The sequence below is a fragment of the Acomys minous genome, assembly GCF_964271855.1.
Source record: "Acomys minous genome assembly, chromosome: 13".
NCBI lineage: Eukaryota > Metazoa > Chordata > Mammalia > Rodentia > Muridae > Acomys > Acomys minous.
The window spans coordinates 29,409,766-29,553,944 of record NC_140495.1 but is presented as its reverse complement, the minus strand read 5'-3'; the positions used below and the strand labels follow the sequence as shown (position 1 = coordinate 29,553,944).

The window sequence follows — 144,179 nt, the reverse complement described above, 5'->3', positions numbered from 1 at the left end:
GACTCTTTGATGATGGACTGTGATGTGCTCTGTGATGAACTCTGGTTGGTTTTGGTCATGGTGTTTGATAACAGCAATAAAAACACAAGACAGCTCATGGATCATAAAGTCCCTATAGTATTTCATTAAAGAGTCTTCAGCCATGAATCTAATATGTGTGAACAAAACATATTTCTTTTTTTCTTGGGCCTGGAAGTCACAGCATCTGTTAGGTTCCAGCCATGCAGCTTGGACGGATGAATGAGTACAGGAAGGCACTCTATGTTTATTGGGGTGAGGTGAGACTGTAGGGGCATGGGGGCATATGGAAATCGTATCAGAGAAACAAGGCCCCAAAGTTATTAAAAATCACTTTAAATGCATAGACATCACAAAACAGCAGACATCTAGCACTCTACAGATTAGTTCCTACTGACCTGACACCTGCTGCGCATCAAAAAATTGAGCTGTACTGGAAACAGATGAACTATAGCATACATTGGTACTATGAATGCTGAGTAGGGAAAGCTATTTTCAGTGGAGGTCTGGCATTCCAAACTACCTAAAACGTAACAGAATTGTTCCAATTCGAGAGGCTAATTACCCAGTTAAGGGTCTACCTCTTGGAAGGCAGATGAATCTTCATATTAAACATGAAGGAGAAATAATTATCCCTTTAATGAGATAATATATTTTCCCAGAATTCCTGCCCTTTAGTGCACATATACCAAGGTTTTCATGAAGGTCTATTGGTTTTGCCTACCTTTCTAAGTCAGAAAGTTGTAGATTTCATTTTCTTACATTTTGTGGGTGAAGGAGTTGGTACTCTGGGGCTTCCTTACTCTTTATCTTTCCCTGAAGCTCATCCACCCCTTCATGGTTGCCTACCATGTAGTGAACCACCATGTCTAATTCAAACACCATGGTTCTCTTTCCTTCTCTCTCTCTCTCTCTCTCTCTCTCTCTGCCTCTCTCTCCTCTCCTCACCCCCTCCTTTCTCCTATCTTTATGTTTATAAGAAAATGCTTCCTAAAGCTGACCCTCTATGATCTACAGATTTTATTTTATTCTTTTAATTTTTAAAGACCAGATCTAAAAGCGTTGGCTAGGGTAGTTTTGGGGCATTGAGCTTCTAGAACCCTTGCACAGAAGAAAAGATTATGTCATTCTCAAAAACTCCCCAATATTCAAATATCAAAATGTGGATTTGGATAATGGAAGTCTGTTGGGAAAGACTCCTGCATTGGAGAAAAAGGGGACTATTGAGTGAGAAAAGAAATATTACTACTGGAGGGCAGCTTCCCAAAGACCTTAGTGGCCTCCTAGTAGGTCCATAAAGATGAGTAAATAGGGCTAAGAAGGGTGAATATTTGGAGAATGGGCTGAGCAGATGGATTAACAGAAATGCACCCAAGGAAGGCCTTTGTCTGAGGTCAGGTGATCCAGCAGAGGGTCCAATCAGAGGGACTCTGCTGCATTACAGTGATTGCTAAGCTCAATTAAAGATTGAGCAGGATGATTATTGAAGGGGATCTAACCACAAAAGAATAAAAGGGATAATTTATCCTGAAGCCAAATGCCAATTATCATGGTCCTGGTTTCTCCAAATGCCATGTTCCAATGAAGCACCAATTTCATGATTTTTTTTTAATAGTAACAGAACCAAGAAGGCCATAACACAATATATTTTTCAAATTCATGGGTGAACCCAACAACTAAATGAGTTACAACAAGGAAGGGAAAACTCTTAGTGGCCTTAGATCCTTTCTAGGGTCTGTTCATATAATCCAAAGTTTTAGCTAATGGTCACAAGAGATGTTAGCTTACATATAGACAAACAATGCTCTAAGGTAATTTGTCATGGACTTGCAACAATTCAAACCTCTGCACATCATAGGTGATCTAACCAGCCATTTAGTCTTTGTAAGCATAACTTCTTTCTAGGGATTCTGCTGCCTAAAATCAAAATTATAGACTCCCAGCCCCCAAGTTTGTCTAATCATTTATGAGTCCAAACATGGGAAATTCAAAGACAGCCTTTACAAAAGTAAACACAAAGTCAAGTTCTAGTCTTGTCTGTGCTACATAGGAAAAGTAGATTGCCTGCAGGAGTGATTTCCCAGAACCCAAAGGACTGAGAAGGTGTTTTAATCTTGTTTTCCAGAAGCACAGACTCTAATAAAATTTAACATTGCCCAGTCAGAATGTTTGTGTTTAAATTCTGATCTGATGATGCTTATTTGTTTGCCTGATTTTTAAAATTTTATTTATTTATTTATTTATTTTTTGGCTTGGATTTCCATTGTACCATCACAGTTTGTCAGACTATCTCTTCTCTTACAGAATTTTCTTAATTGCTTTTGTAACCAGTAAGCTTGTGATAAAGGTATCCTATTGCCTACCAGAATGTTGATAAAATGGCCCCAAGAAACTCATGCTGGGCAAGGAAAAATCTAAATCCTGATGCCAGCCAGAGACAAAACACGCTGTCACTAAGAATTGTCACAGACCTAACGGTTATCAGAGCAGCCTGCTGGAAAGGCTGAAACCAGCATTTAGATATATGTAACCCTGGTGCTGTATATAAGTCTCCCCCTCATTTTATAGTCAGAAAGATGAGCTTTCAGGCTCCTGGGTCTCTTTGTCCCTTTCCCTGATATGGTTACTTTGACAAGATTTTCTTTGCTGGATGTTTTATTTGGCTTCTCAAGGGAGAGTGGACACAGACTGTGACTCTTAAGTTGGGTAATACTTTTGTTTCTCTAATTTCTGAGACTGTGGTTTCTCTAAAATGCAGTCTTTTTAAAAGCATAGTGCACTTTTCATGTTTCTCCTTATTACTGATTTATTCTACTAACCAAAGAATTGCCTAGCACAAATCAAGAGTGCATCATTCTAAAGCAGTGGGTTATATGTTCAGCATGAGTAAGACTCTCAGAAAATATTTAAAGATGTCTTCAGGATAGGATTCACAGCGATCCATAATCCCAGTTCTAGAGTCAACAAGCATGCACATGGTACACATACACGCATGCCGGAAAAACATTTATATGCACAGAATAAAAAAAATCAACAAATAGAGTTTGTAAATTCCTAATTTTGAAAGGTACACAGAAGACCTATGCCACTGATAACTAAGTAAAGGGTCTGACTCCTTGTTTCTGAATTACATACTTTCAAGACGATGTGTTTTTTTTACAGATGGTCTTCACCTTCTACTGAAAGGAAAAAAAATCAGATGAAAGCCTTCAGTTTTCTAGATCTCATGAGTTCTACATGCACCTACCCCCTCCACTGTATTTCTTACCAGAATGACCGTAGCATTCCTCTCTTGTCCAGTGCTAATTTCCTTAACTTGGCCCTGCCTCCCGGCACCATACTCTTCCCCAGCCCACTCAAGAGACTTAGAATGTAAACCTAGGGCAATGCCTACTCTAAAAGCATACCTTTACTCATCATGGTTAAGCTTCCCTTGTTTTGCTTTTATAAATATGACAAAATATAGATTCTGTTGGTTAGAAATAAAACATGCTATGATGCTTTCATGTATTTTGCAATTTTTTTTCCATTAGCTGTACTATGGCATTCTGGTTATTGACGGCAATAGTTTTACAAAGGTAGGAGAGATTCTATGCCTAGGGATGTTGACATTCCTGGTGTTATAGGTGGAAAAGTGCATTTTGGGTCACTGTGTTTATCTCTCATAGCTAAGGATGTAACCTAGGCTGTGTTTCCACAGAGGGACACTCAGCACAACACACAGATCTGTCACGTGTTCCTATTTCATTCATCATCATTTGTGGAACTTGAATTAACAAATTATTTTGGGACCATAAAAATTGTAACGTTACTTGCTAAACACATGAGTCATTTGGCAAGTATTGATGATCAGCTTAAACCAGCAGTTGGAATCTCAAAATAGAATTAGACATTTATTTAAAATTTGTAATCATTTTAAAAGTATAAGAATCAGGTTATCCCTGTTGGCTCCATCTAAAAGGAAAACGCCCCACTGTTGTTAAAGATATAATGAGAATGTGCTGTGCTAGGGGAGTGACATGCTAAATTATTTCTCTGCAAGAAATGGACTCAGTTACCTTTTCAACCAGCACCAGAAATTCATAAATTGATGTCTACAGAGGGCCTTCCTCTCCAGGCTAATGACTCATCAGGTTTTGTGAGTGAATGTTACAGTTCACCATTTGTGAAACTCAGAAATAATTATAAACTTTAAGAAAAAAAGTTTGCGTTCTGCAAAGAGCTTCCAGGGACAAGAAAAAGTTCAACGCTTTGCCTCCATGTCTGAGAATGCAAAGGCCTGTCTTGGAGATTCTGTTGACAGAGGCATCTGCTTCTTTCTCTGTTAAGAACAAAAAAAAAAATGCGTTGACATTATCATGATGAACTGTTTCTTCACAGATATATACTGCTGTCAAAGAGTCTTGAAAATGAAAGGGAAAACATCCCAGCAAGTGCTACAAAAATTGGTTACTGTTATTTAAAATGGCCTACGGAGCTGGAAAATAAAATGCTTAAATTCTCTGTGAGAAATTAAATACGGACCACAGAACTCGCTCAGGGAGATCTGTGGGTTTATCAGGAGATGAGCTCTCAGCAGGACCGTGAGCTCAATGGTGAACTGGAAGGAAATAGAACGGCAGCAGTTGTACAGGAAGCTGCAGGTGAATATGGATGTAGAGACTGGCTGGACACCCTTCCCATATGATGCCATTGCTGGGATCTGAGACAAGGTGAGCCATCTCCTCAAAATACACAAAATCTCACACTTCAAATGGGAAGACTCCTGGCACAGAAGGAAGTGAGATTTTTTTTGGAGAAGTGTTGTTGCTAAAGAAAATCTTCGAATGTTTTTAGCTGTTAACTTGGGCTTGAAGAATCTGAAAGAGCTTCATGCATAAATTAAAGTGGCTCTCTTTCCAACACAAACATATGATTAAGAAGTGGTCTTTTCCCTGAAGAACAAAGCGTGGGTAGGGGGACTTCATATGGGTGGTGGCACTTGCCATAATACTAGCGTTGTAGAGGCAGAGGCAAGAGGCATAACTTTATGTTGTAGCCCAGTCTAGGTAGTGAATTCCTGGCTAGTAAATGACACATAACAAGAAACTGTCTCTATAGACCTAAAAGCAAAATCTCAAAACAAAAATAACTATAAAAAGAGTAGAGCTTTCTGAGTTATAATCTGATGGACTTAATACTCAAAATGAGATTTAGTGTCTCTTTCTTTTAGTCTCTCTCTCCCTCTCCCTCTCTCTCTCTCTCTCTCTCTCTCTCTCTCTCTCTCTCTCTCTCCATAAATCCAGAACTGAGGGAAGGACAAGTATTTTGTCATTTATTGCCTAGTGAATATTTAGTGTAGTTTCAACTTCCTATGTTTTTCCATGTTTAAGAATCATTGAATGCAAGGAGATAATCATATCCTCTCAGCTGAAAATATCTGTGCTTATCTTAAATTCAAATTTTCACACTGAAATGGAAAAAAATCCATTTTTATTTTTAGTTCAAAATGCAAGCCTTGCGTATAAAATCTAACATATATTTTGAAGCCAACATGTGAAAATAATCATGTAATAGCTAAACCTACTATATTGGAGCCAGACATTTCTTTCTTTCAGAGAGCTGATATATGACTCACATACACAACATCTGCGTTGTTGAGTTACATGTCTATGTGCTAATTTGTGTTATATTACCATGATAAAAACACTAAGACCAAAAGCAACTTGGAGAGGAAAATGTTTGTTTTGTCTTATACTTCATAGTGTATCATGAGGGAAATCAAGGTAGGAACTCTAGGCAGAAGTTTGAAGCAGAATCCATGAAGGAGTGTTGCTTTCTTTCTAGTTCATGATCAATTCACATTCTTGTAAATCCCGCATCAGTGGCTGGGTATGGCACCTCCCTACAGAGGTATAGTCCAGCCCACATCAATTAGCAATTAAGAAATGCCTCTCAGACACAGGCCGATCAGATCTAACCAAGTCTTCAACTGAGGTTTTCTCTTACTATGGTATTTCTATGTTTACAACAAGCTATCAGCTGAAGTTAACTATGGCACTTTACCCCTTGTCAATGTCAAAATACAGACATATCAATTTAAACATAGGTTTTCCTTTCTGCTTTGTATGCCAGTATCAAAACACAAAATCCAGTCCAATTTTGAAGTCCCCATCCAAGTTTTCTTTTGAAATCTAAAATATTATTTGAGGGCTTCTGCAAAATCCAATCTAAGTGTGTTCCTTCCTGTTCCAAAAATAGAGAACCCATAATATACAAAATAAAATCAAAACCCAAATCTAAGTATCTAAAACCCTCATTGTCAGATATCTGGGCCTCACTCATGATCTTTTGGGCTCCAAAAAGCTTGGAGATAAGTACTGTCCCTCCATCTCTGCCATTTGCAGCACATCTAGTTTATCTAGTAGGCACTGGCTGCTTCTATTCCAGACCTGTTGCTGTCCTTGATGGTCATAGTATGGTCCTGGCATCACCATTATCTTGGGATCTCCACATCAACTGAGACTCTACCATTTCCAGTGGTCTCTCCTGGGCTCCCTTCCAGGTCTTTGGCCCTACCATTTGGTGCCAGGTAACAGCTAAAATCTCTGCCCCTCAATTGTTCATCTCCCAGACCTTCTAAAACATCATGACATGAGAGACTCTAACATATTACTAAACTTTGCTACTGGCTTGAGATGCAGCTTTGATCTTATTGGATCACAGCCTCTGCATTCTGACCCTCAAGAAAACAGTTCCCAGAATATTTCACTTCAATGATGCTGATCTTTTATCAATCACAGTTGACTCTCAGTCCTCAACTCACCAGCATCCATTGTCCCAGTAAAGAACAAAAGGTTTTACTTCCACAGATGCTAATTGATATGTATCACATTAATAGTTTTGGTACCTGGTAAAGAACTATAGTAGCTGTTGATTAAATTATTATACATTTCATAACTGTATATAGTCTTCTTCAAGGTCATTATTTCCTAAGCAATACAGCAATTTAATCCTTTGTAATAAATATTATAAATGACTTACTTATGGTTTAATGTACATGGGGAATGTGTTATATGAAGATATAGCATCATTTTATATAAGGAATTTGGATATCTGTAGAAACTGGCATGTGTAGACTATAATCACCTCTCATGGATTATTAGTGATATAAACATGCCCTAACTTACAAATTTCTCACATACACATGTAGTCACACTTGTGCATGTGTATGTGTGTAAACAAACCTACTATCAAATTTTAGTAAAATGTACTATTCTTACAAAAAACAGACTTTAAAAAAATTAAATTGTTTTGGCTTTACCAGCTATTTAGCAAGTTGCTCTATCTGGTTAGCAGTTTTAAGGTTTATGGGAGGAAAAGAATAAATCAAAGTCTGAAAAATATGTTAAGTTTAAATATTGGCTTGAAAAAGAAATCTCTCAAAATGTATTTCAGTTGAATTAGAAAGTGAAAACGTTTGCAAATATCTTAAAGTCCATTTTCACTATCTCATAGAGCAGGAGTTTATGATAAGATTTGTAGGCCTCAAGCTAGAAAGAAATAAGATAAGAAATTAAGAACCAAACACAGACATTGCAATTGTAAACACACAGCAGCTATGGGTACCTGTACAAGAATTTGGCCCTTTAAAACTTTATCATGGATGGAGGAGGCTTTCATTACACCCCATCCCTTCTGAGGCACTAAAGACTGTTAATGGTTTCTATAAAAGATGACCTCATTTTTTTAAAAGTTTTGTAGTCACTGGGGGACTAGTTGGGAAGACAAAGGGCCCAGAGGGATGGAAAAAAGGAATAATGGATAATGGGGGAGACATGAATATAATCACACTACACGCATGTGAATGAAGCCATTAAAAAGGATGAAAAAAAATACCTTAAAAGCCAAACAGACAATTAATACTTCTTCTATTTAAATATCAATACACATTTAAATAGGTATATTTTCATTTAGAATGAAGGCACCTGGTTTTAAAAAAAGAGCAGGCTAGTAAAAGTTAAGTAGGTTAGTAAAAATAAGTAGGTCTGTAAAGTAATATTTCATATTAAATGAGCATGGACAATTATAATTATATTTTATCTCTAGCTTAATCACAGGTCCATGTAGTAGCTGATTAGATAACATGATGTTACATGGTGTGACTGACAGCATTTTCCAGAAGTTGCCAGAGAACCAGTTGTACCATATGGTTACAAAATGCATTTGATGCACCTTTCATGGACAGTTTGGGCTATTTCCTCTTTTAGTGCAGTAATGTGTTACCAGGAGGAAAAAGCGTTTTTCAGACAAGATCACAAAAAAATTATAACTTTTATGACCTGTTCTGTGGGAATGTCCATTCCTTTAACCTGTTCTCAGTGATATGAGGAGCATATACATAAGGAAATAAGGTGTTGTAGAGGGCATGAGGGCATTGGGCTCAAAGAGAGGCACTAGGGAAGCCAGGAATGTTAACTCCTTCAACAGAAGGGATGCCTACTTGTTTCCACCAAGAACTCTGGCAATGGACGGAGTTAATAGCCTGGTGGCCTTTGCTGTTTCCTATGACAAGCCTCACTTGAATTCTTAAGACTATGATATTTATATCAGACTTTTTCTTACCAGACCTATATTCTGCTCATTGTTTCTCAGTGAACAACCATTCTTATGAAACTGGTCACATGTGCTTTGCAAAAGAATTTTGTACAGTAGTTTGAGCAGACCCCCTCCCCCCATGTGCAGATCCACCAGCCTTGATGGTCTTTTTGTAGATTTCTAGGAACCCCTACATCCTTCTATTTCCCCATTCTCCCTTACCTCTCTCACCTGGAGTCCCACTAGGATGTCCCAGCATCTATCCCAATCTCCTGCTAAGTGAAGTCTTTCAGGGGACATTCCATGTTGGGCTAGTGTCCAATTATAAGTGAGTATATATCATGTGTGTCTTTCTGGGTCTGATTTAACTCACTCAGGATGATCATTTCTAGTTCCACCCATTTGCCTGCAAATTTCAAGATTTCCTTGTTTTTAAGAGCTGAGTAGCATTCCATAGTAAACCCCTATTCAGATCCAGCCAATGGATAGCACATTCTCCACGGTTGTGTGGAGAGCGGGGACTGACATGAATTATGCTGCTCCCTATTTGACCACTCCCCCTTGGTGGGGAGGCCTGGTGGCACTCAGAGGAAGGGTAAGTGGGCTACCAGGATGGGACCTGATAGGCTGTGATCATATGGGGGCGGGGGAGGAGGTCGCCTTCCGTCACAGACCTAGGGGAGGGAAAGAGAGTGAAAGAGGGAGGGAGAAAGGTGCAAATGGGGGGGTATAAGTGAGGGGATAACAATTGAGATGTAATCTGAATAAATTACTTAAATAAAAAAACGAAAAGATAAAAAAAAGAATTTTGATGTAGTTAAGTCTTAACCTTTATTCTGATAATTTTCACCAGGAAACTATTTTCCCCCAAAATTTGTACTGTACTTAAATATGTGAAAATTAAGCTGCCTAGGGCTAGACTCTGGAAGTTTGAAGGTGAACACCACCTACTGAGTTGTTGTGTTGAACTGTATTTCCTTTTTGCCTCACAAAGATCATTACTCCACTGGCTCTGGTGTTTGCAGACTCCCTCAAGGAGGCACATTCCATTACCCTAAATTTCCAGCCCCTTATCTCCCTAGCATCTCATTCCCAGTAAGCCTTGTCTGTACCATACCTTCTAGGCTAAACAATTTTGCATTATAGATAGTTACCTTCACAGGGATAAGTGATTAAAACTGGTATCTGTAATGGCAGGGGAACATGTCATGATAAACTCCCCTGTAAGGACTACCAACACTGTCACTGTGATAAGAGGCAGCCCTCATGCAATTTGTAGTAAATTATTAACAAAAATCTAAGATGGTTTTAAGAGAGTGTTCATAGGAAGGGATATAGGACAAATGTTATTAGAGACTGTGCTGGCTAGTATCTGCCAAACTGACAGCAGCTTAAGTCATCTTGGAAGAGAAAATCTCAGCTGAGAAAATGCTGTAGCAGATTGGCCAGTGGGAAATCCTGTGTTACATTTTCTTGATGATTGACTGATTGATAACTAATATGTGAGCACTAAGGTCACTGTGAGTGGTGCCACCTTTAAGCAGGAGATCCTGGATGTTATAGGGAAGCAGGTGAAGGAACCAGTGGAGAGTGAGTCAGTAAGCAGGGCTGCTCTGTGGTCTCAGCATCAGTTCCCGCCTCTGGGTTCCTGCCGTGAGGTCCTGTCCTGACTTCCATGAATGATGGACTGACTACAAGCCCCTTCCCTCCTCAAGTTGCTTTTGATCACAGTGTTTTATTGAAGCAGTAGAATCCTTATTAGCTAAGACAGACACCAAGGTATAAGGGATCTCTGTTATAGAGATATTTTTTTTTAAAAGCTTACAACATTATCACCCACATGAGACAGAACTTGGCAAACTTGGTGTAGATAAGAAAATTTGAGAGTAGAATACGTAATTGCTGGCTTTCACCATCCTGTTTTATATAAGAAATTGAAAGAACAGAAAGAAACATTAAAAATAAAAATAAAGCCACTACCACCACCAACACATCTGAAACATTTTAAAACAACATTTCAATTTTAAGGAATAATAAATAAACTAGGATTTAATGGGCTTGGAATTACATCAGAAAACTTTTGTATTTTTATACACTCTAGATGGCAAGCTGTCCTAAAATTAAAAAGTAACTTCTAGCCAGACATTCCATGTAAAATAGACTTCAGAGACCCTTAAGGACCTTAGAGACACCGAGACTGGCACTTTATAGACACGTTCAGAGCTCTTCAAATAGGCATCCCAATGGGACTCACAAAATATTAAATTGTGAGACTTTTTGGATTTATGTGGCCATTGCCTCACAGAATTTCGTGTGGAGGAAGACACTGAGAAGGGCTAACAATGTATGAGACAGCTTTTGTCTAATATTGTAGAATATAAATTGCAATAGGCACAACGTTTTAATATTTTTGGAAGGAAAAATGGCCTCATTTGTGTGCGATATATCAGAGACAGAATAAATAAATAAAAAGTTGCCTTGTATACCCCAAAGCCTGAGGGCAGGAAAAAAATTTATGGATTCATTCTTTCTTTCTTTCTTTCTTTCTTTCTTTCTTTCTTTCTTTCTTTTTTCAGACAGGGTTTCTCTGTGTACCCTTGGCTGTTCTGGACTCGCTTTGTAGACCAGGCTGGCTTCAAACTCACAGCAATCCACCTGTTTCTGCCTCCTGGGTGCTGGGATTAAAAGCGTGCACCACCACGCCCAGTTTTTGTATTATTTCTAAATGAAGAGGAAGCTCCAGCCAGGGAATAAAGTCTGGGGTCCACAGTGTAGAAAAGGAGTTCTGGAGATTGACCTACTCCTGCAAAGTGCATTTGAGAAGCTGAGGGATAGCCCCATCTCCTATTTTAATTTCAAAGTCCGAGTGTGCCACTGTTCTGCTCTTTAAAGCACTCCTGTTTTGAAAGGCGGTGTCAATCATAGTTATTGTTAATCTCTCTCTCTCTCTCTCTCTCTCTCTCTCTCTCTCTCTCTCTCTCTCTCTCTCATTTATAATTTATGTTTAAACTCAGTTCTTCAGATCAACAAAGGTGGTAGTTAAGAAGTTATTTCTGAGTAATGGTAGGACAGTTCATACAATCCCGACCTTGATGAGGTGACAGATTTTGGGCTTTAAACTGATGCCGTAGTGAGTTAAGTGTTGTGGAAAGAGAGGGTAGATTTTATATGAGGGAGGAAATCTGAATATTTTAGTCAGAGAACAAATCACAGGGTTACATTTTCAGAACACAGCTCCCCAATTTTTTCCAACGCATACCCCTGTTACAGTGTGAGTTGGTACTTCCTCAAGTGAAGGCACAGTTCCATGTTCCTTATTCTTGGCTTTGGAAGGACTGCTGCTATGACAGAATTGATGTGCTATCATGAGAAGAGACGTTGTCTTGTCTTCCTGCATTTGAGACCTTAGCTCTTCTTAGATAAACACCACAGGTGAGGAGAGCCATGTAACCCTCAGAGGAGAGCCACATAATCCTGAGGAGAGCCATGTAACCCTCAGGAGAGCCACGTAACCCTCAGAGGAGAGCCACGTAACCCTCAGAGGAGAGCCACGTAACCCTCAGAGGAGAGCCACATAACCCTGAGGAGAGCCATGTAACCCTCAGGAGAGCCATGTAACCCTCAGAGGAGAGCCACGTAATTCTGACAAGAGCCACGCAAGCCTCGGAGCAGCTCTGCGGGAGGGAGAGTAGCTGAGCCTGCTGGTTCTTTCCACGCTATCCTCAACTATCAACATCTGCTTCTTAGCACGGAAAGATTTTCTCACTGAATTAAGCTTCCCTGCTGGATCTGGCTGAGAAGAGAAAAGAGATGGCCACGGCCAAACCTTCCCATATAGTAAAATTGTGAGAAAAAAACAAAAACTAAAACAAAAACAGCAACAAAAAACCCCCAAATTTGTAATTTCAGATTACCACATTTTGGAAACATTTATTATGTAGACTAAGGAATTAGAAGATGATCCAAGGGGAAGTAGAGAAACTGGCTCTAAAAGCGTATTTCCACAGTGATGAGACATCCATTTTGGTCTAATAAGCTCTATATAATTCTGATTGTAACAATTTCTATTACATTTACATTTCTATTACATATTACATTTATGTCTTATGTCTTCAAAGACCCTGGACAGGGTTTTTTTTTTTTATATAAAGATGATGTATTTTGTACAAACATAATTAAAATTGTTTTAAACATAATTAAAATAAAACACAATTAAACATTTTTCACTTCGAATTTTTAAATAACTTAACTAATTTTAGTGTATGAATCATAGTTTTGAAGGGAAAAAAACCCATGAAATTCTCTTCCAGAATAGTAGTACAATAATTGCATATATGCTCTGCAAGAAGACGGCTGAAGTATCAACTCAATTACATGACACCTGGGATAATGAAAATACTATCAACTGGATATTGTTGCCTTCCTGACAAGTACTATACATCAAATATATCAAGCAACAGAGTTGGAGGAAGGGAAAACAAACAGACCCCTATCTTACAGGACTCCTGACTGTAAAACCTGGATTTCATAATCCTGATGTTTTATTTTATCTGAGAACTAAGAATAGCGGTTTTCCTGTAGAACTTGGTGCTGTGAGAATAACAAAACATAACAAACAGTGAAACATATTTTCAAAATTACATTAATTCGGTAAGGAGACCAACTGCTGCTATTGCATGGCTCCATTTTCATCGAATATATTCAGTTTCCTTGAGTTGATTTAATTTTGTCTCGTTAGCGCCGGCTGCTAAACCTTTTCAAGTATTGAATTCTTTCCAAATGTAAAAGAAATTCTTGGCAAATCCTCTGTTTCTTATTGAATTATGATAGGTTGAGGAATGATTCTTTATTGAGAATAGTCTGTAAGATCTGTTAGCAAAACTGGGTAAGACTTTAAATTGTGAGTAGAAACTCAGACTAAATAATACAAGCACGAGACCTCACCAAAGGACCAAAGAGAAAGGCACCCTCCGGTATGAAAGATGGCATCCTCCTGTCACAGTTTATGTATAGAAAACAATATGGCACTGCTTCTCCATTGGGATGACAGTTTTAAGAGGAACAGTCAGATGAACAGTACCTCCATAGAAAAAGTAGGACTTTGGCTTAAAATTCCCACTTTCCACTTCAATTACAAATAAAGATTTATCATTCTATTAATTTTCTTAGTTTTAATTTCATTTTCATTTTTTTCCTTCAACTTGACTTTTTGGCTTAGATTGCTTGTATCATGCCTCTTTCTTCCAAATCTTTGGGACTCATTTTTAGTGTATTATTTATTCTTCTTTCATACCTTACATCCCAACCAAAGTTTTTCCTTCCTTCACTCCTCTCAGCCATCTCTCTCTCTCCATCCATTATCTGTTTTCCTAAAAAAAAGCAGCCCTCCCAGGGATATCAATCAAACACAGCAAACAGGCTACAGTAAGACTGACACAAACCCTCATATTACAGCTAGGCAAGGCAACTGGGACTCAAAACTCATGATTTTTTCATTCTGCTCCTTTTTCCCCCTTATTAAGCCCTGATCGTGGAGCCTTGGATAAGCATGTATGCTATCACTGACCTATGCCCCTAGAACTTTTAAACTAGACATTTTGTAAACATTGCACATAAGATTTTGATAAAAAAGAAATTTGAGAAGATTAAATATAAGTGAGAGATGTTTCTAGTCAGTTAATATCATATCTTAATATGGAAAGCAAGTGAGTATTTCTTATTTTGAAAATGCGTTTCCCCCCCATGGAAGCATTCTCTGTCAAATGCAGAAAAAGCTGAGGGTAGGAAGCAGACAGGGTTTCAAAATTATAACCATCCTTCTGTTTTTACAACACCATAGCTCAGCTTTGAAAAGACCATGGCTATCACAAACTTCATACCAGACCAGAAATGTGAACTCTGTTATTTCTCAAAGAAATGAGCCATAGAATTTCTTAGGATATTTTGTTCTTTGTTTAAAAATTAAAAGCGAGCAGTAAATTAAACCTGCCTAATAGATAAAATCAGTGAACTAGTAAGCCTAATTTGTAATTATTTTTGAAGTTAATTGCTTTGGGTTTTTTTTTTTTTTGATAAAATATTAGCTTGTTTCCTCTAGTTGTGAAAAATCCCTGAACCTGGTTGCTTGATGAAAAGAAAGGAGTTTATCTATGTTCTCGTAGATAAACAAATATGCTAAGAATAGCTGTGCCTCTGGAGAAGGCCTCATGGTAGGTATATTGAAAATGGCAGGACTGTGTTTAGAAGAGGTCTGCAGGAGAAACTGGAAGCTTATGCAATTCAGCAGCCAGCTCCACTCTTAAAACAATGTGCTTTCTTGGAAGTCCCTCAAGATTCAGGACAACATGCTCACCCTTGCCAAGAACGGTGCCTTCCATGAACTGTCATCCCCAAGCCCTCCTGTTCAGAGGTCCCACTACGTCTCAGCATCCCAAACCTGTGGCCAAGCTTCCAGTGGCTGGGTTTTTTTTTTTTTTTTGAGGGTATAGCTTCAAACCTTTTCTCGACTGCAGCAGATGGTTACAAGAAATTTCTAATTCAAAAGACAAACTACAGAGAATTGTTGAACAATGGTCTAGTCATGTCTCTGCCAGTGATTTATAGGCAGGGAAGCAATGCTACAGACAAAACAAGCTGAAAAACCTTGTTTGCCTTTTGTACTTCAGGAAGTGTTGAGGCAACACACCTAAGATATCCAAGAAGCAATCGATAGGATTCTTTGTCAAAGCATCAAAGTGCTTAGAGTGCCGCAGAGTGTTTGGAAATAGGTTTCAATAAGCCCTATTGAACTTCCAAGTGGCATGTTCATGCATTTGTGTGCCCAGATATTGAGCACACATTCACAGAACTAAGAAGAACGTGTTAGCTAGTATAAAGTGCTCATGCTGAGCACTTAAGATAGATTACTTTTAACTCTTACAACAACCTTGAGGGAGGAGTATTACCAACACTACTTTACCAGGAAGACAATAAAGATTGCAAATACCACACATGCCCAGAGCTTGTCATGGCCATGAGTTATCCTGTGCTTCTAAGGCCAGAAATAATTCTCCTGCACCCTGTCCCTTTAATTTGATGATGAGGATGATGACCGTAGTGACAGTTACAATTTTTCAAATCACAGTTAACTGCCACACTGCATGCTTTGTGTACTTTTTCTCATATTGCTTTATATCCCTAAATCTCTTTGTTATAATAAAAGATTTAAAGGACTTTTATTTAAATCCTCCATCATTATGAAAACTGAGACTGGAAGCAGTTAAGTAATTTGTCCCAAATCATTCAGCACATAAATGGACTTGCTGGGATTTGTACCGTGATGGAACGGAGAAACAGCAAAGGCCTTTAACCTTCACACAGAATTGATTTCAAGCCGAGTCTCTAAAAATGGGAGAGCAGCTAAAGGTATTTATATAACATGGATCCACCTTTGAAATACCTCTCACTTCTATTGAGAGAATCTGTCGTCACTGATAAGCCTGTCTGGTGTTTGTGTTGAGGTTAAGATTTGTTCATCATTTGTGTTTTTAGGAGCTCATCTGAGACTTTTTATATAGGATATCCCTGCATTTATAGTCAGTTGTCTGAGATTATACTAACTGAAAATCATGGGGAGAGGCTGAGGCGAGAGGTGGTGCTTGAAGTCCCCCTTGTACCTTGTGAGGAGGTATTTCTAGAAGCAACTATTTCCTTTCAATGGACAAGCTACTTGAAAAATGAATACTCGACATTACCCGGGCTTCTTTAACATGCTTATCAAGTGAAGATCAGTAGTGCAGCAGAAAGAGCTGTGGGGCCCTACAAACTGTAAAGTGCGCTAGATTGTCAATAGAAATAAAGTACAAACACCCTAGTTCCAGTGCTGTAGCATTCACACTCTGTAGCTTTACGGTGGATATTGTTTTCATTGAGCACAGACCTAGGTTGGGAACAAGGTAGCAAAAACACTTCCATGCTGAAGAATGCTGTGTTTTGGCTATGTTCAGCAAATAAGAAAGGAGATCCTCATGTGTCCTCTCTTACCACTGTCACCTCCTGTTGCTGCCTTCACCTCTTTGGACAACAGAATTCCTACTTTCAAGTCATTTACAAGTACATTTTATATACTCATATAATTTAGGAGCCCGAGTATGAGGAACCACACAGTATTCTTCGTTCTGCGATTTGCTTAATGTGATGATCTCCAGTTACATCCATTTTCCTGCAAATGACATAACTTCATTTCCCTTTGCGGTCGAAAATTACTTCATTTCATGTGTATACTACATTTTCCTTATCCAGTTCTCTGTTGTTGGACACCTGCTCTCATGCCATAATTTAACGTAGATGTAAGGACTCATGGAAATGACAGACACTGAAGAAAACGATATTATATTAACAATTTTAATGAAATTGGATTTTGTGACAGAAAGTGAAAGTAACCAACACTATTTTTTCATTGCGCTCCCAGGAGGCGTTACAGAAATGAATTTAGCAACTGCTTGTTTCCCTAAACCTGAGACAAGAGTTGACTGCAATTCAAATGGGTCAGTGTCCTGGGAGGTAGGTTGGGGGGAGGTAATCTGAAAGACAACAAAGATGATACATGCAAAAATCTACTGCAGTGAACTGAGACACATATAAGGCACTTCCAACTATTTAGTGAACTTCAGGTTACATGACTGAGCACTCAATTTATTCTTAAAATTAAAGCCTTGTTTCAAAATTTAATAGAGACCTTTCCTTAGAGTAATATCAAATTCTCAAAAATACCAGATGAAGTAAACAGGTAGATATTCTTGATTAATTTTTGCAAGAATGTCTTGATTTGTTGTTTTTTTTTTTTTAACACTGATTACTCCCCAACTCTCACAAACTCTGTGCTCTCTAAGTTCATACCTATTTTCTCCATCTTCTCTAAGATATACATTTCCCAGGCCACTGCTTCCATCTATTCCCAACACAGTGTGTTGGAAGGATTTTTTTTGTATGATTTTATGGAAAATTTATCGGCTATAATGTGACAAAACAGCTTGTTTCTTGAGCTATCTTCTCTCTTCTTTTCATGTTCCAGGACTCTTTGGAAGTAAGCAGATAATAAGGCCTGAATTAAGCTGAGTAAAATCTACAGACACCAGGTCACTGTAGTTTTCAAGCATCATGTACTTACGTCCACTGAGCTGGGTCCAGGCATTCTGACTCCTCTGGGCAGATGTCAAGGTTCACATACTTGAATGTCAGCGGATCCTGAAAACAAGCAATCTTTCTTCCCTTTCTAAGTTCCCTTCCCATACAATGTTCAGAAACCAATTTTTAGCATCATAGGAATCATTTTCAAAAGGATGAAAACAGGAAATCTCTTAGACTTAGAAAAAGAAGATTTCAGTCCACATACAGGTGATATTAAAAACAGAAATGAAAACCAGAAAAGAACTTTCCTTGATCATATTTTAATCAAAACATTAAATATACAAAACAAAGAAAATATGTTAAAGTAGAAAGACATAAAAAGTCACTCATAAAGACAGGCTGATCAGATTAACAACAGAGTGGCCAACTCCAGCTTTAAAAGCCAGGAAGCTCTGTGAAAAATGACAACTAAGAACACAGGGTATTTACATCAACAAAAGTTACCTGCTACAATTGAAGGAGAAATAAAAACTTTGCATGATAAAAACAGACCCACAGAATTTATGACCAGCAAGTCAACTCTTTAGAAGATACTGAAGTAATTCTTTGGATTGAAGAAAAACAGAAACAAAGCAAACTAATCCATGAGGTCACAGCAGGGAATAAACCATGGTACAATATAAATAAGAGAGGAAAAGGAGCTAAATACACACACACACACACACACACACACACACACACACACACACACACAAATGCATACCCCACTACCAACAACAAAAAAGACAAAAAATAATAAATACCTTTTAGTAGTAATTCCTATCAATTTACATGTCATAATGACAAAAATAAACAGAGAACTATTTTATTAAATAGATTATGAATAAAATGGACTTAAGGACACATATAGAATATTACACTCAAGCAGAATAAAAGAAAAATTCTTCTCACCCTTCCATGGAACTTTCTATAAAACATGTTATAGATCATGAAACAGAAATAAAATATAGGAAAATTAAAATGATACAATATATTCTATCTGAGGACAATATAATGAGACTACAAAAAGAGCAAAAAAACTTCAGATATACATGATCTGCTAGATATTAAGCTACACACTATTGAATGATGTGTGATTCCTTAAAAAATAAAAAAATAAAAGTTTCTAGTATCAAATGAAAAAAAATCAAATACTATGGGCTAAAATGAAAATACTTCTAAAGACTAATGTAATATCAGTAACAACACAATGAAAGATATTACATATGTATATACATATATATATTAAAACCTGTTGTACAAGTTTATAATAATAATTCATCAAGCCATTTATTGACAAAAGTTAGCCATTTGCTTAAATCTGGTGGGAAGACACCTCCCCCGCTTTCTCTCATACTTCCCCCTTTTAAGTGGTATTTGGCCGATTGATTGCTTACAGATGGACAACAGAGGGCAACAGAGATCCAGTCTACTTCTTGAGCTGGCTCCTGCAGGCTCTGCCTGTGGTAGATGAAAGGATACTTGCACATTTCTCAGTATGGATTACAGATCTGGGCAAGAGCCCTCCTCTGTTTCACACCTCAAGGCTCAGGAAAGCATTGGAATAAACTATTGACTTACCTCTTGATTTTTTATTAGATATTGTAGTAATGTCGGGCTGTTTCAGCAGCTCCTCTCTTAAAGAAGATGTCAGAATGCCAGCACATCCTAGAGTCTGACTTCTTGAGACCTAACTGAAGTAGGGCTTCAACCACTGGTGTGTAGGTAACTGAATATTTGTTCTGCGGGAGAAACGGCACCATTTTCTTTTGTCACTGACATCTCACAAACTTTTGTGCTTGGCCCTTCTGTAGCAAGTGCTGAATTCAACAGCAAATTAGACCACAGGAGAGGTACACGAGGGGGCAACAAGCAAATGTTAGTTGAGTATTGATTACACAATGAGTGCTGGGCTTTGTATAAATTCAGTGCCGACAGCAGCTCCAAGAGGCTTACGGAGTTTCTCACCTACTCCGTAACACCGCAGGGAAGAGCGTGAAATAAATCCCGGTTTCGCAGGTGCCGAAGTTCTATGTCCACTGGTACTTGAAAAACAGATGCAGAACAGAAACGCTGATGTTTTTCACATTGCCAATCCTTTGTGTTTTGTTTCTGGGTACGTAAATACACTTTTAAATCTGAACTGGTCTTAAACCACATAGTTTGATCGCAAGTCTATTTTCATTTCTCCTATATGCAGTTCTCACATTTAAGACTTTCATCACGAGGAAATGAAGTTAATATGCATCTCAGTGTCACGGAGACCTCAAAGATTTCAGTGTTCAGTGAAAGCATTGTAAAATCCTGCCTGTTGAATCCATGGGCCTGGAGGACATCGTGTTACTTGTCACATAAATTTTTATCCCTCCTACTTAGCAGAGACACCTGCTTGCTTCTTTGGTTACCCAACCCTGAGCAACTTCCGAATTCTGTCTGGAAGGGACTCCATCCAGCCTGAGCATGGCAGACATGGCTCTGGCGGGCCTTGCTCTTCTCCCGCAGTCGGCCTGGTTAAAAACCATTAGATTACATTCCTAAAGCCAGCTACCAAGGTCTATATTCCCTATTTGGCCACTTCCTCCTCCTGAGGCTGACTACTGAGGTCCAGCTATCAAAGTATTGAAGTCCATCAATCAATAGCCCCCCTTGGCTGCCCTAATTAACCTGCACAATAAAAATTAAACACCTATTCCTAACACGAGGTTTATCCTTTTACTTTTATAAGCTGCCACTTGCCTATGTCTGCTCTCTATGCAAAATAAATCCTTTGTGCCTCTTACCCGCTGCCATTCCCCACTCCCAGGACAAATATGCGCTCCGCTCCGCTCTGCTTTGTTCCTTCCCACCTTCTCCCTCGTTCTCCATCTCTTCTTTGTTTCTTACTCCCTGCCCTTGGTCCCTGTGGGAAAACCTCCTTTGTGTTGAGGACTTTGTCTTGAGCCAACTCAGAGGTTTACGCGTGTCTCATTCCTTAAAAGCCTTCTATGCACCTCCTGTCCTCTTCACGTGTTCACTTCCCCACTCACTCCACTGGAATATGAAGGCTTTCTCGGGGGAGTTCACCAATGACTCCCTCACGCAACAGCACGTCCTTGACACTTGTCTTTGCAATGCCAGGGCTACAGTTTCCTGAAATTCTTACTTGCACTATTTTTCCTTCTGGACTTCACTTTACAGTTGCCAGAATGTTTCTTTCTCCAGAACTGGATGTAATTTACATTTCAACTCCCACTCTTTTGTTTTCCAGCTCTACTCTGTAAGCTGTTTTTTTTTTTTTTCCTATTGAGTCTATGTTGCTTTTTTAAATATTTTGTTTTCTATCATCTAGCCATCTAAAATCTGAGGTGATAAATCTATCGTAGAACTAGCAATTTTTTGGAGGGAAGTTGTCCACCATGCATGACCATTGGGCATCAGAGTATAGGGATGCCAGAAAAAAGTTAATTCTTAGGATGTCAGCTTCCTAAAAAAGAGGTGAGATTTTTTTTAAATGACTAATTGTTTTTCATTATAATTTATTCACATTATATCTGGATTGTAAGATTTTACTGTACATCTGGATGCTTCTAGTCCTGGTATATTACTTTATGACAAGGTGTCTTTATTTTGTTTGTTTAAGACACGGTTTCTCTATGTATCTCTGGCTGTCCAAGAACTCATTTTGTAGACCAGGCTGGCCTCAAACTCAGAGACCTGCCTGCCTCTCCCTGCCAAGTGCTTAGATTAAAGGCATGTGCTACCCCGTGCAGCTATGGCAAGGTATCTTAACACATGCACATAGAAGCGGAGGGATGAAGATCTGAAGGGATAATTAAATTAACAAAGGAGCTGGAGTTGTTCATATTCATCTGGATAGGAACGTGTCAGGAATTTTTGAAGTTGGACAATGCTCCTGTTTTACCCATAGTTAGACATAGTTCCAGAATTATCCTTTTGTGGATAACCATTCATTATGGTCAGAGTGACCTTTTCTGTTTGTGTAATTCTGCAAAAATTTATCTTGGAAAGTCAAATACCACATTGCTGATTGCTTTTGACCTTCTCTGTTGTAGAAAATAAAAAGGCTATTGATGTTTACTATTAGTAGCCTATAATTATTACATCAGTTATTATTAACTCTCTCCCATATCAATCAATTATAAAGACACAGACAGCTGATAGATTTTTAATAAACCTATACACTGTAGCAGGAAGATACTAGCCCCCTAATCTTCCTCGGTATCTCCCAGCCCACATCTCATGCCATTTGCTCTAATTATTTCTATCTGGGCCACTTCTCTTCATGCCAATTCTTAGAGTTAATTCCTTCTGTCCATGTGGTCCTCTCCACTCTGATCCATGACAGTCCTGCTTCCTTCTTCTCCTCCTATACCTGTCTCTACCCTTCCTGGAATCCTTCTTTCCTTCCTACCTTGAAACCGTGGCCACGCCTACCTCATTTCTGCCCTGCCTACCTGTGTAAGCATTTTGTTGGTCAAACAGGGATTATCTGGAGACAAGGTTATTCAGTAACATTTGGGTTGCATGAGAGTCTGCTCTTAAGGGACAGGAAGCAGACGTCAGGGATCAAGATAATTAACAATCAAACACAAAGCACCAGACACGCTGTTGCACGTCTCCATCCCTGTAATCATACAGTGCACCTTCACAATCCTCACCCTTTATTCATTCATAGTCTCACATCCATGCTTATTGGCATTCTGAGCTTTTTAAGCCAGCTTTATTTTTTTTCCTGTATAATACTTATAATTTTTTATTATGTTGAAGAAATTTATTTTACAGTGGACTTTTTATTTCTATTTTTTTAGGCAAATAAGTCCGTTTATTTTTTAAATCAAATAGTGGCAATTAAAAAGCAACAAATGATCCTTAAGAATACAATCTGAAACTGAAAATAAGATCTACACGAATGGCTTATAAATCCTATGAAGCTGTAATACATAAGAGCACGATTTATAATTTAAAAATTCTATCATGATGCTTGTTGTCTTGGCATCTGACTTTCACTGACTTTGAAATAAATCTTTTCAAGAAAGATGTTACTGCTCTTCCAAGAAATACTTTAAAATATTAAAATGGAGAAAATGCTATCAAGTTGGAGATAGGTGAGGGACTAATGAATTGAAGAGAAGTGTAGGGATTTTTAAATGCATAAATTTCTTAAAGGCAGAGTTTCGACCAATCAATAAATGTCTTATAATTACTGATAATATTTATTGAAAGAAAATTGAGGAACAACATTAAATAGATTATTTGTAAGCAAAAAATAAAGATTTGGTATCATCATACATCATAAGAATAATTCCTTTTTGTTTCATTAAAAATATAGAGACATTTTATAATTTCTTTGAGCACTGAATGCTACTTTACAAAAAGTAAGGTTGGGACTGTTTTTTTTTTTCCTAATCTAAATTCATTTTTTCCCCACTAATGTTCAAACAATTCTATATTCTTGAGTACTAATGTGTTTTGTTTTGTTTTGTCTTCTTAGTAGAATTTAGGAATGTCTGTGCTTGATGATATGTTATATCCTTGGCCTTGCCAATTGAGAGACCATAATTGCAAAATTGAATAGATATTTAATATAGATATTTAATTGGTACTCTATACAGTTCACTGAAAACCACTCTTAGCCATGGATAATTTGTGCACAACCTCCCACTACTGTGGCATTGGAAATTAAATTTCCAACACATAAATTTGGGCAAATAGTTTTGACATATTCAACCTATGTCTTCTACAATTCTCCCTAGTTTTGATGAGAAGTACAGAATTTCTTCCGTCTTACTTCCCCATGTCTGGAGGGCCAGTATAGAAAAAAACCTATTACCAGACCTGCTTGCTGAGGTTGCTTCTATTAATTGTCCTCTGTCAGGATTTGCCCTTCTTGGTTTGAAGAATCTGTCTTTATGTCTCAGGTGATGATCTGGGGTACTACCTCATTGCCTCCACTCCACGTGCAGACCCAAGCCCTCATTAAGGTTAGAGAACCACCCTTGACTCTGAGCTTAGTTCCATGCTGAAGAGCATGTAACAACGCAATGAATAATGCACGGAGTATAATTAAGATAAAGTACATGCTGAATTGTGTTGTCTCTGACTTTACTGAAACGCAACCCACAGGTGTGGTAGAGATTCTACTCTTTCATTTCCCCATCCACTGTCTCTCACCTTTCTCCCCAATTTGCTCTTGAACTGATCAGGTTTTCTTGAATTTACCTACTGTGTTGTCATGAGCTTTGCACTAAATTTAGTGATCATTATTAATATCCGAGATCTTTGCCATTAGTGCTCTTTCATCTATATCCACTATAAAAGCGAATTGGAAGAAAATGGAAGCTGCAGCCTTCTCGTGTCTTCTTTACTTATCTTGGCTACCATATCCCTTATTTAACACATGTTTACTTAGCTTTCTAAGGTACATTTTATCAGCAATGGTGAGGAGCATATTCAGCAACTCATTGTTCTTTCTTTCTAAATTGTAATTGATATGAGAATGAGTTTATCATAATGAATGATTCCTGAATTAAAATGAACCTGTTTAATTGCTAATATGTAAAGTTCATTTCTAAATGTTAGTGTTTAAATGATTGTATAACCCACAAATTTTATTTTCTGTATACAAATTTACTTTATTGTGAAGCAGACAATAAAAAATTACCATAATGCCTAAAGTCTATATGCCATTATAAATATGAAAACACTAACTATCCCTACCATACAAAATTTCCATTTTTGTTTCTTTCTTTTATGTCACTGTGTATTTTCTCTTCTTTTTTCTTCTTTATCTTTCCGTTTTCTATCATCCACTTGCCAGTGTTTATTGATCACATGTTATATCCCTCAGGATGAAATAGAGAAAAATGAAAAAGGGTTACAAGAGACAACTAACTATTCATATTGCTTAAGAAAATATAAAATAACATACTTTTATCATTCAACTAGTGATTTACTGATATACTTTCTATCAAAAGAGTTTTCAGAAACAAAATATACTGACCATACTCTGAATAGTATTTGTGGACTAAAATTCTGCTAGGAATTCTTTTTAGTACATTGGTTAAATCTTTAATGAGATAACATGGAAAAATAGCTCGTCTATTAAATTCTGACAGTGATCAGAATTGCCCAAGTATTTTGATAACTCATTAAAGAGAAATATTTAGTGATAACAATGGCGTCACATCATTGTTTTTAGGTATTCTTACCTATGTTTCTTGGTTGAGAATTAAACTATTAAGTTATGTCAAAATTATTAATAATTATTGATTGCTGTTACTGAGTAACATTAAATTAAGTACACATAAAAATTTTAGTATATACCATTTGAGTCTTTCTGCTTCTAGGTTAACTCACTCATGATCATTTCTAGTTCAATCCATTTGTCCACAAATTTCAGGAATTCCTTGTTTTTAATAGCTGAGTAGTATTCCATAGTGTAAATGTATCACAGTTTCTTTATTCATTATTCTTCTGAGGGACACTTAGGCTGTTTCCAGGTTCTGGCTATTATGAATAAGGCTGCTATGAACATTGTTGAGCAAATATTCTTGTTGTGTGCTAGAGCATCTTCTGAGTATATTCCAAGGAGTGGAATAGCTGGGTCTTGAGGAAAGAGTCAAATGGTATATACTACCTTATATCTGGACACTAGCCCAAGGGGCATGTCCCAAGAAAGTCTTCCCTTACCAGGAAAGTGGGACAGAAGGGAACTTCCTACTTTCGCTTACCAGGAAAGTGGGACAGAAGGGAACTATAGGTGAGAGAATCAAGGGAGAATGGGGAAATAGAAGGACCCAGAGGGTCCTAGAAATTTACAAGTAGATCATTATGAAGGGCGGATCTGTGCCCAGGGGTCCCACTCAAACTATGGTACCAGCCAAGGACAATACATGCAGTAAACTTCGAACCCCTACCCAGATCTACCCAATGGACAGGACACTTTTCACAGTTGAGTGGAGAGTGGGGACTGACTTTCACATGAACTCTGGTGCCCCATATTTGACCATGTCCCCGGGATGGGGAGGCCTGGTGGCACTCAGAGGAAGGATAGCAGGCTACCAAGAAGAGACTTGATACCCTATGAGCATATACAGAGGGAGGAGGTCCCCCTCAGTCACAGTCATAGGGGAGGGGAATAAGGGGAAAATGAGAGGGAGGGAGGAATGGGAGGATACAAGGGATGGGATAATTTGAGATGTAGAATGGATAAATTAATAAACTATATATAAGATCATTAAAAAATTTTAGTAGATAAACTTTCTTTAGAGAGTCAGCTGATATTTTGACTTAGACTTCAGGAAAATTACTAACTGCACATTATATTGTTTTCTAAAGCATACTCCTTTCTTGTTATTAAATTGGTAGGTTATTTTCTTTAACTTTTCAGGTTAGAATTATAATTTGGAATTTTCTCATGTTGACTGAAATTTCTTTTTTTCAAAGATTCAACTTGATAGCATCTAAATGACTACTATATAAATATATATATATATTTGATATTTTTTGAGACAAGGTTTCTCTGTGAAGCCTTGGCTGTCCTGGACTCCCTTTGTAGACCAGACTGGCCTTGAACTCACAGCGATCCACCTGCCTCTGCCTCTCGAGTGCTGGGATTAAAGTTGTGCACCACCATACCCGGCATGACTGCAATATTTTAAACAAGTACATTAACATGAAACAACAAGCATCTAAAATTTCCATCAAACTAAAAAAGTGTAATGACTGCTAGGTGGCAAAGTTAGAACTTAATTTAAAAAATAGTCAAAATTTTGATGCAACTATTGAAAATCTGAATATCTTGAGTGAACTGGAAGTGCAGGTTAGCAGCTTTCAAAATGAGAAAAAAAAATGACAGACACAGTTTGCTGCCTGAGCAGTCATGCAGAACTCTCTATAACATTGAAGCATCATCTTCAGCCTACTGGCCTAATATATCTGACAGACATATTTGTGAGGCAGGAACTATTGAGGACATGCTTACCTTGTCTTTACAGAGTTTTGCAGTCAACTCTGCATACATCTAAGCTTGCTCATTTTTAGGCAGAATTCTGTCTGTGGAAGAAATGAGGACATTTTGCCCAGTGGCTGCTTTGCCACATTTGAAGCCATCTCCATAAGGAGGTTCTTTGCTGCTCATCATCTTGAGGTAGGCTGGGTGTTGCCAGGAGTTAACCTGTCTTTTGTCAAAGAATTTTTAAAACATCTTTAAATACCATATTCTGTAGGTCTCTCAGGCTTTGAAGACCTTATCTGTCTATTTTACCTTATCTATCTATAGGATCATATCCATCTGTTAAATCTAGGATATATATTCTTGTGATAAAAATTGACTGGTAGTTGACATGACTCAAGTCTCTGATGGGATTGAAGACCAGATAATTTACTCTTACAATTAACCTTAGTTGTTTAGAGGTTAAGATGTTTTCAGGTCTAGATAGATGTTTTAAGTGGGGAGAGATGAGATATGATAGATACTGATTCTCATTCAGAATTTCAGGATCACCAAGACAGGGAAGATGTTTTGTACAAGATTGCCAAATACAATTAGCAAAAACACCGTGAATTGTACCATTCATATAATCCCTGATTGTTTCGTGGTCCTTCTTGCTGTATGTAATTTTTAAAATTTATTTGTAATAATATAAATGTACATGCCAAGCCGGGCGTGGTGGCGCACGCCTTTAATCCCAGCACTCGGGAGGCAAAGGCAGGTGGATTGATGTGAGTTCAAGGCCAGCCTGGTCTACAAAGCAAGCCCAGGACATCCAGGGGTACACAGAGAAACCCTGTCTTGAGAAAAACAAAAACAAAAAAACAAAAACAAAAACAAAATTAAAAAAATAAATGTACATGCCATAAAAATCACTAGAAAAAAAAGAAAATCTGAATATCAATTCAATACATACATTCATTCAATAATATTCATAACATTAATTTCTCTGCTTTGGGCATATTTTCTTAAATAAAATTTCTGAATTTATTTGATTTTTTAAAAAAATGTGCATTTCTCCCTTTTAAGCATACTTGAAGAAAACAAAATGGATTAGGACAAGAAGATTGCAGCTAAGAAAATCAGAATTTTAGGTTCTTTAAGTTGAATTTTCTGCATAACCATTACTAATCTAAAAATGAAGTTTCTTTGTTTTGTTTGTTTATTGAGAAACCTTGAAAAAATCATCTTGACAATGAGTAACCTGAGGCTTCCTCTTCCTTTCCTGTTACTGTTTGCCTAATTTTTGTTTAGCACCCTGATTGCAGCCCTTCAACACCCCATTATTGCGAAAGGGGACACAACTTAAAAATTGACAGCAATCAAGAAGGGAAATTTTATTTTATACAAAATAATTTACATTCATTTCCTTTTAATAATATGATAATTGCTACAATTTGATGTAATAACGTTTAACAATTTAGAGAAACTTGCTCTTCTCTGTTCAGTAAGTATTATTTGTTTTAAGTATAAGGACACCCAGGTACAGAAAATTTAATCATCTGTGTCTCTCAGTGAACGGGAGTAGCTTGTTTCAAAGCATGACTTTTCCTGACCTTGGACCATGAAGGCATTTTCTGAATGTCTAGGTGATGTCAGGCAGTGATGTGAAGCCCTGAGTGATTCTGCTTTAGAAGAGCTCTGCTCCAGATGACACGGTGGTCTCTATACTCGTAATTACCCACTTTATAGATCCCGCCAGGAGGTCATCCTGTTCCCTGCTGAAGAGGTAGATATGCATTGTTAGAAAAATAGTTCTGAGACAATTACAATGGAACATTACTGTTTATGTAGGAAACATGCTACTGTGTGCTTTATGGTCCTCATTAGAAGTGGAAACGCGAGAAAGGTAAGGAAAAATAGTTATTGATCATAACCTAAATTACTTAGCCCACTCTATTTCTGAAAGGGAAACCAAGCTCATGAGAACACATTTTTTTTTTTGAGGCAGTAACAAGGTAACATTTAGATTAAATAAGCGGAAACTCAGTTCTGCCCCAGCACCTGCTCTGAGGTCACTACTTTAAAGCATTTGGTCTTCATTTTGTTCCTTCAATGTACAGAGCCTAAATAAACAATGCTATACATGTTGGACACAGCATTGGCTCGTCTTTGATGTTGTCTTATCTCTGGAGTCAGTGATTCTATTTTTCCAAGCCAATCAGGTTCTTACAACTACAAGATTCCCACTTGAAGTTCGCCTGTTTCTATTCCTGCCTCAATTGGGCATGGCTTCTATAGTTTAGTAAATGTGTGTTTGCCTCAGGAGTTGTTAATCTAATGATGGAATATGTTGCCAGGGGTTACAGGTACCATTTCTGTGAGTCTTGCCTCCAAGCTGAATTACAAAACAGTTGGTGTTGTAATTGTTTTTCATTCCTCACTGGAGTGTTTGCACCTTTGCAGGTTGCAGCTATGAACCCAGAAAAAAACTAAAACGTTTTCTGGTTAAGTATGCCTGAGCCTCTGTAGATACAATTCAGGCTTTCTCACTGACATGGAGTTTTTGCTAAAGAAAGAAGCCAGGAAAATTAAAATGTCAGCAGCCTATGCATTTAGATTTCCCTCCCATCTGAATTTCAATGTAAATATATTAAAATGCATTATGTAAATATATTTAAATGGGCAACACATATTTACATTTAGATGCAAATTGAAATAATTTACATGTTAGATTTTTTTAATGTCAGTCATTATAATACAGTGATTTCCTGACCCAAGCCTACCAATCAGAAAGATATATACATATGCTTCTTAATTAACACCAAAGATTAAAATGCTGACCCAGGTGTGCATAGTAATTTAGATAGTGAGTTTCTCCTTGAAGATATTGGTGGTTGGAGATTCTTGATGGTGGGGAAAAAATATAGGTAAATTCAGAAGAAAATAGGAGTTGAAAAACAAATGGCAGGAGGAAGAACATAAATACGCACCAAATGTTGTATTAATTGGCCTTAGATGTCTGAAGGAATAGTTCCATGTTATGACAACTTTCAGCATCTAGTCTTTAGAGGAATGGTTAAGTGGGGACTCCACAAAGGTAACAAGGTAAACAGAGAGTAGACATGTATGTATCTGACCTGTCTGTTAACGTGTGTCCTAAGAGTTTATCCTGTGAGATCACGGCCTGTATAATCTAGCTTTCAGACTTCGCAATGCACACCCAACCTGTTACCAGCACCTTCTTCCTTCTGTTTTCAGTGTGAATGTGCTGCCCAGCCTCGCCTCATTGCAGTTTCTCCTTACACCTGCCTTTGCTGTGTTACTAATCAGTTGCCTATGGAAAACTCCACCCATTTCTCCATCTCACCAGGTAATTCTTTTTTTTCCCTTTCCACCTTGAGTCCATCCTGAATCATGAACCAAGAATCTCTTTATGAAAGCACATTGCACTGAGAATGCCATATTTACATCCTGATTGGGAATTTCTTTGAAAAAATAAGATTCTGGATTCTGAAGAGTGAGGCTGCTTCAAATTGATTTGCCTGCTCTCCAATTTAATCATATCTCATAGACATATTTTTCTTTATGATTTTTATACACCAGCCTTATGTTGCACCTAGCTCCACCAAAACTGTCCAAACATGGTCAAGTGAAAAGAAGGCTGAATTCTTGGAGACATTGTAATGTCTTCCTGAAAAAGTCATAAATATTTCATCCATTTATTCATATACCTAACTTTCCTATCACAGGGAAACGTATATCCTCATTTTTTTTTTCACCAGCTGTGAAACCCATCTCTGGGTTCAGCAATTTGTTCAAAGCCCTCACAGACCTCTGGGGAAAATTTTACTTACTATCACTGGTTGTAAAGAATAGATTCCACGAACAGTGAGATGAAAGAAATGTATAAGGCTAAGGTATCAGAGAAGTTAAATATAAGTTTCTCAGTCTTCGTTACCTTCCCAGTGTTTAAATAAGCACTCAGCATGCTGGACTCTCTCCTTTAGGCTTTATACAGCAGTTCCACAAAGTAAACATGACTAATTTAACCATTGACCATTTGTGTTTAACTACATTTTCCAACAATTCTGCCCTTCTGAGAGGGTGGAAATGGGGTTGCAACGTGAAACTCAGTAGCCATGCCTCATTCTTTCTGATGGCTGATTCCATTCTGAAACTATCTGAGACTCCTAAGTACCCAGTCATGTCACCGCCTCAAATGACAATTTTTACGTTGGGGGTTTCAAACATCATACACATTAGTGACTAAGACTTAACTGTTATTGGGGAAAAGATATCTCTATAAACATAGCACTCAAAGAATACGAGAATCCATGTTCTTTCTGTCCAGCATCAAAGACAGATACATAGCATATGTATGACAACATCTTGTTCCTTTACTCAACCATGTCCTTAAGTGATTCTGTTCATATTTGGCTATGATGTTCTTCCATTCAATCCTTAAGGGTCTTGTTTTGTGTGGAAAATTACTTTCTTTTTTAAAATTAATTTATTCATATTACATCTCAGTTGTTATCTCATCTCTTGTATCCTCCCTCCCGCTTTCACCCTATTCCCCTCCCTTATGCCTGTGACTGAGGGGGACCTCCTCCTCCTCTATATGATCATAGGGTATCAAGGCTCCTCTTGCTAGCCTGCTATCCTTCATCTGGGTGACTACTTTCCAAGTATAGGAAATTCTGGACACATTGAACACAATGTAAAAGTAGCATTGGGAGTGAAACAGACCTTCTATTATATATACATGACATTCTGATTACATCACTTGACTGCAACCTTTCATTGGAGGATGAACATCTTGGTCTGCCTACATTTCCTTGTCTCAAAAGGAACACTCTTTTAGTTCTTTTCCTATAGGGGAGAACAAACACATTTCTCTTTCACTTGCCTGATACACTTTCTTTTGAGATTTGTCCTATCAATGGTAGGTCTAGACAGAGAAGTTTTATATTTAAGTATCTTATTCAGCTTCCCCTCACTTGGACTTCTTCATCAGATTCCACTGATGAGAAGCTGTATGCAAGGTGTTCATTTCCTGGACTGTTTCTTTGTGTTGTAGAGGAGAGAGCTTTATGATTTATTCATCACCTTCTATGGGGAATCGTCCAATGATCAGGGCTTTGAAAACCTTTTTATGTCAAAATATTCAGTTTGCTCTATGCTTCAATTATCCTGAAATGTAGTAAGCATGCTTTTCTTTTATTTCTGAACAAATATTTTATTGTAATTACTGGCAATATCCTCTAAGTACACACAAACTTCATACTGAGTAACAGAAAATAATATGCATGTAAATACATAGAGACAAGCACATTTCGCTGAGTTAAGCACAATATGTTTTTATAGTGAAAACTTTGTTTTATAATGCCACATTACAGCTTTTAGAATTAAGAAGGGAGAAATAATGTATATGTAAATTGAATTTTCTTATCACATCATAGTCTCCTTTTGGTAATAAAAGGAACATCTCTCATCGATGTGATCTTTGCTAAAATCAACTGCCGAGCACCACTGTGCAAAGGTTATTATTGCTTAGTCATGTATTCTATTAAGATTCCATTATTCTCCTAGCTGGAGCACCAATATTAGCATAGCTGGTTACAGACTCTCCTGTTTCACTGCCAGAGCCAGCTGGACACTCATATTCCAATTCAGAAGAATCCAGGTGTTTGGGGGTGTGAATCAACCAGTGGAAATGGAAGGCAAGCAGACTACATCCTAAGCTTTGAATTTTACCATGTAGCCTGGAACATAGCTTTTGCCATTCATCTTAACTTCAAAATTGCATACACAGCCAATTAAGTCATCAGGTGCGTTATTGTGAGGCTATTTGATTACTTGCATCTTACTCTGAGGGCAACTGTTTTTAATTACCTAGTTGACAAGAGAAATGAAATACGATGCTCCTTTCCCTGCTGGATGAATCGTGATTGAAAGGAGGAGGCTAAATAGGTCAAGCTGGAAGAATAGTGTTAGATAAAACACTGTGATTGCATTTAAATTACAGAGAGCAGTTTTAGTTTAAGGTCTTCGTAGCATTTTAAATGGGGAGAAAAAGGAAGAAGAGGAGAACATCGGAGGTGAGACTTTTCTGCTTTGTTGTTTTTCGGTTGTAAATTAGTCACCATGGGAGACTCACGGTCCTCAGTGCTTCCCCAAATATGTTTCCAGGGGGAAAAGTTTTGAAGTCCATTAGTTGATAGATTTTATAAGAAGGGCACGCTAAGTTGAAAAATTCTTAGCTAAACATCAAATTTCCCATTAATATTTTAATAGTTCTTGACCTGTCTCCTAAAATTTGAGCAAGGACAACAATTTTCTCAGAACGTGTTAGAATGAGGGAAATAGAGCCTCTGGGTTCTCTTGAATTTAAGAACATTTTATTATTCCATAATCATACAGTTCATTGGCATACTCAGCAGAGGGTAGCCCGAGGTCATTAAACAGCATAGAAAAAAACACACTATAGAATGTTTACATGGCAACTTCTTTCTGCATTAAATGGTATTTTTTAAAACAATTGGGACTCTAGATGAGAGAAGCATGGGAGAATGGCACAGTAGAAGGATCCAGAGGGTCCTAGAAACCTACAAGTAGAACATTATGATAGGCAGATTTGGGCCCAGGGGTCTCGCTCAAACTAAGGCACCAGCCAAGGACAATACAGGCCGTAAACTTTAAGCCCCTACCCAGATCTAGCCAATGGTCAGAACAGTCTCCACAGTAGAGTGGAGAGTGGGATATGACTTTCTCACATACTCTGGTGCCTCGAGACCTGGTGGCACTCAGAGGAAGGATAGCAGGCTACCAAGAAGAGACTTGATACCCTATGAGCATATACAGGGGGAGGAAGTCCCCCTCAGGAACAGTCATAGGGGAGGGGAGTAAGGGGAAAGTGGGAGGATACAAGGGATGGGATAACCATTTAGATGTAACAAGAAAAAATTAATTAAAAAAATTTTCTGTTTTTACAAAAAAATCTAGATGTTTGGGTCATGTTCTGTTCCTTGCCCCAAGTCCTGCCAGCTCTTTCCCACCTTCCAACCTATACAACATCAGTTTTTTCCCCCTCTTTCTCAGAAATTAAAAAAATTGAAACAAACAAAATAAGCACATTGCTCTGATTGAATTGCCTATGGAGGTTTTAAATGTAAAGCTTGATAAGCTTTGGGCACATTCTCACAGGCCTATGCCTAGCATGTCATCCAAAGGTACTTGGAGGTAAGGATGTCAGATTTGAGTGTAGAACAAATACAATATGACCCACTACTGTCTGTCTACACCCTGTGTCCTCAAGTCCTAGCCATTAGAACAGTAGTGCTCACATTGAAGTACCTAGGTATCAAAACAGAATGTTCTGGTTTAATATGCATGAAGTTAGTGTAGAAATTAGCTTCCAAGCTGGATGCGGTGGCTCACGCTGGTAATCCCAGCCCTCGGGAGGCAGAGGCAGCCCGTGAGTTCAAAGCCAGCCTGGTCTACAAAATGAGTCTAGGGTAGCCAGGGCTATTATTACACAGAGAAACACAGTCTTGAAAAAACCAAAAAGAAAACAAAATTAGCTTTAAAAACTCAGCGGACTTATTTGTTTGCTTGTTTGTTTCCTGTGGCTTTGGAGAGCCTGCATAAGGCTTTCCTCATGCTTGGAAAACTCTCTGCTTTTGAGTAACATGCTCATTTACCTTTTAAAGACATCTCATGAGTGCTCTATGCTATAGAAGAACAGCTAGAAAGTCAGGCTTTAATGGATTTTTTTTTCTACTTGTTCTTATTTTCTGCCATTGAATCTAAATAAGTTGCTATTAAACTACTTGCTACAGAGTGAAAAGAGTACAAAGAAATAGAATGAACTATAATGTGAAGTCAGATGTTTAAATGGTACTAAAAAAATGTAAAAGTAAGAGAATAATTAAATTCAATCAAATGTATAAAATAATTTTATTTCCAGCAATACATTTCAGATTGATAAATGCAACATTTTTAAAATGTAAATAAAATAAACTATTTTAAATTAAACATAAATTAAAAATATAACATAAGAAGTTGGAGTATAAATTTGGGAAACTAGGGGCTAGAGAGATGGCTTAGTGGCTAAGAGCATTAGCTGCTCTTCCAGAGAAGTCAGGTTCAATTCCCAGCACCCACATAGTATCCTACAACTGTATGTAAATCTGTTCCCAGGGCATACATTACCATCACAGAGACATACATATAGGTAAAACACCAGTGTAAAGAAAATAAAAATAAAATTGAGAAATTGTTTCTGCAGGCTTACTGTGTGTGTGTGTGTGTGTGTGTGTGTGTGTGTGTGTGTGTGTTTGTGTGTGTGTGTACACTGTTTCTTTTTTCTTATAAAAGTGGGTGCTTTAGATGACCGTGGTTCCATACATTGCTCTGCTTTTGAGGCAGGTGTAGCTGTTAAGAGTTAGGAAGCAGTATTAGTTAGCTGTAAGATGACTGTCTCAGCCCTTACACGTTTACAAATACACCTCTTCTCCCTTAAGTAAGTCCTGTATGAGTTTTGTTCTCCTGAAATCATTTTCTTTTCCCTATAGTTCCCTATGTAATATTGACTTTAGGGTTGTAATATTGGTGGTATTGACTTCTAGGTTGTAGGATTGGTGACACTGCTCCAAGTGATGTCAGTGTGTGGTCCTGACTCCAGATGGTATCACTGGCTCATAATGAGCTCCAGGAATTATCTTTGGGTGGTATTATTTCTAGATGGATTCACTGGCTGGTAAGTGAAGCCAGGTAGATTCACTGGATGTTATTTACTTCCACATGATATCACTGTGTAGTATGTATTTCCCAGTAGAATTACTTTCTCCGGTCTACCGTCAGCTCTTTCTGCTTCCTAAACTCTTCTTGATCAATAGTGTCAGATTACTATTGAGAGAAGCTGAACTTTATATTATACTACGTTTCTGACTGACTAAAGAGAATGAGAAAATGGGCTGGAGAGATGGTTCATCAGTTACAAGTGCTAGCTGATTTTCTACAGGACCTGGGTTCAGTTTTCAATACACACATTGTGTTTTACTAGTGTTCATAACTCCAGGTCCAAGGATCTGAGGCCTCCTTCTGACCTTTATGTGCACTTCATTCATGTATTACACAGACATAAGGAGACAAAACACCCATATACATAAATTAATAAAATAAAATTTGAAACATTTTGTAAATGATTTAACATAATAAAATAAGGTAAAAGAGAAGCTGTAGGAATGAAAGTAATCCAAACACAGAAATATAAGAAAGGATGCTCATCGAAGCAAATGTTCACTCTGGGATTCAGGCTGACCTTGAGTCCCTTATTCTCTTAGCCTCTGTAATGCTGAAATTCTAGGAAAATGTCACCACATCCACTATCATAGGGTTATCTATGCTCTGGCATGGCTTATGAAATAGAATTTTAAGAATCTACTTTGTGACAGGGCAAGACAATGCAGAGATTTATCCATTTTGTATTCTTTTTGAGGCAATCTTATGTTTAGCCAGAATTTGATTTTCTTAATGGGAAGACCCATAGAAAATTACTCAACTTAGCTCTAGGATCCCTAGGTCAAGATGCCCCAGCTAGGTTATTTTAGCTTCTGTTAAATTGCCTGCTTGTGCAGAACCTGCCCCTTAAGCTGACTGCTTATCTTAGCTTCTGTAAAACTGTTTGCTTGCACAAAACCTCTCTATTCAACTGCCTAATGAGTTACTAGGACATGGCTTTTTTCCTTTAAAAACCTCTTATCCTAAACACTTGGTGCTACACTTGGGTCCCAAATACTTTAGTATAGTCCCCATGAGCCAGAATAAAGACTTTGCATTGGCTATAGACTGTGTCTGAGCGGCCTTTTCTAGTGGACTTACTGTAACATCTTAATCTTTAGTTGGTCTTTTCCATCAAAATTTTGTTCAATGTTGTCATAGATTCATATTTACACTGTGTTTAACCTACTGCTTCTTTTTAGCACCCTGTGTCTATATACAGTGTACCTTTCACACAGTGTATAATCATCTAGAGCATCAGCTGCTGCAACTTCTGACCACCACATGGCCATGCAAATGCCCAGGCATACATTATATGTAGACATATGCATAAAATAAAAAATAAGGAAAGAATAAAGAAAAAAGTACAGGGACTTGAAAGAACAAGATCCTAAAATTAAGAATATGGTTCTGGTTCTTAGTCTCAATGTGAGTTCTCTAGGCCAACTTCTTGGTTGACTTTCTTTTGATGTCCACATAATGACAGGCCAGTTGGTAAAGGCCACAGCATACAAATATAACATCTAGGACACTGGCCTGAGAGAGACGTTCTAGTGTCTTGGTCCTGGTCAGGTGCTTGTCATCCATGGAACTATGAAAGTATTGAAATATCTGTCATGGACATACTCAAAAAGAAGTTGGCAAAATGTTAAGGTTTCAACTCCATGGAAGATTAAAAAATGTATTCTAAACTATTTATAATTGCGTTTGTCTTAACTTTATATATCTTATGGGCACTCCTTATATGGCAACTGATCTCACTATTGTTATCCACATTACAGTGTCTACGTCACCTTTCTTTTATTCTCACTCATCACAGGGTCATTATAAAATCTACATTCTTGAAAGGACTCATTTGGAATGCCATAGTCAGACAAAGAACATCACTTTTCAATATCCTGTCAGCAAACATCAGTCTTTTTTTTTTTTATCTCTCTGGGCCTTCCTGTGACACTTGCATTGCGTTTGAGGGAGCAGGCAGGCAGAACTGTGTGTGTGTGTCTGTGTGTGTGTGTGTCTGTGTGTGTGTGTTTTTTTTTTTTAAATAAGGAGGCAGCAAGACACTCCTCCCTTGAAACTATAGCTACTATAGAGAAGTTTTGTCTGCTTTCCTACATGTTTCCTTCTGACTGGGTTTAAATACATTAATTTACTATGTTCTTTATATCTTGGTTATTCAGCTATTGGGTATTGGGTATGGATCTTACACTTAAATGTTAAATGCTAACAGCAGAAAACAACTGCTCTTTGTATGATACAGTTTTTAGAGTTAGTTATTTGTTAATATTGCTAGTAAAAGCAGGGAGGTTAAATATATGTCTCTGTTAACCTGAATAAACCTTATCAGCCAGTGACTCTCTTCACCACCACCCCACCCCTCGGGGAGGAGTTTTACATCCTGACTGACTGGTAGTCAGATATACATCATGCTGGTGGGTCTGTTGTGCATAGCTTATTCAAAGACATGTTATATTTGCAAGAGAAAAGAGTATCTTACCTTTATATGACATATTTGCTATATTATGTATGATTCATTTTTAATTAAGTTCTTCTGGCATTAAATTTTGTTCACTGATCTTTCAAATCCCACAAAATACAATTTAAATGACTTCTGATTTTCATATGCGCCAACCACAAAATAATTTTTCATATGGTCTCTGGTAAGAGAGATATTTCACATTGTGTTTTGTTTTATTCTTTCTTTTGTGAATAAGATATTCCTGTTATCCTGGCCACATAGACAGCAATGGCAGTGAGACTTTAGAATTCATACTATACAACTTGTCATTGTACATAGGCAATAAAATAAAGTACTTTTACCTGTTATAGAAAAAGTGTGTCTTTTGACAGTGAGCACCAGTAATGAAAGAGATCATGCATGGAATTCATTGATAGTTGGTGCTAAGGCAATAACTGCTTCTGTCAGATGCAGGTAACTTCATTTGACAGGAGTAATGTTTCTACTTTGTCTTCATTTAAGACAGCTCTGCTTCGGTGACTGGGTAGCTCGCCAAATATTTGTAACAGCCAGCACTTCAAAATGCTTTTCCAGAGGAATCCTGAAGTGAATCTAACAAGATTTCTTCAATATGGAAAAATTAATAGTTCTACAAGTAATTCCTTTATTTTAAAGTCCATACTATGATTAAAAAACTCTATGTACTATGATAATTGAAAACATAACGTAAACTATGAATAACATTAAAAATAAATTGAAGGAAGAAGGACCCTTGATTTAATAGATGCTTTGGTGTAAGATATCTAACGCAGCCATGTGTCATACTGAAATGGTTATAAGCAGCTATGGAAATGGGCGCCAAACAAAGTTGGTATTTGTAGACTTCCTCCAGCAGTAAGGCTGAGCAGAGCGTCTACATGAAACTGTCTCAGGAGAGAAAAAAAAATGTTATCCCATTGATTTAATTCTAGAGATATTAAGTTCTCTGATGACTGCCTAATTATTCAGAAAAACACAAGATACAGCTATATTATTACAAATCAGGCCATGCTCAGGAGATTGTATTCATGTTCTCTTTGCCAGTTGCTAGTCATATGATTTTAAATGTTTATCCAATTATTTTGGTAAGGATAGTTTGTTTGCTAAATAAAAGTGTTGGGATTCAGTTGTCTCAAGCAACCTTTTGAAACCAATTTTGTGTGTGTGTGTGTGTGTTTGTGTTTTACCTTCAGGTTAACAGAGTGAGTTTTCATGGTAGTGTCAGGTAAAATAGGGTTAAGGATTCTAAAGAGAAGCTAATACATGATACGGAAACATATCACAAAATGCTGAATTGTTCATTACTGGTGAAAAGTGATTTTATAAGCCTGCTATGGAAGGGATGTCAGTGAAGGCAGCACCTCTGTGTAAAGATATTAGTGGCTTTTGTTTTGTTTTGTTTCTTTGCCCTCCCGTCGGAGGAGGACCTAGTTCTTCCTGGCTATGCTGCAGTATGAGCAGTGGGGTTGTGCTGTCTTAAAAGGGCACACAAATTCTACTCAGAAAATCATGGAAGAAGGCTCAGGCCATCTTGAACATTGAATAAATACAGTTTATCTCACACAAAACAGAGCAAGACATGTCACACTCATTATAAAAAAAATCTATTGCTCACTACCTCTCAAATCACGTGAGCAGTGCAACGAATACAAGAACCCTTTCTATGACCCTGGAGAACCTTAGCTTCTCTCTGGTTAGGATCCTCTTTGGCAGCACGCATCTGTGGCTGAGAGCAAGTACCTTCTCATCTCCTTACACCTAGATGGCAACAAAGAACAGGCACCTCATCATCTGCACATCACAATCACTCAACACAGTAACTATGGGAAATTAGATGATGAGCAAAGACTAGTGAGTCATGGTAACATTTAGGAATTTGAAAAGCCTGGATTTGGCAGACAAACACATCAACTTCTGCACTTTCCAATCTTTCCCTTTCTATCAGAGCAGCCAGCGTTATCAGCATTGCATTACAAATAAGCTTTGGTAGCCAGAATTTGACAGAATAATGTTTTTACTGAAAGCTACTCTGCTTAGGTATAGTTAACGTTCAAGAGCCGCTGTATCTGGAAAGAGAGGAAACAAGCCAGCGATAACTAGGTTTGCATCAAAATCAAGGACTGCCAAGACAGAGGCTGTGTGCAAATGAACTGCTTGCAGGATTAAAGCAATCAAAGAAAGACAATGATTGGAAATTTTTTTCAGTCTTACTACTAACAGGATGAACATTTTAAAGTGTCCTAAAAGTAATGCTCACACTGGCAGACATCACGTCACCGGATCTCAATTTCACATTTTCTGTGGCCGATTTTTCTTGCAGCTTGACTAATCTGTTCTAAATGTATTAGTTTCAGTTTTAAAAAAAGATTTTCAAAATATTTCTGTCCTTGGATTGTCTTTGTTTTCTTCAGGTTGTTCTTGTTTTGAACCTTGATTTTTGCAGGTGAGTTTGGTTCATAACTAAGATAAATGCGCTTAAACTTTGTTAGAAAGCCTGCACATGGATGAATTAGCCTTGAGTGAGGAGTTTACTAGTGCTCTTTCTATTGCACTTATAAAATTCTCTTCCCAAAAACAACTTAGGGGAGGAAAGGTTTATTCTAGCTTCTAAGTCCAATTCACAGTCTATAATTGAGTTAAGTAAGGCAAGAACTCCAAACAGGAAATGAAGGCTTTTGACCAAGGAACTCATCTCCAGGCCAGGAAGGACAGTAAGAGCCATGGAAGATGCTGTTTGCTTGCTGCTTGGTACACTTGTAAAGAACAAGGTTTCTGATACGATTCAGGACTACCTACCTAGACATGGTACTGCCTACATGGGCTGGGCCCTGCTCATCAGTCAACAATCAAGATAATTCCCCACAGATGTGCCTATAAGCCATTCTGGTCTAGGAAAGTCCTCAATTAAGCCTGTCCTCTCAGATGACCCTAGACCGTGTCAAGTTCACAATTAATGCTAACCAGGACAAAGATCAATGTGAACATTTGAACATTTGATTAGTTGTTCCCTCAATACAAAGGGCTTTTTTTCCCTTGAGGAAATTTTCATCAGAGAAGCACTTTCTCATGTCTTGAAGTGTACAATTAGGTGGGTACTTCACTCCTCTTTCCATGTGATTGAACACTGAGTGGTTCCCATATTTATGGTGATCCTCTCTATTTGCCTTGTATGTGTTTAGTTTCATTGATCTGAGGCTTCTTTGCTTTCATCTTTCTTTATATTACTTATCTAGATTTCTGCAGAATGGGTTAGTGATGAACTGGCCAAGCTGACTCTGAGAGAGGTCTGAGAATTGCATTGTTCTTTGTACATATTTGTCAGCAGTCCTGCTTAGCTAGGGCCTCACCACCTTAGATCACAAACTCCTTAGCCGTCTACACAGAATGGTCTTCCTTACCTGGCATCTGCAAATTCTGTCTTTGTTTCCAGATGTATATGTTTCAGTGTGTACACATGCACATGCGTGTGTATATGCATGTGTGTGCATGTGTGCATTAGAAGGGGTATTTATGTTTGTGCAGTTCCATGTGTGTATGTGACCCAGAAGTCATAGGTCAACACCAGGTGTGATTCCTCAAGAGCCATCCAACTTGTTTTTTAAGCCAGGGTCTCTCACTGGCCTATAGACTATGCTTATTGTCCAGAGAGCACCAGGGTATCTGCCTGTCTCTGCAGATGCCAGTCTCCTTTCTCCTGGGTCCTGGGGATTGGACTCAGATCCCCATGGTCAGGGCAAGTGCTCTTCCCAGTGAGCTTTCCATAGCTTGTGCATTTGCTTCTTGTAATCTAAATGTACATTGGTGCTTTTCAGGTCGTTTTGAACATTTTTATAATGCGTAGTCACTTCTGTTATTGTTACGACATAATCATATTAGAAAGACTTTAAATGCTTGGCAGCAATCTCAGTACAGCAACACTTTAAAAACATCTGTTAACTTATTTATCCGAAATAAGTTGTCTCAAATAAACTAATTCTTTTCTGAGACTTTATGATCTCCATGAAAAATGGGATTAAAGGGAAAATTCTTAACATGCCCTTAAGTAATTTTACTCATATTATTCTTTTCAGGGTCCAGAGACACATTCTTTCAGGTGAAACCAAGATTGCCACTTAAACGTAATAATGCCACACATGCATGCCTGAAAAGGTCAAATCAAATACTTAGAGTTTTAACATGACTATTTAGTAGCTCACAAATATGAACAAGTTCACTAATACAAATTCATCAAGAAACAAAATGTAGGATAAGAATCAACTGAAATAACTTACATACACACGACCGTGTTCACACATACACACACTCTGGCACAGCAGTTTGTCCTGCTGGATTGGTGGTTGTTACAGTTCTCTGAATTGAGGTGTTCTTACACTGATAAGCTTCAGGCTATCAGAATCTGCATTGACCATGCTCAATACTTTTCTGGTACTGGAGAAGTCATTATTTTCAAAACCCTTTAATTCTGCAGTTAGTACCTATAAGTGAAGCTATGAAAACAAAACAAAACAAAACAAAAAGCCCAAACTCTGTGCAGGTTTGGTTGTAATTTTTAAACTATAAGTTATAACCACTAAATGTAAACAACTTTCTAGAAAAAAATTATAACATCTTTCATAACTAAGATGTGTAATTTGTGTTGAATGTCAACTTCCCTTTGCCTTGACATTTGAGAGGCTTTAAATGGCCAGTCAAATCTCAACCTGCTTTAATCACCCTCAGTTAGACTTTTTAATATCCTGATAACATAATATAACATTTTCTTTAAATATATAATAAAATGAAAATTTTATGATAAATATAATATAATAATATTATATAAAAGGTGTACCTCTGTTCATTGTTTTTTAATTTAAAAATACCATTTTTTTGTCAGATTATACGAGCTAGTAGTGTAATACTTTTGAAATATCTAAGATATTGGAACTGAATTTAGGATTCAGTAGCTATTGTGCATTTGACACTGATTATATTCAGACATTACGACTGGTTTTATAAAAGTTGTAAATTGTACACAGAAAGGTAAATCTTCAAGAAACTATATTTCTTTAGTAATAATGGTCAGAAAATGCACAGTCAAAAATGAAACATATTAATCAACTAGATAAATTTTTACATAGACACCAATGACAAATTACAGCTAAACTTGTAAGGAACTTAAAAAGTCTGCGAGCTTTCAGTGTATTTGTCTATTTAGCCTTAAATATAATCTCCATAATCTCATGTAGTAATTATTTCAGCAAGGTCCATGTAATTGTTGAATCCCACCAAAGCTAGTGTGCTGAAATTGCACATTTGACCCAATGATCATCCCCAGAGCTGCTGTACGGACACAGGATGGCTCTTTGTGGTTGGTGAATTTCAACCTGGCCATGTCACAAAACCAGCAAGATCTTGAAAAAAATGAAATGTTAAGTTGAAGGTAAGACATAGCACAAGACCTACAGGGCTCATTCAATTTGTCCTAGAGAAGCCTGCGGTCTAAGACAGTCACTTTGGCCTGGGAGCTGTCACATAACAATGTTCACTCAATACTGCAGGCTGTACCTCTCTAATAGGGAAAGCCACGTGTGCAAAGATCATGAGGGAATCAATGTAGGACATGCTCAGAGGTACCATAGCTCATTGTGCAGGAACAGAGGATGGGCCTTGCTCTTTTGTCCTCTGTTGTTATTAAGGCCCAGATACTGTAGAATTTATTTATATAGATCATAAAATACTAATAAATCCCTACATGTGATATACATGTATAAATACACATACATATTATACATTAACAGTATACATTTACTTGTATTTAGTAAATAAAAATTTTATTCACCCCCTACACATATATCATATAATGGTAACATACTTGTAGTCTTGGAATTGACTCACAAATACTTATATCTGCCACTGGAGACAACAAATACATTATTAGTGTAAATATTTCTTTACCTTAGAGCTTGGCTTTCAAGTTTGGTCTCTTTAGTTTACAAATGTCTGAGTCAGAGCAGGTCCACATCATTTGCTAGAGTCTCAGTGCATGTTATCATCTGCAAATAATATCTTTGATTAGTATATCAAAGGTTACTCTACTCAGCGTCTTCTTTTTCAATATGATTACATATGTATTGTTGGTATATTTTCTTTGACCAAAAGCATCACTCTTTTGGAGGAAAAATAAAATGTCCACTTTTAGTTTTTGCAGTTCATATATATTTATATGATTGGTAATATTCCTCTCCTGCAATTTCTCTGCAGAAAGATTTTTAAAGGCACTCCTTACTTTGTGAGGAGTACTTTTATTAAACAAGACATAATATTTACATATGTACACACATACACACATATATGTACAAACACACACACACACACACACATACACACACACAGACAGACAGACATATTGTAGCCAGGGACACAGGCTGTTTGCATCACTGCATGTTCGAAATAATAGAAGGAATGAGGGCATCTTTCTAAATAGCTCTTACCACTTCTTTCTTCATGAGTCACTGCTCATAACTAACATGTCAGCCATTAACCTAAGAGCTAAACTCAAAGAGATCATCTTTGTGAGTCACATATTATAGATTAGAAAGAGTAACCACCAATTTTTTTATTTGTCATCATTGAATGATTAAACTTTATTTTGTTTTTAAACCTTACAAAATAATAAACTTCTGTGAGGGATTTTATTATATATGAATATATATGAAATATATAATATTATATAAATTTTCATCATATATTAATATATGATATATTTATTTTAGTTATTCTCTTTCTCTCAATTTGATCCATATCTATATTCCTTTTTCTCTACTTTTGTTCCCCAGTACAATAGCTACAAAAAGAAGTTAGATCAGTTCAGTTTTTTAAGGTGACTATGACAGCACTCTTTAGACACTTGTCCCTATTCACCAAGAGGCATAGCCTGGATCTTCTTTTCTCTACAGAACCTTGTGACTGTTTCAACAACGAAGAAAGTTACATGCAAGGCAACATAGCTTCATCCTAGACCTCTCTCTCTCTCTCTCTCTCTCTCTCTCTCTCTCTCTCTCTCTCTCTCTCTCTCTCCATGTCTCTTTGTCTCTCTCTGTTAGTCTGTATCTTTCTGTTTCTCTGTCTCTTTCTCTCTCTGTCTCTCTGTCTCTGTCTGTCAGTCTCTGTCTCTCTCCCTTTCCCTCCCTGTATCTCTCTTTGCCCTTCTCCTTTCCCCTTTCCTTTCATCCTTCCTACCTTTTTCCTTTCCTTCCTCTCCCCCTTTCATTCTCTTCTCCCTTGTTCTGATTACCCCCAGATTCCAGCCACTATTCTAGGAGGTCCTGTGTTCACACTCCGGCTGATATTCCACTTGACACATGGCAACTTCCCAGCCTAAATTGTAGACTATTTTGCAGGTTGTTCTTCTATCCATCCTCCATCATCATAGCTGAAGCTGTCTAGCATAAAGAAAACCGGTCCGATCAAACCAACCCGAATCATACGTGCATGAGCTTGAAAAATTACTGTCTTTTTTCTAGCATTGTTGTGGTATCTGATAACACAGCTTGCAATAACTGAAGCCAAGAAGTTAACCAATTTTCTTTATTTTTGCTTTAGTGGATTATGTTCTCCTCATCTTTTGAATATATTTGGCTCAAGCTATAAGTATAGAAATTAAAATTAATTAAGCTTTGGAGAGAAGGGTAAATACTTTTTCTGCTTAATTTTAAACCATAAACTGTTGTTTAGAAAGATAGAAGACTGTCCACATCAATTATTCAACTATTGTTCTTTCTCAGTCCACAGCCACATCTGTGTCTAGGATAGAGTATGACGTCAATGAAGGTGGTGAATATCAAGTGTCACCAGATGTAAATGAAAAGTGTTTAGTTGTGGACTGGAACTGAAATGGAAAAAGAATTCAGTGAGTTGGAACACAGTGACGCAGGGATCTACCATATGCCTTCCTTTGGAAATGCTGAAAATTGAAAAGCCTCAGAAACAATTGACATCCTTACTTATCTGTGCTTGATGCTGCAACAAACTGTCTCATGTGCATTGTGCTGAGATTGGGTGTTGGCCGTTCAGCTCCTGGTAGGCCCTCTTTTTCATAAAGAAACAATCACTTTCTTGACACTGTGGTTGCTAAAGCAAAGGATTCAGCATGCTTCTTTCATCAAAGCAAAAATTTGTTGTGTTGGAAATGTCATATTCTGTCAGCACTGCAAATCCGCTCATCAAGTTTCTGCTTATGCTGAAATGTAACTCAAGCAGGTAGAGTGGCTGCTTTTGTGAAAGTTTTCTCTTGAAGTCTTTTGACATTTAAGAATAGTGTGCCATATTGGCATCACTTTATTATGTTAGCTATGCACTGCTAGCGTGGAGCTTGATATACAATCAATCAGGTTGCAGCCTAATGCACATTTAATGAACTCCATTTCATTGGGTTGGCCATAGGTTTTTTATTATTGTGTAGTTATAAGTTACTGGCTTTGTGGACACCTTAATTATTTTTTGATATCAATTTTGTTAAAGTAATTCATTGTCTTACAATAAAAAGTTCTTGTAACTAATAGTGCAATTTCAGGTGGTATGGATTTAGGTGGGTTTGGATTTATCTCAATCCATTTAATTTGGGACATTCTATGATTATGAAAGATGAGTTCTGCTTCCCCTTGTTTTAACAATGTGATACTAGCTAACATCTTTTCTAATGTTCCTCATGCTCATTTTAATGATGTGGATAAAGTCTCAAGAAACTTTCTATTTTAAAAAGTGGATCTTGATTTTTAGAAAAGCTTAGAGTCATAGTAAAATTGAATGAAAAATATAAGATTTCTCATATGCCCCTTTTCCTCCTTGTAGACACACCTGTTCTACTGTAATATCTCTACATGAGAGGCTATTTTCAGAATATAGCCTATGTTGGTGTTCAGATGAACAGCTGGATACTAGAAACTAGCCAAGTTGACCTTCAAAACTGACATCATAGTCTATTTGTATCAATGTGAGTAATAAATATATATTAAACCTCATTAAATCTTCAGCTAGTGACAATAGCAAATCCCATTCCACTAAATGGAATTCAACAAATCTACATACAATCAAAAACATGTGGTGCTCTCCTCAGCGAAGCACACGAAGTCCCAAGGAGCCTCCCTTTTCCTTTGACATCTTGTGACCTACACAGCAGCAGATCACCGTCTGTCTGCTCACAGTATGAGTAATAGGGGGATGGGCTAACACATTCTGTGTCTTGTTTATAATCACACACATCTAAACATCTGTGACAACATAAGGAAGTGCAGTGAGAAGTCCTCACTCTAGCAATTGGTCACAGGATCATAGGCTTTGCTACCAATGAGAAGACCGCATTCATTTCCCACACATTCCATATTTGTTAGTTCCCAGCAAACACAGACTGCCTGTGGATTTTCACTAGTGCTGCCCCAAACCATCATTCCATAGCTAGAGTTTTTCTATGAAAGTAAGGCTTGCTTTTATTTTTTAAGTACTGTATTAAATATTCTGGAGAAACGTGAACATTTATCCTCCACAAATAGGACACCAACAAGAGCCTGAAGAAACAATTCCATCCAAGTCACCTTGCTGAGTCCATAAGTTCATTGAGCTTTTTCAATGGAACATGAACAACCCCAAGTAGAAGCATGGCCGAAGAGTCCCGCCCTAACGTAGATGATGGCCTACCCAAAAATACATAGGTGCAGTTAGCCCTTCCAGTTAGCAGTCCTTGTCCTCTGTACTCTAGGTGTTAATACCTCCCAAGACCTTATGAAGTTGAGTAAAGATTAAATACAGAAAGGGGAGGAGGAGGAAGGATTTATTGGCCAGACTATCAGGTCAAGGTCTGACTTGTGGATAAACACCACTGCTTTGGTTTCAAGAGGGCCATGTGAAGGCCAGATGATAGAGTTACACAGTACTCCACCCCTTCTTTCACTCTTTGCCTTCAAGTGTCCGTTCTCTTAACCTGGGAGGAGTGGATGTAGATGTGCGATAATATCATTATTTTCTCCCCTACAGGGCTGGCCATTGCTATCACACAGCAATAGTTATTCGAAGCTATTTGACCAGTTAGCAGTAATTGTCACTCACTGTCAAAAGAATCTTCCTTGGATAAGTACAAGATCATCAACAATCTCTGGGAATAAACACAAATATTCTGGGCAATTTGACAGTCACATCACACACATTTAGCAAGACAATAGCAGTAGCATTGCACTGCTGCATACCTCCCAAGAGCAAAGATTAAATACAGGCAGGGGAAGTGGAAGAGAGAATGACTGGCCACAGTATTAGGTGAAGGGGGTCTTATGGCCTCCCCTACCACAGGTTTTTATTCTAATTACCAAGTATGTGTTCTGTCTTATAAAGTGGGCTTTAACTGTGATCAGAAGACAGTCATCTATTGTACCCATAAAAGCCATTCCTACATTTTTACCAGCAAAAAACATTCTGTCTAGAATGCTGATGACATTTAGAAGCCATGCCTTGAACATAGGTGAACAGGACTGTTGGCCTCACTGCCTGCGTGATAATCTTCATGGCACCTTCTAGCAGTAGGAAATGCAGCCACAAGGGACAGTTGTTTTTTACAACTCAGTTCCAGCTTGATTTCTTCATGTCCAGCCGTAGTTATTTATCGTCATCGTCAAATTTTGGTGTGCTATCAGCAGCAGTGGCAACAGTATTAACTTACTGGGAGTTCTCAGTATCTCCCTATCCGGCATCTCAGTGGGAGTCTGATAGTGGCTTTTTCTGTTACTTCTAAATTGTGTGCCACATCAGAGGCTCCCATGAAGGATGTTACCATAGTGTTCTTTTTTTTTTTTCATGCTAGTTCTTCTCTTATCTGGCAGGAAGACAGACCCCAGCCACATATCATATCACCCATTACAGGGGCAACACAACTTGTGCCATGGCTCCCTCACAGTATTCTTCCACACCTGCTTCTTTCTCATCAAGTGGGCAGGCCACGCACAAAGCAGAGGAAGATGTCCTCAGTGGCATTTCTCTCACACGCTTTCCACCTTGACTTTTCTCTGGGCAGATAGCTTAGTCTCTGCTGCATGTGTGATCTCCCACAGCAGGGGCAGGTCAATCGAGCTGTTAGTATAGCAGGCAGCTTTTTTTTGTGTGTGTGTGTCACTTGAAAGACACAGAAGAGGCAGCTTTGTCTCCATGGAATCTCCACTTGCAGGTAGCTTAGCTTTATGGCTTATCCCACACAACGGAGGCAATACAGCTGCTTTTCTCTCAATTTATCTTCATTCACTTGCTTTCCCGTACAGGCCTCAAGTGTTCTATTACTTTACTGAGGGGATGTCAACAAACATCTGTTCACTCTAGGTATTGTACACAGAAGATTAAAAAAAAAATCATTCCATCCAAGTCCATCTTGGGAACCAATGACTTTCTTAGAATTCCTCACAGGAGTAAGAGTAAAGTGTTCCTGAAACAGGTGCATCCGAGAAAAGGTCATCCTAGCATGAGCAGTAGTTACCTCAAAGATGCACAATCTGGATGCTTCCCCTGTATCCTCTAGCACCTCCCAAGATAATACATCTCTGAGGCAGGATTATATAATGCTGCAGGGTATAAGACTGAGTGAGCGGCTGCAGTCTCAGGTGAGTACTTTGTGAGTCAGACACTCTCTGTAACTCTGATTTCAAGAGGGCATTAGCACATCATACCCAGAGGACAGTGTTCACTGAAGAAGTCTGTCCTGATCAGTTTTTTGTCCACTTGGTACCAGCTAGCATCGTTTGGGAAGAGGGAAACTCAACTGAAAAAAAAATGCCCCTACCAGATTGGCCTATAAACAAGAATGTGAAATGTTCTCTTGATTAATAATTGATGTGAAGTTTGCAGTGGTCCTCAGTTGTACAGGAAGGAATGATGAACACGCTGTGAGGAGCAAGGCAGTAAGCAGTATCCCTGGATGGTTTCCGCTTCAGTTCCTGCCTCCAGGTTCTGGCCTTGAGCTCCTGCTTTGGTTTCCTTCAATGGTGGAGTATTAGCCAAAATTGTAAGATGAAGTAAACGCGTTTCTCTCTGAGTTCCTTTTGATCACAGAATCTATCACAGCGTTAGAGACCACCAGAAGACAAGGCCTGCCTGAGAGCTTACTTCAGGCACAGTGCTCCTTTTAATGCGTGGGCTTTGGTTACACGTCTCAGCAATTCACCTCTCAGACTGTGATGACAGTCAACAAAAGTTAATCGCCTTGGATTCCCTAGGAACTAATTTGTGTTCTCTCTTTTCTCGACTTACTTACTATGTTTTCAATCGCAATTGTATCTACATGTAAATATAACACAACAGCGGAGTTAGTGCATACTCAGAATTATAGAATGCATGACTGGAGAAAATTTAAGATATGACATGATATTTTTTTTTCACTTTAGAAATTCACTCACTTTCTCCCAAGGAAGCTCGTTTATTGATATGACGGGGATGTAGTCTGGGAAATAGGGGACTTGTAGAATAACTGGGTACAACTACTTGATAGCTGAATGTTTGGAGAGAAAATTGGACACACACACACACACACACACACACACACACACACACACACACACACACGGGTAAGAGAATCCTGCTAACGGTAAAGGAGCACAGGGAGGAATCTTACAAAAGAAAAGGTGATCACAATTGCTTTACATAGTCCAGAGCAGCTAGAGCTCACTTAGACAGCCATCTTGTCTTATAAACGCTGCAAGGACTGGCTTTCTCTATCAGTAAACAAGGGAAGCAGAAAGCTACTGGGCAGAGCTCTAGCTCTAAGCATTAGAATGCCTCCAGCTTGTGTGGGAAGTGAGGGCACGTTGTACTAGCTGTGCAGCTGCCGTATCTCTCCTCTCCATTTCCTGACCTCTCTCTTGCCCCGTGGGCTTCTCTTCACGCTTGACTAACCTGCCTGCCACCATCATCCATAATGTACGTTACATGCTTGCTAGTAGCTATTTTTTACACAAGTACACATCACACACTTTACATTGGAAATCTGTGAGAAAGGAAAATAAATAATAGAAATAACTCTTTGTGTATTCCTCTATAGAATTATATGTATTTAAGAATATCTGCAGGTCAAAAACCTTATAAAACAAAGCTAGAGCTTAAAATGTATTGTAGAATAGCTTTTAAAACTCATGCAGTAGGATATTAAAAAAATATAATTGCAAAATATTACCCAGACTAACTTTTTGAATAATGTAAAAAGAGACAAAAGACTTTTCAAGTCCTTTAGAGGGCTCCTAATTTTAAAAAGCCAACAATAATTTAATGTTATGTATTATATACTGGGTATAATTATAAGGTGAAACACCACAGAAAGGACTTTTAAAAATGTACTTTTTATTGAATAAGAGTCCTATTATTTTCTCTAATTCAAAGAACTTTTTTTTTATTGAACTGTGAAAATGTTCAGTCCTCAGATGGTATTTGTGAGATTTAAATGATTAAAAACTTGCTTATAGCAAGCAAAGTTCAAACCACCCCCCTTTGATTTTTGTATTCTACCTCTCACAGGTGGATTCACACACCTGAGGACAGAGTTTTTCTCGACAAGATTAGCTTTTGTCCTTAGTGTTGTCGAAAGACAACAACACATTGAAAATCTGGTAACCATTTCTTTCACCCTCCCTGACAGCCATCCCCAAGCCCTGTGACAGTAGGGTCTCTATCTCTCTACCACATCCTCAACCTCTCTTCTTCCACTCCAGCCTTCCTGCCCTTCATAAGGCTGTTGCCTACAAATGCTCTACCTTCACGCAAACCTTCCCCATGGAGCCTTGAAAGCCCCTCCTTTCTTCAACCTATACACATTTAAGGTTAATCTTTTTCAGGAGAAGACTGGCAGATGCATTTCCCACATGTCCCTCCTAACAAAAAACTGTGAATCTCTTTTTCTTATTGTAGACACTTTCTTAGGATGGGTGAGACTCCAAATGTCGCCTGTTCACATCTCATGAATGATATTTGAACTCCCTAGAGCCATACACTGAGATAATAGCCCAGCATTCATTTACCTCCAATGCTAGTTTCAAGGGTCTTAGGAATACAGTGGTATCTTCATGTTTCCTACCATACCCAGTCCTCAAGAAAGGTAGAAAAGGCCAATGGACTTACTAAGACAAAGATATCAAAACCGTCTTCTGAATTTCATCTTTCTTGGACTTAACTCCTACCTCAAGTGACCCCCTCCTTCTTCAGCCCAAGACAATATAAATACTTGCTTCTGAGCATTAGATTACACAGTCTTAAACATGTCTCCATACTACTTGTATAGAAGTATTATAACATATTTGCTCTGTTAAATTTTAATACAATGGTGAAATTAAATATTTAAGTTAGGAAAAACCTCCTATAGAAGCTTTTTTTCCCCAACTGAATTGAACAAGATACATTTGCATTTGTGCACCGTGCCTAGGCAGCCAGAGCACACAGTCCCTAAACCACGGTAGAATCCAGAGGAACAGTTTTCTCTTTCTTATTTTCCTCTCCCAAAGCTCATTCTCTTCAGGTAAACATAACCCAGACCTTTTTCATTTCTTATAGTTCCTTAAAGGATTTATATTTATAATTTTTATATTTTATATTTTATATTTATATTTATATTTATAATTACTATTGTTAATATATTACCTTGAACATGATCTCTTGGTTTCTACTATTCTAGTTTCTTATTATATTAACTATGATATTATTTTTCTTTCTGCTAATTTCTTAACTTATAGATAGTTATGAATTTATATTACATAGTTACATAATTTGTATATATTTGTATAATACATAATATGTTTAAAAATCTAGTTTAAAAGACAGTTAAGATAAATTTTTGTTGTGTTAATTACACACAAAATTAACTAATTTTGGGCTAATGTTCTGGGAATATTTCTTATTTCTTTCTCCTCTAACATCTGCCAATATCTTTCTTCCAACTTCTGTTTCTGCCTCTCTTTCTAGATTTCTAATTATCCTTTTTATGTGTATGTATAATGTGTATGTAGTATGTATATGGATAGTGTAAATGTGTGTGTGTGTGTGTGTGTGTGTGTGTGTGTGTGTGTATGTGGTTACGTGTTGGTGTGGGTGTGGGATACACTTGTCAGGGGTATACATGTGGAGGTCAGAGGACAACCTCAGCTGTAAATCCTCACCCTCCACATTGTTTGAGACAGGATGTCTTGGTATTTACTGCTGTTGACAGCAAACTAGCTGCCTCGTGAGTTTTCAGAGCTTCTCCTTTCTCCATCACCCCTTTATATGATAGGTTTGGTGTGATTACAGATCTATGTTTACCCCATCGTACATTACATTGGTTCAAAGGATCCAAACCCCAGTCCTCATGCAAGCAGTTTGTCCATGGAGCTAATGTAACAGTGGATACCATGATTTTTAAAATAAGATGAGTTTCTGTATTTTATTCATAACTGGATTCCAAGAATTTCAAAATAAATATACTTTAGAAAACCTCAGAGACATACAGAATAAGGCATTTTAAAATGTTTCTATTATTTTAAAGCTTCGCTGACAATGAGACAGCTTAAGTCCTGGCAACACCTAGCCTAACTCACAGAAGCTCCTTATGGAGATGGCTTCAAATGTAGCAAACCAGGCACTAGGCAAAATGTCCTCATTTCTACCATAGACACAATTCTACCTAAAGAAGGGCAAGTTTGGATGCAGGCAGAGTCAAAGGCAAAACTCTGCCAAGACAGGGCAAGCAAGTCCTCAATAGTTCCTGCCTTGCAAATACGTCTGTCAGATATATTGGGCCAGAAGGCTGAAGATGGTGCTCCAATGTTATAGAGAATTTTGGGTGATTACTCAGGTAGCAAACCGTCTCTGTCATTCTTATTGGGAAAGCTATTAACCTGCACTCCCTGTATACTCAGATAATCAATTTTATTCCTTCTCACATCTCTGATGGGATTGAAGACCAGATAGTTTAGTTTTACAATGAAGCTTAGTTGTTTAGGGGTTGTTTTTAGGTCTAGAAAGATGTTCTAAGTTGATAATGATGAGATATGATAGATATTGATTTACATGCAGAATTTTAGATGCACCAAGATAGGAAAGATGTTTTCTTCAAGACCGACAAATACAAATAGCCAAAACACTAAGAATGTAATATTTATATAATTCCTGATTGTATCATGGTTCTGTTTGCTATAGGTAGTTTATTGTATATATGTGTAATAATATAAATGTATATGTAAAACGTAAAAAATATTTAATTTAAAAAAAAGAAAAGAAAAGAAAGAAAAAGGAAATGAAGTTCTAACCAATTCAGCAACTAGGTAAAAAAGACAAAATGCATTTCCCCATATTCTATTGGGGGTATTCTTTTGTAATTAAGAATTACTATAAACTGTTCATTGAGTTCTGACTCACATTGCTACTAGTTTATATTTGATGCTACTAAGAAGGGATCACAGAAAAATATTATTCACTTACACAAAAATTTTCAACCTACATTTATCACCCTTATGTAATATGAAGATGGAAATAGATAGACGTGAACCTGCAAAATATCTTTACTGAAAACAAAGATACATAATGATTTCTGTCTTTATCTCTCAATATGCTTTTCCCTTTTAAAAAATAAACCCCACCTGGGTTTGTAATAAAAAAAAAATAAGATCCTACTAAAATTTGTGGACTCTTAAATGTTCCTATAATATAAAAATATTTTTAACTCTAAAAAGACAAAAACTTACTTCTTTTTTACTTAAAACTGATCATTCATATATTACAGAGAATCTCAGTGCACTTCAGTGTGCTTACTGGTTTCACTAGTAAAAGATGTCTCAACTGCCTCCCAAATCTTCTCTGCTGTGAATAAAACTGTTTTAAACATTTGCATATAGGACTTTTATTGACATTAGGTAAGGAACCTTTATTTATTTGCTGATTTTTAAAGTCAGAAAAAATGAATTTTGTCTTTAGTTTATGATCTTTGGATGGTAGTTTGTTATAGCTGCTTGAAATAAATATCTTTACCAGGGTAGCTGGTTAATTCTATGAAGAAATTTTGTGTAGGTATCTCAGCTTCTAGACAGTGATCTCAGTGCTACTAACCTGCCATTATCATTCAAAGTCAAAGAATTTCATTCAGTTGTCATTGCTTTGTAAAACTGATTGTATGCTGGGTGCTGCTTTGCTTAATGTCTTCCTTCACCTCACACTTTTGTTCCTTTTCTGACTGAAGGAATGTCAAAAGACACATGTTTATATTGGGGGAGTTACCTTTTACCTTAAGGTGGATATGAGTTCTCTGAAATGTTATAAAAATGTTTTGCTCAAGTACATGAATGCCAGTTTCTGGGAAGAGTTCCTATAGATTTCAGTAGGTCTATAAAATATACAGATTGATTTTCTGTAAAGTCATATTTGGGCCTTCCAAATGTCTATCAAATGTATACATTTGGATTATAAGAAACTTACTGTTAAAAAAAGAGACAAAACAAAAAAAGCCAAAACAAAACTACACCAGCTCAACAAAATGGGTTCAAATACCTATACCAAGAAACATGAACACAACTTAACCCTGATGCCCAAGTTCTATCACCAAAACACAAATAATAGGAATAACTTAGATAACATGTGGGTTTCGTTTGCTATACCACAGTTGTTAGGAAGCTAGTAGGGGTCCTTGAAGCAGGGGCTTCAACAAGGGAAGGTATAAGGCAGGGGTGTGAAAGTGGAAGGTAGACATGCTTAAAATAGAAAAAAAAAAGAATTAAATGCAGTTGAGGATGGGAAAGAATGGAAGAGGAAGGCATATCAGGAGGGATAACTATGCTAATACTTAAAAAAAAACATATGGAAACTTAATGTAAAAGCTTCATAAACTATATGTTCATACACATAATATATATACATATATTGAAAATGTTGAATGGAATTACCCTACAATGGAAGGAATATATCCCTTCCAAGTACCATGCACTAACAAATAAGTATCCCAAAATACCAGGAATGGACTATCTCTTCTTGAATTCCTGGCCAGTGGGGTCACATAGACTCCAAAAGTTTGTAGTCTACTCCCATTGCTCGTGGCTACATTCCAGAATATATCAGTAAGACACAGCTGCTAAAGACTTGAGCCTTAAAACATAGAGAAAGCAAACTGGTATTTCTGTGGAAGCTCCCATCCCTTTTGGCTAGCTTTCATGGTGCTGGAAGGTGTTAGGCACACTACTGGAGGGAAAAATTAATCATCAGCCTTACCCAGCTGTGAACCCTGAACACTGCAATAGGGACAAACTTGGAAAGATATTCATTGCTACAGAAATGCCACAAGAATTGGAGGAATACCCAGACACATTCTGATTAGACTTATACTTCACTTCTTGAGATGGAACACACTCTTGGCACCTTTTCTCCAAAGATATCGAGAATCTTCTGGAAGAGGAGGGGAAAGATTGCAAAGCCAGAAGCTGTCGATAGCTAGCAGGAAAATGCTCCTCCAGATACCACCAGGCAGCTGCACATGTGAACTCACACTGGCTGTGACAGCATACACTAAAACCCGTGTAGTCTAAAGTCTGGTACAATCCCAGGGCAGAGCAGGGAGTGAGGCATCCCATCCCTAGCTCGGCAGCTGTTGGCCACTGACTGCTGCTTGGAAGGTGGGAGTCAGTTATCTTTAAGAGTCTGACCTCTTACCAGGGGTCAGTAAACCACATTACAGGGCAGGTAACACATCCAATAATATTTGGGCAACACAAATTTAACTCAGTGTTATAAAAGAAATATAAAATTGAATGGGTGGGGAGATGGCGGTAGTTCTGGGAATAGTTGGAGGAGGGAAGGAAATATGTCTAAAGAACATTGCATAGATTCTCACAGAATTCATAATACTATTATTTAAAAATATCTAGCCACACAAATGATAGTAATTTCCTTTTTAAAAAATATTATTTATTTGTTCTGAGTTTCACATCATGTACCTTAATCCCACTCATCTCTCCTTGACCCAATCACTTCCCTCTGCCCTTACAACCTCCCTGCAAAAAAAATTTTTTTAAAGCACATAGAAAATATCTTTTTGTGGAAGCTATAATGTGTCACAGTGTGTCCCACAGTATGCCCTTTTGTCCATACATATTTACTTGGAAATGTTCACTGCAATGAGTCATTGGTCCGGATTGAGGCCTCTGGCTTCTGCTACACCAATAATACCGGACTGTCACCCGAACTCCTCCTGTCTATCCTGTTGTTGTCCCATGTCATGTAGATTCTGCAGCTTTGGATCTGCAGGACAGGCTCTTTGACTAGCTCCAGCAGTTAATAGATAATGTAGATTCTGGGGTGGGTCAGCTCAAAGCACTGGATATGGGCCTAGGTAGTAGCCAAGGTGATCAGCTTGCCACAACTGCACCACTGCACTTTCTAACACTGCCTCCAGCTAGCTCACCCAGTGCTGCAGCAGATAAGGGGCAGGGGCAGCTCTCCTGCTCCCCTGCCCTCCAGGCTGACTCACCTGCCCTCACCACCACCAGGGCCAGATCTACTGTGCAGCCCAGTTGAATGCTACAGCAGGCAAAGGGCTGGGCCAGTTCTCCAGCTGTCACTCACATCCTCGGGGGCTAGATCACCAGTGCCTTTACCAACAGGGCCAGCTCTAATGTACTGACCAGTTGAGGTGGAGGACCTGCTCTCTGGAGTGCTGCAGCTGGTGAGAAGTGGAGTCAGCTCTTCAGAGTTACCATAGCTACTGAGGGGTGGAGTCAGCTCTGAATAGCTCTTAGACATCTATATGGCTTCAGGCAGCAGCCCAGACCAGGGAAGGCTACATGGTCTTTAGACAGAATCTGAGCCATGACCATCAACACAGACCCCCTGCTACATGATGGCCATAGACGCAGACATTACCCTCAACAGCAGCATGGACTTGAACTTCATCATGGCCTCAGCTAGGAGGGAAGGCTACGCACAACAGGCTATTCCTATCCACCCTCATGTCTCCAGTTCCAACTTCCTTCATAATGCTCAAACTATCCAACTTCTCATTCTCTCTCCAATCTGTCCACCCTGTAATTACACATTATAGTGGTGGGTGTGCTGGCCTGCCATGTGGCAGGTGGGTATCTGGGTATTCCTTGATTGCCTACACTGTATGGCATGGCTGTAGATTGGCATTTCTTATACTTGTTAAAATTGCTATATAGTAGGAGTTAATAATATAAGGAACTAAATAATCTCATGAAGCTTTCAAATAAAATCTTCAACAACTTCATGAATCATCAAGCTAAATTAATGATTTAGGAAAAAGCTTTAGTCAAAATGAAAGCAAATGATAACTTCCTAATATAATGGAGTGGTAGCCATCAGCTTTGATAGTAGTGAAATCATCTAAATTTCCTGGAATGGAAGAAAAATGTCTAATTGACATGAGAACAAACAAGGTACATAAACAAAAATGCATCCAGAATATATGTGAGGTAACAAATACAAAAATGTCAAGTTTATATGAACTTTTGAGTCACAGCATGTGTGATGTAATCAGAATTATTTATTTTATGGTCATCCCATATTCAAGCCGACTAAGGTCCTTTTACTCTGTTGGTCACTGCGATTCACCCTAGGATGTAAAATTGGCAACTCTTGGATTTTTGCCCTCTAGGGGTTCTATCTTGTAGATAAGCCATATGCAAGCAACTGCAATTCCTGCTGAGAGGAACAGGATAAATACCTTACATATGTTACAGTGGCAGGAAAGTGACTATTGTGTAGATATTTCTAATGACTTGAAGGAAGGTCAGGTGAGGATGTAGGAAGCCCAGATTTCTGCTGAAAACCATGAATGATGAGAGTAGAGATCTTGTAAGTGTTCTGGAATAAGGATGCTGACCTGCCTTTATTATTTTGCCGTGCACATTCCTAGGATATTTTATTATGTGGATGGATTTATGAAAATGATGATAAAGGCATATTTCATAGTTCATATATTTTCTATAATGATGTCAATACCACGTACGCTAGAGGTAGCTACTCAGATTTCAGGAGTACCTGTAATAGCCTGTCTGATGACTCGCTTCTTCTATTCTGATAATATGCCTTTAAAAACAATGTCCTTTAGGGTTCAATGGACCATGAAATAGTCTCTGCAAAAGTACCCCTGGTGCCAGCACCGAGACCAACATTCATTCTGGCTGTCAGCTATAAGAACTGGGAAGAAATGAAGCACATTTATTATGTACTGATATATTCTGACTAGATAATCCTTTTTAGTTGGTGGCACCGTAAAAAAAAAGAGCAGATTACAGTTGGAAAACTAGTAAAAAGTAAAATTCTGTTCAGCCACACCAATTTTACTTCCAATTTCACAGTTGGATAGTCTTCTCTATAAACTGCTATTTAAAAGTTTCGTTGGCAATGAATACACTATTAAATAAACAATTTATAATGTCATAAATTCAGATGAAGGGATGGCGTTCCAAGTAATTTTTTCATATTTTTAAAATGTGATAATTCTACTATATGCTCGGTACTTTAATTAAGAAACTAATAAGGATTGGCATTGGCATTTGCATGAAAATGCTACTAGAGTTAAAATTCTATAAACCATTTTACTTTAGGTAACATTAAATGGCCATTTTTTGTGCCTTAAGTTGTGAAAATAAATTCTAAGTAGTAAAATTGTATGCTATTAAATATAAAATAAAATAAGTGAATTAATTGCTCTGTTGCTACAATCATTAAAAATAGTGGCAAAGATTTTTAGAACAAAAATTAGAGTGAGCGCTATGAATGTCTCATTACACAGAACTTCCCAAGGAAGCACAGCAACAAGTGAACTTGATGGCCATCTTTCCACAGTAAGGCGGCCCACACTCTCTCGCACTTTGTATCATTGAACGTCTCCCAGAATTTTTCTAAATGGCTTTCTTTTAAAATAGAAACTTGCTTCTTCATCAGTAACTTAAGCGCAGCACACTGTGCTGAATATTTTCTATGAAGAGCAAAAAAAAAAAAAAAAGCCCGGCTTCGAGGACTCTGAGAGTGTTCTCGTCTTCTGCAGCTGTTTTCTTGTAATCTGCACATTCCCTGTAAGGAATAGAGCCTCGTAGGAAGCCAATAGAATGTACAAGACCCATAATGCCCCACTCCCAGTCATGTTCTTCCATTGTTTAGCAATTATCGAGTTACTCGTGCCCCAGTGGATAGCTCCACATGCATGCACATGACCAGCTCCGGTTAAACTTGGTGGATCTGAAAACAAACAAACAAAATATCAAACAAGACACAAATGTAGAAAGAACACCTATTCTCCAAAGGACAGAAGCCTTTCAGAAGGATGCGGCAGTGAGTATGGCCCGAATGTATTTTATACATGTGTAAAGTTGTCAAGGAAAAATATTTTTTTTGAAAGCATGGCAACACAAAATAAAGAAGCAGGTTATGGGGTCAATAATGCAAAGTTTTAAGCCACATTCGTTGTGCCAGAAGCAGGATTGAAAATGACACCATTGTTCAACCCAGGAGTTAGTGTAGCATAAAAACAGAATGACAAAATTGCTTCCTTGAAAGACAGGGAGACATTTTGTATGCCAAAAGCAACATAACTTGTTGCTCAAATCAATATTACTTGTTTATGGCGTCCATTTCAAGATGGTAGATGGTAGATGGGATATATGCTAAAAATTTCACCTTGCTCAAAATAGATTGTTATAGTTTGAATATAAAATATCCTCCAGTACCTCATGCTATAAAGAGTTGGTCCCCAGATAACATCTCTGTTATGGTAGATTCTGGAAACCTTCAGGAGGTAGGGCTAGCTGTAGGAAGTCGGTCATTGGGAATGACTTCGATGGTTATACCTGTTCCTCTCTCCCCTCATTAATATGTGTTTTTCTTTCTTCCACTATTAAGTGAGCAGCTTCCCACTCCTCCACATGCTTCACCCATGCTATTCTTTCTAACATCAGACTCAGAATCAGGAGGCAAAAAAAAAAAAATCATTTCTCTTCACTTTAGATGTTTGTTATAGTTATCTTTAGTGGCAAGTTTGAAAAAAGTAACTAATGTAGGAACACAAAAACATCATAAAACTTCATGATACTATTCAAGATTTAATACAAAATGCACAGAGAAAAATCTCACAGAATAAAAGCTGGAAGAGGAGGAAAAAAGAAAACTTCGTAGCCAGGAGATTTCACTACGCAGCTTTTCTCCAAGGAAAAGAGAACTTGAGGCTGTGCTCATCATTAACAGGAAGGGGAGATGCAAACAGAGGGCAGACAAAAGAGGGAGGGAGGGAAGGAGGGAGGGAGGGAGGGAGGGAGGGAGGGAGGGAAGGAGGGAGGGAGGGAGAGAATAAAAGACAGTGAGATAATACATGCCTCAGAGCTATAGCTATCTCCTCCATCTAGGCCCTGCCTATGAATTGCCTACTCCGCCAGGAACCAATCAATGCATTCACTCACCTGTGAGGTTAGGTTTTTCACAATCTAATAGCCTCAGGTCCCATCCCTGAGCTGCTGCCCTAGATACCTAGCTGCTGCTTTTTGGTTATCCAGTCACTGGATTTCTCGGTTACCAGGAAAGACAGGAGAGACAAATCGTAGCCCATTCATCCCTCGCATTCTTAAATAATTTCTCAGATTTATCTACCAGTATAAATGTTAACAGCCCCCAAATTCCCCCCTTTTACCTGAAAAGTCGATACACGTGTGTCTTCCTGTAGTAGTTTTAGCACAGTCCTTCTCAATCTAACGGTGTAGCCTACCTCTACATCGAGACAAGCACATCTACAAATCGACCAACCATTGTGGCAGCTTCATCGCTATGGTGCTCTCGTTTTCTGTGGTTGGCATCTGTCCTCAGAGATGATCCCCAGCCAGTTTGTTTTCTTCTTACCATGTGCCATTCACGCACTGTTTCGTGATCAAAATTATTCTGGCATGCAGACGTTGACTAATGACTATAGGAGACACCAGCTGGAGTTAATGTCACATGGTTAAAAACTATTTTTGTTTGGTGTTTCTGTGTTTTGATGACAGCATTTTCCCCTCATTAATGCAATGCTAAGACTTAGTTTTCAGTTTATTTTTTACCTAACATATAATTTCATTGAAATCAGTTTTACAAATACAAGGGTGTGTAAAAGCAAATAAACAAAATGACTGCATTACCATTCCTCTCAAAGCAACTTTCATTACTAAGATTTATAGTTTAATACATGTACCATGATTACTTTTCTGGAAAGATGTCAAACTGGATTTTCTTCTGCATGTTTCTTTTCTCTTAGGATTCTGGTAGATCACCTTTCAAGTCCTCCACCAAAGCAATACTAGATTACCTTTCTTGAAGTGTAGATTTAAATAATAGCTAAGTGCTTAAAAGTTTGATTAACAATTGTTAATATTGTACCCTAAATACTCAGACTCCTATTATCTATTTTGAAATATTTGATTGTCAGGCACAATTATCTTTCTGTGCTATAGGACATTATATTTTTCCACCTGACACATCCCCGCTGTAACAGTTAGCTACCCTGTTGCCAGCTCTGTGTCCCCAACACTTTGCCAAGCTTTAGAAATCACAAATCTAATTTTTACTTCTTTAAGATGAACATTAATTAGCCTATACATTTAATGAAGATCACATGTTATTCATCTTTCTGGTACCACCTTTTTCACTTAGTAAAATACGTTCCACTTTTTTTCTTTCTATGTTGTGACAAATGAAAGAATGCTACTCTTTTTACAACAGGAAAATACTCCACTGTATACCTACACCACATTGCTTTAATTACTGTATTCACATTGACACCTAGACTGATTCTATGAATCTTAGCTACTGTGAGATCATGTGCCAAATGCTGTAAAAGTAATGTTGTCACTCTCAAAAACTGAATAGTCCCTCTTGTAAGTAAGAAAGCACAGGGATCCAAGTAGAGATGGAGTTACAAAGGCTACCAAGCTCAAGACATAGGGTATTTATCCATGGCTCCTATGAATCACTGGTTTTTATCTACTGCATGGCTAACAGGACTCTGTAACACAAAGAGTTGCCCCCTTGCTATACCACCCTTCGTTTTAAGCTATAAACTTAACTCACTAAGTGCCTCCAAGTCCAGATGACTTCAACTCACATATTCTCTATACCAAAGCCATATTACCTTAGAATGCCTGCCCGCTCACTTTTGAAAGGTTACAGAAGCAAGGACTTCCTTTTGTTCCCCAGGCTTCTCCTCTTCCCCTTTACTGGGACCCAAAGTCAAGTTTGCATCATAGTGGCCAGTGGGAATAAAGAACCTGCTTCATGTGAAATTAGCACGAACCCCTGCCTATAGACTCAGCTCTCTCACTGCTTCTCTGACAGCTATGTATATAATGTTGCAATAAACATGTCAACATCTCTCCAACATACAGATTTCACTTCTATTTCAGTTCCTTTAGACATATACTGCTATTTTACTCTTTAGCTCCATTTTCATTTTTTGAGCAATCACAGTGTTTTCAGTAATGACTGTATTAATTTATATATCCTTTATTAACATAAGCACTCCTCTTTTTACTCATCCTTGCCTATGTTTGTTCTTTGTCTTTTTGTTAAAAGTCATTATACAATATATGTACCATATATATAGATGGATGGACAGATGGAGGAAAGATGGATGGAGAGATAGATATATATGGTATGAGAGCATACATCACTATGGGTTTAGACTTGCAATTCGTTGGTGGCTAATAATGGTTAGCATTTTTTTTAATGTACTTTCTGGTTATTTGGATATTGTGTTTCTTTTCAAAATTGTTTATTCGTGCCATTTTGTCATTTTAAATTACATCCTCTGTCTTTCTCCTTTCTTTCTCTGGTTGTTATATTCACTCATAATTTGGTTATCAATCTTTTGTTGGATTTGCAAATATTTTCTCCCATTCTATAGTTCTTTTTTCTCTGTTTCACATTTCTGGTGCTATGTATTTCAGTTTCATGTAATTCCATTTTTGTATTTTTCTAAGCTCTCTGTCAAGATCAGCCTCTTCTCAGTTTCTTTATCGTGTATGAAAACTAAAATCTGTGTCTTTATTTATGCTGGAGAGTGGCATGAGAGATTCCACCTAACAAATAACTTGAACTCCAGTTTCAGAGTGGACAATGATTGCACTCTTGAACGGACTTGAAAACAACTCCCTTACCACCCATACAGCACACAGATAAATGGCTGTCTGCTAGGAGAAAAGATGCCATACTGTACATTTTTTAGATGAATTTATACTGTGTGTATTAGGATTATATCAAGTAAACCAAGCTCAAGAAGTTTTTGTCGATGAAAGACTGAGGAAGAGATGTGACTCCTTCTCTTGGACCAAAAGTGATGGACACATAGTAATTCAATGGCATGACCCAACACCAGTCTCATATCAATGCCTGTGGAAGTGGACACAGGGACCCTGTATAAACTGATACACCCATCCAAGGACAATGCATGCTGAGAACCAAGACCCTCTGTTCAAATGTAACCGGTGGACTGCTGATTCTCTACGTTGTGGGGAGTGGGGTGAGAGGGGGCACTGCTTCTGAACCTCTGACATGCACTGCCCCTTGGCAGGATGGCTTGGTGGGTACACATAGGAAGGGGATGCAATAGACTGTTGCCAGAAAGTTGGGGTAGGAGGACCGCCCATTAGAGATCTAGGGGAGGGGAATTGGTAGAAGAGGGAGGGAGGGTGGAAATGGGAAGATAAGAAGGAGGGGATAACAATGGGGATATAACATAAATAAATTATAACAAATACAATATACATTAAAACAAGAAATATTTGAATTACTTGTAATTATTTCACTCTGTTCCTTCTCATCATCTTATCAGAAACTCTTCAAAGTTCAACAATGGTAACTTGTCAGTTGTTTCTACTAAGAGCAGGTGGTTGTTATAAGTTGCAGTGGGTTATTTAGTCAAAGCTGTTTCTCTAAGTCTATGTACTAATCTTGGAACACAGCAGATTATACAATACCCTACTAGAATTTTGACTCATTGTGCTGGCTAGTTTTTGTCTTCTTATATAAACTATAGACTTTTTGGAAGAGCAGATCATAAGAGAAATGACACCTCCATCTGGTTGCCTGTCTGTGAATATGGCTCATGGTTAATTATTGAGGTGGGATGGCCCACCCCACTGTGGGTCTTTTAACCCTTGTCAGGTGGTTGTGAGTTGTACAGGAAAGCAGACTGTGCAAGCCAAAGGACTAAAGCAAGAAAGCACTCTTCCAAGGCCTTCGCTTCAGTTCTTTCTTCAGGTTCCTACCTTGAATTCTTATCCTGTCTTCCCTCAGTGATGGACTGAAACTATAAGGTGAAGTAAACTCATTCTTCTCCAAGTTATGTTTGGTCAGTGTTTTATAAAAGTAATAGAAAAATCAAAATAGAATGCCAACTATTATATATAAGGTTGTCAAAATAGAGGTCCTTATTCCTTTCCATTTCCTAAACTATTGTTCAGTTAGATTAGTATGGTATCATCTATTCCTGGAGTTTTGACTTGGTAGTTAGAGAGGGCATTTTGGCTTTGCTTGGTAATGGTCATATCAAGCTGAGTTATTACGGATGAAGGTGTAATACTGTCCTTCCAAGATTATGTGGAGTCTTCCATTGTTTTTGGCTTGTTTGTTTTGTTTTGCTTCCTTAGGCAAACTTATGTCTAATGTTGTCTATTCTTCCACATCACGTTGGTAGTGACTCAGAGTTGTTCAGCCATCCTCTGTTAGCATTGCAGGTATACTTAAAACTTTGCTGTTGAAGGTATAATTGATTCAATCTGCATTTCTATTAGTAGTTAAATGCAAAAAGGAGGTGTTGTCTGGGCTTTGAATTCATTCACGACCACCAGAAACACTATATCATCTATGTAAAGATGTATATCAAATAATACTTCTACAGTTTAGAACTACATTTTCCTGCAGAAAGGGCCTTGAGATGGAGTAAAAAAGGCTAAATATTCTAGTGAAAGTAGTAGCCAATTGGACAAAAGTATAAGTCTAGCTCCAATCAACTGTAAGACTTCAAATATGGGTCTTCTGCAAATCAGCAGATGTCTGCTTGTGGGAACAACAGCTTTGACTAGATAATCATCTATTCAAACATGTAAGTTTTACTGTACCCAATTACATTGCACAGTGGAATTTACTCTTCACACCTAGAGATGCATGAAGTATATTTACTCGCAGAAGATGGGGACTCTGTGGTCCCCAGAGTTTATTGTTGCTTCATTTATTTAACTTGGGGAACCAGTAGTGACAAAGTTCAGCAGGATTCACTGTCCCAGGCCTTTTGGTCTTAAAAAAGAAGTCATACAATGTTTCCCATTTAGCTAGACACTGTTTCATCAGTAAATAAACTGCTTCAGCAGTAAGTATTCTAGCCACATATTTACAGTCATTTTTATGGAATGTATTGACAAAATATTTCATCCACCTCAAAAAGACATTTGTGTATCTATGCAGCGTTTCAATGCTGAGGATCTGTCAGAGCTTCTGTTTCTGTGATTATTACATTTTATTGATAACATTTAATAGTTTAGAGGATCCAAAATGAACTGCAGATGAGAGAGGAAAAACTGGTGACAAGGTGGGGTCATGGGTTGAGGCTAAAGAAATTTGTCCAATGAGTCAGTACCAGAGTCTTCCATTTTTAGTCTATTTGCCCACCAAGCAGTGTGGTTCTCTGATAGTGACTGGGGATTATTTATTACATCGAAAGTCTATACAGTGGGAGGTGGAGAGTCCCAAACTAATTGGAGCTGTCTCTTTAAGTGTGTGTAGCTTGAGTGTTGTCAGTCAACGGCAGAAGTCAATCCTTGAAGCTGAATAGTGCCCCAAAGTTTTTTGCACAGTGACATTTACAACAAAGGTAGACCAGAAAAAAGTAGCTGGGTTCAGGCCAGGCATAGATACATAAAGATTGGGCCTTTCTTTGGGAATAGACATCCCCATAAGGTATAACATGATAAATTTAATAGTCATTTTCTCCTTAGTAACAATAACAAGTATCATGTAATGGGTTGGGTAAGACCCACTTTCCTTCCCAGTGGTGTGGGGTGGTCCAATTATATATTAAATTTTAGAATGTACTAAGGGTAAAATACAATTATGAGAAAGGCTGAGTCCTAGGTCTACCTTAAAGTTAATCTGGTGGGGAAGCTCCTGGAACAACTTTCTATTCTTTAATGAGTTTTGACTGGGCCAATATTTTAATTCAAATGTTACTGATCCAACCTTTTCTTGCCACCTAGACTGAGTTTTGATACATAGCTAGGTCCTTCTCTAGCAGCCTCATACTTATCTTCCTCCTAGAATTTGATCAGGGCACAGGCTCCTGGTTCATTGGGATTTACAGGAAATTCAAGGAGAAAATTGTGCATCAACAGATCCTGTTGCCTGAGAGACAATAGAAAAGAGAACAAACCAAGGGTCTAATTGGTTTCATAAAAATTAGTCTTTGGTCTCAAAAATAGGAAAGTCAGGGGACTGATTTAGATAACACAATTCCTAAGAGGAAAAGGTAGTCTGGGTTCTCAGAGGGTGACTGGAAGGCACTTTGTCCATAAGGACCTGAATTATAGGACCATTTTTGGTCATTTGGGTATTTATGGTCTGATTCTTGAGCTCCAATGGCTCCCTTGAGGTATTCCAGTGAAACCCTCTTTCAGAACAGATTTTTGAAGCATTTTTTCCTCCTATTCAGTAGGAGCTATTTCCCTTTGGGATTTTAGATTCTTTTTAGTTTTTCTTCCTCTTTAATGGAGGCAAATATGGTATCTTGTGCTTGGAAGGTAGACCATTTTGCAGCCTCATCTGTTAATGTTTCCCTTGGCCACCAGAAAATGTCCTTTTCGATGTCCTCTACCATGGGCCAACACAATTTCTATGTGTAATATCTAAAACTACTTAGATGGTTATCTATTCAGGCACCAAGTCCTGGCTTTTGACACAGTGAGATTTAGTTCTGCCCAGATTTTTCTGGATACGTGGCTCATTCTAAAGAAGTATGTGGAGCCAGTATAGACAGTCCCTTCCTTTTTCAAGGATTTTATAGTTTGCTCAAGAGCAAATAGTTTGCAAATTTGTTCTGTTTAATGATTAGGTACCTGCCCAATTTCAGGTAACTAGAGTTTCTCCTGGGGAGGAGGCAGAAAGAAGAGGAGATTGTGCAAGTGTCCTTTCATACTGTTCAATTTCTCTTCGGACTCAGAGGAGGACAAACAGCTTTGATGTTTTCCTAGAAAGTCTCTAGGGAGATATCAAGAAACCTGGTTGTCAAAAGCTTTTGTAAGAGGTTAATAAAAGAGGAAAAGAGGGGGCCCAGGACAGTTGGAATAAAGAAGGCCGCCAGAGGAAGCAAGGAAGAGAGCAAAGTGGTTAAGCCAGAGCTGGGGGCCTGCTGAAGGGCATGGCCCTGCCATTTAGCCTCTTTACCCTCTCTCTTGCCAGAGTTAACTTATTGGTAGAGAAGCAGCATTGTTCAATAAGACTTTCACGGATACCTCTATGGGCAGTCCCCAGGAGATGGAGCAGCAGTAGTTCTGCAGAACAGCAGGAGCTAGGGAGCCAATCTGGTCTTGGACTACTAACAAACAGAGTAGTGACTTCTTTGAAGTTATGTGATAATAATTTAGAAAGTAGGATTAACTCATGAGGGTTAAACCCAAGCTGGAGACCCTCCTGTCTACCTTGTCAGGACCATTAGGATTGCTAGAGGGAGTACCTGCAGTCAGGCATGGCCCTGGTGAAGGTCAGGCACATAGGCCAGGCATGTCCTGATGAGCAAAATTGGGATGAGTGTAACAGGGAGTAGAGTGAGACTGTAGGGGACAGGAATGCCAAGCTAGTCTTCAGGAAGCCGCAAAGAGGTGGCATGCATCTGAACCCGATACTTCCAAGGCTAGACATTGGTACCTACCAACAGGCACTTGGAGGAGTTATGAGCTGTAGATTTGACAGCGGATGGAGGTGGAGTCAGGAAATGGGAAGATTTAGAGTGGGAAAGAATGGGTCTAAGGTAGGGAAGTAAGGGTAGGAAACTCTTCCTGGCATCAGAGGGATCTTCTTTGGGGTTCTTATATTGATTATAATTGGAGAGCTAGTTGGGGGGAATTTGTCAGATAAAGGAGCAAAGAGTATATTGAGATGATGAAGCAGAGCAAGGCTGCAGCAGCAGGGTGGAGGCTGCCCACAGGAGAGAAGGAGGGGAACTGACATCAGGAGATGCATAGGGGAATTGCTAGACCTGATGAGGGCTCTTTGGGTATGGCTTCCTGACGACATGTGGAGGAGGAGTAGGTAGGTAAGAGAAAGTGCTTATGGTGGCCATTTCTCAACTGTCTTCACTTCTGGAACAGATGTCCCCATTAAACATGTTCGTATTTAAGTGTGTTTGATGGGTCTGAGTCTCTAGTGTAGTACCAGTGGGAACTATCCAGGGGCGTGTGGCTGCAGGTGTGGTGGTGGTGCTAGGATAACCTTGTATGTGTGATGGGTGATTTTCGTTTTTGTGTTTTAAAGATTCCCTTCACTTTTACTGCCAAGCACTGTGGTAACTAACAGTGGAAGCAACCGGACGTGTTTAGGGACCGGGGAGTCATTGCAAAGCTGAAGAATGGCTGGTACCCTAGAGTGAGGGATGATCTTGGAGCTTGCGCTCATCTTCCCTATTCTTAAAGACTTGAAAAGTGACAGTGAGGAGGTTGAGCTCTGGGATTTCTGGTCCTTCCTTAAGGCGTTGCTGTTTTCTCCTAACAGTTAAGACTGGTTGAGAAGGAAACCGTAAGGGCTGACTCTCAGGATACTCAAGGTCCGGATTGGTACATTGAGAGCACTGATTGATCAGGACAAAAGAACAGGCTGAATTCTCATCTGGGCCCTGTGCGATTTCCTGAAACCTCTACAGTTTATAGTCTTATTGGTCTGTCTGATTATGCCAGCCTAAAGGCAGGGCACAGTATGCTAGGCTGTTTGAGACCAGGGTTTCTCAGTTGATAAGTCTAATAATATTTTGTGAGGGTATGACTGGCTTCAGCTGGCCAGTGGACATTGGATTATGGAGTTCACTAGAAGGGGGTTTCAGCTACCCTCCAGACTGGTCCTTTTTTGTCTGTCATTACAGTGGACAGGAGCATTATATAGACATCTCATCGGGTCACGCTGACAACTAGAAGGTATGAAGGAACTACTTAAAGTAAAATAACCTGTGGTTAGGCATCACAATTTGGAATCTACTTGGGCCAAGTCAGACATGGAAAAAGCCAAATGATCTTAAGGTTGTCCCTTGATCTTGGCTACCTCACTTATGGTGAGAATAATCTGAACCTCTTAAAAGAGGAGAGACCATAGGGTTTGTGAGACTATGTTTCTAAGATGAGGACAAAGGAAAAGGGAGGGGCTTGGAACACAGGTGAAACTGAAGGGATGAAGGTGAGGAGGTGGTGGTGGACCACACAGGAAGCTTCTCTGCTCCAGTTACTGATGGCAGTCCTTTAGTAAGCAGCAGGACCAGGCTGGAGCACAGCAAGTTGAGGATGCCGCACTGGATGAGTGATGGAGGCAGGAGTGGAGCGGTAGGTCTCTGAAGGGCGCAAGGTGGAAGGACGTCTTTCAGGACTAGAATTTGGGTAGGTGAAGAAGAGTAACAAAGGAAGGACGGGGATGCGGATGGGAGGAACTTCCTTCTATTTGCCGTTTTGCATTATGAAATTATTAATATCACTGCCAATCTGTGTCATTTTCAGGCCATTGAGTTGTTTTCTAATTTATAAAGAGACCAGGCAGTGTTGTGAAGAAATCTGTTTACCTGGCAGGCATTTTGCCCTTGAGATCCATTTAGAAAAGCTAGACAAAAGGTATTTTGGGGATGGAGGTTGAACGTGTTTTGACAATTTGGAAACCCAAGCTAGGGAGGAGAGCCCAGGCAGTGCCAAAGAGCCCGTGCAGACATGTCTTTAGGATTTCAGACACTGGACCGACCCTCTCCTGGGAGATCAGAGACAGGCTATACCCAGCTCAGAGTCTGGGTAGTCCTTTGGGACCAGGTCACAAGGGTACCTTGAGAGAGCTCAAAAGATGACTCACTATGTAGATTGGCTCAGTTGTCTAGTGTTCTGGGAGAACACAGGAAGTAGCAAGACCCCTGCCTCACCAAGAGAAAGAGGCATGTGTGGGGGCCTGGCAGAGGAGGTAGTGGAAAGTGGGAGAGAGAGGAAGAGGGGTGGAGAGATGGAGAAAATTACCAGAAGGGTAGTTGGAGAGCTGGCTCAACCCAGTAGATGGAAAACTGGGTCCAGGTCTTAGTAGCAAAGAACAGCCACTACCCACTTTTTTGTTGTTTGTGTTTTTGTTTTTTGTGGTTTTTTTTCGAGACAGGGTCTCTCTGTGTAGCTTTGGCTGTCTTGGATTCTCTTTGTAGATCAGGCTGGCCTCGAACTCACTGTGATCTGCCTCTGCCTCCCGAGTGCTGGGATTCAAGGCGTGTGCCACCATGCCCGGCATTGCTACCCACTGTTAACAAGAGCGCCCCTGCTCTGAGTACTTGTCCTCTCACAGAGACCAGAATCAGAAAAGCAAGATGAGGAGGCTGCATGACTGTGCGACAGGTTTATTTAGGAATAGATTTTCTAAACACTCTCAACAGACAAGGAGCGAGTGAGTGAACCAGGGTTTTTCATCAAGGCTACGCAGGGGGATTATTCACAGGGCCTGAGGTTTGTTTCACACAGGTGGTGGTAATAGCTAAACTAAGACCTTTAGAACTGGTGCTCATGGTACTGTCTTTGGGAACCTGCCTTTGGGAAATTGAAATAGTCAAAGGAGGGCCTGGTGTTCGGGCTAAAATAAAAGAAGGGGAAAGCTATTTAATCTGGAATAAGGTTGTCTATGAGCTGTGCTTTTCTCTTCGCAACACTGGATAAATCCCATTTTTTTTCTTCTTTTTGCTCTTAATTTGGTAAGGTTAGTGGAAAATGGGACTCCTTAATGCAGTTTCTATGAGGTTGTTATCATGATGGCGGCGTGTAGGGTCGCTTCCTGTGCTACAAATGGTTTGGCATTGTTCACTGAATTGGGTAAGTAAGTAACCCTATATCTCTGTCCCTGTAAGTAGGATCTCAGTGAAATCACACGTTGGTCGCTGTCATCAGTGCTCCTATATAGTAAAAAGACGTTTGTGTTTCACCAGGAAAAGTTAGTACAAAATACAGCCTGTTATTCCATAGCAAATGTTAAACGAAACACTGCAGTTAACTTTCTTTGTCCTTAAGGAAAGGCTGCTATAAAGAACGGTGGGGCACTGCCTCGGTTTCCTCGGATTCAGTTATTATTTCCAGGCCCACCCTTTTCTCTTTGTGGTGTTCCATACCTTCTAATATTCTATGGCAAAAGCGAGCCAAAGCTGTGGCAACCTGCTGGCTCAGAATTCACATTTCTTAGGAGAAGCCTTTTTACCCAATTATCAAACTGATGTTAGAGTGTGTAGGTGTGGTTATCCTGTCCAGAACAGCTCAGAGGTAGCTCACTGCAGCTTCTCAAGGCTCAGAACAGAGTGGCACTCTGTAGTACTTTGAGATGGTTAGAACCCAGCTGTCCTGCTTCATTGTGTCCTTACCAGGTATTTCAGATAGTATTTTCCTAATAAATGTCCATCTCAGAATTCCCACTTGAGAAATGACTGAGCGCTGATTTACACAGAAGCCCAAATCCATCTTCTTGTTTCTTAATGTATGTTAATTACATATAGATATGGGAACAGGTCATTTTTTTAAAAAAAAAAATCAAATTGCAAAATACTGGTTCCCTGGTATTTGAGCAGGTTCAAACATGGTAGTTTTAGGTGTTGTCTAATGGGTATTTTAAGGGTTTGTTGAGGGTGACAGGGTATAATTTATCCTGCATGCCCATGACTGCTGTGAGCAGACATGCTTTTCTATGCAAAGGCACTATTAAATGACTCTAGTCACAATGGCTAGAATTAGCCCAGCTGGGAGAGTTTGACTTCCCCTGGGCTATTAGAGTCTAGAATTTGATTAGTGTTGGCGGCAGTTTAGTCTTTTATCGGCTATTTCTGTACCATATCAATTCTGTGTCATTCGCCAGTGTCTGTGTTGTGACATACCTGTGGCAGTATGTTCTGTTTTAAACTTATCAAATGATAAGTGTGGCCCTGCGGAACTCTGCCATGAAGATAGTCCATATTTTCTCATTGCCAAATTTCACCTCAAACTGTTTAAGTTGTGATAAGCAGCCAGTGTCTGGCTAAGAGCTATATTTTCAGGTTTGGATGTTCTGTGAAAATACTTACAATAAAGAATGAGGCTTGCGGAGAATCTTTAAACTCTGTTCTTCTCAGAGATTACACGGATATTGCTAAGTCAGCTTCTCCCGCTTTTATAGCATTGTTTCCTGAAGTCAAGCGTTTCCGCTGTATTTCTCTTTACAGGTCTGACTGTTCTCTGTGAAATGACTAGCTGTATGGCATTTATACAGCATTTGAGAGCCATAATTCCAGACATATCACTTTATCAGGTCCCTGCCTTACATTATATAGTCAGTGTATTCATTTGAATGCCATTCTTACTTTACAGTGTGCTTTGCAGAAAGATGGTTACAAAAACTACCTTTGCTTGCTTTTATTTTTATTTTTTTTATCCCCAAGTGGACTAGAACACTTTACACTGTTGAAACTTATGCTACTTATAATTGGGATTCTACTCATGTTTAGAAACTGTTATGATGATCATCTAGAAGTCAGTGAACCAGAAAAGAGGGCACTTTTAATGAACGTATGTTTCAAGTGTAAACTACTGAACAGTCATTTACAGCTTATTATCTTAGTGAATATTTTGATGTTTATTGAAAAACAATATTTTTAGTCTTTAACAAATACAATTGATCACATAATAATAATTACATTTACATACACTAAATATTTAATTATATGTTATAGTATTTATAATATATTTAATTATATATAAATAATACATACTAATTTATGTACTAATTTAGCTTAGTCTTATGAAAATGTCACTCGAAAAGAAGTAAGTTTACAACATTATCGTCTTGGAAGGAGGGGAAAAAAGAGTGAAAATTGGGTATCTTATTTGATTGGGCTGATACAACAAGAGAACATAAATTTATTTCTCACAATCCTGCATATTAAACATAAGATCAGAGCAGTAACGTATTTTGTGTCTGATAATTTCATTCTCTAAGATGACACCCTCTTCTGGGTTTCTGGGTCCTCATACATTTACAAAAATACCATGTATAATAGTCCCACCTGTCACCTGCTAACACCCCAAACCCTGCATTCTTACTTCTATCACTTTATAAGGTAAGACCACAAAAGATAAAACATTTTTTTTGAGACAGAATTTCTGTGTACCCCTGGCTGTCCTGGAACTCTCTTTTTTAAAACCACACTGGCCCTGAGCTCAGAGATCTGCCTACCTCTCAAGTGCTGGCATTAAAGATATTAGCTACCACTGCCAGGAAAAATATGAAACTTCTGAAAACAGAAATCTTTACGTCATCGAGTCCATTTTCTTACGAAGGATCAGAATTAAAGGAGAAAGTCTTGGATCTTCTCAGCTCTATTTATAGCAGAATATTTCTACGTAGTTATGAGTAACGTTTTCTTGAGATTCTATGTGCAAAGGAAGACTGATGAGAGCTGTACAATCCAGCCACCAGCTACTGATATGATCATGAAAGCATCTAAGGGTCCAGACCCTTAAGGCTCACTCAGACCCACTCAGATCGCTTTTACATACATGCCCAGGTTGCTAACATCTTGGTTACGATTCTTATTCAGCCTTTCACTTCTCATTACTGCAAAAACGATGGTATCTTTAGCCTTCTACCCTATTTTCCATGAGATTTAGTCAACACCACAGCGTTCAGACACAGTAATCTCACCCTTTTCCCAAAGTATACACTGCAAAATTCCCGGTGACGCCTTGGCCATATAACTATGGTCCCTGCGGCATCACATGTGTTCTAAAGTCTGCTCCTCTCCCCTGCCAGGTTGAGCACACTGTAAAGTGCATCCTTGATCTCTGTACAACTTTGTTATCCCATGAGACCAGCCCCACTAGCCTATACCTATTTCAGTGCCACAGGCATTCTCTCATCTCTTTTCTCCTGAAACTGACACATCCAATTTTCTATGTATTGGGTCATAGGAATTAATTTCTGTCTGGTCTGACAGACATAAACAGAGCAATATCACTATGGTGAGGAGATGGTTCATCTTTTAAATAGGTACTAGAAGCTTATTAGTCAAGAAGCACAAAAGTTAGTAAAAAGGTACTCTTTTTGGCAAGAAATAACAGGAATTTAAAGTTACAGACACATCAAGTGCCTGATATTCAGCTGTTAATTGTTTAAGGTATTGGCACCATTAAAAGGAAACCTCTACATCTGCACTGGGTCAATAGGAAAGGTGTTCTGAGGAAAGGATCTTACTCATCAAAGGCTATAGCTCCCGAAAACGTGAAAATCCAAATTCCTTTGAAAGGAAGGAACCTACACTGGGAATTCCACTGAAATGGTTTCTTCTAGAAAACAAGTAGATAAGGGAGAGCTTGCCCACTGGTTTTGGAGATATGAAAATCAACACTGAAGTCTCATCATACTGACACAGAAAGCCACTGTGGTATGGAATTAGGGTCCCTGGGAGGAGGTCCGAAGAGGCCAGTGTGTAAAGCTGTGAAGATGAAACCTAACTTGCAATGGAGATCTGAGGATATTAGGAGATTCAGCCAAGAAAAGATGCTGGCATGGAGCAGAGGTAAGCCAAGACAAAGCCTATGTGCTGCTGCAGGCCTTAGAGCTGAAGGTATTGGGGCTACCCAAGCACTTTGGAGCACAGGTGACTCCATCACAAATTCCCTATGTCCAATGTGGCATTGGAGAGCTTTGTCTTGGTGAGTTCTGGACTTTCTTTGGTTCAGTTGTTCCTCTCCTGGAATTTGTTGTTTGTGGAGAGCCGCGCTCTGAGTTGGCGCCTATTTCCTATCTCCTTTGTCTGGGATGAGCCTAATAAACGAGTCAATGCGCATGCGACAGTTGCACAGCCACGCTTGATCACCGCCCAGCCCGGGGCGTCATATTTGGTGAAGACCTAATAGCCAATCCGTTTTGCACACGCTGCCCTGGGGCCGCGGGACCTACTTAAGCAGGGCGCCCTTTGTGCTCTGCGTCTTCCTCCTTCATTCTTCAATAAAGTTGTCTGCAGAAGGATCCTGGTTCCCGCGTCCTTCTTGCTGGCAAGGGGGCTGCGCGGGACAGTTGTTTGATGGTACAAGGACTCACTATTAAAATAAATGTGAATCAAAAGACAGTCTGCACTTTTGAATAGTATTAGTGTGTTGAAAACTATGGGACTTTTGAATTTGGCCATATTACATTTTGTACTTTGAGGTGCCTATGAGCCTGTGGTGAGAGAGGGTGGATACTTATGATTTAAGCGACATGAGGCAAGCAGTAGACTTGTGGTGGTTAAAATATGCTGTCACCTTGGCAGAAATTAGAATATTCTAAAAGACAAATCTCTGTGTGTGCCTACAAGGAAACTTTTAGATTCGGCTAACTGAAGAGGGAAGATTCACCCTGAATATAGTTGGCACTGTTCAAAGAACTGGAGATTTGGTCTGAAAAATAAAAGATAAAAGGAAGACAGAGAGATACATGAAGTGGTCAAGGGACTTTTATCAAGCCCAATCATGTGGATTTGACTCTCAGGATCCACAGTGTGGAAGGACAGACTCTGATATGCTGTCTTGTGACCACTATCCTTTCACTGTGGTAGACATTCAAGCCTACACAAATAAATAAACAACTTTTTAAAAAGATGAATTGAGAATCCGCATTTATCTTTCTCTGCTTTCTCACCGTGGATGCTTTCTAAAACTCTTCCTTCCATGCCTTTCTGCTCTGGTGAACTACACTATGGCACAGTGAGCCAAAATAACACCTTCCTTCCTAAGAGTCGTTTTTTGACACAAGCATTCAAAAAACAATGCAACTTTTTTATTTTCAAAGAGCCCAGATCTGTGCATTTGATTATAGAAAAGCAAAACAGAATCATGATGGTATGAGAACATGCTATTTTTAATGGCATGAGGGTGTGGTCGGTGCATTCTTCTGAGGTGTGTAGAGATCAGAAGACTTTCATAAGAAGCTGTTTTTGAACTGGCAGTAAAATATTAGGGGCTTAGGGGCTCCAACTAGTAGATGGAAAGTGAAGGTGGGTTACGTAATTAAAACAAGTTAGAAGCATAGACAAACAAGGCTGAGGGAAATCGGATGCAGGAAACATATTGAAAGGAGCTCGTGGGGTTAGGACATGAGCCTTGAGTGTATTCAGATTCTAATTCATTTCCTTTCCAGAATCTGTGCCTTTGTTTTATTTTTGATTACTGTCCTTACTGGGAATCCCAACATAGTGTTATTAGAAGAGGAAATAATAACTATCCTCTCTTTGTTTTTATCCTGGTTAATTTTAGACCAAGTACAAATGATTTTTGATGTAGGGTTTCCTTAGGTGCTCTCAAGTGAACTGAAGAACGCCCACTCCATTCTTAGCTCAGGGCTCTATCAGATGATATGAAATTTTCCACACATTTTTCTCATCTATTTAATTGGATGACTACCTAATGCACCTCTGCCCACTTACTAACCTAGTTTATATAGATATGTACGGTACAGATTTTATTGAATAATGTACTTTTCAACTCTAGCTCCACTAGTTAACTGCCTGTTTACTTTTTCTAGCTCTTAAAACATACTTTAAAAAATGTTAACATTTTGGTTTCTGTCTTCAGAATTAAAGGCTGTGTATGTAATACTTCATGTGACAAAGATGACAAGGCTTTGTTCATGGATACAACTTTATACTTTAGTCTTAGCCAAGCTTCGATAAATTTAATTACAGCAACCACCATAGCATAAAATACGCAATATAAAGCAATCTACTGCTCAGTAATGTCAAAATTAACTGCTAACATATGACATTTAGAAATACTGTTCTTTGATTCAGTTGGCTCATTAGTAAATCCATTACAGAACATTTAATTTTAGACCTTTGACCTCATGATATGAAATATAATAGTCATGTTGAAGAAGTCACACTTGTCACTTGATACTTCTCAGGACTGGTTCAGTTATCGTAAGATTTAGCAAAACATTGTGCTTCTTCACAAATAAATCATCTAGGCTATTTTTTGTCCCCACAAGGTTAAACCTAAATCTATTTAATCAGAGTCTAAAATTGTGCACAGTCAACTTCTGAAAACCTGACAATGTTAGTGTAGTGTCTTTTAAAAATACTTTCTATTTTCCAAGCGACTGTTTAACTACTGTTTATGGATACACACCCACCCCCACACACCCCTCCTGGGGAGATGTGGATAAGTGTATCTCCATGTAGAGCAATGGAGACAGATGAAAAAATTATTCCACTCAAGTCTAAATTTGAGTGCCATTGAGTTTCCTGGAGTCATATGTAGAAGAAGCCTAGGTGATGGAGAATCATGGGTCGTTCAAAGTTTCATCAATAAAAACCAAGCCAAGAATAGATTATTACTCACAAAATCTAAGTCTCAGAAGTTCCCTGCACAATCCCAAACACTTTTGCTGATGGGAGCTTACTCTCTAGAAACTTCTGTTGCTTAGATCTGGGCAGAAGCCTTGCAGTTCTTGAAAGTTTCAGAAGTTTCTTGAACCTTGCAAAGCTTTGTTCTTTCCCTGGGTCTTGTTAAGTTTCATTTACTTGCTGAACTTCCCTCCTCCCTGCAGGATGGAATTTCAATTCAAAGCAAATAACTATGGTACAAGTGGCATTTAGATTAAAAAAAAAAAGTTAGCATAACTTCTTTTGAAATGATTGCTTTTTCTGGAGTTTAATAAAACTGTCCAGTTCTATTAATGTATGCAATCTATGTGTGCAATATTATATCCTCTATTTTCTCTACTCACAGCAAAAAGAGAAAAGCTAAAATATACTATCAATGTAATTACCTGAAGAAGACCAAGGTCTTACCCAAATGTGGGACTCACTTTGTGCTGTTGCCCAGATGCCACTTGAGAGTCTAGAACTTATTGGCCAATAGCACTAAAAGAGCTAATGCACATAGTATTAAACTGGCTCCTAATAAGCTGTCTTTAAACCCACAGGTTTGTACGTCTCTCCATGAAGTTTTTGTTGCAGTTGAAGGTGACTAAACTCAGAGACCCACAAGTTTTCACTGCGGGGAGAGTAAGAAACTATGCAAATGGAACCACTAGAACAACAGACCTTCTTCTCTCGAGGATTAGGTATCATTGCAAAAGACATGACTGGAAAGACTGTAGGAGCCAGACACTATAGGCGATTACAATGAAGCAGTGTTTCCAGACACAAAGGACAGTGACATATGTGAACTCAGAGTGGTTGTGACAACATGCACAAGTTTGAATGGAATATCTCATCACATACAGGAGAGGTAGGCACACACCTTCTCCCTATCTAAGGAGCTACTAGCAACTGACAATTGTTGGAAAGGGGGAGAGTACATTTTCCTTATGGGTGTGACAACTGGTAGGTCTCTCTCTCTCTCTCTCTCTCTCTCTCTCTCTCTCTCTCTCTCTCTCTCTTTTTGGTTCTTCGAGACAGGGTCTCTCTGTGTAGCCTTGGCCATCCTGGACTCACTTTGCAGACCAGGCTGGCCTTGAACTCACAGTGATCCGCCTACCCCTGCCTCCTGAGTGCTGGGATTAAAGGCATGCGCCACCACGCCCGGCGGTAGGTGTCTTATGATCCAGTTGTGCCCAAATATTTGTGCAACACAAATTGAGCTTTATGAGCTTAAAAAAGAGAGAGAGAGAGAGAGAGAGAGAGAGAGAGAGAGAGAGAGAGAGAGAGAGAGAGAGAGATAATTGGGTGGTCATAAGAGGGGGACTGGATCTGGAAGGATTTGGGGCAAGAAGGTAAATATGAAGAAAAAATAGTTTTTAAGACAAGGCCAGTAGAGTGTCCCTAATCTAAATGAGAGGCAATAATAGACTAAGACAATAAGCAGAGTGTCAAGGATATGTAGAGTGACAGGATATTTAGCATTCATGCCGTTATATCCCAAAAGGAGAGAAGAAAAGAGGAGGAGGAGCAGAGTATTCAAAGAAGCAGGTGGCCAAGCCTCTCAAACTTGGTGAAAGTGATTACTGAACAGCACATTCAAGAGATTGAGGCAATATAAAAAAAGCATAAATCTAACCCACAAATGCATGCACCTAAATTTTGGAAATTGATGTGAAAGCATCCGGAAAGAAATAGTGTGGAACTTGAATATGAACTGGGAGATTCCCATCAGATCCAAGGAGCCAAGAACAGAGTACCACGGCTGGTTCTCCAAATATCACAAGGAAGCAGTGTGTGCATTCTGCATCCAGTGACAGTTACCTGCATCAGAATAAGAGGCAGTTCTCTTCCCAATAAAGGACAAAGTGACACAAGGAAATATTCAAGAGAAAGTAAATGGTAAAAGCTTACTGTAGAAAATAGAGTACATAAAATAGAATAGAGTATGCTACATGAATTTTAGAAACTGTATTTGATAATGAGACAAATTATAACCTGGTAGGACAGTACTTGTTCTCTGAATGAAATTAAAACCCACTAATACAAAGACAAAGAAATGTGTAGCCTGCTGCAATTAAACCATACTTCTTAATAAGCATGTGTCAAAAATAAAGCCCAGAGAATGTGTAAAAACTGGTCATTTGTGACATTCAAAATACAATCTATCAAAATATGTATTATTCAGCTCAAACAGTGCTGAGATGGAAATGCAAAGATAAGTGCTTATATTAAAAAGAAATAGATGAAGTATTAAGTAAGTAACCAAAATGCATACCCAACAAACTAGAAAGGAAGCTAAAACAAAGATGCCAAGTAAGTAAGTAAATAAATAATTACTTAAATAAGAGCCAAAAGAAAAAAGTGTCCCCAGACTCAGTGATGTCTCCTAGAACTCTCTCAGTGCCTCAATCCCCTACTTTCTCCTCTAACTCCTCCTCCCCTGGCTGGCAGAAGTCCACCCCTATGCTCTCCTCTCCTCAGTGAATAGCTGTAATTTGCTTTATTGGCATATAGGGGAAAATTGGGGAGCGGTATTTAAACAACATTGAGACAGGAGATTCTCAGAACAACAATTGAAACCAGATATGGGGCAGCATCTGAATCACACAATAACCTTATGCCTATATATATATGCCTATATATATATTTTTAAATAATTTCTCTATTAAGTAAAATTCATAGTACCTTTATTTAAGATAATAAGTTAGGCATGATGCCACTCCCCCACAATCCCAATATTCATCAGGAATTTGCATTCATGTTCAGTCTAGAGGAGGTAAGGAGACACTTTACTGAAAGCAAAACCAATCCAAACAAAAACAAGAAAAGAAAGTGGAAACAACAAAAGGAGTATGTAGTAAGTGTCACATGACAGAGTATTAGATTCAAAAGAGAAACACTCAAGGACCCCAAAAAGGCAGGCCCACTTACTTAATTCAAGATGGCAACCTTGGCTCAGCTCAACTGGACTACAGAAGGAATGCTAGCAGAGAGACAGAGGCTCACAGGCCGTGCATCCTGCCTCTGCAACCTGTGAAATTGGTCTCTGTCTGCCAGAGTAGACATTGCCATTGTCTCTGGCAAAAGAAACATCTGATCCCCTATTGGTTCTTTGTACATATCAAAGCTTAAAGCTAACCTCCAGACTCCTCTGTTCCCTAGTAACGTGCACCTGCTACATCAAGTCCTCCACGCCAGGCCTGCATCCTGGCTCTTGTCAACCTCCACTCTGCTAGCTCTCAGCCTGTCCAGATTAGTTTACTCTCCTCAGCAGCTTCTCTGCTCTCTTTTAACAAAAAGTTTTCTTCCATGCTACCCTCCTATCTCACCATTTTTCACTTCTCTTTATGCCCCCACCAACCAGAGATAGCTCTGACCATGGCCAGTCTGCCTCTTTTTCTATTCTGCTCTGGACACATTCAGATGCCACTCCCTTTCTCTCTTTCATATCTCCTAACCCTCAGGCCCTTAGTTCTGATTTTTCTTTCTTTTGCATCTTTGCCTAAGAAAGTAACTTCTAGGCGGGCTGGGGTATGTGGGGCACCTAGGGACTCAGTCCATATTAAATTTTCCTATATATGGTCTTTGAGTTGTAGCCCCCTAGAGACTGAATGCCTTCATTTGGTAGGAACTGGATCTCTTAACAACACAAAGCATTCTAGATACAATGATGAGGAGATTAGGAACTGCATGGCAAATACTAACCGTGACACGTTGGCTGTCATTCACTCTGTGAGGTGAGTTTCTCCTCTTAAACGACATAGATAAATTGTGACATTTTAAATCATTATGTTTAATTTAGTTATTAAGTTTATTTACTTATGGGTGTCTTATAAATCTTTGTAGCTTTCATATTTCTATTAATAAAAACAAAATATTTATAGGAAGCTCAATATTTTTACCTTTTAAAAAAGTTTAACCAAGATATTCTTTGTTGTTCAAATGTTCTAGCATAATAATTTTACTAATTATTTTATGGAATTACTTAATTAGTCCATCATTATATCTAATTATAGAATTAATAAAGAACAACAAGATCTCTGTATGAATAACTGAAAAAAAACCTCTGAGATAATAACTTTCTTTGAACTGAAACAAGAAAGGGAGTCAGAATATGACATTTCCCACCACTTCCACTTGTAAAGTCAATGTTGGTTTGATTATATTCCTTTCTATGTGGTCAGCTCAAGCCAAATATTTTGCCATTTTCTCCCTCTTATCCTTGATTCTCCATGCATGCACACACACAGACATAGATGTACAAAGACACATACACACACACACACACACACACACACTCACACACACACAGCCCTAGTGAAAGTATCTTTTACTTACCTGATTTAATTGGCATCTTGGAGACTTACTGCCTCCATTTGCTAACCTAGTTCTAGTCCTGGAAGCTTCTAGCCTCCATATAATCAAATCTAGGCCTAGAATGTTTTCAGCCTTTGGGACTTACTGTTGAAGAAGTTCATACTTTCTGGCTCTTTCTGAATTCTAGGTGGCCGATTCAACTCAGCTGTTAAGGCTCAAACTCCTTCTTCGCTTAGCTGACTGATTCAAACTGACTTCTCTCTCAGCCTGTGACTGCATTGTGGTGCTTACCCTCACACTAACTCTATCAATTTGTTCTAATCTGCTGCTTCCTTCTCATTCTCTGTCTCGTTCTGTCTTCACCTCTGTCTAGCTTGCTCTCTCTTCAACCTGTCTCTGTAATACTCTTCTGGTGAAACTGCCTCTGAATTGCACATACTGAACTGCCGTGAATTCAACTCTACCGCACTGCCTGCCAACTGACTCTCAGCTGAACTGCCTGAATAGCACTGACTAGAACTCAGAGATATGCTTGTTTCTGTCTCCTGGGATTAACGGTGTGTCTTTATTCCAGTCAGATCAAACAAACCTAGAAGGTCTTTGGATATGATCTCTTGCTAGAGCAGCTATATTCTGAAATAAAATTCCTCTATACACCTGTATATACATAAACCAAACATGTCATTGATACTTACCAGAGAAATGTGTTCATAGTCATTAACTTAGATACAGTTACAGAGGCCTTAAGAAAACATATTCAGACTCATTATTATTTGTATACCATGTATGAAGACATTATATATATTCCTTCTTTAAATGACCAGAGTTTATCTCAAAATTCTAAATAAATGAATAAAAAGGCTCTCTGTTCATGTAGAATAAAGAGAAATCTAACAAAATATTTTTGAGAACAGTAGAAGAAAGTAAAACAGCCTTAATGCACAGTGCATCCGCCCCGGAAGTCTTACCTGACTTTCCTACTTAGCCATTAAGTGGAATGCATATGCTCACAGTTAGTTTGCCAATCACACCTGTCTCAGCATTTCTGTGAAGATAAATTATAACTGCCTGTAATTAGCTAATAGGCAATTCGCTCATCCATCACCACATTGTTGTTTTCTTTCACTTTGTTTATTACATTAGGATTTTTCTTTTAATTTTTAATTTCTGAAACCAAGGGGGCAAATTTGGAATAGATATTAATCCTGGAATACCCAAGCAGCACACTGTCAGGAGGTTTTCAATGCTAAAAGCTTTAAACTATGAGTGAAAAGAGAAAATCACCTGTGAAATGAAACCAATATAAAATCCAATGTGAGACTATAATCCAGAGTAAACGATAGCGGCTAGACACATTTTGGAGTTACGTTATGCCGATTTACCCATTTTCTAAAAAAGACAAGAGGGTAGTAGCTAATTCATTTCTCTCAATTTCTGCTTCGTTGTAAACAACACACAGATATGGGGAATCAAATCTGGGCTCTGGGCTGAGCGCTGAGAGTTGTAAGGAAGAGTGGGGAGATGGAAGGACCAGGAGGGGTCAGGAGCTCCATAGGGAGACCATCGAGATCTGTGGATCTGGATAGGAGGGAGGCCCGGCAGAAACTGATCCACCAAGCAAGGGCAATGCAAACAGAGAACCTAGACTCCCTGTTCAGATGTAGCCAATCGACAGCTGATTCCTCAAGTGGGGGAGGGGAACTTCTGCTGAATCTCTGACTTGCACTCTGGTACCCGCGATTTGATCACTGCCTATTGGTAGGATGGCCTTGTAGGCACACAGAGGAAGGGGATGCAGGTTTTCCTGATGCGACCTGATAGTCTGTGGCCAGACAGTGGGGTAGCCCCACCCCCCAGCCAGAGGTCTAGGAGAGGGGAATATGGCAGAAAAGGGAGGGAGGGTAGGAACAGGAAGATAAGAGTGAGGGGTTAACAATTGAGATGCAATGGGTGAATAAATTATAATAAATAAAATATTAAAAAGATTTTTATATTTTATTATATTTGTGTGTGTCTCCCTAGACCCCCCCCCCCCGTGTGTGTGTGTGTGTGTGTGTGTGTGTGTGTGTGTGTGCGCACGTGCGCTCGTGCCCAAGTGGACAGAGGAGGAAATTATTGGTGATGATAAGCCTTCTGACATACGTATTTGGAACCAACCGTCAGTCCTCTACAAAAACAGTAAACATTCTTAATTGTTGAGTCATTTCTCTAGCCACACTTCACCATGATTTTTAAGTCAAGCAATGTAAGAAACCACTTTGGCTAACCACCACAACAGCATCAGCAAAAGCAGTTATAGCAGCCACTGTGGTTTGTATCTGTAGTCTCAGATAACTGGAAGTCAGAGACAAGAAGATCATTGAGCCTAGGAACTCAGGATTAGCCTGTTCAATATAGTGGAACCTTGTCTTGTAAATACTTATAGCCAACAATTGGAGGCACCAGAGATTCAGATATGGATGACATTGAGAAATAGTGTTTTTTTTTTTAATGTAAATCTTCCCCAAAGAGTACACTAATGCTTCTGCAGTCACACGTAGATACCCACTATCCTGAAAATCAGACAACAGTGCTTCTATATCAACAATCAAAACTTGATGCATGCTTAAAGATTGCCTGGACACTCAAAGATTGCCATAGGACCTTTTCAAAATTCATAATTCAAATTTCAATATAAATATTTGCAGAAATAATAACCATTGTCATGTTCGTGTTCCTCATTGGAAATATATGACTTAATTATATAAATATCTTAAATATAAGAAAGAAGACTATTAAAACTCTGGGAGATCATAGAACTTGGTAAATATTCAGATATCGCTATTTTATTTGTTTCATAATTGATTACTATGACAACAAATATTCTATCCCTTCTTTTACCTTTTTTATTGACCAATATTCAAGAAGAATAGTAATTTCATTTTTTATTAATGAGGCCATGTATCACCACACTGAATGCCTGACAAAGCATGTTAAGAGAGAAAGTACTTATTTTAGTTCAAAGTATTCAGTCACTATAGCAGGAGGGAATGTTTGAGAAGAAATGTCCACACTATACCACCCACAGAATAAAGAGAGAAAGAGGGGCCTAGGGCCACATCTAACAAAGGGTGTCATTAGTGACTTACATTCTCCAGCAAGGACCTACTGCCTAAGTGTCCACAACATGAAAAATAACACAACCACTTTGGGGACCATGTATGAACAGTAGAGATGAACATAAATGAATAGAAGAGTAAAAGCAACACATTTTAATACATAATCCCCTAAAAATCTCCTGCACGCCTTAAAACAACAACAAAAAAAATGCACTTAGTCCATCTCCAAGATGCCCCATAATTTTTATCAGTTTTAACATTATTCAAAAGTATATTTCATAATGTCCCATGAAACCCAAAGCAAACTATTAGCAATGAACATCTGCATATTTTTTAAAGTTATGTAGTCCCTAAATACAATGGCACACATAAAAATATTCTGATTGCAAGGGAGATGAATTGGGCATAGACATGAAGGGACAAGATCAAAATCCACAAGGATAAAAAAGCTGCTTTCTAGGTCTGCTCTGTTCTTGTCTGCAGTTTTCCTTAGCAGACATTACTGACATCCTTGCTTCTTGATGTCGCTAACTTCACTTTCACTTCTTCCGGCACCACTCCTAAATGGGCAGGATGACTGGGTCCTTCCAATGGGTCCTAGCTTGCTTGCTGCTGTCTGTTGCTATAATAAACACTATGACCAAAAGTCTTCATTTTTCGGGGACGGTCCTAAGGTTATAGTGTCTGTCTTTTTACATTAGCAATTTATATTTATTTGTTTTCTAAGGATGTGATAAAACATTGACAGAAGCTAATTGGGGAACAAGCAGTTTACTTGGGTTACACATCCCAAACACAGGCTATCACTGAGGTAAGTCAAGTCAGGAACTCAAGCAAGGAGGTATCCTGGAGGCAGAAAGGTATAGCAGTGACCAAAGAATGTTGCTGACTGCTTGCCATGTCTCACCCATCTTTCTTTATTAAACAACCCCCCAAAAGTGGGCAAGATAGTTCTGCTGAGATGGGCTTTTTCACCAAGAAATTCAACACATATTGGCACACAGGCCAGCCTGATGGAGGCATTTTCTCTCTGAAGTTCTGGATTCCCAAATGATTCTTGTTTGTGCCAAGTTGACAAAATAAAAAGAAACAACATCAGCAAACTGTACAACTACCTAGCACAACATTGTAAATGTTTTTCCTAGAACTTACACCTGTTTGTTTCTGTGTGTGTGTGTGTGTGTGTGTGTGTGTGTGTGTGTGTGTGTGTGTGTTGTCACATGTGTCACGGAGCCTGTATGGAGATTAGAGGACAAGTTGCTAGAATTGATTTTGTTTCTAAGATAAATATACAGAGGATTAAATTTAGGTAGTCAGTTGTGTGTCAAAAGCCTTTCCCTAATTATCCTTGGCTTTTGAAGCAGGCATTTCTTAATGTTTATATGCAATAATTTGCATAAATATTAAAGATACACTCTATTTGATATTTTAGTAGTATATTTAACATTTTATGCATGTAGTGTTTTCTGGGTGATGAGAATATTTAAATAGTAAATATGAATAAGAACCAGCAAGTAGTACAATCATGCACCTTTAAATGATGTACTTAAGATACTAAGTTTTTCTGTGATGGTGAGTAAGATATTAATAATTTCATGATGATCTAGGAAGAAGCCAAAGATTCAGAAAGTAGAAACTGAAATCCAGGTAAATTCCAAACCAGCAAATACAAAAGTCTAGGGGAAATCAAATGTAATTAACCATGACAGTTGGGGCTGAGTCTGTGTGGAAACCCACCTTTGCTAGTTTGTTTATGAGCCCATGAGGCACAGCAGCTGCACCACAGAAAACGATCAGCACCCTCACTGGATGGCGTATACCACTTGAGTCCTGAGAGATGCCCCTAAGTTAGGGAAAGCATTGTTTCACATGGGGCAAAATATCGTCCCACTTGACTTAAATAAGATAAATTTCTCTTTGCCACTGTAACAGGCCTTAATGCTTATCAAAATACAATCTAGCTCAGCTCTTAATGATTTCCTCAGTGAGTGGAAATCATGACCTGTTCTTTGGAGGAGGTTCAGTATCAGAGGATTTACTTATTTTTACCCAAGCTCCTTGATGACTTGTACTAAATATTATATAGGGGTCATTAGTTATACACACTGATACATAGTGTTTCCAAAATATTTATAGTTAAAAATGGACTGAATTTTTAAAATTTGCAACATGTGGAAACTCTCCTATAAGGCTATTAGAGTGAATCAAGAAATGGGTGGCAACAAACTGGTAACTTGAAGGAACAGCATTTCATGGCCTGAACCAAATGACAAAACTTCTACCTGATGTGAAATTTGGACCTGCTTTACAATTTGAACCAGTGGCCATGAAAACATCATACCAGTCCCAAGAGGCTGATTAGCTTTTACCTCCAAGTCAATTGCTTAATCTCTATGGTAATAGAGTAAAGTGAAAAGCACGGGTCCTCAAAAGATTCTTAAAGAGAAAGCCTGTGGTTCTTCTTTAAATTCTGAGGACCTCCACTCTAGAAATTCTGGATGTCTGGTATATTGTTGTCTTCTGTGGATATGTGTATTGATACTGGGTAAGTTGCTTCATAAGGATCAATGGACTGACTTCTTTCCCCATATTCTGAATATCTTTTCTCTGTCCCCCACTTGACATGGAATGCCATTCAAGACTTCTCCAAAAGTTCTGTCCTTGTGTCCACATGCAGTACGTACTACCTTCAAATGAAGCCGATTAGCAATACTGTTCTTCTCTCTGTGAAACCGAAAAGATGAAGTCTTATTTGGGGGTTGGAGAAGTCATGCAGCTTTGTAAAGATCAAAAGTGAGAAGACACTGCTCTCTGGTGAAGGTAGAGTGGGACGCTGCTTCTTTCATTTATTTATTTTTCACTGAGAGAAAGAAAAATACCATCTGGGTCAATTCTCTGAGTGATTAAAATGTATTAAGATTAAAATTAATATTAGAACTAGAGAAAATGTGACTTGAAACTCAAGTGTTATAAAGTAAGACTCATATGAGCTAAGTTCAGTTTGGCCCTGACAAATGATAGCAGTGTGACTGATTGCACATTTTTTAAATATCAAAACTCAACTACCTCATTTGTGAAATTCAGACATTTAAAACATGAAGTGATACTCATATAATGCTTAAATGCTATTTTTACAAACCATGTTTGCTGTCTTTATGTGTTCTGATCTTTACTTTTCTCCCTTACCTTGACTCTGATTAATGATGCTTTTTAGTAATATATTGACACACCATTGATTTGCTCAGAAACTCAATTTGAGTGCAAGTCCCCATCAAAGATTTCACATGTTTAGCATAAAATGTGCTTTCATATTTATTTCATAGGAATCAGGCAATAACTCAAAGCAAGCTGGGTTGGTTTGAGTAGCTTAGGAATGAGTTGTTTTTTTTAAAAATGTTTTAAAATTTATTTATTTATTTATTATTAATTTATTCTTGTTACATCTCAATGGTTATCCCATCCCTTGTATCCTCCCCTTCTTCCCTCCCTCCCTTTTTCCCCTTATTCTCCTCCCCTATGACTGTTCCTGAGGGGGATTACCTCCCCCTGTATATGTTCATAGGGTATCAAGTCTCTTCTCAGTAACCTGCTGTCCTTCCTCTGAGTGCCACCAGATCTCTCCCTCCAGCAGACATGGTCAAATGTGAGGCACCAGAGTACGTGAGAAAGTCATATCCCACTCTTCACTCTACTGTGGAGAATGTTCTGACCATTGGCTAGATCTGGGTAGGGGTTTAAAGTTTACCGCCTGTATTGTCTTTGGCTGGTGCCTTAGGTTGAGCAGGACCCCTGGGCTCAAATCTGCCTACCATAATGTTCTATTTGTAGGTTTCTAGGACCCTCTGGATCCTTGTTATATATTTGATGACCCATATTATTGTTATTCTATGGTGTTATTTTGAACTCACATTTAGATAGTCCCATCTTCACTATCAGAGGCAGGCATGGAGTGGAGGGGCTTGAGTTTGCCACCAGTGATGATACTGGAAAGAAAAGAATACATACTTGGTCAGGGTTCCTGATATCTTAGAGGTCCAGGGGGCTGACATCACTGGCTCCAGAGTTCCTAGCTCTTTGGAGGTAGAATCCATGTTTCCAGTTCTCTATGCCAACACTCACTAACTTATCCTGGGGGTAATGTCCAAAAGCCACTTCTTTCCAAGAAAATACACAACAACAGCCCAGAATATGGGGTGCTGATCAAGCTAATCATGGAGGTAGCTTCAGTCTTCTCTAACTTTGGCTGGCCATTTCTTTTCTTCTAAAAAAGAAAATATGGAGCATAATGTATATTTAAAATTTGTAGTCATTTTAATCAAATGTATATATGTAAATAGGCTAAATTAAAATGAAAACTTGTCATCTGTTCAAGTAGATATTGACAAATTTCTTTCTATGAAGTGCCATCATAATTCAATATTTTAAATGATTTGAAATAAGAGTATAATTAAAATAAGAAATAGTCATCCTGATAAAAGCTTTATCTTTTATTAAAATAATTTTACTAAAGATTAATATATTTGGTGACATAAAGTATCAAGTGGCATAAAAATTCAGAAAGAAATAATGTAAGCCTGTGGTACATACGTTAGGAATCAATAATGTGTAAAGGCTTTGCAATGTTAGTGGAGTTTGCTTCCTCTGTGGAACTGAAGAGTACATGATATGCATTAAAATTAATTGACAGCCATATCTGAGTAAATGTATTTTGCATTAATTAATGTAGTGGAAAGGGTATATTGGAAAGATGGAAACTTATTCACTAAGTGACTCTAGAACCATGATGCAAAGAAATGATTATTATTTCATCACCCATTATCACCGCCTTTATGAATTTTGCATTACCAATAGACATTAATCATATAAACTAACTGAATATATTATCCAATTCTTCTTTTCCATATTAATAGAAGTCAGTTCTATGGGCTGAAATATGATTTAGCTCTCACCAACCACTAAATTTATATATTGAAGATCTAAGTCATAGGACCTTAGGCAAAATTGGTTATGTGTAAATCCATTACAATAGACTTTAATTTAGTTTGATGTCATTATAATAAGATTACTTGTGGATACAAGGAAAATTACCATGGATTCACATTTAGAGAAAAGATCCTATACTTAAGGACATGCTGGGGGTGAGGGTGGTCATCTGCCCCCAAAGAAGTGAAATCTTAGGGAATATCACACAGGTCTTCCTCTTGACTTTGGAAGTCTAGTCTTCAGGAGGTTGACAAAACAGATTTATATCATTTAAGGTCTGTTATACTTTGTTGTGGCAACTCTAGTAAATGCATATAGTTAGTTTTCTAAATGTTATTCTCTTATCTAGAATATTTTTAGCTTTAAAATGGGTTAGAAGATGCAAAGAGGACACTTTGTATGATGCTCTCATGCACAGCCTGTTCTGCAATCAACACTCTTCACCAGAGGTGCATATTTAGCATGGTTGTTGAACTTGTACTGACATAACATCACTCAAAGTCTGTAGTTTACATTGCGTTATTTTTAGGTATTATATGGCCTATGGTTTCTGACCGCTGGATAATGGCATCTGTCTACCATTTCAGTGTCATATAAAGTGATTTCATTGCTTTCTCAATTCTATGCTTAATCCACTCATTTTCTCTCCCATGAATACTGGGAACCAGTATTCACTTTACTATTTGCATAGTTCTAGTATTTTCATGATTACATGTATTTAAAATATGAAGGATATACAATTATGTATATAAACACACATATATATATACATATATATATACTTCATGCTAAGCATTTGTGTTTTTTCCATGATTTATGTGACATAATTACTTTGTTTTAGCACAGATGATACAATTGGATGCATTACAACTGCTGTTCAAAGTGGTCACATTCACCCCAAGTTATCGGTAGAACTTACCAGCAGCATCCGCATGGTACTGGTTTTGTAGTGTTGATGAGTTCACAGTCTTGCACTATAGAGAGCTTTGGAGGCAGGCAATGTGTGGCACAATGGAAGTGTCCGTATTAAGAAACAGAGGTTTCCATGGGACATCTGCCAAGACAAGCTGTGAACATGGAGTGGAATGTGCCTGAGAGATAGGCAATGTTTCCTGTGGAAAGCCCAGTTGGAAAGGTGGGATGACTCAGGCCCGTGGAGTAGGAAGGATTTCATCCACGAGTCCCAGATGGTGGAAGTGGAGTTTCCTGATTTGGTCTTTGCTCAACTCACTTTCACTCATGTTTTTGTACAACCATTCCTTACTATGGCCACTGTGTTCACTTTTTGAGTGGGAATGTTTGTTCTGTGTCACTATTGCTGGAAGTATATAGGTTGCTTTTGATTTTATAGGAGCTCACAGACTATACCCAGAAAGGTTAGCCAAAATAAACCTGTTCCCCATCAAGTCATAGTAACATAGAGTGTTATTATTGAACATTCTGGGCCTTATGCATTCAATACCATATAGTCTAACTTACTGTTTACTTTCACTATAAACCAATATTTATTTCATAACTAAAAATGAAAGCAGGACAAATTTGACAATTAAATTGTTCTTTTTTTCAATGGAAGGAAAAAAACAGTTTAAAATAGTTCATTGAGGTAAGGGGCAAATCTGAAATTTAAAATATATTTGATTCAATCTGGATGATTCTAAAATGACACACCATTTAAAAATTAAGGCTCAGAGAATTTCACTTAAGAAGAGGCAGAAAAAATGTAAAAGCCATTACATGGGAAGGAGAGCTGAAATGCCAACTTTGCAAGCTGACAGGTGCATTGCATACATAAATTCCTCCCTCCCTAGAAACCCATGCATTGGACCTACCCAAGATCAAACCAACAAAACTTGCAACTTGGATATTGAAGGTGCTAACTGACAGCTGATGGCTCCCATGAAAATCACTATGCTTTGGGATGAAGTAGGCTTCTTATACCCTGGTGGGTAGCCACATAGTCATAATCACAGAAGCAACACCAGCTAGACTCTGTGAGTTATTAATAAGAATAATAAAAAGAAGAGATTATTACTGTTTATTTGTGTTTTAGGAAAATTGGGTTGGGGCACCAGGGGGACAGATATGATTATTTTATATTGCATAAATGTATGAGTTATTCAAAGAAATATAATGAAATAAATCACCAATGAGAAAAAAATCTCTCTGATCCACCTTCAAAAACAATAATACGTGTTTTTCAGAAGACTACTTTCTGACTGGTAAAACACATACAACCATAGAATGCAGGGGGTAGGAGGGGGGCAGATCCAGTGATAGGATTAGAAGCAAATTCTATAACTATGAACTTGTGAGCCAACTTAGTTAAAGGCTTACCCTACTGGGAAACAGAGGACATTTAATGAACCTAAGAATGAGTTCTGAGGTAGGGTACCAAATTGTAATTAAAATACATTAAAGTGGGCCCTGTATTGGGAAAATGGCTTAGTAGGTAAAGGCACTTGCAGCCAAGCCCAAGGACCCAGAGTTGAATGCCACAATACAATCTATAGATTCAAAGAAGACAAGGAGGGAACCACAGGGAGGATGTTTGAATTTCACTCAGATGAGGAAATAAAATGAACATCTGAAGCAGATGGAGGGTGGGAACTGGACAAGAGCCTAACATAATTGTCTTCTGAGAGGCTTTCTCTAGCTGTTTTATCTAGCAGCTAATGGAAACAGCCAAACAACAGGCTGAGCTCTGGAGTTCTGTGGAACAGTGGGAGGAAGGATAGAGAAAGCTGGAGGGGTCAAGGACACCACAAAAAGACCTACAGGTTCTACTAACCTGAGCCCATGGGAGCTCAGAGAGATTTAACCACCAACCGAAGAACAAGCATGTACTGGAGCTAGACCCCATGCACAATATGTTGCAGATGTGCAGCATGTTCAACATGTGGGTCCCCTAACCTGCCTCTGATTATGTTTCCTGCCTCTGGATCTATTCCCCTTTCTGCGCTGCTTTGAGAGGCCCCAGTGGGAGAGGATGCACTTAGTCCTGCTGTGATGTGAGGTTCCAGGGTGGGGGGCCCTCCCTTCTCTGAGAAAAAGGAGAGAGGGAAATGGGGGTGTATGATGGTGGGTCTGGAAAGAGAAGAGGGAGGGGGATTGGAAAATGGTATAAGGAGATTAAAAAAAAATAAATCCAGTGTATTTATATTGAAATGGAACATAGAAACCTAAGAAGTGCAGCTACCACCGTGTACACATCCATTGTGTAATGTTTAAATCAAAATAATCAAATCTCTAATATTAATCAGGCCTCATGGTGGGAACATCTTAAATTCTTTTTCCCTTAGTTTATTATCAGTCAGCCTACCAGAACTTCCTGCTCTGATCTGATTATAACTTAGCAGCTGTTGCTCACCTCTCCATCCCCTCCCTCTCTCTCCACAGCGTCTGTAAACAGAAGTGGATCCGCCGACGACCTTTTATACCTTCTATTGTGAGCGAGATTGCACAGTATGCTTTCTTCTGTGCTTGGCTTCTGAAATGCCATTCTTTATGTTCGTATGTACTGCCTTTCAGCGGCAGAACTGAAATCCACGCACAGTGTTAATTCAAAAACATGGTAAAATGGTTAAGTCCTCAATTACAGCCCTGAATACAGTGTGCTACTGAGCACCAGAAGGCAAAATGCTTTGTGTTCCTTAGTTTCAAACAGCATCCACTTTTCTCATCTGTTTTTCCTCCTACACCATTTTTTTTTCACTTTTATTATGTAAAGAAAGATCTAGCTTGGAGCTTTCTCTCATCTGTGCAAGGCACTCCTTTTTTGATGGGAACGTTTCTTTCATCACATCAAGACTTACTTTAAAAACTATTCCCATAAATAAATATGATATACTAGAGGAATTTTCTTCAACTAATGGGTACGAGGAAAATGTGATTTGACAGCAATTTACTTTTTCTTCCCAACTTTTCATCCTGATGAACAAGGCTTTCTTAGCATTGGGGAGCTTAATGTCTTTCTTTTTGTGGGTTTTCTCTCTCTAATGGATAAAAATGCTAAAGCTTATGCCTAACACAATATAAGATTATTTGCCAGAACTAATTAATCCAGATAAGACCAAAGTACATTTAAGATAACATACTGCCTCTCCCATATCCTTTATGTGATGAAACTGTAGATCCCACTGTTTCAAGAGGGTAACAGTATTCCGAGGCTGACTCTTGAAACGATTTAATGATTGTTGAAAATCACTGTAGTTTGCAAACTGAACTTGGCAGAGGTGGGAATAATTAAATCTGCAAGGTTGAGGGCATAGCACAACTTCAGGGAAGGAGTCTACAGTTCATCTCACTAAAACAGTCAGCAAAACTCAGTCTGCCAAGAGGACAAGGAGAGATCCATTTGCCACATGGACGTGAATGACTGATGTCCAAATTATCATGCGTGTATCTGGTACCTATAGATACGCCATGCAGGTTGTAGATAGCCCTAAGTATTGGGTTTCCAAATATGCATTTCTTAAAATGTGTTTGAAGAGGACTACTTATATTAAAAACAGATCACTTAGCATGAAGAATTACAGATAATGATGTTAGCAAAGTTAGAACATTGAAAATACATGACTACTCTGAGGTTAGACTAACCAGGCAAGCCTACGTGGAAAGCTACTTGCCCACCACCATTCTTTTTTTTTTTTTTTGGTTTTTCGAGACAGGGTTTCTCTGTGTAGCCTTGGCCTTCCTGGACTCACTTTGTAGACCAGGCTGGCCTCGAACTCACAGCGATCCGCCTGCCTCTGCCTCCCGAGTGCTGGGATTAAAGGCGTGCGCCACCACACCCGGCGCCCCACCACCATTCTTTACCACGTGTGCAAAAAGTGGTAAGTACTGTATCAAGCACCAGGAATAGGAAATCACAGTTTTTCTCTAATTTTTCTGCTAACAAAGGCGGGGGGTGGGGGTTGGGGAAGAACTGGTACTCAGCGCTCTCGTAATGTCCTTTTTAGAGAAAATGTTCTTCCTCAGAGCAGAACTGCTTCATGTGGAGCAGGGACTCTGCTGAAAACAGGAAAAAAAACTATATTTGATGTATTTTTCTCACATTTGAGCTTGCTGTTTGGTCTATAATGTGAACCCATACAGGGCAGTGTTGAAATGGACACTAGTAACAGTCCAGTCCTATTAATAACTTTATGCTTGAAACTTGTCTTCTAATGAGGAAGGCAGTGAAAAACAAAATCTGCTTCTTTCTAATGAATAAGCATCTTTGGCGTTCTAGGAAAAATTCAAAGAAATTGTATAAAAATAATTGTTTAATGTAAAATATTGTCTAAAATATTTGCTTCAATTATTTTTTTCTTCTTATCTGCAACAAACTTTTTTTTTTCACTAAAGCATACTGGCTTCTATTAAAAATGCTTTAGTGTCTATTTTGTAATAGTGGCTAACATATCATGGGTGCAACTGCCTGTCATACACAGAAGACACAACCTTGGTCCTCTGTATTGTAATCTTTCTGCCATTTCCTCTGTAATGGTCTCTGAATCTTAGTTTGCAGGCGGTATTGTAGCTGAATCATTTGAGGATAGACACAGTGTAGTTGGGTGTTCTTTGCATTTTGACCGGCTATGGATTTTTGTGATAAGCTCTACCTACTGTAACACATTTTGCCCAAGCTCTGGAGGCAACTCAGGGCAATGCAATAGCCCACATTGTTTGGGGTGTCACTAGAAATCCTCTGAACAACCACAACCCAAAGAGACGTCTCCTATCCACGGAACAAGAGTTTTGATAAGAAAATCTATAGCATCACAGGATGCATTGCCACTCGACTGGCATAAGGTCATTTAATTTTTATATATGTATACACATAACTCTTTTAAATTTTACATATTTTTTTCACTTTTTTATTATTTATTAATTCATTCATATTACTTTTCAATTGTTATCCCATCCCTTGTATGCTCCCGTTTCTCCCTCCCTCATGCTTTCCCCCTACTCCCCTCCTATGACTGTGACTGAGGGCGACCTTCTCCACCTGTATATGATTATACAGTATAAAATCTTTTCTTGGTAGCCTGCTATCCTTCCCCTGAGTGCCACCGGGCCTCCCCATCAAGGGGATGTGGTCAAATATGGGGCACCAGAGTTCATGTGAAAGTCAGTCCCCACTCTTACATATGTGTTTTTAAATAAACATAAAATAATATATCTGGCTTCTTCAGTGTTCCTTGATGTTCCGTAATCTCCCTTTTCTCTCAGCCTCAGTCTTTTTCTCATTTCCCAGATGAAGTACCCAACCCCATTTCCTATGCCTCCTTTCATAGCACTGCGTGCCTTAGTGTAGGTCCTTCCCATCCTCACCGCCATGGACCCCGTGTGACTTCCGCAATTGTCCCAGGCTATGCATTCACATCTAGAGAAGAGCAGCAAGGTTCTACAAATAAGGGAGCACACGACGCATGGGCTTTCTTTGTCAAAACGTGATGGTTGTCAAAATAAGACTCACACAATGACAACACCTGTTGACAGCCAACACAGATGTGGGAAATCTGACAAGGACCCATCCCTAGATGAAGTGCCATAGGCTATTAATATCTGCTAAAAGAGGGAGAATCAGTCTTCTCCAGAGATAAGTTCCCTGACAGTTTAGTTTTTCCCTAACAGTTTCTTCCATGGATGGGAGACTTCTCTTTGAGGAGGATTTTAAGACACCCCAAACAGTATAGACTATTGCCATTTCCCGTACACAAGCACCTCGAAACTCACAAACATATAAGCAACACTAAATGAACTTATCAGGAAGCATTTTTTATATATACATGCACATATTCGTGTGTCCACATTTATATAAATGAAGAGGTCACGAGGTTAAGAGGGAGTCAGGAGGCATGGGAAGAGTAAGTGTGTGGGGCGGCAATATGCAAAAGAGTACTCATATGTGAGATTCTCCCAAAAAATTTTTTTTAACTTCATGGATAGTTATAACAGTGTTCAGCAAAAAGAACAATGCTGGAAATGAAATTATTTATTTCAAACTATAATACAGGTCCATCATAACAAGGAAAAAGTTCGGTGCTGTAAAACAATCAACAAAACCCCACATAAAACAGATACATAAGTCATGGAATAGAACAGAGGACCAATATATAACCACATACAACTACAGAACACAAATTGTGACACGTCAAAATAAAAACGACATTCTTCCAGAAATGCTGTGTGACACACCACACACACACACACACACACACACACACACACACTTCAAAGAATGAAATTAAATCCTTATCTCATCTTGAACAAAAACTAACTGGATGGGCCAAACACGGTAAAATAAAACCTGAAGCTTTGAAACATTTGGAGGAAAAGGTGGGATACAACATACAGACAAAGTACAGGTCTTTTTATTTCTTAAGCCTTATTTTTAGTATTTGCATGTAGACTGTAATAGATGACTGTTGATTCACCTGTTACTTTTAGTTGTCATGAGGCTCTGCATTCAGTACTGTTCAATGGAAAGTGCAGCTTCTCTGATTAAAGTTGGGAGTTGTTTATGCCTCTGGGTAGAAACATAAATATTCTAAGGGCAGCTTAATGAGTTGCTGAACAACTGTGTTGAGTTCTCCACCATGGCCTAGGATCTCTACAGCCATAAATTTAGGATAAGATATATAGTAACATTTATGAACATTTTGATTATCTTATTTTACCACTCTAATTTAGTTGAGTGTCTGCACAAATCACATCAAGGATTTGGAGAGTGTGTAGAGAATTGTAAAAATTTGGATTCACAGGTTCTGCAAAAACATGGCTAACCTTTAGTCTTTATTTTTAACCAACTACAAATGCATAACTTTCTTTACATAGTTTATTAATAAAAACATACAATGACCACTTTATTAGGTGGGTACAAAATACAATTCATCAGGGATTGGAAACATTGATTTTATTTTTATGTTTATTTATTTATAATATTTTCAAGCCAATCAAGACACACTGGTGTAAGTCAGACTGCCTCATGATTGCTACAGTCCTATGGACAAATATACTACATTATGCCCTCACTCATGCTTTATAATCAATGCAACCCATAATGAACACAGACAGCAATGGAAACATCACAGTGCAAAACATATCTAGGGAGACAATTCTTCATGAAACACCCATTTTGCCTGATGTGCTTCTGCGGAAACTGAAATTGGATGTCAGTCTGATGGCCGTAAACAGATTATTTTAGAATCTGAAGGCCTACGCAAGAGAACCTATTAGTTCCTGGCTCCACAGACATCTCTCTGTTCTGAATAGTGGGCTGTTGATAAATTGGACTGGTTATTGTAGTTTAGTGTTTAAAAAACTACTGAATCAACTTAGCTGGTCTGATTGAAAGTGTGTTTATTCAAATACACAGCGGAGAAGTCACCTTAGCTGTCAGTCAGGAGCAGAAATCTGAAGTCCTTCGCATGTTCATCCATCATCAAACATTCATTAAATGCCAAGTCGACATACCCTGTGGTTGTGATACACACCAGGACTCCAAAACCACTTACCATTGCTCTTTCAGAACTTGTACTCTGCTTTAAATGGGTCTTTCATGCCAGGAAATTACATCATTAATCACCTGCCAATAATTATGTGTGTCATTTCTAATGGGGGCTTGGAAGTATTTGTCTTAAGATAGCAGCAAACATTAAAGCAATAACTGATATTTAGACTCTGATGAAGTGGCTTAATTAGTCAGTATAGGACTTCATCTATTTTGCTATGTGTCCAGTGTTTGATAGTCTATGCGTTCATTTGTAAGCAGGAGTTCTTAGTCCTAATTTGTGTTTAAATCTTTCTTGTTTCATTTTTTTCTAGTCCTTTGGCTATGTTTATTCTTCTCTTCAGTAGTTTCCAATATTCTCTCTAGTGAGATCGGCAGATGTGGCTTCTTTTATCCTCTTTATATCCTGAGTTGTTATTGTTTCTCCTCAAACTATCCAGATACTTTAATAGAAGACAGTATTATAGGTTATCCATAGACTTTTAGAGCTTGGAATGCCTTGCTACCCATTTTTCAGGCTTCCAGTAAGCATCAGCTATTATTCTGATAAGTTTCCTTTATGAGTAATCTCTCTCTCTCTCTCTCTCTCTCTCTCTCTCTCTCTCTCTCTCTCTCTCTCCACTCTCTCTCTAAACATTACAAATGGAATTTATTTGATTGTTTTGGTTTACATGGGACAGGCTGGTTGGCCCAACTGTGGCTTTTTACTAAGTGGCAAAGCTGAGATGCCCAATCCATGAGGCTGGATGTCTTAGAAAATCAGGTGTGTTGCAGAAATGCAGGATTCCTGGAGAGGTGCTGGTTTCTAGTTCATGTTGCAAAGTTGAAGAAGCTGGGATTTGTTTGTTTGTTTTTTGTTTTTTTTTTATTTAAATTAATTTTATTTTATTAATTTATTCAGATTACAACTCATTTTTATCCCATCACTTGTATCCTCCCTTTCTTCACTCCCTCCCGTTTTCACCCTATTCCCCTCCCCTAGGTCTATAACCAAGGGGGACCTCCACCCCCACTATATGGTCATAGGCTATCAAGTCTCATCTTAGTAGCCTGCTTATTTTTTCTTTGAGTGCCATCAGGCCTCCCCACCAAGAGGAGGTGGTCAAATATGGGGCATCAGCGTTCATGTTAGAGTCAGTCCCCGCTCTTCACATAACTGTGGATAGTGTCCTTTCCATTGGCTATATCAGAGTAGGGGTTCAATGTTTACTACTTGTATTATCATTGGTTAGTGCAATAGTTTGAGCAGACCCCCTGGGCCCTGACTCACCTGTCATGATGTTCTTCTTATAGGTTTCTAGGACCCTCTGGGTCCTTCTATTTACCCCCCATCTCCTATATATGTCTTACCTGGAGTCCCAGTGAGATGTTCTCACATCTGTCCCAATCTCTTGGTAAGTGAAGACTTTCATGGGACATGACTTTTGGGCTAGTGACCAATTATAAGTGAGTGTATACCATGTGAGTCTTTCTGCTTCTGGGTTAACTCACTCAGTATGATCACTTCTAATTCCATCCATTTGTCTACAAATTTTGGGATATGCAATTAGACCCATATTTGTCACCATGCACAAAACTTAAATTCAGATGGATTAAAGACCTCAACATAAAACCAGAGACACTAAATCTGTTAGAAGAAAAAGTGGTGAAGAGCCTGGAGCACAGGAGACAACTTCCTGAATGTAACACCAACAGCCCAGGCCTTAAGGTCAACAATTAATAAGTGGGACCTCATGAGGTTTAGAAGCTTCTGTAAGGCAGGAGACACTGTCAAAAGAACAAAGTGACAGCCTACAAACTGGGAAAAGATCTTCACCAACCCTATATCTGACAAAGGTCTAATACCCAAAATATATAAAGAACTCAAGAAAGTAAACACCACCAGACCAAAGAACCCAATTGAGAAATGTGGCTCAGAACAGAGAATTCTCAACAGAGGAATATCAAATGGCTGAGAAACACTTAAAGAAATGCTCAACGTCTTTAATCATTAGGGAAATGCAAATCAAAACAACTCTGAGATTCCATCTTACACCCATCAGAATGGCTAAGATCAAAAATTCAAGTGACATCACATGCTGGCGAAGATGTGGAGAGAGAGGAACACTCCTTCATTGCTGGTGGGAATGCAAACTAGTACAACCACTTTGGAAATCTATCTGGCGCTATCTCAGAAAACTAGGAATAAGACTTCCTCAAGAACTTCCTATTGAGACTTTAGGCGAGACTAGCATGGAAGAATGGGGAATTAGTAGGATCCACAGGGTCCTGGAAACCTACAAGAAGAACTTTATGACAGGCAGATCTGGGTCCTGGGGTCCTCCTCAAACTAAGGCACCAGCCAAGGAGAATATAGGCAGTAAATTTCGAACCCCTACCAAGACCCAGCCGACGAACATGATATTCTCCACCGTTGAGTGGAGAGTGAGATCTGACTCTCACAGAAACTCTGGTGCCCCTTTTCTGACCACGTCCCCTGGATGGGAAGGTCTGGCGGCACTCAGAGGAAGGATAGCAAGTTACCAAGAAGAGACTCGATATTCTAAGAGCATATATAGGGGGAGGAGGTCTCCCTCAATCAAAGACATAGGGGAGAGGAGAAGGGGGGGAAGTGGGAGGGAGGGAAGAATTGGAGGAAATAGGGGAAGGGCTAACAATCGAGATGTAATATGAATAAATTAATAAAAAGGTAAAAAAATAAAAAAAATTATAAAAATGAATAAATTTTAAAAAAAGAAAGAAAGAAAAAAAAAAAAAGAAAGTGCCTGAAGCTTCAGGTGTGCACAGTTCCTTGGGCTGCACCCATTGGACAGGTGACAGATTTTTGGAAGAGATCTGTGCTACATCATCGTCATGAAAAAAAAAAAAAAGAAAAAAAAAAGAAATGATGTCACTCAAAAAAAAAAAAAAAAAAAAAAGACTTCCTCAAGACCCAGCTATTCTACTCCTTGGAATATACCCAGAAGATGCTCCAGCACACAACAAGAACATTTGCTCAACCATGTTCATAGTGGCCCTATTCATAATAGCCAGTACCTGGACCAGGCTAAATGTCCCTCAGTTGAAGAATGGATGAAGAAACTGTGGTACATTTACACTATGGAATACTACTCAGCTATTGAAAAAGCTGTATTAATGGAAGGAAAATGGCAACAAACTACCTGCATTCTCCAGCTGTTGAGTCCAGCAAGGTAACAGTATCACTTCTCTCTGGGATCATTTTTCTATGTAGGATTTCTCAGGAAAATTCAGACAACTTTGGGAGAGGATCTTCCTTTCCTCTTTAGTTAATCTTTTCTGGGAATGCTCTTAATAGATTTGCACAGAGTTATATGTCTCAAATAATTCAAGATTGAATCAAGTTTACAATCAGAATTAACTGTCACCCTTGCAGGTGAGATAACTATTCAAAAAGATATTGAATTCAACACTTGGTTAAAAAGCTATCAAAGTTAATTTTTGAACATTATCTGGTTAAAAAATAGCCATATATTAAAATTATCTCTGTAGTTATTTCTCTGTCTGTCTGTCTGTCTGTCTGTCTGTCTGTCTGTCTGTCTCTCTCTCTCTCTCTCTCTCTCTCTCTCTCTGTGATTGTGTGTGCTTGGCATGAGTGTATATGTGTGTATTATGTGTATGCATGCTTGCATGTAAATGAGAGTGCACAGATACCATGATGGACATTTTAAATCATTGGAAACTTTGGGTATCAGTTCCTGACTTATGTGACTCTAAATCCATCCCAGTTTTTAATGAACATGGATCACTGGTTCATTTGCTACTTTATTTTATTTCCTACCATCTGCCTATCTATCCTCATCTACCTATCTAGTTCCCCTTTCAATAGTATTTCTTGGTTTTGTAGATTTAGTGTAGTAACTGTAATATGCTGTGGGGAGTCTCTTATTACTCTGTTTATTATGTTATAGCAGCACTCACCATCTACTGAATTTAGGTTTGACTTGCTTAGATCCTGTCTAATTGAAAATCTTGGCTCCGTACGGGTATGTCTTTCTTTAATTCGTAAAATGTTCTCCTAAGATATTTTTAAAGATCTTGTCTATGACATTGATCTCTGAATATTTTTCATTTATTCTTATAATTAGGGGATTTTTGTCTTCTTATGGTGTTCTAGAGTTCTTTAATATTTTCTTTGTGCTTATATTTTTTCTAGTCTTTGTTTCTGTGGTCTGATTGTCCTACATCATCTTCTAGTACTGATACGCTGTCCTCCACTAAATGCATTCTACTCGAGAGGCTTTCCACTGGGTTTCTGATTGGGCTATCATATGTTTCAATTCCTTCTTCATTTCAGCATGAGATTTTTCAAATATTTATGTCTTTTTACTGAACTCAACTTTTAAATTCTGGGCTGTCTTCCTTATTTTATTCAGTCTTATGTTTCTTGGGCATCATTCAGCTGTTTAATGCTATTCTCACTGAGTTTGCTAAACTATTGTTTATGACATCATCAAAATCCTTTAATTTTTTGATAGAATGTATTAGTTCTTTTATGTTCTGTGTTCTGTGGTTCATCTAGATAATTATAACTCAAGAGCATTTCTATATGACTTTTGAATTTTGGTTGAAATACACTGTCTTAATCTTTCATTTGTTTTTGTTTTTCTGATGAGACCTGGACATTGAATTTCTTTCATTGGTTATATACCTTATCTGAGATTATATACAGCTTCTATTGTGAGGGAGTTTGGTTCTAGTTTAGTTTTTGTCTAAACTTGGTTCATTTTACATCAGGTATGAAGAGTTAATATGTCAATCCATCAGATACCCAGTGTTGATTTTAGACTGCTGGGAAAAAGTGATCTCAATTCAATGGTAAGCAAGAAAACAAGTGGATGGAACAAATGTCTAAATATGCTTAGGCTGGGAGTGTGAGAAGAGTTTGAATGGTCCAGGATATTGGGCACTCACCAGTCTGTATACAAGGCTGCATAGAAAGGCAAGTCCTAAGGGTAGAAGATGGTACAAACATATACTGCTCCAATCATGTTACCAGGCTGGATCAATGTCCAGATTTGTGTACTGGGCTAGGTGCAGCTTTAACCTGGGGACAGGATGTGGGATCTGGGAAAGACTTGGAGGTTGTATGTGGTGAGAGGAAGCAACCATCCAGTGAACAGAACTGATTAGACTGGGACACAGGGTGTATGAGTGGGCCATGGCTGAGAGGTCACAACTAGTTTACACAAACTGTCCTTGAAACTAGCTCAGGTCAACACTAGATCATCCAGAATGCTTCCTTTAAATACAAATAATAGTTTTCTTTTAAAAATATCATTTATAATCAAATAAAAATCAGAAGTAGACCTAGTGTAGAAGTAAACAGATAATGAGCATCCCAGCCCCAATGGACAAATCTACATAAAAGGCCCTGCTCAGGAAACACCACAAGAGATGGAGTGGGAAGAAGGTAAGAGCCAGAATGCCAGGATATCTGCTGTGAGTCTTCTAGAAATTGCTGATGGAGAAACTAACATCTGATTTAAAGTACAGTTGACAAGCAGAATGAAACCTTGAGCACACATCTTGGATTTCAGGAAAATGTTTAATCAGGAGGGCTTTTTTTGCCAAGTGGCAAAATCTTAAAATTTTCTTTTTCCATTCAAAATGGTGCTCCACTTGTTTTATTTAACAATTTGATAGACTCACAATATTTTTCCTTGCCTAAAAATTTTTTCCAACCTAATAGTCCCATCTCTATGTACTTCAAGGTTGTAGTGACCACCTTTTTTTTGTTTTTGTTTTTGGCACAGTGAAATTTCAACCTACTCACTTGTGCGCTCAGCGGAGGAATGCCACTGTATTTTTAGTTTCTGTGTCTCCTAGACTTAAAGGGGCGCTCAGTAGCATCATGTCATCCATAAGATACATGAGTTCGTGAAGCTGAACAGAGATGGATGAAAAACCTCCATTAAGCTTCAAACAAGAATCTCAACCATCACCTGTTTCAACTTGGACCCTCCTTAGCACAGATAACTATGCCTGTTCTTAACATTCCCCAGTATTCCGTGGCTAGTTAAGAGCTGGCTTTGAGGAGATAAAGAAGCCATGTGCTGCTCATGTCAGTGGGAGTCCACTTTAGACGGATGTGTCTTTCCACGTAATTACTACTTTGAGGGTAACTAAAGAGCGTAAAACCGTCTTAGGTTTTTGCTATTACTTCTCTCTTGCTCTTCTTTTAATAATAGACTCAGCAATTTCCTGCCCTATTTCCTTGGTAGGACCTATTATTAATTACCATTTTGACATTGCACTGAAAGTCACCTCATCCAGTCACAGGTTCAATCATTAAACCTGTGATTAACTGACACAATTTTATCACCAAGGAGTGTAATGTTTGGAACCAAAGAACTTTTATCTGGAAAGGTGTTAAGTAATAAGTGTCTCTTTGTAGTGTTCATGCTACTAAATTTAGAAGGTGTCAGCCTGAGAACTGGAACAACGTGTGTGCCTTTAGGACTGTGCTTTTATTAAGGTTTTAGTTTTAAAGATTCTCTGAATTTTTCAGTTTTGCTTGATTTGCTTTGTTGGCACTATTTTGCTCAAGTAATTAAAGGCATGGTTACACAAATGTTTAATCCAAGGTGTAAAAGTCAATTATAAATGCTGATTAGAATTCAACATCTCTATTTTGTTTTCACTTGGTTCTTTAGTCTGTCAAGGAGATAATTAAATAATGCAGTTCACAGTAGATTTTGTTTAAATTTTATTTTGCGTGTATATAGTTTTAAAAGTAACATGCTCTAAAGCCAAAATGAACAACAAATCCAATGCTAACTAACACACACACACACACACACACACACACATCTCACACTCCAAAGAAGCAATTCCACCTGATGTCTATTAGCAATATATAATTTTATAATACCACCTCTCATTTTTTCCTTGAGTTTAACTATGAAGGATAAATTCTCTCAATATCTTTCTCTAAAGTGCATATGTGATAAACTGTTAAAAGTTATTTAAACTGAAAATAAATTGCAATGCAGTGACATTAAACTATTGTGGTAGATTTGCTACAATTAGATGCTTCAAGTGCAAATATTTTATAAAAATTTTTCAAAGGCCTTTCTTCTGTCTTCCTGGGCTAATAGAGGCAAGTTATATCTATTTATCATGTTTCTTACAATGCTCACCTGAACTTTTTCTCTCAACTTTCGAAGAGTCTGGACTGTCTTAGCTTATTAATATTGTGTTATCTCTGTATGCAAATGTATGTGAGTGTACTTGTACATGCATATATATTCTACATATTTTATACATAATATTTATCAACAATTAATCTGAGTACTGATATTCTTTAGTTCTGGAATTCTATTTTATGTAATACTTCTAATTATTTGCTTTTTTGCAATGTATCAGTAACAGGCCTGGAGCAGTTCTATACTCAGAAAAAAATATCTTTTCACTTTCTATTGCTAATGTTTTTATTATTATCTTTTTTTTTCTTTCTTTCAAAGACAAACAAAAAATTACCTTTGTTCAATTCTTTTTCTCATGTTACTAAAATTTGTCAAATATATTTAGGTCATTTGTTTCCTGGTGTTTCTCCACCATTTAAAATTTTACAAGGCATGGAAGCAGTGAGGTGGCTCAGAGCTGAAGGTGTTCGCTGTCGTGCCTCATGACAGGATTCAATCTCTGGGACGCAGATGATGAAAGGAGAGAATCAATTCCCAAAAATTTGTTCTCTGGCTTCCATGAGGCTGCTGTGGTATGCACGCGTCTCTCCTTGAATTAATAAATAAAGAAATTTAATTAAAAACTGCTGAAAAACCGTACAAGCATTTGATGAGTAAATACATGACCAAAGAGATAAATGTTGATCAGTCTTTCTCTAAAAGAGGATATTTTATTTTATTTATTTTATTTTTTAATATATATTTTATTAATTTATTCATATTACATCTCAACTGTTTATCCCATCCCTTGTATCCTCCCATTTCTCCCTCCCTCCCGCTTCCCCCCTACTCCCCTCCCCGATGACTGTGACTGAGGGGGACCTCCTCCCCCTGTATATGCTCATAGGGTATCAAGTCTCTTCTTGGTTAAAACCCATGAACACATTTTATGAAAGTCTGAGTTTGTCAGTCTCTTAGGTGTTGTTGGAGTGATTCCAATGGGAGACATCTGGACTTTTTGCTTGATCATCCGGACATTAGCATATGAGTTGTTGTAGGGGTCTGTTTCCCCAAAGAAGTCGGCTCTCTGTAGCTTGGTGGAGGGGTGGGATAGGCAGTTCTAGTTGGTGAAACCAACAATGTGAATGGAGAAACAGATGCTACTAATGGGACTACTAGTGTCAAATTTTCTAGAGTTTTAGAGAAGACTGGACACTGAACCCTGATGTACTAGATGAACCTACAACTAGTCCCCACGGGTCAGTTACTCTGGAGAGGAAAACTCAGTTGTGCTAGGACTGCAGTTCCTTTACAGCAGGAAATCTAAAATTTAAACGCGATCCAGCAGAAACTTTCAGTTACTACTCACTTGTGCACCAACTGACCGTACACAATGATAAAATGCTCATTACATTCAACTTCAGGTCAGCTGGGATATATTTAGACTAAAAATAGTGTTTTTTGCTTGAATTTAAACTTTATTTGTGTGTCCTTTTTTCTGATACCTCTGCCAGAGAGTCTCTCTGTCTTTAATTTTGGTATCTATATTTTGTTATTAATCTAATCTAGCATGTCAATTCCAGCATTTTCCTTATTGAAAAACCAATTTAGGAATTCTGTTCTCAAAACTATTGTTGGTACATTTTACACGCTTCCATTTCATCCCAATTTTCTATGTGCTGTTATCTTCTGTACGCCACCTTGTTTATTTTTTGTCTTCTTACTGGAATTTGGGAGACAGTGACAAAAAATAAACAGATTTCATAGAACAAGACAGCTGAAAGGCTGAATAACAATTTGAAAACTTTGATATTTATTTTCCAAGATGTACACTCAGTTTTGAATAATTCTTTAGATGTCAACATATAAACAGAGATAGCCTTACTATTCTATAAACGATTTATATTTTGTTTTTTAAGTGTCAATTTAAAATCTATAAAGCATTTGGGCAGGACAGCACATTCAGTAATCCCAGTGTTTGGGAGGCTTAGGGATAATGTGTGAAAGTTGCAGGCTAGCCTGAGCTACAGAAAGCTCAAGAATATTCTTACTTACAAACAAAAATTCTTTCTAAAAACAAAAAATCAAACAAGCAAGCAAAAAACAAAAACTACACACTGAAACAAAAAGAAACATAATATCTAACAGCTCAAGAAAAATTCCTATTACATTGTATTACATTATTTGAGGAAATTAGTAATTATTTAACATGACAAAAGAGTTGAAATACATTGTATTTGGATAAAGAAATTTAATATATGAAGTTGTTATATTTTCGTAAAAATGACTTTGTCTTCTAAAATGAAGAAATTGCTCATCCAGGACTTCCAAGGAGATCATTAATGATAGGAATGGCTTTTTGTGTATTTGCACCCAGTAAAAACAAATATAAACATTTAATGTGGATTAAATAGAATGATTATTATATTTGCTTCATGGAGGCATCAAAGTATATACTAGAAAATAGTAATGTAGAAAGGTGGAATAGTAAGGCATTGAGCACTTGTCATGTCAGAACTATACACTGACATGTTATAGTCAGTAGGCAGTAAACGCATGCTGTTTTGCTCTAGCATGTAGTTTTACTTGCCCCACTGTAACAAAATACTTTATGACATTTTCTTCTTTCATTTATTTTTGTGACTAGTGACAGCAGGCTTCTGAACCCGAGGACAAAGGTGCAGTGTGGGTCAGAAGGAAGACACAGACCACCTGCTGATATTCAAACAAGTGGCCCTAAAATAGCTTGCGCCACCATTATTTATAGAACCACAGGTGTGCTAGCCTGAGCTGTGATGCTACTGGTTATTTTATTTAATGAAATCATAACATCCGAACTACAAAAGGCTCATCATTGCTATGTTTTCCCAATCGTTTCCCATCCTCCTTCTCCCTCCCATAAGGTCAATCACCACCCCACCCCAAGTGTGTTTTGCACTACAAAGCACAAGTTTTAAGCAAGCCAAAAATAAATGTCTAACCAGGCATGTCCTGTGGACATGAACATATGCCCACCTGGGCATAAACGTCATCACAAATGCAAGATGAGTGAGAGACAGATAAACAGTTCATGGTTAAAGTCCAGTCATCAAATAGCACAGCTCTGTCACAGTACTTTTTAATTTCAAACACAGATGTGTTCATTGTACCAACCAATCTTTTATGACATGTACCCACCAGTTCCTGATGCCATCTTTCCAAGAACCATTTTTTTTAATGTCTACTGGTCAGACACAACCTCCGCACTTTTCACGTCTCTGTTGACCAGACACAGCTTCTTCAGACAGTTATGCAAAGCAGGACCCACTTTTCTTCATACTGCTCCAGGATTATTCAATGTGAGTATAGCTGTTTCTCTAGGGACATGGCTACATGTCCCAAAATATCCAGCATTAATGGTCATATCTGCAGGATTGATTGAGGTAGGGGGAAAGAGAAGAGCGTTTTCCCCCTCAAAAGAGTTTTGAGAAAAACACAGACTCATCCATGAGGCTTTCAGCCTGTGTGATCTTGTCCTTGCCCATGATCAACAAAGTGAAACTTAATATTGCTATGAGTATAAACAGCATAGGAGTGCGTGTAGTACATGTGATTTATGTGATAAGCATAGAGGCTATCAAAATTCACCTTGCTAAGTGAGAAAGAGTTTCTTTGGGCCTTGCCGCACGGAGTCCCATTAGTGAAGCACTCACAATCCATTCTCTGCAGACACTGTAGATGCTGCATTGCCACCACCATATTTCTGTTGCTAAAATTTGAACACTAGAATGGGTCCTTATTTTACTGCAATATAATTCACTATTAAGCATGTTAGGTTTGTTTAGAAGAGGTGTTCCCCCCCCCAGGCAAAATATTAGCTTTTGATTGTCAGCTCAGATAGAAAACAAATAGCCCCATCAGTACTCAATCCAAACTCCAAGAAATCTTTGAATCTCATGACATCAAGCATCCTACAGGTACTATGACATCAAAATCAAGCCATTCTCCACTGCAGGCTGGATATAATATGGGCCTTTTGTTTTATCTTTCTTCTTGGTTAGATGGTGAAGAATAAATGATAGAGAGAGATGCAGTAACAATACTTCCTTTATCAAATTCCAAAAGACATCTCGTAATTTAAAGAATATATTCAAATTTATACAGCTAAGTCAACAAGATCTTTTCTTTGAATTTAGTTAAACTTATATGTTAATTTTTGGGGCTTCAAGAGAATCATGCTGACTTTTGATTTGCAGCCTACCATTGAAGAGAGGGAAAAATGCAATGTACTATCACCACAATATAAGGTACATCACAAAAATAATTCTAAAACTTGGCAAAGTCCCAGTACAAAGTACAAAGTGTGTGTGTGTGTGTGTGTGTGTGTGTGTGTGTGTGTGTGTGTGTGTATGTGTTATGAATGTTATATATACATGTGCATTCAGGTGCACACATGTGTGAACACGTTTAGAGTTCAAAGGTCAATATTGTGTCTTGCTCAGTAGCCCTCCATATTATTCTTTGAGAGACGGTCTTTCATGGAATACATTACCCATTGATTTGTCTGGGTTAGCTGAGTGTCAAACACAGCTCCAGCAATTCTCCTGTCTTTATATCTCTTCCAGATGTGGGGTCATGCCTGCCATTGTTCCCAGATGTTATATAGGTTCCTGGGATCTGAATTCAGCATCCATGCTTTTGGCAACGCTCTTTACCTACTTAGCTATATCCCTAGTTTAATATCTTTCCTTTTCCTAGTTATTTATTTTATTTGTGTGTGAGACTGTATGCACGTATGTATGCATAAGTCATGGTGAGTGTGTGTAGGCCAGAGGTCAGTAAGAATGGTTTGGTGTTTATCTGGAATGGAATTCAGTTCTCTCTTCCCACCCTGAGTGTTTTGCTGATGAAACTTAGGTGATCACGCTTTGCAACAAGGTAGGTGGCCAGATGAGCAATCATGCCATCCAGATACTACTAATAGTAGTATATTTGTTGGGTTTCTAAAATCTCTATAAAGTCTTCATCAGTTGGTAATGGATAGCTACGTAAGATCATCATACGCAGCTTTTGTGACCCACCACACATTAACTAGTTCAGTATTTTGTTGACTGGAACATACATATAATTTTAGGTAAATTAACATCTCAGTGTGCAATAGTTAATAAGTGCTATAGAAGGAATTTGAAGAATTATGCACCCTTGTGAAAAAGAGATTTGAGAAATATGCACTTCTCCACAATAATACTTTCAGATTATCTCGGTAACAAAACTGCAAAGACTTCAAGCAAACACCAGCTAAGGACACATTATTGGGCATACTGCTGTTGAGTAGTCAAAAGTAAAAGACTGAGACTCTTTTGTAACGAGAGAAAAGAATTCCCACAGAGAAGAAAAGTCCCCGTAACTAAACTAACACCCTAACTTAGAACTTTTAGCAAAAGCCTCTGAATCAGAAGGGCATAGGAAGAGAATTCTAAAGCGCTGAAAGGAAAAGAGCTGCTAGCCAACCACTCTGTGCACAGTAAGGCTGCCCTAAGTGAATGAAGGCAACATAAGGATTTCAACTAAATTTAATCTTAAGAAGTCTGTCGTCATTAGACTTACACTGCAGGAATGTTTATTGGTTACATTGAATGGGTACAAAGTATTAACATGAAAATATAACAGTGTGAAGGTGAATGTGTAGTCAGCTTCAAAGAACTCTAATACTGTCTAGAAGTATGCAAATCAGTTTTAAAGATCTATAACATTTAAAGGCAAAAATAGTAAAATTAAGTACATCTAAAATGATTTGCATATATTAGATGCATGGAAAGCAACTGTAAGAGGGGATTTCATAGCAATTTTTTGTCAACGACAAGAAAGCAGACAAAATCACAAATAATCTGATTTCACACCTCAAGAATTAGGCAAAAGAAACCATGAGATAAAGCAGAAGCTAGTAATGAAGATTTCAGCAGATATTCTTGGGACGTTTATGTTTATAGTTAGTTTTATGAAAAAAAAACAAAATTGATTAAACATTTCCTAATACAAGTCAATACATTGACAAATGAAAGAGGAATCATTACAACAATACAAATAAACTTTAATACCTCATAAAATATATGTGAACAAAGTGGATAACCTAGAGAGAGTAAATAAACTAGTAGAAAGCTACCACCTATTAAAAACAAATCACGAGAAATAGAAAACTGGAATAGCAAAATGATAAACATGAAAGAGAAGCTGCAAGAAATAATGTCCTGGAAAGTGCCATCATTAAGCAGCTCGGTGCACATGTAGATGCTAGCAAGTATTTAAAGAGTAACTGAAGGCAGAGTTTCTCAAAACACCGAAGGCAGGGGGGGCGGTGTTTTCAAACATGTTTTACAGATGATTTTAAAGCCAACCGTCATGTTATATTTCTTCACACATGTAATCAATCAAGTACTCCAGATGCCATGGGAGGAGGTCTGGCACGCAAGAGTTCCAATAGGAAGACCATAAAAAGGAAAAATGAGAGACAGAGGAGAGGGAGGGAGAGAAGGATAGAAGGAGAAAGAGAGAGTGCCTAAAAAAATACGGGTAATTACTTTTAATTAGCAGAGATTTAAAACAGAAGTTTAGCGCAGCAATCACTCCGGCGGATTAGAAGGACACAGCCATAAGTAAGTGGAGTTTAACCTTTGAATGTACAGATGACTCAATATACATACACAAACCAGTAAAGTTTTATGCCACATTAACCATAAATAGTAAAAGTCTCAGGATCATCTAAAAGATACTAAAGGAAATAATTGAGAAGAAAAGCTCCTGGTCAAAATGTCTCAGCAAATTAGGTACAGGAGGGATGCACTATAGAACAAAAAGATAAATTGTAACAAGCCTGAAGCTCATGTTATATTTGATTAAATAATAAAATATTTTCACTGTGCATGGTGACACAAGTCTGTAATCTCAGCACTCAGGGAGGCAGAGGCAGGTGGATCTCGGTAAGTTTGAAGCCATCCTGCTCTACAAAGTGAGTCCAGGACAGCCAACACTACACAAAAAAACCTTGTCTTAAAGAGCCAAAAATAAATAAATAAACAATAAAATATTTTCTTCCAAATCTGGGGCAAGTTAAGAAAGTCCATCCTTATTCTCTCATTAAAGTAGTAAATAATAAACAGAACAATATGATAAGGAAAGAACATAAAAACTCCCAAATTAGAAAATAACAGTAAAGATATTTATTTTGTGCATGATAGAAAGTATATGTACAGAAATCATTACCGTTAGTTGTCACATGTAAAATTTTACAAATAATAAAACACCACAACATGTGCTTAATTATTAAAAATTTTTAGACATTTATTCATTTGTTACTTGTGCACATATTTCAACTTGTATTTATAGGTCGCACTTCATGTCATATGCATAGAAGTCAGAGAAAAACTTGTGGGAAACAAGTCTCTCTTAGCACACGGCTCCCAAGGATTGTACTCAGGCCCTTAGAATTTGTAGCAAGCACATTCACCTGCTAAAACATCTCTCCAGACCCAGGAAGTTTATAAGATACAAACTCAAGAAATGAGAATCAGTAGTATTTCTATAAACTAGAAAACTATCATAATGGAAATGAAAAAAAGAATCATAAAGACAATAATATCAAGTTAACAAAACTATGAAAGTCTACCCATTGTCACATTGACAGAAACAAATCACTTCAATATATATTCTTTTTGTTTATTGCCCCAAAGATCACTTTTCAATATCACAATGTAACTCACAGTCCAATTTCTTCTGGGTTTTAAATTTTCTACCCTTCTAAGTCCAAGGTCTCTTTAAAAGTTCAAAGTCAGTCTCTCTCTTCTCTCTCTCTCTCTCTCTCTCTCTCTCTCTCTCTCTCTCTCTCTCTCTCTCTCTCTCTCTCAGAGACAGGGTTTCTCTATGTAGCCTTACCTGTCCTGGACTCAGTTTGTAGACCAGGCTGGCCTCGAACTCATAGCAATCCGCTTGCCTCTGCCTCCCTAGTGCTGGGATTAAAGGCCTGTACCACCACGCCCTGCTTCAAAAGTTCAAAGTCTCTTACCTGACCTTCTGTGAGTTAAAGATAAGTTGTACGCTTTCTTATTCTAAGAGGGAGAGACTGGAACAGTTACAAGCAAAGCCTACAAAGCCAAAATCCAACAGTGAAGAAAGCTCAGTGTTCATCACCTGGAACTCAGGCATGAACTTCTAGGCTCTGGAGGGCTTGGGAAACTTCACTTCCACAGTGCTGCCATCTGAGAACATGCAACTTCTCGCATCAGCTCAGCCCAGCTCTTTTCCACACCTGCAGTACGTTATCATCCCTGACTCTTTGCATCTCCAGTATGGTGGAGTCTCAAGCCAATACAGCTGTACCTCCATCAATAGCCTCCCCTTGCCTCTTATTGTGTCAAGCCCCATCGTCTCTTTGTTTACCTTTTAAACTTTGCAGCTTTCATGTCTTTAAACCTAGTAAGATGTGTAAGAGTTCACACATTACCAAGTTCAGCTTGAGATGGAGGTGGGCCACCACTTGGATCACAGCCTCTGTCTGCTGATGCTGAGGAAATACTTTCTGGACATTTTAAAAAATGTGTTAGTCTCTTGTGACCAGCATCCATTATTGCCCAGTAAAGCAAGATGGTTTCACTTTCACAAATTCTTAATACAAATACACCACAGTAGTGGTCAGCCTAAATAATTCTTGTTTCCTTCTGAAATGTCATAAGATAACCTAATAGTACATAAACTGCTCTCACCTCTCTTGCCTTTCAAATTCCTTCAGAATACCATGTTAATTTCTGAGAACCAAATGACTTTTCTACCCCAAAGCCCACAAGTCCTTCCAAAAGCCTTGAAAAGAAAAAAATATGGTCAAGTTCATAAAAGCAACACTTCTCTTCTCAGGTACCAAATTCTGTATTAGTTAAGCTTATGTTTTGGTTTACTTTCTGTTGTTGTGATGAACACCATTACCGAAGGCAGCTTCATAAAGTAGTTCACTTTAACTTCCAGCTTGTGGTCCACAATGGATGGTAGCCAAAGTAGGAACTCAGACACAGAGGCGCAGAGAAATACTGCTTAGGTGTCTGCAAAAGCCCACGCCCACTTGCCTGGGCATGGCACTACCACCGTGAGCTGGGCCTGAGCCTCCACATCAGTCCACAAACAGGAAATGCCCCACAGACACAGGTCAATCGGATGCAGGCGATTCCTCAACTGAGGTTCTGTCCCCATGGGCATGTCTAAGTTTGCACTCAGGTGGCAAAACACTACGACAATGCCAATACTACTTAAAGCAATCTATAGATTCAAAGTAACCACATTAACCTCTTAACACAGTTCTATTTCACAGAGAATGAGGGAAAAAAGATCTTGAAGGCACATGTAAGTAAAGAAGTGCCTCAATGAGACTGAGTAAGCCTGTATAAGAAGATAAATGCAGGGATCATCACACTTCCTGACAGTGAGCCATATAAGAACACGTAATCATGGCTAGAGTCATCCCTGACAGAAGAAAAAGATACCTAGAGCAATGGAACGGAGCACATATGCCAGAGTACCTCCATGATTGGAAGCTCAGGCAATTCTTCACAAAGATGTCCAGTAGAAACAGTTGGGAGAAGATTGTCCTTTCTCTGAATCATGTGAGGAAAACATGATAGACAAGGATAGGGTCATGGAACCTATGAGTGTGTCAAAGACCAAATTCACCTGATGAAAAGGCTCTCTATTGAAGGAGACTGAAGACCATGCAGATTATAAGGGGCAGTTGCCTAATAAGAAACTCATGACCTAACACCAAAAAAAGGAAAATAACCTAATTAAAAAAGATCACCACAGGACATCAGTAGATTATCCAAATACAAATGGACAACAGGTATATTAAAGAATGGTAATTGTTCTTACTATTAGAAAAACACAAATCAAAATCACAGCAGGAGATTGCCTAACACTTTGTTAGGATGCCGATTACAAAAACACCAGCTAATGAATGTGGAAAGTGGTGTGGGAATAAGGAACAGTTGTTTACTGTTCATGGGAATAAAACTTGGCATACATTATGCAAAAGGACTTGGAAGTTCATCTAAAATTGATGATGCGACGACAACTGTCTGATGCAACAATTTGAGTTCTGGATTTGGAATTGAAATATCTGCGCTCCTGTTCAGTGTTGTTCTCTATACTTGAGATAAAGAGGCAAGACAAGTGTCTGCTGATAGATGATTGAGTACAAGATGCAGGGAACGTATAAAGGAGACAATTATTCAAGCTTGCAAAAGAAATTCTACAGCCTAACACAACATGAATGGACTGGGGAAATGTGCTCTAAAGCAAAATAAGCCAAACACAGAAATAAGTAATGTGCACCGTCAATTGTGAGTAGAATGTAAAACAACTGAACTCATAGAAAGAGAAAAAATTGAACCAGATGACTGAATGATGGCTATGTGGGGCTGACCAGTGGGACGTGAACGGAGAGATGGGAGGTTCCACTTTGCAGGTATGGTATTGGGACATTCTGGAGGTCTAGCATGGGCAAGGTGACTATGGTTCCAGCTCTTATATACAAAGAAAGTGCATTCTATGATGTGATGGCTGCGTAAATTCACTTTTTAGCAACCATTAAATAGTTCTTAGATGTTTACTAAATTATAATGTTACTTTTCTTTTCTTTTCTTTTCTTTTTTTTCTTTTTTTCTTTTTTTGACTTGCCAGAAATGTAGACATCCCTGGGAAGAAGGGATCTCAGATGAAGGATTGTTTCCATTGGATTTCACTGTGAACATATCTGGGGGGGCATTTTTGTTTGTTTCTTTGCTGATTGGTTTGAATAGTACTATCCGGGACAGATGGGCCTGGGTTGTAGAAGAAAGGTAGCTGAATATGGAAGGGGAAGGAAGCCAGTAAGCTCTTTTCCTCCATGGTCTCTTCCTCAGTTCCTATGAGAACGTTCCTGCTTCACTTCCTGTCTTGTCTTTCCTTCAGGAGGGACTGTAATTTGTAAGCAAAATAAACCCCTTCCTCCTCAAATTGCTTTTGGTCATGGTGTTTATTAGAGCAACAAAGGAGCAAACCAGGACTCATCCCTGAGTTAGACACACATTTTATTAGTTAATTATCATAAAATTCCAATGACTGATTTCTAACTTTTGTTGGATTTTTACATGCAAAGAAAAAGAATGGCATTAAATGCAGAGGGAAATTTTTTGAGAGAATGAGTCTGCCCTAGGTTTTGGGGTTCCTGTAGTGAGAAAGCCATAAGCTAGCCCTAGTCCTCATGATGAGTTCAGAAGAACCCTGTTCTTTTAAAAAAATTTTTAATTATAATTTATTCAGATTACATCCCAATTGTTATCCCCTCACTTGTATCTTCCTGCTCCTCCCTCCCTCTTCCACCCTATTCCCCTCCCCTAGACCTCTGACAGAAGGGTACCTCCTCTTCTACCATATGACCACAGTCTATCTGGTCTCATCCAGGTAGCCTGCGTCCCCCCCTTTCTGTATGTGCCGCTGGGCCTCACAATCCAGGGGAAGTGATCAAATTTGGGCCACTAAGAGTTCATGTCAGGGGCAGTGCCAGCTCTCTTTCCACAAGCATGGAGCATGCTCTGTCCCTTGGCTAGATCTCAACGGGGGTTGGGGGATCTAGGTTTACTGAATTCATTGGCCTTATGTTGTGAGTTTCCAAGAACACGTCTGCCCCCCTCTCCAGGCTCTCTGAGAGGAGAATCTGCTAGGCAGCACGCAACTTGCCCTTTCAGTGTTCTTCCAGCACCCTGGGGACGCTCAGCCATCTGGAGTCTGTTGTCACACTGTGATTTCTGCAGGTTTGTTTAACTTTTAATCTCTCTAGTCACTTCTTTTATTATTCTCTCTACGCATAATTTTTGCATTATATAGTCTTTATATATTTCTTTAAACTTTGTATTGAAATTGCCCGAACTAATTGTGAAAGTGACTCGGCAAAGACAAGTAATTTCCCCCCCCCCTTCCTGGCACTTAAAGATTTGCCTCCATTAGAGTCAATGATCAGAAAACAAACCCCATCCAGCAAATGAACACAAACTCAAGCAGGGATGTATGAGGGTGGGGTGCCCCCAGTATGCACAAGCAGCAGCCTAGGTGACTTTAAAGTTTTCAATTATTTTCTGCTATGTTTTCTTGGATGATGAAGCCCATTCGTTTTTTATCTGTTTCTCATGTTTCTGAAACATGGAGAATTAATGCAGAGTGTTGGTGATGATGTACTTACAACCCGGATAATTCTCACAGAATGGACTATGTTGAAGACTAATTCACAACCAGATTCTTCCTTTAGTTAAAACTTTATCTGCTCTTTTCTTGTCTCTGTTTCTCATGCTAATTTCTCCTTGATGATCATTTCTATGGGTGGTCCACTGTCTCGGCAAGGTAAGTGCTCCCCAGGTGTGGCAGCCAGTTCTGTCTGAAGGCCTGCATGCTACTGCTCAGCACATCCCAGGGATGCCAGAGATGAACATGGTGGGCACTTCTGGGTCCTCTGGTTGTGTTTGTCAAGCTGTGTACTTGGTATGTTAATATTGCCCTCTGCTTCTTTCATATCAGCACCACGTCATTAATAAGAAAGTCTCAGCCCTCTAATGAAGTTATGAATGACATCCCATTCTAAAGGGAACAGAATGCCCCACACTGTTCTGCCGTAAAGCATCTTACTAAAAGCATTTCCCTTGCTTAGGGGTTTTGTTTTCTCTTCACTTGAAAGACAAAACTAGGTAAGAGTTAACTCAAAATTACATGACTTCAACACTTGCTTTGGTTTTTATTTTTATCACACAGATCTGAGCCCATTCAAAAATAGCTGATGCTAGAGTTTTCAACTTCATTTCTGCCCCCATTTAATTATTCAATTTTCCATGCTTTGTCATCATTCTGCATAAGCGCATATTAAATATACACAACAGTGGCTATCCTTGTCACACTTTTCAGATAGGCATGTAATATACTTTGATTTTCTACCTCTTTGAAATACACCTATTTCAAAAATCTTTAAAAATATTTTTACAAAACATAATTAACTTATACTACAATAGTACAGAAAAGCATAAAGGTAAACGTGCAAGTATAATAAGAAAAACGTAAACCCAGTAAGCAAAAACACAAGGAACACTAACAGGTTAAAATAACAATACAAATACTTGAAAATGTTTTATTCATTGAACAAATACATTCTAGCCATTTGTTTTGTGTTCACCAAGGTGAAAACAGTCAGCGCACACTTGAAAACAAAACAATGTAACCCTCAGTGCTCTGCGTGGGATGGGAAGTACAAAGACATACAATTACAGATGAAATATCTGTGCCTCTTGAGAAACTCACACCAACTATGCCTTCTCATATTTCGCTCTAACCCTCTGATGCCTGTGTTTCCATTTATTTTAAAATCTTTTGAGAAACAAAGTCTTTGATTTATAAAAAATAAAAAGTTATAACAACTAAGAGGGAGTGTAACATGAGAGTTCTTTTGCAGAAAATAGCAGCTAACGAAAACAAGTGAACTCATCAAATCACTATGTTGAGGTGTCTGAAATAGTGAGGCTTGCTTACTTACCACTGAAGACATTGTGTTAGGATAGTGAACCCAACGTTTGAGGCCGAATTACACCTAAGATCAAGTAAATACAGGTGGGAAGTCTAGACTCCCAATTACAAAGACTGTGATTTCCCTGGCCTGTGGTCCTAATCCTGTGTGCCTTGCACCTCTTTAAAAAGGAGAAACTTGAGAATGGAAACAGACTTGTATGGAAGGGTGATGGCAGGAAGGCACATGTGGGGACGACACTGTGACTGCACAGGTAAGATGCCATGTCAAAGCAAGGAGATTTCTGACAAACACCCCCAATTAGAAGAGGCGCAGGACTCTGAGCTACAGACTTCTCAGACAGGTAGCAATGGGAAGCCTTTGGCTTGGGATTAAAGGTCTTTGGAAATGTAAGAAACATTTATGCCAAGCCTCCTTATTTTGGAGACTATTACAAAATCCCTGAGAAATGAAAGCAAGGACATTTTGAGATATTAATAAGCTATAGAAAAACTAAAAGAAATATATTAATATTAAAGGGAAATGGTTATAATGTAGTTTGAAACGAGGATCTGTGGGTATTTTATAAAGGGCACATGGTTCATATTGTTTGTTGGAGATCAGGAACCTTAGGGGAAAAAACACTAAGAGTTGAGTAGAGGTTATAGGATCTAAGAAGAGGTTATGTAGTGCCCAGACAGTGGGCAGCACCAGCAAATACGTGAAGGAGTAAGAACACAGGGTCGCCGACACTCTAGTTACGTAAGCACTGGTGAACAGGCAAGGGCTGAGAGAGGTAAGAAGAATCTAGGCTATGCAGGACTTCTTTTCTGAGCTGAAGATACGTGATCCAGCACCAGCAATCAGAATCCATCAAAGGGTCCCTGTGTATAACGTGGTCCAGCCCACTGGAGACACGGGACACTCATGCAGGGATGCCTTGCTTAGCTCACTGCACAGAGAAGGGATTGGGAAGATGAAATCCCACCTGCGTTCTATTTCTCAAGCCGCGTGCCAGCCTATCTACGGCAATCTAGAAAAAAGAAGACAGCTTTGTAAAAAAAAAATCTAAGAACACAACTTTCTTTAAACATTTTTGCATACGTTAATTACAATTTTAATGCATAAAAAATGGGTTCTGTTATGACATTTTCATATACATATAATATATATTATATATATCTCACTGTACTGTGACCATATTTGCAGTACCTTACTTTTCCTTCTCTTTCTCACAGGCATATTAATATTTTAATCTTTCTGCTTTCATAACACATATACAAGTTATGTATTTGTGCGTCATGAAAGTGGAACTATAATCTATGAATGTACACATATATGAGTTAAATATATTAATAGTCAAACCAAGAGTCTTCATATGAGAAGGCACGCATCAGGTTTTCTTCTTTTTATTACAGTTTATTCACATTACATCTCCATTGTTATCCCCTTACTCTTCTCTTCCAGTTCACACCCTTCCTCCTCTTCCCACCCTATTCCCCTCCCCTAGAATTCTGATGTGGGGGGGCCTCCTTCCTTACTGATTGTTCACAGTCTATCAGGTCTCATCAGGGTAGTCTGGATCCCTTCCTCTATGTGTTCCCAAGTCTGCCCAGCCAAGGGGCAGTGATCAAATCACAGGCACCAGAGATCATGTCATGCAGTAAGTTTTTTAAACACTCCTGTTCCCATAGAAGTTCACACAGATCTATGCTACATGTGCTGCTCTGTGCTGTGTGTGCTGCTTTATGATGTATGTACTTCTCTTGGCTGTGTGTGCTTCTCTCTACTGTGTGTGCTGCTCTATGCTGTGAGTGCTGCTCTATACTATGTGCTACTTTATGCTGTGTGTGCTTCTCCCTGGTGTGTGTGCTTCTCTCTGCTGTGTGCTTCTCCTTGCTCTGTGTGCTTCTCTCTACTGTGTGAGATGCTCTATACTGTATGTGCTGCTCTATGCTGTGTGTGCTGCTCTCTGTTGTGTGTGCTATTCTATGCTGTTTGTGTTGCTCTTTGCTGTATGTGTTGCTCTATACTGGGTGTGGTGCCCTTTGCTTTGTTTGCTACTCTATGCTATGTGAGCTGCTCTCTGCTGTGAGGGCTGTTTTCTGCTGTATGTGCTGCTCTGTGCTGTGTCTGCTGCTCTGTGCTGTGTGGGCTGCTCTCTGCACTGTGTGCTGCTCTCTGCTGCTCTGCGCTGTGTGTGCTGCTCTGTGCTGTGTGTGTTGCTCTCTGCATTGTGTGCTGCTCACTGCTGTGTGTGCCACTCGCTATCTGCAGTTATTAGAAAGCACTTGCATGATTTCTTAAAAATAATATAATGTGCTTCCTGAATGACAGTGCTGTGTCTTCTATCTCATTTATGCATCCAATTTCCAATATTGCTCTTATTTTCTCCTACCCAAGGTAGAGACCCAACTATCAGACCACATCTTCCACTATGATCTGTCCTTTAGTTGAAAAGTAATTATTGGCAAACAGCTACATCCTTTGTTGCTAATCATACAACCCAGTTACAACCATTCAATGAGTCAACATAGTCACTGAATCCTGTATGCTACAAACTCTTTATGTGCCATTTATCTTTACAGTCTTTATGTTCAATATCAAGTAGAAAAAGCGACAATTTTTAATGGTTAACCAAATTTTTAAAAAGTAGTTCAAAAGTAGACAAAACTCTATGGGACACAAAAGAAAACACAGAAAGATGTATCACTTTTAAAAATACAGAATCGGGGGCTGGAGAGATGACTCAGTGGTTAAGAGCACTGACTGCTTTTCTGAAGGTCCTGAGTTCAATTCCCAGCAACCACATGGTGACTCACAACCATCTGTAATACAATGCCCTCTTCTGGTGTGCATAAAGACAATGTACTCATAAACATAAAATAAGTCTTTAAAAAAAATAAAAATACAGAATCACCAGCAGAAGAAGGGTGGGAAGCAGAGCCCGAGTTGTGTCAGAGGTTGAGAATGGGATAAGTTTTACTAGTTGTCTTCTAGAAAGGTAAAGGCTTTTAAAATGAAGACTTAGCCCAAGGAAAGAAGTACCATGTGGAGCTGGTTCTTTCATCTGAAATGTTCAAGTGGCAGCTGGTGTCTGCTTTAGAGGAAAGCAGAGTGAGCAGAGAAAGCAGCATGAAGTCCCTCCTACGGGCATTAAGGAGACACAGAAATAGTCTCTCTCTCTCCTACCTTATCCATGGCACCAAAGTCCCCTCTTTCCACCTGTAGATCACAATGGATTTACATCTTGACACAATCAAATGGGGATATTGAAATAGCAGCTTTATTATTGATCACTGCTTGGTGATTGCAGCATTGTCAGACCTGCTTCCCCCGGTGCCCAGACTGAGGCTACACTGATGCATGTAAGCTGTTCGGCCTTTCAGTGCACATTACATTTGTGTCCTTTCTACTTTATGTTATTATGGATAGTGGTACCATGAACTATTATGCATATTGTGGTTTCTTTACAGTAGCTTTTGAGTACGGATATGTTAGATAAGGATATGCCCAGTGCTTGTAATGAGCTCACTGTCGGCACAGATCTCTCCAATCTAGCCAAAATACTCTGACGCACATTTTTTTTTCCTTCTGCAGTAAAGCTTTAATGCATCTTGAGAGGGAGAGCATAAGCTTACAACAAGTAAAATGGAGACCCCAAACAGCAGAAACCCATCCCTTATATAGGAAACTGTCCTCCGCTTAGGATGTGTCAGTCCCTGATTGGCTGTTGCTCATCGGGCGAGATGACACCACGGGAGAGGCAGAGCACAACAAGTGGAAAATCCCTTCGCACATGCGCAGATTAGTTGTTTGTCAGCATGGGACACAGGATGTCAGCGCCATCTTGTAATGGCGAATGTGAGCGCGGCTTCCCACAGTCTTTTACATAACTAGGCAAGGAGTCTGGTAGGATACATGATATTGGTTGGATTTTTCACTAGATTGTATACACATTTCAGATATCTACACATTACATATGTAAAAGTAACATATGATAGGCACTCACTAAACGTATGATGAATCAACAATGCAAAAAAAATATAATTAGCATGATGCATATAGATAAGCTGATATTCATTTATCAGCGAGAAATGCTACTTCCAACTAAGATGTGTCAAAAAAAAAAAGTTGGTGTACTAAATGAAGAAAACTCTATCCATGTGACATGAAGGAAAAATGTGCTACCTGAAGTCAGGAAAATGCTGGACATGCTTACAACATGAGTGACGCACATTTTTTCCATCTATGAGATGTGCAGGGATAAAGAGGGAATAGAAATTGAGGGAGTGGCTAACTAATGACTGCCCTAACTTGAGTCCCATGCCTGAAGAGATAGCCCACCCCTGACACGATTAATGCTATTTTTGTATACTTGCAGACAGGAGGCTAGCATAACTGCCCTCTGAGAGGGCATCACCCAGCAGCTGATGGAAACATATGCAGAGACATTAGACTGAGTTCACAAAAGCTGGTGGAAGAGGGGGAGAAAGGATTGATGGAGCCAGAAAGGTCAAGGACGCCACAAGAAAACCTACAGAATCAACTGAACTAAGCCCATAGGTGCTCATACAAACTGTACTACCAACTAGAAAGCATGTATGGGATGAATCTAGACCCCTTACACATATATAACAGATGTGCAGCTTTGTCTTCATATGGGTCTCCTAACAACTGGAGCCAGTGTTGTCTCTGACTCTGTTTTCCACCATTGGAAAACTCCCTTTCCCACAACTGGACGGCCATGCCAAGGTCAATAGAAGAAGAAGTGCTGAGATGTCCATGGGACATCTCTTCTCTGAGGAGAAATGGGGTGGAGGGAAGAGGAGGTTAGAGGGAAGAACTGTAAAGAGAGGAAACAGGGAAGCTCCAATCAAAATGTAATGTAAAGCAAATAAATAAATTAATAAAAATAATTAAAAAAAACAGATTACAAAGTACAAGGGACGTCTCCATTTTCTATCTGCATGACCTGCAACATTCAGGTCCTTCACTTCCTGCAGTCAAGTTTGGAACTGTGGAATAATAAACCCGTGACTACATAACCTGAAAGTGTGCCTAATGGAAACAACAACTGATCACTCATAAAATAACGAAACAAAAGAAAACAGAGGAAAGGGAGCCTCCAAATTTCTCCTCTGTGTAGTAACATTTGTCTCAAAAGATTCAATCTCATCACTGTGAAAATAGCTACAAAGTAAAGAAAACCCAACAACCCAACATACCTTGGCATGGCTTCATCGACAGTGTAAGTGTTCATCTGCAGTAGAGAAAGCAAGCACAGCACACAGGAGAGAACGTTTCATACATTTCACGCACTTAAACTTATCACAGCTTCACAGGCATAAGACTGTGTCTACAAAAGAGATGGTGGCTTAGTGATATTAGCTTCTGTGAACTTCATGAGGAGTATATGCTCACCTTCATTTGTGAGTTTTTCCACGACGTGGAAACAAATCTAGTTATTGTCGATTGTGTGGTTTGTTGTTTGCATTTTCGTAAGATTCCATCCCTTTGTAAGCCCGAGTTCACTCATGAGAAAAATATGCAAAACTGTGTAGTAAATTTTTATATGGGATATGAACTTTTGAATTACTGTTATAATTTAGATAGAAAATAATTGTAAAAATGCAACTGCAAATATATAATTTCTTAGGAACTGACTTTTCTATGTATTTTTAACTGTGATAAGAAATGTTTGCCAAGTTTTATTTGGAAGAGTATATTTTTTCAGTTATAAGCTATTCTTCTGTCCTGACACTGAATACAAAACGTAAAACAAAACAAAACAAAACAAAAACAAAACAAACAAAACAAAACAAAACAAGGGATGGCTCAGCAGTTAAGAAAATGTGCTTACTACAGTTGTATAAGATGCAGGTTTGGTTCAAAACATGTATGTGACAGTTTAGGATGCACCATAGATTGAGTGACTATGTGAATTAAGAATATTCTTGATTTGTAATAATAGATGGGCAATTCTATCATGTGCCCTAATGGACTACAGGTCTGCTAGTTTCACAGGAAGAAACACAGTAGCACGTAGAGTTGTCATCATTGGTTTGAATATTCTTATGACATACTTAAATTTGTTGATTCCAAGAAAACCAATTGTATAATTTATTGATGTATCTTTGTCTTACGAAGTTCAAAATTGTACGCAGTTTTCCAAAAGATTAAATAAAAATGTAATGTTTTGATATTATGGAAACAAAGTTGACAATCCAGTTTTTGTTGCCTTAGTATACAAAAAAGTTATGCTTGAGATAATGCATGTTTTACTATCCAGCTTCATCCTTGTTATTCAAAAAAACTACATTTTAGAATGATTTACTGACGTTTTCTACTTTTATAATATTCTTGTTTATTTTTATAGACTTGAGGCTATAGATGAAGAGATGTATAGGGCAAGTGTTGGAACAGTCCTCCGTGTAGGAACTTCCAACCCTGTGAGTTGGGGTGTACCCCACTTAGGACATGGGTGAGCTGTTGCTTTGCTTCCTGTAAGCTCCCAGTACCCTGCTGCCTTGAGGTGCCAGGTCCTGCCCTGGAGTTTATGATTGAAACCTTCGAATGAGATAATTGCAAGACAAAGTGATAGCATGTAAATTCAGGTTTATTGGGAGCAGCTCTTGGGCGCCATGCAAAAGGAGGGAGAGAGACAGAGGTGGGGGAGGGAGGGAGGCACCTCCTGTAGGGAGAGGAGAGAAGAGGAAGATGTTATACAGTGATAGTGGAGGGGGTGCCCCCCCCCTTCTCCTGGCCTGAAAAGTTCAGGGTGGAGGGCAGGTATGTTAATCATGCCCTGGAGCAGGTAGAGACCAAGAGACACTGGGAGAACTTGGGAGGTGTGGACCACTTGGTTGTGGTCTGAAACCAAAGTGGTCGAGGGGGGGGGAGTTCAACATATATGTACAATATACTTTAATCCTACTTGCCATTCTTCATCTTCTCACAGAACTCCTGCCCCCCTCTCAACTTTCTATCCTGTTCTTTATAAAATAATTCTTATAACTGTCTGCCCATACATGAGCGTGGGGCCGCCACTGAAACATGGCCTACCTACAATAGGTCACACTGTTAAAACATCTGACCTTTCCCCAATAGCCTGCAGCTTCCAGTGAGATTCATCTAGGGGCAGGGCCTTGTGAGAGCCCCCCCCCCCCCGACCTCTATAATGGAATACGGATTGGCTTAATCTTAAATTGGTCTTGCTCAGACAACCATAACCACTCTGCCTGATAAGTACAAGTAGTTCTGTAATATACAGAAGACACCACACAGCGGTCCTTATCAACGTCTGGATCTTACAATCTTTTTTTGCCAAGTCTTCTGAAGTGTCCTCTGAACCCTGAGGAGCAGAGGGAGAAATAAATCTAAATCCCTCATGTGCTGCTGACATTCTCCTTTGGCTAGACATTTAGAAAATAAGAGCCTGCGTTCCTAAGTTGTAAAGAATAGACTCTCCCTCTAGGTGGAGACAAGCCTTTGTCTCCTCTCTAAAGGATCAGTGCAGTGGTGCAGGTCAGGGAATCTAGCTAGCTAAGACACATCATAGCCTTTATGCTAATATGCCTTTTCCTTCCCAGAATCCCTGTGTCCTACTGCAGCCCCTACATGCTGAGCTACCAGGAGGTTCTGCAGGGTTTGCCTGCCTTTCTGAGCCCTGACTCCAAGGTCATAATTGTTTCTTTTCTTTTCTCCCCCCCCCCTTTTTTTTTGCCCTGTTTTTCAGATTCTGACTAGAGCCTGCATATGATTTTAAACTTCTTAATAGATGCTTTGGGCATTCTTGTTCCAATTCTAAACGGCTCCTCCCTGCTGTGCAGCTCCCTGCCACCCCGTGGCTGACCTCCTTGCTAGCTTATCTTCAGTATTTTCCTCCAGGCTGTTGTGAGACCTACAGTTTGCCTGCTCTGTGGTTTTCCTTTTAAACTCTAATAAATTGTCATGAAGCTTCAGACAGAAGTTGGAGTCTATTCTTTGCCTTCCATTCTGTTTGTGCCTGCTCTTGGATTATTTTACTGATGAGGTTTACAACCCTGAAAGGCATCCTGATTTTCCTAGTATCATATGATAACTGAGCTGGGACTCCCTGGGATTTCTGCTCATACTCCTTTCCTATCTTTTAATTCCTTAATTGACAGAGAAAAAAAGCCCACCCTTGTGCTTCTAGATGGTGGCATTGTTTGTTTGTTCTCCATATTGCCTGCGTGAGGTTAGCTTAGTAATGTGGGGAATTTCGCTGTAATTAGTGGGGTTTTTTTCTGTTTTTTTTTTTACTCAGTAATTACATACTTTAGGTTTTCTCTGTATCTCTTACAATGATGGTTAAGTTGCCATATATGAAATATTTATTTCTTTTGAGTTTTCTAATTTTATGGGAAGAAAACTTGAGGATATTGACAGCAATTCTGTTGCTTTGCTCTTAGGTACAGCTATGTCTCATTATTCTTTCTATATATATGAAATTGATTTTTTATTACTACATGTGGGACTTTGTTCCTGTGCTCCTTTGAAGAACATAGGATTCTGTCCTCTTATAGTTATTTCAAATTGGTTTGATCATTTCAAAGCTTGTGTTTATGTGTGCTCAGAGCAGACTCTTGAGGATGGTTAACTTAGCACTTCTAACATGGTGAGACTCTTTTGTGACTTTTTTTTTTTTCAAATACGTTATGTAATTGAGCCCTAGCACCTGCTCTCAGCTCACTTCTCTGCTCAGTCCTTCACAGCTGCGCCATGTTTCATCACCATTCTAAGCTGTTGCTTCAAGGTTGCCTCTAGGCAGTAAATAGGGCAATTGCATGTTAGCATTGCCTATTTCCATCTGTTGGTGTCTGCCTCCTGTGCTTCCTGTTGTGCATTATCCAAAAACAGCTACTTCACATATGTTTGTTATGGTCATGTTGTTTAAATCTCTTCCTTTCATTTAATTTCACTTCAAAGTCAGACGTAAGAAGTATATATCTGCTGTATGTTCTTCTCTTTGTTTAAAAACCTTTCCTTAGGTGATGAGTTCCTCTGAGGCCGACCTGTTTTTACATGGCATAGGATAAAGAACACAGGGTGTCCCTCCAGTGCTATACCTGAAAGGAAATATTGCAAAGGCTCCATTTATGTATATTGTAAAAGTAAATCCCAAATGTGTGGACCAACTCTGTGATTTCAGCAATGTTAGCTAACTTGCTTGACACCACATAGAGATAGCTGTTGAATTTGGTTTACTGTCAATGGTCCAAAAATAAACTCTTACAACAAATCTGGAAGTTTCTCCCACAATATCATCTTTGCTTTGAGTGACACACTGTACCGCGAATCCCTGGTATTTGGTTAAGAATGCCACTCAGTAATAATCTATTATGCTCAGCATTATCTCTTATGCCTAAGGTCCAGGATTTGAAAACTAGTGCTATAAGAAAACAAATAGTTTATTGCCTTTGCCTAAATAAGTGATTATACACAAATATTGACTAAAATTTGACAACACATATTAGTCCTTTCTCAATGCCAAGTGCATGTAATGATACAATTATGAACCAAAGATCTTTTTCAAACAACTTATTAACAATTGTCTCTGTAAATTTATTAGAACATATTAAATATTCAGTATGTAGGTTGTAGCTTACACAAGTAGTGGTTGTATATGAGAAAGTATTCATAATTCCTTCCTCTCAAAGGAAACCTAATCTTTAGCTAAGGATATGCATTTGAAATATGTTGACTGAATCAAGTATATCAATATGTGTGAAGTAATGTATCCATGAAGAGAAATGATGGGTCTACTCAGAGGAAATTAGTATGCATCATTAAAAACATATGAGGTATAAACTATAATAACATCTTGTTGAAATGATTCAGTGAGCCTCAAAAATGCCTGTTGCTAAAAATTCCTTGAGAAGATGTCTCATTTCTTTTGTCAATCACTATAGGTTGCATCTTTTGAAGAAGTAACTTAGAAACAGTGAAATGACTTACTGCGTACAGGTACTTAATACACAAGCTTTTCTACCTGAGTTCAATAATTAAGTCCACATAAAAATGAGAAGAGAGAACACATTCTACAAAATTGACCCCAACCTTCTCATGCACTCTGCATTGTGCACTCCCATGCTCATATATCATGCTCACATGTAAATGCACAATTATAACGCATTTTAAAAATAAATAATTTAATATTTATTTTGATGGCTTAATTTTCTAACCCTTTCATTTAATTAAAAGACCATGAAAACAGAACGTGTAACATGAGCATGAAATCACTTAGATTATGCATGAAATATTAATTATTTTTGTACTTCTAGAGATGAATTATTGAGTTTCATTCCAACCCCAGTTATTATTTCCATTAGGAATGCTGTGTGAACCCACACACGTATCCTCCAGCCTTCATTCTTTTTTTCAAGCTATAGTCTGTTGTAAGAAAAGTCTTCTTGCCTTTTTCTCAAAATATTAGACAGTGTTATGTATTTTAGCCTTTGATCTTTAGCTTTTCCTTATGACTATGACATCATCTACTTTACAGTTTTTCATTTCAAAGTAGTACAACATTTTACTTAATAAAATTCATATTGAGATTTTATAAAATTCCAGGAGCTATGTTAAATAGTTTCTTAACTAATACCTATATCTATCTATCTATCTATCTATCTATCTATCTATCTATCTATGAGATAAAATTTTTAGACTCTATATTGTATATTTACCCATAATGTTTTATTCATCCTGCCTCCAACTGCAGAATTTCTGATGAACATTTATTACAGTTGATAAGAAAAGAACCAGCTGTTTGTGGTTCACACATTTTTCTTTTGTTTTTGTTTTTGTTTTCTGTTTTGTTCTGTTTTTTGAGATAAGTTTTTTTTGTGTAGCCTTGGTTGTCCTGGACTTGCTTTATATACCAGGCTGGCTTCAAACTCACAGAGATCTTCCTGCCTCTATCTCCCTGAGTTCTTGGATTATAGGTATGTGCCACTGTTCCTGGCAGTGGTTCACACCTTTAAACTCAGAAATCAAGATGTTGAGGCAAGGAGAGCACCTTGAAGGTCAGCTAGAGCTAAGAGAAAACCCCAAAAACCTGCGGCCAGAAAGTTGGTTCAATGCATAAGTGTTGGCCGTGCAAGCCTGGTGGTCTGATTTCAATTTCATATAGAGCTGAATGAAAAAAGTGATGGCATACCAATGTGTACATGCTCTCTGTCTCTCTCTGTCTCTCTGTCTCTCTGTCTCTCTGTCCCTTCCTCCTTCCCCATACACATACATACACACACACACACACACACACACACACACACACACACACACACTTTTGTTAATCAGGTAATTCTTTGAATATTTTATACTAGATAACATACTCTTAAGTGCTTATAAGTAAGGAATAAAGAAACCAGCAGGAAATTATGAAAGCTTTTGACAGAAAAAATACTATCCACTAGAATGTGTGTGATGTGCACAAGCTTTGTATACTGTGTGTGCATATGTGTGTGTAAAATACCTATGAGGATTTTGTACAATGTACTTTTATTATATTTACTCCTCTTTCCTAATGGTCACTTCCTAGGCACTCCCCTTTTCAAACTTTGCATCTTTTCCTTTAAACACATAAAGACCAATTTGCACTGCCAAGTACTCTTGGATGTGTGCTTTTCCACTGGTGCCTGCTCAACTCACCACGGTTTATAGATTTAAAAGTCATTCCAGAGGAAAAAACAATGCCAGACTAGTGTTACAAGTTTATAACATAGAAAATATGAGAACAAGAGGGTTGCAAACAAGCAGAAGAAAAGTGTGTTAAAGTAGGAATAAACGGAACTCATGATAAAAGGCGTAATTACCAGAAACTGTAAAAGATCTAGTGTTACAGAGCTTGCATCAATTAATACTACAGTAAATACATGTTATCAATACCCTTACACATGTGCCAATTTTGTGAAATGGACAATTATTTCAATGTTACAAACTCCTAAGGATCAACCAAGAAAAATTGGCAACATGTTTCTATCTATCTATCTATCTATCTATCTATCTATCTATCTATCTATCTATCTATCTATGATCTATCATCTATCTGTCTACACTATATAAACCAAAAGAACTAAATGTACAATAAAAAAATCTTACAAGTGCCCCTAGACTGGTCCAAGAAGGGATTTTTAGCTTAGAAATATCAATACTTATTTTTCTTTCCCTGTCTCATTGTGAGTACACACTCTGGTGATATTGTCCCCAATGTTTCTATACCTGAAGCAAAAGGGACAATTTTGTGAAGCATTTATTGATGTCACAACATTCTAACATTGTAATACTTAAAAGACATCATTGAGAGCAGAAAACACTGGTTGTTCTGGATACCTACCTCTACTTTCACAAGTTTTAGGGAATATAATTAGCTTATGAGCAGATATAAAATGAACTCTACGGAAGTCATGCTCTTTTGTACTGACTTCATAACTTCTTTGGACTGACATTAGTGACGTTCTAATTGGCCCTTCAGTTTTTCATTGTTATGAATTTCCAATATATGTAAATTCAAGACATTGGAAAATGCATGATTTATACCTTTTATGTTCTAATTTTCCAGATCATTAATACTTCAAGATCATTTTCAGTAATTTTTTTCTAGGTGATGAATCTCTTTCATAGTTTGACATTCACATACAAGTAAACACACATATAAACAAACTAATTGCTTTATATTCAAGCATCTTCAAATGTATATGTTATTTTATAAGCACCATTAGCAGTAAATATACTAATTAGTCCTGCATTGTACTATACTGCTCATGAACTGAACAGAAATAATTGTTTTTCTTCATGTACTGGGGATTTTAAAATAACAGATTGTTTTCAATATTCCATTTTATCCAAAAGACCAGACATCTGGACAAAAAAAAAAAAAAATAGAGAAACATAAAAATTAAATGATATCACATAAACTTAATGAGTATATTTTGAATATTCCAAACAAATCACAGAGGAAATAAATTTTCCTTATCAGCACACAGCAATCAAAATGAATGAAGACCAATTTGAGATGACAAGGAAATGGAAGTTACAAAACTAACTTGGGCTTTTTCTTTCTTCTTCTTCTTCTTCTTCTTCTTCTTCTTCTTCTTCTTCTTCTTCTTCTTCTTCTTCTTTCCCATGGAAGAGGTCACAAGGATTGTGGGAAAGGACCTGGGAAGACTGGGAAATGATTGTGAGCAGGGTGCATTATGTAAAAGTCCAAAAAAAAATCAATAAAAATATTATGTTGGATAAAAAGTAAACAACTCTTACTTAAAACATAATGTCATTTATGTATGAGACCTGATATGCTGTGGTCAAATAGTGGGGGAGAAGGAACCCCTGACAAATTATGGAGGGGGGGATAGAATGGAAAAGGTAGGGATGGTGGAAACAGTAAGATAAGAGTGAGGGATTGCAATCAGGATGTAATGTGAATAAATAATAATAATAATAATAATAATAATAATAATAATAATAATAATAATAATAATAATAATAATAAATTAACATTGATGTATTACATCCTGGCTGCCTCTTCCTTTCTCTTGATTTTGAAGTTCACTTTATATCACTTCGCCTAGCTAGTGTCTGGAGACAAATTACAGATCCTAATATCTTGTCATAAATCAGGATGCACACTTATTATAAAAAAAAAACATTGCTTTGCAATCTAGAATTGTTACCTTTTCCAAGTGGAACTAACCAGATAGCGCACCATACTGGTAAAATTCTTCAAGATTAGTAAATACAACTAATATGGTGATTCTGTCCTCAATAAAATTAATATTTGTAATATTTAGCAATATACATAATATGTGACTTTCGAAGTTATTCTTTGCAGGATATGATTTCTGGTGAAGATCATTGCCCCTTCCTTTCAGGTGAAGATCATCAGGTGCCCATAATCATTTGAGTATTATTTTCAGTAGCAACAGAAAATGTAATACTAAGTTAACTAAGCACTGTAGTGAGTACATATTCTCAGAGGTAGCAGGATAAGCGCTTTGGTGTCCATGAAATTGATTTCATTTTATGAAATAATCTGGTATTTTTGTTGGCTTGGCTCTTTTTAAAAATGTGCCTTTGAAATATACTCATTGTTAAATTTCTTTTCAGTATAGTTATTTAATTTCAAATTTAATTCTAAATATTTCTTTACTTGGAAAACTGATGCAGGAGAGTTGTAGTTTGAGGCTAACCTAAGCTACAGAATTAAATTTCGTAAAAAAAAAAAAAAAAAAAAAAGAGAAAGAAAGAAAGAAGAGAGAAAGAAATTCTTCTAATAAGTATCTATGTTATAACTCTTATGTTTCTAAATTATAATAATTCTTGTCTATTTAGTTCAATTTCCCATAATAATATGTTAGTACAGTCCTCTTTTTAATATGGATCTGTCTCCTGACATCGACCACCCTTAGCACCATAAAATATTTCCTGTTTTGAAAATCTATATTATTATAGCTCATATAAAGCCTTTGATAGCTACGAGGAATTATTATAACATGAGTTTCTTTGAGACCACTTAATCCTAGCAAGAAAAAGAGATGCGAGAAACTCACAAGTTAGGTTAAGCATAGATAAGATGCTGGTAAGTAGAGCATGTGTGAGTTATACACAGAGAAGAGCCGAGCACCAAAGGGCACAGATTATTCATGAAGCATCAAGAATGTATGAGGCACCAAAGGCACTGAATAACAGGATAAATTAAATATACATGAAACATACGAAACACTTATTATTCATGAGGTCTTACTTCAGTCACATATTGTTGACATCCATTTTGGCCCTCACAGTTCGATGCCCGGAAAACTCACATAAAATTCATAGCTATGTGGTAAGATCGTCGGCAAGCTGTTGCTATTAGCCAGGAATGCTTGTCTCTGTGTTTCTCCAGTGGAGCAAGAGCCTATCACTTGCCCAGGGCACTTCCTGCCTGTGCATTCTTTGCTTGAATATCAACTCTCATTCCGGTAGCTCTATAATTAGAGAGAAAGCAGAGACAGGAAAATTGTATACTTCACCATGAATTCACGCAGCATGCCCCATTGAATGCACACACTATTATAAACATACTATTGTACTTTGTGCCATTTCCCTTATACGGCATATATCAAATGCATGTAAAAAAAAAAATAAAAAGCAGGTGCTTTGAACATTTGGATTTGATTTTTTTCCTTAGTTGGTGATGACTTCTGCCTTTTTTTTTTTTTTTCATTGTGCTGGGAGTTCACTGTTGTTTGATGTGATTTCCCATATGGACCCTACTCATCCAATCAAGTACTGTGTTATCTTTGAAATTATTTCATTGCATAGAACTAATATTACCCTTAACAGAATGCATAAAATATCCATTAATTATTTAATCTTCTCAGAAAATCTATTTAGTTTTCAAGCACTAATAATGTTGTTCACAGAGGTACACTGCTATGCATATTAATACAATATAAACACAAATCATATTTGAGGATTGAAGCATACACATGAGCACACAAGTCAAATATGTGCATGTGCAATTACACACACACATACACACACACACACACACACACACACACACACACACACACACCAGAAAACAATAACTTGTACAGCTGGCCATTGGCATAATTTGGCTCATAAAAGAAGATGGCACCTCTTGTTGGTCTTTCCATTGACTCCTTGTTGTTGAGTAAAACCACAGTTCCATTACCGGCTTTGGAACTGAAAGAGATTAATAACTCTGTCTGGGTAACCTCTCCTGAAGCCCTTCCTTTTCTTTTAGATTAGTTCCTTCAGAGACATCAGCATTTTGTGGTCAATACTTAAAAACCAAATCCGACACCTCACCTTGAGTTCAGAAATGTCAAGGTTCAACAGGTCAGTAATCTGGTTGCCAAACCTATGGCCTGACATCATTAGCAGTATAAAGCACTGTTATTTGTAGCTACTGTTGAAAGTCCAGATTAAACTAAAATTGATGATATAGTCTAATTTATAAAAAAAAAATTGCAATATTTTGAAGTAACTGAAAGTTACTGTCTTAAGGTCAATTCATTGGCAATGTTGTCACAATTGTGTTTATTCACCTGTGTGCCCATATCACTCCACAGCAGATGAGTGGCAGGGCCAGTTCTCCCACACTCGTGCCCTCAGGGCTGACTTACCCACAACCCTCCCACCAGAGCCAGCTTCTCTGTGCAGGACCTCTTTCCTCAGTGCTGCCCCTGGTGAGGGATGGAGCCACCTCTCCAGAATGCTGCATCCAGTGAGGGGAGGGACCACTTATGCACAGATCCTGAACATGCATGTGGTCCCCAGCAGCTGCCTCAACTGGACACCCCCTCATGTTCTTCGGTAGTAACATGAGCCATGCCCATCAACAGAGTTCTGCCGCTGCCAAAGTTACTGACACAAACATAGCCCTTAGCAACAGCTCAGGCTGGGACTTTGACATAGACCCAGGTAGCAGGGCTGGCCATTCACAACAGGCTAATCTTCTGTACTTTTGAATCTCCAGTTTCATCTCTTTTCATGATGGCTCAAGCTGCTCCACTTCTATTTTTCTCCCATATGACCACTATATACTGGTACACTGTGGTAGCTCCCGCTCCAGGCTGGCCAAATGACTGGCAGGCCCGTGTGACATTCTCCATCTGTGCTGTGTAGCATGGTGGTAAGCAAGGATCAGTCTGTGGGTGGCAGAGAAGTTCATAAGTCTCTGCCTATCTTCCTCCTCCCATGCTGAGCTGACTGGATTTGATTTTTATGAATTCTAGGCATAAGGCAGCTTTGGCCACCTAGCCAGGCATCAAGCTAAGGGAGGATACAAGGGAGGGGATAACCATTGAGATGTAACAAGAATAAATTAATAAAGGAGAAAAAAAAAAAGAAAACAAAACAAAACAGAAAAAAACAAAAAACAAAAAACAAAAAAACCCAAAGGACTGAATTTACTTTGCCCTGACTGATATAAGAACAATATTACCAAACAAGGTATCTCTTTGCCCATTGGGGGGCTCGGGAATTGGGGTTTGGAATGACTTTGTTTGTAAAAGAAAGACCTAAAGATCAGTAGTACTACTGTCTGTAGGGTTAGGTCTGATTGAGTATGACCAGTCTTATATGTGGAAATGTGACTGAACAGAGGATGCAATCCAATGGTATCATAGCAAAGACAGGGATGCAGCAAGGGCAGTCTGATCACACTCCTCTTGGCTTCTCCATGCAGAGCTCCCCACTGGAAGGAAAGTCCTTAACAAAAGTACAGAATGAAACCTCTGTGTTTGTGACCTGATGTGTGAAAGCTTGTCCTAGTTTCTGTAAATGATTTTGTTGACAAACAAATCTTACTTCTTTGACTTGTTTTGAGGGAATAAACGAACAGCGATTTAAAGGTAGGTGAAGGCCAGACAGATAGACTTCGTTCTGAGGCTTTGGAGTATCTTTTAGTTCAAAGTATTCAGCATGCTGGGAAAGTCTATGTTGGGAAACTATATTCAAAATGCAGACACGTGTTCAGCAAAGTGACCACTTTGAGTTGATTAGTTAACAAAACAGCAGACACAGGAGTCACCCTAAGGCTTTCATTTATGTAATAAAAGCTTTGGAAGTGTGAAGAAGTGCTGTTGTGGGAAGAGTGCTGCCTTCTCTATGACGGGATGGAAGGATGAGCAGACAGAGAGAGAGATGCAATGAACCAGTAAGGACACTGCTTCATACCCAATGACCTTGACCTGGTTCATTCCCGACTCTATCATATTGACTCAGATCGCCTCTTTGGATCACAGAATGAGGATATGCAAATCAGAAGCTTAAGGACTGTCTTTGACATGTACTCTAAGCACTTATTTATTTCTCAGGACTTTGTTCCTTCTAGACATAAGAGGAAAATAAATTTCTGGGGTTTGTTTGTTAGGGTTGGTTGCTTTTACTGTTTCTTCTTATTGGTTTGTATTTAGTAGTAACTCATGCTGGGTAGAACTGTAAAAGGTAAAGACACTTGTTCTTCATTTGTTCTAAAATTTCAAATGAGTTTTAATTATTTTTTATTTTGTTTGTAAATGTGAGTGTCTGCAAGTATATTTGTGCACTGAATGCATTCCTGATAGCTATGGAAGCCAGAAAAATTCCTCCTGGAAACTGACTTTCTGAAATTAGAGTTATTGATGATTATAAACCAATAATCCAGGAACCAAACTTGAATCTTCCAGAATAGTACATCTCTTTAACCACCTGGCCATCTTTCCTGAACCCAATTTATTTGATGATTGGCAGCAAGTATGGAAGAGAAACTAATAAATTAACTTTAATTGTAATATAAAAATTTTATTTCAAATATGAAAATTATCAATCTTTTAGAGCCTTAGCACTATGATAAATCCAATTATACTTCTACATTTTACTTACATTCTAATTTGTTTAGTTTCATTAGTCAACCAACTGATGAACTGGTTGTTCATCGATAGTACATGCGATAAAGTCAATTATGTAATAAACTAAATTCAAACAAACAAGAAAAAAAATCAGTAAAATGAGTAAATACCACTATTTTACCTCTTCTAGATATTTGGGGAATTTATACCTATGGGAACTCAAGTCTTTATGGTTTCCCAAAGCATGTAGATTACTCTTCAGAGACTGGAAAGGTGCAATGTGAATAGTCCATACAATAAAATAATGACTACCTTTTATCTCCATTACTCATGTACACAGAAGAAAATTCTTTCTTTTTGTGACTGAATATTTTCTGTTAGAATGGCTTGAATTTATGAATGGTATCCTGAATAGAAGATGCCCCATGATATAAGTGGTGAAAGGAAAAATGATCTTTTGATCTCTTGAAAGTACAATACCGTGCAATGATGGGCAGTCTCTTTTATAATGGATTATGTATCGCTTGTTTTGTTTTTGTTTGAGACAAAGTCTCATGTAGACAGAGCTTGAATTCATGATCCTCTTACCTCCTCTTTTCAAGTAATAAATTCAGACCCATATCTATGTAAGTATGCCTCTTACTTCTTAATATATATCAGTCTACTTAGTTATCTGTAAAACATAACTTTTGAATTACCTATAAAATATTTAGTAGTTTACATAAATTATAGCATAATTGTGCTGGCTAGTTTTATTTCAACTTGAGACAATCTAGAGTCAGTTGAGAAGAGGGAACCTCAACTGAGAAAATATCGCCATAAGATCAGGCTGTAGGGCATTTTGTTAACTAGTGATCAATGGGAATAGATCAGCTCATTGTGCATGATGACACAACAGGTGCTGTAAGAAATCAGGTTAAGCAAGTGCTAAGGAGCAGGTCAGTAAATAGCACTCCTGCAAAGCCTCTATGTCAGCTCCTGTTTTCAGTTCTTCCTGGGACTGACTTCCTGTCCTCACACTTTTGGATGATGAACTGGTAAATGGAAGTGTGGAGGAAATAATTTATTTCCTCCCCAAATTGCTTTCATTCGTTTCATCACAGCAATAGCAACCCTAACTAAGACAATAGTCAAAACACTGTTCCCAGCGGCTCTCCAGCCACATAATGTTATGCCTTTGTATTAACAGATTCTCATCTATACTCACATATAAATAAAAGACCAGATCCTACCATTTCTCTACATGTAGAAATTTAGTTATATTTGATAGTATGTTTTCCACTATTTCTACCCCTGTGCATTTTTACCTATCATCTATTCATACACTCATCCATCTGTGCCTCTTTCATCTTATTGTAGAGAAATAAAATGGCTTCCTTTAATCCTTCCACAGTCTTTGTATGGGGTACAATTACATTTTTCATGAAATTCATTAACATGTGAGAAACAAGTTTAATTATATTTCATGCATGATAGTCCCATAAGAATATAAAATTTAAAGAAAGGCCAGATATTGAAGATGATATGGCATCTTGTACTATAAAAAAGACTTTGGAATTGGGATTTCTCCCAAATTGTGGGAGTGAAAAAGGAAGAAATACATGCTGAGTCCAGGTGGCCTTGATGTTCATATAAAGTCTCTCTAATGGTAGGTGTGCCCTGAGGATAACTCACTTGGTAATGGAGATAGAATTTATTAATGGACATTTTCTTAATAGTTATGGCATTCTTATCCAGTACTCAATGTGTGTAAGAATTTTCAGAACAATCTTCTTGAGAATATGCCAAATAAATTCATAGTGAAGCTCTTGTTTATATTCATATTGTGCAATGGCATACACCTTGTGCCCTGTCAGGGTTTAGAAGACTACACCCCAAAGCAAACCACTTTGAATAGTAAGTACCTTGAACTGGAAGGTTATAAGGTGACCGGAGAACAAAGTTTAATTGACCTTCGTTCTCCTGTCTTTCCATCCCTCACTACATTTCTTGCCATATATGATATGTAGAAGCAAGACTCTTATTTTTTTTTATCATGGCAATCAGGAGGACTCTTCTGCTGAGCAAGTCATAAATGTAGAAACATACTTCTGCCCTTTCTCCATTGAGAACTCTCTTCCCAGATGGTACTCTCCCCCTTACCTGTGGAGGAAGTGCTAACCACAGAAGAGAAGAAGAATCTGAATGGACCAGACTTCCTGAGTTTCCTCCCTTAGAATGTGATCATTAGCCTCTCTCCACCTGATAAATAAAAAAGCAACAAAAGTAGCAATAAAATAAATGTAAAACAAATAATATAATACAAAATGAGAAGATTTTCTATACTTACATTTAGTATGAATGGTCCAATATAAAAACAGTTAGATATCTGTTAGAGGTCTATGCAGAACTCTCACACAGGCCATTGAACATTCAAGTCTGAATTAGAGAAACTTTTGTGATTAAAAACATATAAGCTGTGTCACCCAAAAAAATGTTTAAAATTGAACCCCTAGAAAATTTGGTACAGGGACTAAGTGTGTATTGAAATGAGAACACAAAATTGATATTATTATAAAAACTTAAATGTCTTCTCTGAGACTAAGTTACTTTTATGTGTATGTATTCCAGCAAAATGTACATTGAAATTTTATAATTATGGATTAATTCTAAGGTATTTCTATACCAAATTTAGTCATAGCTTTCTAAAGAAATAAGATAAATTGAGAGATTATTTCACATAGCAGCTCATATTTTAAATTGATTTGTGTATCAGTATGGAGAGCAGGTGTGCAGGTCAGAGAGCTTTGTAAAGTGATTTCTTTCCCTTTCCTCTGTGGATTCAGAGATCAACCTCAAGTCATTGGATTTGGTGCAGGCACTTTTACTCGCTGGTCCTGTCACCAGCACAACACTTCTTATTTTAAAAGATCAATTTAAAATATTTAATAGTTTGATTTAAAACAGCATGGTACTGGCACAGCAATAGGCTGGTTGATCAATGGAATCGAATTGAAGACCCAGATATGAATCCACACACATATAGTCACCTGATTTTTGACAAAGAAGCCAAATCTATTCAATGGAAAAAGGATAGCATCTTCAACAAATGGTGCTGGTCTAACTGGATTTCTACATGTAGAAAAATGCAATTGGATCCATACTTGTCACCATGCACAAAACTCAAGTCTAAATGGATTAAAGACCTCAATATAAAACCAGAGACACTAAATCAGTTAGAAGAAAAAGTGGGAAAGAGCCTGGAACACATTGGCACAGGAGACAACTTCCTGAACATAACACCAACAGCCCAGGCCTTAAGGTCAACAATTAATAAATGGGACCTCATGAAGCTGAGAAGCTTCTGTAAGGCAGGAGACACTGTCAAAAGAACAAAGCGACAGCCTACAAACTGGGAAAAGATCTTCACCAACCCTGCATCTGAAAAGGTCGAATATCCAAACTTTATAAAGAACTCAAGAAATTAAATGCCACCAAACCAAATAACCCAATTGAGAAATGGGGCTCAGAATTAAACAGAGAATTCTCAACAAAGGAATATCAAATGGCTGAGAAACACTTAAAGAAATGCTCAACATCTCTAGTCATCAGAGAAATGCAAATCAAAACAACTCTGAGATTCTATCTTACACTCATCAGAATGGCTAAAATCAAACATTCAAGTGACAACACATGCTGGCGAAGATGTGGAGAGAGAGGAACACTCCTTCATTGCTGGTGGGAATGCAAACTAGTACAGCCACTTTGGAAATCTATCTGGTGCTATCTCAGAAAATTGGGAATAGGGCTTCCTCAAGACCCAGCTATTCCACTCCTAGAAGTATACCCAGAAGATGCTCCAGCACACAACAAGAAAATTTGCTCAACCATGTTCATAGCAGCCTTATTTATAATAGCCAGAACATGGAAACAGCTTAAGTTTCCCTCAGTAGAAGAATGGATAAAGAAACTGTGGTACATATACACTATGGAATACTACTCAGCTATTAAAAACAAGGATTTCCCAAAATTTGTGGACAAATGGATTGAACTAGAAATGATCATAATGAGTGAGTTAACCCAGAAGCAGAAAGACTCAAATGGTATATACTCACTTATAACTGGACACTAGCCCAAGGGACAGGTCCCATGAAAGTCTACACTTACCAGGAAATGGGGATAGAGGTGAGGACATCCTATTGAGACTCTAGGTGAGAAAAATATAGGGGATAGGCAAGTAGGTGGATCCAGAAGGTCCTAGAAACCTACAAGAGGAACATTATGATGGGTGGATTTGAGCCCAGGGGTTCTGCTTGATCTAAGGCACCAACCAAGGACAAAACGTGCAGTCATCATCAAACCCCTACCCAGATCTAGCCAAGGGACAGAACATTCTCCACAGCTAAGTGGAGACTGGGGACTGACTTTCACAGGATCTCTGGTGCCCCATATTTGGCCATGTCCTTTTGCTGGGGAGGCCCAATGGCACTCGGAGGAAGGATAGCGGACTACCAAGAAGAGACTTGATACCCTAGCACCATATTCAGGGGGAGGAGGTCCCCCTCAGTCACAGTCATAGGGAAGGGGGATTGGGGTGAAAGTGGGAGGAAGGGAGGAATGGGAGGATGCATGGGATGGGATAGAAAATGAGATGTAATATGAATTATTTTAATTTTCAATAAAAATGTGTTATTAATTTAAATATAAAATATTTAGGAGTGTGAAACAATAAAAGGATATAAAATGATATTTGCCAAAGCCTGATGTGTATATTCTGAAAAAGGAGGTTAATATATTAAAGACATGTAGCTGCATTTTGTTAGTAGCCTAGGACAAGCACATTTTCATCAAGCAAATTCTGAGTGTTTTTGATACACTTAGCATTTGAGTTAATTATATTTGCTAAATTTTATGGAATTATGGTTTAAACAATTTTTTCATTGGCTTAAGTAGAAAAAAGGAAAAGGACAGGTTGACATCACCATGTAAATAGTCTGGGATGCTGTTTTTTTTTTCCTTAGTTAATATTTGAGGAATTTCTCATTATTTACACTTTCATTATAAGTCTAAATGAAGACTTTTGCCTTAGTCTTTCTCCCCAGAGAAGCATTATGTTCAGGCACATGTGATCAGAATTCACACTCCAAACAGGGGCTTTTCATCTTAACTTACCATCCCATGTTGTATTCAAACTAACCCTGCAGCTCAGCGTTTCAGCACACATGATGTTGGGAAATGGTGACATTGTGTAACAATTAACACTTTCTAAGCACATGGTTGCATATACTCATTTTTCTTATTAATGCATTTAAATAACTTATGATTATGTGCATATGAATATATATCCATATAAGTATGTAAGTTACTGACTTAAAAGTTATGTTATGTCACCTCATGATTTCTTAATGATTAGTCAGTTCTGGTCTGAAAGCATCAAATGATCATGAGTCGCAGGTAAACCTAAGCTAGATCTTGAGACCATGTCTCAAAACATTAAAAACCAAATCCAAAGAAAACAAATGAAACAGCTAAGCCAGAAAAAATAGGTGGGGAACAACGCAAAGACATTGCTGGTTAACAAACAATGAAAAATGCACAAAGGAATGTAAAACATTACAACTTTGTATATTTAATCTACATGTAAACATTCTCACACATGACTAGGTATCCATAAACACTTTAGTCATGGACTTGTAA

At 38.3% G+C, this 144,179-nt stretch overlaps 1 protein-coding gene across 1 annotated transcript; it reads left to right on the top strand.

Moving 5' to 3' along the window:
* Nucleotides 1-28,505: 28,505 nt before the first annotated feature.
* On the top strand, nucleotides 28,506-120,537 carry LOC311580805 (uncharacterized protein; the record flags this gene model as incomplete). Its single annotated transcript, XM_084752519.1, has 4 exons — nucleotides 28,506-28,583; nucleotides 29,936-30,047; nucleotides 118,297-118,411; nucleotides 120,333-120,537. 4 exons carry the CDS (start codon nucleotides 28,506-28,508, stop codon nucleotides 120,535-120,537), a joined length of 510 nt encoding a protein of 169 aa, XP_084608645.1.
* Between the last annotated feature and the right edge of the window lie 23,642 nt (nucleotides 120,538-144,179).